Source organism: the organism of the source record quoted next, unplaced genomic scaffold (assembly GCF_019419815.1).
Source record: "Pyrus x bretschneideri cultivar Hongxiangsu unplaced genomic scaffold, Pyrus_bretschneideri_v1 Contig23, whole genome shotgun sequence".
In the NCBI taxonomy this organism is placed as follows: Eukaryota; Viridiplantae; Streptophyta; class Magnoliopsida; order Rosales; family Rosaceae; genus Pyrus; species Pyrus x bretschneideri.
The window spans coordinates 5,486,616-5,598,263 of record NW_025999535.1 but is presented as its reverse complement, the minus strand read 5'-3'; the positions used below and the strand labels follow the sequence as shown (position 1 = coordinate 5,598,263).

The following is a 111,648-nucleotide window of genomic DNA, read 5'->3' as shown; positions in this document are numbered from 1 at the left end:
TTCAATTTCGACGAAATCCGAATGAGTTGATATACCCACCCTATTGCAAATTTTCATAGTTTATGTTGAAGGTAACCGATATCAATATACTCATTGATATTTTCATAAATTTACATATAAATAATTCCTCTTATATTGATATTTTAAACACTGATCAATACATCCCTCTTTGTAGTTGGTAATTATCAACAAATTTTTCCCAAGTTCCCGGAACTCTAGCCAGAATTGACAGTTGGTGTTCCTCACCAATAATAATAAGACACGTGGTTTTCTCCTCTAAATTCAAAATAAAAATAAAATCTAGCCAAACTAGAAATACTCATCTTAATAAACCAAGGTAGGGCTACGCATGGGATGATGGAGAATTGGCTGAATGATTTCCAGATATTCACAAACATAAATAGGGCAAAATATATAATACAACACTGGATCAAGCTTATCTCTAAGGCTTAGAAGTCGTGATCCCCTTTTGGTGGGATTTGATCACAGTCACTTAGTACTACGATCTAGTGGTATTTCTCTTCACTTGTAAGTGAGAGGTCTTAGGTTCGACTCTTGCTAAAGGCGAATTTGACCACATTATTGCTAGCACATTGTGAGACTAAAGGAGAGAGAGAGGGTAAAACTTAAAAAATGTTTTATGAGCCACTTAATACTACAGTCTAGTGGTATTCCTCTTCACTTGTAAGTGAGAGGTCTTAGGTTCGATCCTCGCCAAATGCGAATTTGACCACTTTATTCGTAGCCTATTATGAGGCTAAGCCCAACCCTTCTTCCTCAGTGTAGATCATATTGGTTGTTCAAAAAAAAAAAAAAACCTCTCACCCAAGCTGGAGAGTGAGTAGCATGAAGTCCTAACTTGTCGCGCAGTGCCACAAATTGATCTTTTCCAAAAGCCGTTGTAAATACATTTGCTAATTGTAAGCGTGTAGGTATATTTGAAGGACTAACCATTCCGGCTTGTTGTTTTTCTCAAACTATGTGGCAATCTATTTTAATGTGCTTCGTCGCTCAAGAAAAATAAGATTTGCTATAATGTATAAAGCCACATGATTATCACAATACAATAGCGCATGACCTATCTGTGGAGCTTTTAAATCTTGTAATATATAGTGCAGCCGAGTCAGCTCCAAACATGTGTTAGCCATAGATCGATATTCGAATTTAGCCTATGATCTAGAAACATAACCAATGTTTCCTTGAATTTTAATGAGATGTGAGAATTTCCTAGGAAAAAAAAAACAATATCATGTAACTGACATCCTTGTAGCACGATAGCTTCCTCAATCTGAACCACAACACGTTTCCAAGGTAAGATTGTTGGAGGCAGCAAATAGCAAACCTTGACTAGGAGTACCTTTGATGTTGGAGAAATAAAAGACACCAGAGACATTCCACATTTGAGATTGTTATGGGGTGCACAATTGGGAATTTATGTTTTAATGAATCATTGAGGTGCTTTTTCGGAAAAAGTCCTTTACTCGTAGATAGGGGAGAAAACAAAAACTTCTTGAAAAAAACTGACGTGAAGTACTGATGCAGATTAGTTGGCAGTGCATTTATGGAGCGTGAGGATAAATTGAACACTTAACATCAATCGGTAGCACTCAATAAATTTAATAACAGCTAGAGGGAATTTTTTGGCTAATCATAACAGCCAGGGTTTTTTTTGGCTTCCCATAATCCTTCTTTATGTGATTTTCAGTTTTCTGTATTTTTAAATTTTGTTGTTTTTTTAATTTCTGAATGTATGTGATTTAAACCCCACTTCTTGTTGGAAGGTGAGCAGATTGGACGTTTTTTGAATGAAAGAAATATGCAGAGTGTTTTCTCTATGTTTTTGTGCCTTTCACTTGTGAGATTGTTCAACTTTTGTTTCTAGGTCTCTATAATTGCAGGATGGTACAAGAACAGGCTCTTCGGAATTTTCAAATCTCTTCTTGCACTAGGACATAACGAACCCAAAATTTCAGTTCTCATTTCATTTTATTCCATTTCTTTTCGCTAGCCCTGCATCAATTGGTAATCAGAGCTTCGGACGATTTTTGGGTTACCATGTAACTGCTGTCAATTTTTTATGAAATCAATAATTTAGTCGATTGGAATTCTCTGTCAATTTATGATGAGTATGCTGAAGATTACATTGATGGGAGAGAATATAAACTTCATAATGGACTTTTCCCAAGTATACATTGCTGTCAATTTTTGTGTTGTCATGTCATTGCTGTCAGTTTTTGACAAAATTGATAATGTAGTCGATTGGAATGCTCTGTCAATTTATGATGAGTATGATGAAGATTACATTGATAAAGGAGAAAAAAGAAACGTCATAAAGGACTTTTCCCGAGTATGATGAATATACATCAATTCTCAATTGTTGTATGATGAAGTTACAACAATTGGGATTGATCTTTTAATGAATCATTTAGGTGCTTTTTCGAAAGAAGAAAAAGCCCTCTAATCCGTTGATGGGGGAGAAAACAGAAACTTCTTGAAAAGAAACTGACGTCAAGTACCAAGTTTCATGGCGCTAAAGAAACACATGCCAAACTTCCGGGAAAAGCTCGAGCGGCCTTCAACTAAAGCATACTTGTACATGAAACCAATACAGTGGGTGGCGACATTCTAGAGAATTCCCTTGTGGTTAGTCCTCTTGCTTGTAAGGCTTAAGGTAAAGCCTTGGAGCTAAAGGACTTCCAACGAACATGTCAACACCTTAAAGGCCAGTGGTTGGATTCGGAGTAGAGCGACCAAAGATTTATATGGAAGACACCAACAATTCCAAGTTTGAAGATCAATGTCCTTGTATCGAAAATCTAAGGTAGCACTGGCTTCACGGGATATGAATTTTCCAGGATACCCATTCCATTTCAAGGATTACTCCATTCCATGGAATATTGTAGCATTCCTGTTCAACTGTTTTGAACCTTTTTGGGAATGAGGATGGTGTTATCAGGACACCAATAGGCTAGGATACTATTTCAGGTGCAAAATTGGCTGATATAAACTACTTCTACTTGCTCAATATTCCATGCATGAACCTCAAATGTAATCCTTGGTTTTGTTCAAGCCAACAGTTCTTGCATAAAGAAATAAAACATTTTCTTCAAATAATTTCATATATACCTAACCAAATGAAAGGCTAAAGACAGATTAGAAATGACCATATTGTGCCCCAATAAGTCTCAAATTTTTTGTTTATTAAAAGTGATATTCCTTATATCTCTAAGCTACACTAAGAGCAGGTGAGGAATTTTAATTCAGAGCTCAATGGGTTAAAGAGGAAACGCCTTCCACCATGAGGATCCACCACTTGCATCAAGCCACACTAAGAGCATGCATCAAGCCTCAGCTTAAAAATCTTAGGTGATTACGCTAGCTGTTTTTATGTCAATCCATTAGACTAAATAATCCAAAATTATCACAAAAAGACCAACAATTTTTCTCCAAATTAAGAGTAAACAACATCATGACAATCATCAACCCAACATAGCATCAAATCATGTTCAACCTGGAGACCACGTATATCACGCTATCAAAAAACACAGATCCAAAACTTTCAACCCATCCTCCCCTAATTTAACGAAACAGAACAAAAAAATAAGAAGAAAGAAAGCCTTTAGACAAATAGAAATGTAAAAGGAAGAATGGCCTCACCCGCATCTGATGCACAGAGCGGCGGTTGACCCGTTTCTCAGCCGCCATCCCCTCATGAAATCCTCCGTCCTGCCCATGCAGAAAAAGCACCGACCAGATAACGATGATGTTGCCATTTGAGAGAGAGAGAGAGAGAGAGAGAGAGAGAGAGAGGTAAAGATGTAGAGAGAGCGAGAGTGACAGAAAGAGTGATGAAAGATAAGGACAGTGAGTATATATGAGTGAGCCATTTTAATGACAACGAGGACGACAGAAGGGTAGGGTGTGGTCGCCCGGACAAGAGACGAAATTAAAGGGGCTTTGGTGTTTCGGGAGCCGTTGATATTCTGATGGGTTGAACGTGGCAGCGTTTGGGGTGCGGTGTTGGTGGGGGCGTCCGCAGGGGATAGAAGTTCTGAGTTTTGAGTCAGCCATGCATGGCAAAACAAACCTTCCGTTTATTGCCGTTACTGTATTAATGCGGTCAGATACGCAGAACTTTCCCGCCCTTATCTTTTCTTCCTTCCTTTTGAAGGGACACGAGTTTTTTTTTTAACTCTTAAGGTGGGGCCCTACCAACTAAGATAAAATTTGCTTCAATTGATTATTTTCTTTTGAACTTTTTGTTACTTGGATTCTTTTTATCTGAGAAAATCTCAACATGGTTAATAAATAGATTTGCATGACTTCCATTTCAATTTCATGGAATGATTTCCAGATGTTGCCATTGTCAATTTATAATTGTGTTTTTCCAAAGAAGGAAGAAAGAAAGAAAAATGAAACATTTTTAGGAGCGGTGAGTATCATTATCGCCTTAATTGTCGTTCGATGAATTAAAGTTTTAAGCTTTATGTAGGTGATATTCTTTCTTTTTTTTAATGATGTAGTAGTTTTATTAAAATACACTCAAAAGCGATGATGATGTTTTACCAACCTTAGAGCATCTCTTTTGCTATTATAAAAATTACATTTATATCTCATTTACATTTTTATGATATGTAAATGTGAGTTTTACTTTAAAGGGTGATATGTAAATTACATATTACATCTATTTTAACCTATAGAATCACCTCCTAAAGATGTAAATATGAGTTCTTTAGTACAACCGATATTAGGAATGGGGAAATCGAAGACAAGTTCTCAACTATATATAGATATTGTTCTTAACTATTTGAGGATAAGTGTCTCACTAGTCGTGTCAATATCTCAGTTAACTAATACCAATGTTTAACCATGTGGGTCTCTTTGGAATTTGCTTCTAGAATGGTTAGAAGCATTTTCTTTTTACAACCAAGAAGGCTACTAACCATGACAGAAAAGTGCTTCCTAAAAACCTAAACTTAAATTTATAAATATATACGTACTTATAACATAATCGTTTAGCTTTCTTTAAAAAACAATTTCAAACAAGTTCATGGTCTATGTTTAAACCTCATGCCTCAATAATAGCATCTCAAAACTATTATTGGGCATCAAGTGTATCATCCGTGTTTAAATCCCACGCGCATGTGGGTGGTGATTTCTTCCACAGTTTGTGGTGGTGATATTTCCTCCATCGCTTGATAGCTTGCTTTGACTGTTGCTGTGTGAACCAAATACGAAAAAGTTGAGGTAAAAGCAAAAAGTTTGAGACTTTGCTAAACTCCTCTAATGATTGAAAATATAGCCGAACAATTTTCTGAGTGCCCGCTGATATCTTTCAGTGTTTCATTTTAGCGTTCTATCTTTTGTTTACTAATTATTGTTTGTGCAGATGAATTTGGCTATCAATCATTGCGGCAGTCATGGCAATATTTCTTTCACTGTTTCAATCTGCAAGCATGGCCAGAAAACTAGCCACAGTGAGTGAAGTGTACTTATAATTATGCATGTATTGTTGGGATATTAATATCATCAAGTTCAAGTATTGAATTTTTTGTACATATTTGTATGGATTTTGATGAGTCTATATTTTATTATATATTTTACCCTAATTTTAGTATTAATTTATTGGTTATTTTGTGTGAATTTTGATACTTTGAATTATATTTCCAATATAGGACATTCGATTTCCTCTTGAGCATAAAGTATTCAAACATATGAATTTTGGAGTAATTCCAATTGGAGGATGTTCATTAGTCTTTCAACGTATTTGTGTCAAATGTTCATTAGTCTTTCAATGTATTCGTGTCAAAGTTTCAGACTTTTATATCAAGCGGTTTAATTATGGCGACGAAATAAATGACCAGCGTGCAATGCTGTCAAAGTGACGTTTTGGGCTTATTTGAGCTTTTTGACGTCCAAGATGATGTCTTTTGTGTTCGAGGCCTTCTGCAATTATGTGCGGGACATCTCAAGCTTTAATTTTAGCCATTTTGGGCCTGTTTTGGAGCCCTGAAGATTCAGAAATGTGGGATTCTTTATGGCTGGCCGGATTTCCCAAAGTTAGAATAGAAATTTATAAATAAAGATATTTAGCCATTAGGGTATTAGAGGGAAGGAAAGGAGGAGAACACGTGCACTACTTTAGAGAGCTTTTGAAGTTTATTTTCAAGATGTTTTCTTTCCATGTTCTTAATAATATTTTGTTTTATGATTGTTCGTGGCTAGTTTTTTTGCTAGGGCGAAGTCTTGACTCTTAGCAAGAATATGTAGTTTCTTTTCAATTTACTTATAATATTATGCATGCATGTTTTGAATTATTACTCACTGTTATAAACTATCTAAGTGTCTTAGTATTCGCGACCAATATGATATTTAGAAAAGTAATTTGATGCAATTTTGGTCGGAAGGTTCCCTGAAATTGACGATGTCTTCTTGTGGTTAATAATTGTAATTTCACTTAGGATGAACACCACGCCTTAAGGGTTGCATGGTTTTTCAAAGGGTTTTCATAAAACTTAATGAGTTTTTCATGTTCATATTTAATCTGAATGTTCGGACGGTTACATGTTAGATATATGTTCTATGTTGGAGGTTCCAAGTAGGATATATATTAGGAAAACCTAACCTTCGAAATATGCATGGGTAATTCATAAGTAATTGGAAAAACTACGTAGGATTGTTAAGGAGGCGAAACCCTAGTGTTTCTTTAAATTGATTTCTTAATTTGTTTTTTTATTTATTAAATTCGTTTTTATTATTTTAAATTTTAAAATCAACATTTTCTAAACATGGTTTTAAATAATTAATTAAGAGTTGGTTTTAAACACAAATTATTCCTTCAATCTCTGTGGAAAATGACCTTACTTTTGTACCCTTACAAGTATGTTTGAGTGTTTTTATCTCTACTTTTACATGTGCTAAAAATCCTATCAGATTTCATATGGGTTTTACTACTAATGCAGTATTGTAACATAATTGTTTCTCAAATTTGTGTTTTGAAGGTAAAAAATATATAGTACCCATCAAAATGCTGAAGGAACCTAATTCTAGTTGTACACCTTAGAATGCTTGCCAAGATCTGGCATCATTGGCAAAGACTGATAGAAGTAGCAGTTTCCCAACTATGACTTTCGTAAATTCCATGGCAGGTAACAAGCCTTTCTCTTTCACAGTTCCGCTTAACATTGATTAACTTATCTTTCTATTGCATCTGTTTTTTTTTTTACTTCCAAAGAAGTGAACTTTCTTATCTATAATGAAAAGGTCTAACTTCAAAGGTAGCTAGAGACATATAATTGGGAGCTTTTTTAATTCCCTTGTCTTCTGGATACCGTATAGAATTTGTGAACATTTATACTCTTCAAACTGTGTGAAATTAGCTGTTATTTAGCACACCGTGTTACTGCTGATATTTAGTTTGTTCATTGCGATTGCATGAACTCAATGAACTTGCTTGTAACTGTGATATTTGTTTCAGCAGCGAATTTGATCTTCACAGACATGGCAAAGGCTAGCACGGAGAAAATAACGGTGAGAATGTGCTTAAGTGCAGAATCCTTATAATTTTTTTAGTTCTGCTGTTTTATGATAATTGTTTAGATTTAACGGTCAAAAAATTAACATTTATCTGTGTATTGGTCAAGCTATTATTAAAATCTGTATAAAAAATTCCCAATTTTACCTATCATATATATTCTCTGGAATTAGAATCTTTTCCGAAGGTGCTGTTTCAATGTATACGTTAGCGAATGGAGACCCTGGAGAATGGTTTGGAGGATTTCCATTTTCTTCGGGACAGGACGCTAATGAAGCTGTTCAAGACCAGCCATCATCCCTCAGTTTCTCTAGGTTCAGTCCCACATTCACGTCTTCATTCACATTTGTATTTTTGATGATTCAGTGTCTTGGAATATGCACTGTTTCTCGTTGCTTGTTCGTCTTTACAGTTTGGCAGTTATTTTTGGGGCTGGGCTTGTGACCAGCCTTTCTCCTTGTACTCTAAGTGTTCTACCGCTGACCCTAGGTTACATAGGTAAGCGTATATTTTATCTCATGGATATGGAGACAAATGAGGGGAAAGGGGTTGTCTTTGCGTGGAGATGGACAGTTACTCTTTTGCATGTATCATGTGTAATGCTGATATGAATTTATTGGAATCATGCAGGAGCATTTGGTTCAGGGAAAATCAAGGCAGAGGTGATAACTTGCTACTTTTGATTTCCTTTGTTACTCTCTCTCTCTCTCTCTCTCTCTCTCCATCTGACAGATTGACACACACACGAACACATTTCTAACAATAGCCTGATGTTAATGTTCCTTTTTGGTCAGGTTCTTGGGAATTCAATTGCGTTCTCATTAGGATTGGCAACTACACTTGCACTCTTAGGCATAGGAGCGAGCGTCATTCGCTGGAAAGGCATATGGACAAACAGGGCGGGGGTTACCTTTGACCGCTTCAGGTTTAGCTAGTATTATTGGCTTGAATCTGCTTGAGGTATTCATTCATGTGCCAACGTTGTTCTATTTCGCCTAGAATGTGTATTGGATATTATCTATCACTTTGATTGACCAGGTCTTTCTGATTTTCTGCTAACCCTTATTCTATGCCATCATCTTATGGGTTGACGTTACAGTGACGTTACAGGTAATTGAACTACAGCTCCCCTCATTTTTTAGCAATTTTGATCCCCGGGCTGCTGCTGCTGCTAATTTCCCTTCAAGTAATTACCCACCATAAACTTTTAGAATTTTGTGGTTTAGATAAAGCTGGTTGTCCAAATGATCTTACAAGTTTCAACTTAGACGTATTAGGCGTGCAAGCATATCTAGCTGGGCTTACATTTGCTTTAGCTGCCTCACCGTGCAGTACGCCAGTGCTGGCCACTCTACTTGGATATGTTGCTACATCTAAGGTAAACTCAAATGTTTGACATTTCCTTTGAGCTCTCAGTTTTCTTCAGATTACTGATATCAAAAGCAGTATTTTTACCTTTGTGAACTCTCTAATAGCCTGGCATGGTTGGAATCTTTTACTCTTGATAGGAGATGGATAGATGCAGAGCAATCCTTAGATATTTAGTACAAGTTCTCCGCTAATGCTTGAGAGACACGACTGATGCTCTTGGACCAGTTGTTAAACTCCCTTGAGAACCCTTTGCTAACCGGAGGTTAGGGATGACCACATTTTTGGAGCAAAAACCAGTATTTTATTTTAGTGCAGATCAGTTGCAGTTAGGCAGATGATGTAGGAGGTCATTCTACATTCCTTCAGTGTTGCTTATTGGTCTCAATCAATCATCTCCAATATTTCATATATATATATGTATGTATATGTATATGTATATTTATAGTTCTTATTCATCCTGATATCATCTTACAGCATGCAAATTCAAAACAGTTGGCAAAAAAAATAATAATAACAGAGAGCATATCGGAGCGTTGGGAGTCATTTATCAAAAGTTGATGCTTTCAGTACTTTTTTGTTTTGTTAACTTGCTCTCAGTACTCTTTGCCAGCTCAAGTTTTCCCTTTCTGTAGTTTGTTTACATTGTAAATGTTATTAATTGAAGTTGGCAAACTTTATTGCAGAACCCCGTTATAGGAGGCAGCTTACTTTTGACGTACACAAGTGGTTATGTTGCTCCTCTACTTCTTGCTGCTTCTTTTGCTGGAGCACTGCAGGTCGTGTGGCCTGCCAATTTTTGGATTAGTTGTAAGTTCTGCAGAAAAGAACCGGGACTGAAAGCTTCCACCGTATTTCTTTGTTGTTCTGTTCATCTGCCCTCTGGTGACTGGCCTCATATTAAATATTTCATGACTTGTTGAAAATCTGCCTAGCAATGCTGGCAACTTTATATCGTAGTTGTTTCTGTGCGAACCAGTGCATTCAATATTTTGTTTCAAATTCTTGATTACTTAGAGTGAATGACTATCACATTCCGCTTCAAAGTTTTGTTTTCTTTTTCCTGAGCAAAACCCTTGTATATGCAGAGCCTGCTTTCATTTCGCAAATTTTCAGCATGGATCAATCCAATCAGGTAAGTTCTCAATACCTTAGTTTCCGCTTTTTAATTCTTCGAAACTTGTTAGTACATTTCAGTTCCCCGTGTAATAGAAAAGCATTCACCCCCATCATCGGTTATTGACTATTCTGGTGATAGACAATTAGACATACATATTTTACAACTTTGTCTATCATCAATGCCCTTCCTAATGAGCACTTGGTGATTCTCTGGCCATCGCAAGGCAACTAGGACATCGTATGAGCTATTTTCTCATTTCTCAACTACCTGAGAGGTCGCTGCACGGCTTTCACTAACATGTTTGAATTTTGTTGTCTTAACAGCGGTGCACTTTTGTTAGGAGGGGGTGTATATACTTTCTTGGATAGGCTTTTCCCAGTTACAATGGCAATGTAGAGATTTTCTTAATGAAATAAACGTCGAAACACTTCCAGAATGGCAGCATTACGTTCTTCTTTGAATTCTGTCTGCTCGCAGTTTCACTTGTACAGGATTTAATAGATCTAGGTATGTGTAAATGTAAACTACTCAATTGCATAAGATGGCAAGAGTGAAAAGAATCAGCATGTAACATCATATTTGACCAAACCAGGTTTTTGTGTTTTGGTCACAATCGACCGAACCAAAGTCTCATTGGTTTAACTAACTTTTTGTTGTTATCTTCAGTGGCATTACGGTTAGGTTCTGGATGTTGGCCATTAGGTAGAGATTCTTAGCAATTGCTAAGAGCTCGTGGGTGGAACTTACCCTAAAACCTGTCGTGCAAGGGAAAGGGTTGCCCGGGAACTCCGAAAGTCGTATGAATTTTTGTTTTCCTTCTAAAAATGGATAATGGTTCCGTACGCTGCAAGCTTGTCGACTCATTCTATTGCAATGGCCGATGGTAGCCATTTTCTTTTACCATTGACACAAAGGAGAGTAAAAACGATACCGAAATTGTTCAGGTACGAGATAAACATATTTTCTCCGATAACCTTCATATTAGGGATCGGGAAAATGACTTCATTAATCAGAAACAACGTGGTCCAAGAGGATGGCAACTGATCTCTTGCAGTCTGAAATGGAAGATTTTGTAGGCAGCCTAAACAAAATTTCAACCTTTTAAATGGTTATAAAAAGCACTCTACAGATTAGCCACCACAAGTACTCGGAGGTGTACTTTTTTCTCAAGTGCTTATCCAGAAGCAGATACATTTGCCAAGCTTTTTGGTCACGCCTCACCCACCGGCTTTGCAGTTATGATATTAACATGATCTCATCATCTCTTTTGCCTGGGATTGTGGAGTCGAACTTGCATTTGAAATGCCTCGGCTAATAAATGAAAAACTCAAAAGTATTTTGGTTAATAAATAATCTAAAAAGTAAGATTGAATTAGCTTCAGAAACTAAGATAGATTGGCTTGGCACATACAAAATGGTGTAGTGCCAGATAAGTGATCTTGTTTCACGCTTAGTGTTTGTTTGGACTGGACTATAAGGGTGTGTTTGTTTGCCCTCACTAAGTTTCATTGGACTGGACTAGACTAAGAGTTAGTGTAGTCCAGTGTTTGTTAACAGAAGGGACTAACTTTAATGAGATTAGGTGGGACTCGCATGGACTAAAGAGCTCACTAGGGGGTCTTAGCGAGAGACCACAAAAAGCGTCGGACTACTAAGACCGTTTCTGGGTTTTGCAGCGTCTCGAGAAAACCAAGCGTTCCAACCCCAAGTCACCTTCGTCTCTCACTCCATTGACTCCACAATCCCCCACTCGCCTCCGATTAGCTCGTCGGGCCTTGCTGCAGGGCGATTTCACTGCTCCCCAAAAGCTATTTGAAGATTAGACGACGAACAACGCGATGTCTTAACACATGATTTAGCCAAAACATGAAGAAGGGGGGAGTTTGGGAATTGCAAAAACCCCAAATCTGTTGAGAAGGCAAGAAGTGGAAGGGTAAAAAGGAGGGAGATTTGACTAATTGGGAGAAAAGAGAGTAGCAGAGAGATAGGGGTTAGATGCAGAGTTTGATAGAAACAATGAAGATAAGGGAAAGGAAAGTAAATTAAAAAAAATATTTTATAGTATAATATTTGACTGTCTTTGGTTTTTTAAAGTAAAAGTAAATTAAAGATGATAAAAAAAATATTTTGGGCTCTAAAATAATTTTAGTCCATGAATTAGTCCAGCACTATACAAAACACTTTACTATTATTATCCTGCTTAGTCCAAGTCAAGCCAGTCCAACTTAGTCTCTGAAACTAGTATAGTCCGAAATAGTTCGATACAACAAACGCACCTTAAATTTTTTAAATTATGAAAAACTAGAGATCTCGTAACTACCATGGGATAGAAAACAACTTGGTAGAACAATAATCAACATTTCATCAACCATCAAATCAATTTCATCCAATAAATCAAAATCATATTTTTAATATTTTTCTTTCTGAACAGATTCATGTCCAAGCATCCTTCTCTACCTCTTATTGCATGTCTGAGTTCCCATGCACCGGCCACAGTTTTCGGACATCATTAAAACGAACGAGGATTCTCTCCGGATCATCTTTGTGAGGATTATGGAATTCCCAAATCATACGGTCTAAAAATTATTTTAAATTAAATATAAATAGTACCTAATGAAAACTGACCGCACGATATACAATGACATTAAAACCACAATTTGAGGATCCGGAGAGAATCCTTCTGACATTAAAACTAGCCGTTGGAGTTGATTGCAATTTTCAAAACCCAACTGTAATTATAAAAGTACCCTAAACGCAATTTTTACCCAACAAATTAACTCTGTATTTTCATCAGCACCTATCACTTTACCCAAACAAAAAATGGATAAATATATAAACAAAAAATAAAAAATAAAAAAATAAACTAGTGAGACAATGGGGGCTGGGCCCCACGGCTTACCATCTCCTGGTACTGATTCAACGACTCCTGCCTCTGCAGCCTCATTTCCTCGTTAAACTTTTTTATGAACGCCTCCACTCGACGGTTCAACTCGTCCTGACTCAACGACGGCTCCTTCCTCAGCCGCCCTGACCCCGACGAACGAGCCAGCGACGGCGAGTTCCCGCTGCTCCGCTCCTGGAACGTCTCCGACTTGTTCACCTTCGACTTCGGAGGCGGCGTGTTCTCGTCATTCCTCCTCACGTGCGTCTCCCACGTGTCCGACTTCTTCAGGTGTCTCGTCAACGGCATCGACCGCCCGTCCGTTATCGTCCTCCACGTGCTCTCCAACGTGTCGTGCCGTTTCGGCTTCGACACTCCCAGCGACTTCCCCCCTGCCAAAACAAACCCATTAATTTGCCATTTTGAACTCGTGTGAAATTATACTTATGCCCTCACGAGACAGAAAAATTTTTTTGACTGAGATGATACATTACGTGTGATATATAAATGCTGAAAATTTTTATTTTTAAATTATTAACTTTTTTAACAAACATATCTTATGATTTATATAATGATACGAGATGTATCATCTGTATATCGGTGATACTGAAAAACCTTTTCACGAGTAGTCGAGTAGTCGAGGGCAATTTCGACCTTTCCAACTCCGAAATAAATTTGAAATTTACCCGATAATAAAAAAAGAAAAATCGGGCGGCGCTTTGACCGCCGAAAGGTTAGGTGGTCCGGTCCGGCCAGTCCAGTTCTTTCTTCCTATCCGAATATTCAAAAACGTGTACGACAAGTAGTACATAGGGGGAGAAGGGGGGGAGAGGGGGAGAGAGAGAGAGAGAGAGTGGTACCTTCAGGGCTAGATTTAACTGATTTTCTGTGACCGATACGAGCGGAAACCGGCGGTTTCTGATTCTCGTTCAACCAGAACTCCATAGAGCCCTTCCTCTGCAAACTCGTCTTTACAGGCGTCGATACCAAGGCGTTCTCATCGCCGCAGTCAATCCCCGCCCTATCTTCTCTCTTCTCCTTCTTCTTCACTGCCTCCGGGACCCAAACCTTCTCTTCCAGCACTACTCCTCCAGTCCCTCCTCCATACGAATCCGAAATCTTTGGCAGCACATTCGCATCGTAACCGTACTCGCTTAGAATCACGCCGTCGTACGCCGCGTAGTCGGATTGTATTTGTGTGGAGATCTTCTCCGTCGTCAGAGGAGGGACCATCACCAGCTCCGGCTCCGTTTCCGGATGAGAATCTTCGGGTTTGGGGTGGAGCTTGGAGGAGGCGACGATGCTGATGATGATGCAGTTAATGAGTATGTAGAGATACGGTGGTCTGAGCCAGGAGATGGCGGAGCTCCAGAGAGAAGGGACTTGGGAGATGACGGCGTCGGCGACCAATGGAGATGAGAGTTTCAGCCCCACGGCCATGGAGACCACGCCAGTGGAGATCAGCGCAACCTTAAGAGTGAGTAACCAGGTGTTGCTCGAGCTCGTCGACATTTTTTTCCGGCGATTAAAGTCGCGAATTGATCAGAATCTTTACCTTTTCCGGCTAGAGTTTTATTTAGGAAGTTTAAAGAATGAGTGAATGGGGGAGGAGGTGAGTTATATATAGAGGCGGAGGGGGGTGTGGGTTTTGCGATAAAACATGAGCCGTTGGATCAAGAGGTAGCGTTACCGTTTTGAAGAAGTGGAAATGATGGTATAAGACGGTGACACGTGAATGATAATTATTTCTGGATCTTCTGTGAGGATATATAGTATTCTTTAATTGTATTTGTTCATTGTAAATCGTACAATTAGTTTTTGTCAAGTATTATTGTTTTCAATTTAAAAAAATAAAATAAAATAATTTCTGATTGCACGATATACGATAAATGAACACAATTAAAGGATCCTTGAAATCCTCACAAAGAGAATCCAAAGAGGATCCTTATTCGTAACACATAGGCATATTACATGGCGTGTCTTAATTTAATAATATATAACATTAAATGTTGATAATAAAATAAAAAAACCTAGTTGGACTTTGGAACAATGTAAACTATTAAGGTTGTAACATTCGCAAGGTTGCTTCAGTTACCTAGTGAGTGTAGTATGTGAAGAAATAGAGATAGGAAGCGAAAATAAGATGTAAGTGGTTCATCCTAAGTTGGGCTACGTCCACCAAGGTAGATGAGTTCTCATTACTAGTGAAGAGTTTACATAGTATAAAGCTTCAAGCATAATCATCATTACAGTCTAGTGATATTCCTTTGTAAGTTAGAAGTCTTTGGTTCGATTCTCGTCAAAGGCGAATTTGAAACCTGTTATTACTAGCTCATTGTGCAATTAAACCCAACTCATTCCCCTTCCCCTCAGAGTAGATAATATCCTTTTTTTTCATTAAAAAAAAAAGAAGGGGGGTGTGGGTGAGTTAAGGTTGATAATGTCATTAGATATAGGAGAATGGTCTTCTTTTATAGGTGAGGTGAGTCGCACACTTTCATCTTTGGTCGATATGAGGTTCTAGGAGCTTTTATTCAAATATTGACACGTGTCACTATCACATTGTGATTGGTCTCTTGGTTGGAGAAAAACTCTTATGTTTCGATAGGTATGCCTTCACAAATCCCTCAGCGGGTCTGTGAAGGTATGACCTTCCTCTCTGCTATCCCACTCTCCTCTCTCTCTAATATTATTTACAACATAAATAAAATTCACCATGGCTTCTTAGGACTATGGTTTAATTGTATTCCTCTATAGTCCAATTGTATTCCTCTTCACTTGTAAGTGAAATGTTTTAGGTTCGATTCTTACCAAAGGCGAATTTGAACCAATTATTATGGTTAAGCCCAGTGTGAGCCTACTCCCCCACTCTTTTAATGTAAATAATATTGTTTGTTAAAAAAAAAAAGGGTAAATTACAAAAAACTACCTCAACTATTAGGTCGTTAACAGTTTCATACATCATCTTTAAAAAGTTTCAATGTCATACCTTTGCTTACGAATTTGTTTCAATGTGCTACCTCCGTTACATTGGCTGTCAATTGGTCCGTCATATAATGACGTGGCGTATGCCACGTCCCACCATCTCCACATATGAACTTCCATATGTCTGCCACGTAGATTTCCCGCCAAATTAATTTCCACGTCATTTAAAAAAAACTAGAATTTTTTTTTCAACATAATTATTTCCCACCAAAAAGCATCCACGTCAGCAAAAAAATTTTTTTTTTTTTTATTTTTTTTTAAAGGGGGTCCAATTTTGGAAGATAATACAACCTAAAAAAACCAAACCAAGTGGAAATTGTACATAAACATATGATCCCACATCAACACAAATCCTACATAAACATATGATATAACAAAAAATGAACACAAAGTCCACTTGAAACAAAACATTTGCAAAGACCAAAAGATGAACTGTAATTCATATAGCATCATTGATCCATCTAACATTTACAAAGATATGCATTAGACATCCTTAAATATCCCAAAATGCACAGTGCACTGATCCAAAAAACATATTGAAATCCATCTATCAAAATAGTGCAAAACAATGCATTTTCAGGGATACAAATCAGTTCAAAAAACCAAAAGAAATTCAATGTTTGTGATGTCTAATTCCATAACCCATGTACCATAATTTTAGTTCCTACTGCACATAAAACATGAAGTGAAAACAGTAATTTGTTATAATTTCTGGCATCTTTAGGTCTTGGTTTGCCTTGTTTTTCTTTGCTTGGTGGCTCTCGGTGAATGAGTTTCAGGATTTGCAGATGAACCATCCCTTGATTGTGATGCCTAATTTCAACGTTCATTACAAAAAGGTCAGATGCAAAGCAAGGTTCTAAACTAAACTTGCTGTTGTAAACTACAAAGGAGAGGATTAGGTTTTGTACCTTAGATTTCCTTGTTCTCCTTTTAGCTCCAGCTTCGGCTGATGATGATGCTCTCCCTTAGGCTAATGTGGATGCCTATAACAAAGTATAAAATCATTCATTAAAGGATTAAAGGATTAAGGATTAAAGAAAGTACAAAATGTTACCTATTTGTCCCTTGGAGGAAGATGTCGATGATGGGTTTGTGAATTATGTCCTTCTTGCTTGCATATAGTACACTTCAAAGCACCTTGCCATTTCCTTCCTAACTTGAGTGGCTTAGGAGGACCTTCAGGATTATTTGGTGGGTTGGTGGGAGTTTGTTCACCATCTTTGTCCAAATCAGCAGCTTCTTTGTTTCTTTTGTTCCTTGGTCTTCCAAGTTGCCTTGTATATAATGGAGGGAAGATTGGAGGGTTTTCAATATCCTCCCACAATGACATACCATTCATTGGCATTATTAAGTGAGAATAAACTTCCAAGTACCATGCCTTTGAATAGTACGCATCCACATAATCCTCAGGTTTTTCTCTCTTGAAATGGATGGCAGATATTGCATGGTTGCAAGGTATTCTTGTCAAGTCATATTTCCTACAAGAGCATATAGGAGGATACTGAAAATTGTTCCCCACCTCCAGCATCCACTTGAAATTTGGTCCCTCCTGACCATTGTGCAATGCACCTGCCACTTAAGAGTTTGGCTTCCTCCAACTTCTTCCTAATCTTAGGGTAGAGATCTCCTACTTGCTTCATCATTATACCTCACCTCATTTGAATTCTCTTCATCAACATAGTTTGAATCATTTGCAGCATAGTTATAATAGGTTTTTGCCTTGGCACTAGTATGACTGCATTGAATGATTCACACAAATTATTGAGCAACATGTCACACTTTGGATAGGTTTCAAAGTGGGACTTGCTCTATTGAGTCACATGCTTCTTCACTAGCCAATTGTAAGTCTTCTCATCTAGCTTTTTAACCTCTTCCATTGCCTTTTTGAAGTGTGGAACCGTTGTTTTTTTTTTTTTTTTGGCAACTGCTCATAAAGCATATTTCAAACTTTTCCCCTTGAACAAATTCCTATAGTTTGTGTACAAATGCCTCACACAGAATCTGTGTGGCATATGGGGATGACTTTTTTAAATGCTGGAATTAGCCCCTTTTGCTTATCACTTATAAATGTCCATCCATTTTGGTTTTCTATACCCACATCATCAGCTAACAGTTGTAAGAACCAAACCCAAGCTGCCTTATTTTCCATTTCCACCACTGCATAAGCAATAAGCCATGTCTCATCATTTGGATTAATGCCAACAACACATAGCAACTGCCCTCCATGTAAAACCTTTAAGTGGCACCCATTTAAACCTATCAAAGGTCTATATCCTACCTTAAAGCCTTCTTTACATGCCCCCAATCAAACATATATCCTTTGAAAACCTTTCCCCATCTAAATTCAACTTCACAGTGCTTGCAGGGTTAGTCTTTCTTACTTTCTCAGCAAAATCCCACAGTTTTTTATATTGCTCTACAGGTTTCCCTTCAATAATCTTGAAAGCTTTATTCAATGCCCTATAAGCCTTCATCTTTGTACACCCATGATTCCACTCGGATTCCACAGTGGATAAAAAAGATTCGACATGCGATGTGGGATTGAGCTTTATCCGATCCAAGTACAAATCTGTGAGTAAAGAAGCAGTCATGTTTTTATTTGCCCAAGTCATCCCACAGGTGTGGTGATCAAGGACTGTCTTGATTTAGATGCTGCTTGATCCATGCATCTTACCAGTAGCACACATCCAATGACAGTCCTTTGCACACTTGGCAGTAATCTTCAACTTCTTTTTCTTGTGGAAATGAATTTTCCCATGTCCATTCACTAAGGAATACATCATGACGACTCTCTTGAATTGCATACTGTCTCTGAAAATAAGCCTTAGAGTAAGCTGTGGATTTTTCATATCCGTTTTCTTATTAAACTCTGGATAATACTCTTTTTTTTTTTTTTTTTTTTTTGCCTCCTTCCTCATCTTCAAAGTGTACACTTTACAGATCATCAGAATTATAATATGGTTCCTGAATCACATCATACTTAGCAAAATTTGGGTTATCTTCATCACTCTCATAGTCACTCTCTACAAAGTCACTGTCTTCGTCAGGATCTTCTTCTTCACTTTCTTCTTGGTCTCCTTCAAAATTGACTGGTACATCAAAGAAGGTATCACCGTGTTCCTCTTCACCTTCTTCAGCAACTTGTACACCTTGTTCATCAACTTGTACATCTTGTAAACCTCCTTCTCGAGCAACTTGTACATCTTCTTCCTCAACCACACTTGTACCAGCCACCTCTTCTTGGTGAAAACCTTCATCCAAGCACATTATAGTCACCTCTTCTTCAATAGACATTCCCTTATTATTTGAAGGTCCTTCAATAGCTAGCAACCCTTTTTTTTTTTTCTTAGTTTACAAGTTATTGCCATAACATCCCCTTCATCCTCACTTAATTCCTCAATAATCACTGTGCTTGGACTGGTGCACTTCATAGACTCCATAAATTATTGTTCCTTGGTAAGGGCTTCTTCTGTAGACAATTCTTCAATGTACATGTCTAACACTCGAGCCTTTGGAACAAAGTTGCACATCTTTTGTACATTAGCATCACTCTGAATAGGCTTCAAACCATTACTAATGTCCATGTTGGGAATCTTGTAGTAATAGTTCATAAACATCTCACTATATCATATAGCTTCCACCATATCATCTATCACAAGGAGTGATATTAAGTCATTGTTGCAATAATCTATATATGCAACTTCCCCTCCCCCTCAATAGTAGTATTCATGACCGAGCTCACCACCATGATGTAAACGAATGGAAAATAGTTTTGGATAACCTGAAATTCACAAAAAAAATAAAAAATAAAAAACAATTAAAACCTTAAAACCACATCCCACCACAAATGTAGACAAAGCAAAGCACAATGCACATCATAGTGAAATGCCCTAACCCCTAACCCCCAAGCCCTAAGGCCTAACCTGTAACCCCTAAGCCTTAAGGCCCAACCTGTAACCCTTAAGGCCTAAACCCTAAACCTTAATCCCCTAAGGCCTTACCCCTAACCCCTAAGCCTTAAGGCCTACCCCTAAGCCTTAAACCCTAAACCTCTATCCCCTAAGGCCTCAGCCCTAACCCCTAAGGCCTCAGCCCTAACCCCCAAGCCGTAAACCCTAAACACATAAAACACTACATCTTTTTCACCAACAATAATGCACCAAAAGGACCCTAGTTAGTGCAGGCAACAAACCTTAGGACCACACCCACCCCAAATGTAAACAATTGCAATTCAACAGCCAACAACAAAGCAAAGCACAAAGCACATCACAGATAAAAGCACAAGAGGACCCAAAAGGACCCCATTATCCAACAAATCAGTGAGCATTTTGAATAAATTTGAAAACAACCCACCCATCTCCAACAAACAAAACACTTAAAGGACCTTCCATTATCCAACATTTGAATAAAGAAAACAAAAGAAAGCACCCAAATTTCAACTTTTGTTAAACAATTATACAAAGGACCACCAAGACCACCAGCACCCAAACTACCTTTTCCCTGAGGCCCCGATAACAATACACAAAGCACCTACCGGACCCCTGGACCACCAGCACCCAAACAACCTTTTTCTCGACAATAATAAACAAAGGACCCACATGACCCCCATTCTACAACATATATGTAAGTATTTCGATTAAACAATCAATGAAACTCACAAATCGCCAACAAAGATTTTCAAATCAATAAACCCAGAAAAACGAGAATAAAAAAAAGGATGCAACAAAGCACAAAACGAACTGAAATTTGTACTTATAGTAGGTAGGTGTTGTTTGCTCGGGATCCTTGCGCACATTCCACCCCATTTCGAATCCTTCGAAATACTGTCAACTCTTTCGAAAACCAAAGTAACTTAGGGTTTTCAACAAAAAAGAACAAAAGGAAGGTAGGTGACAACAACACGAACTTAGGGTTTTCGCTCAATGAACTATTGATCACGATTTGGACAGCGATTTGGGGTGGGTAATATGAAATTAGGGTTAAGGCTCTTTGACTTATGGAACTGGAACGAAAGAAATGGAAGGGAATTGCACGGGTTAGGGCTTTACGCTTCAATTCGAATTGCACGATTCACGAGGGAAGTTTTTTTTTTAAATATTTTTTTTAATTTTTTATTTTTATTTTTTGTGATATGCACGTGTCATCCTTTTAGATGATCCACGTGTATCAGATGCCAACATGGAAGTTCATATGTGGAGATGGTGGGACGTGGCATATGCCATGTCATCATATAACGGACCAATTGACAGCCAATGTAACGGAGGTAGCACATTTCAACAAATTCGTAAGTAAAAGTATGATATTGAAATTTTTTAAAATGAGGTATGAAACTATTTACCACCCAATAGTTGAGGTAGTTTTTTATAATTTACCTAAAAAATATATATATACTTCTGACGACGTTTGGTAGAAAAAGTTTGAAGTGTTCTTGGGTTTCTACTAAAAGCACTTATAACTAAAGCACTCATCAGCATAATATTTCTCAAATAATTAGTTAAGCAAATTAAACTATTGATCTTGGAAATTTAAAAGAGATTTTAGCTGCCATTTCTTGAATTAGGAACCTTCTCTCTCTCTCTTTCTGAAAAGACTGTCATTTCTTGGATGAGAAGTTCAGAAGTCACATATCTATAAATAACCAGTTTCTAAATCTCCAGATCATTTTGGTGTTGGGAGGTCGGACACTGTTCTTTCTTTTTATTTATTTATTAATTAATTAATCTATTTACTTAATTATCATTTAATCATAAAAAGTAGCTCACAAAGGTGATTAATTTTTTAATCTTTGTACAACATTAGAGAACTTTACATGTTGTCAGGAACAGGAAGAATTGAATATTTACAAGGTACGCACTACCCCATCCCAACGGCTATATTTATATAAAAGTGACCGTTAACTCCGGCGGTGCGTTGAACATGCAGGATCCCAAATGTCCGGGCCATGGGTATCGAATTGGAGTACTCAGTCACCCATTGGGCACCGGGTAATGCCTTTACCCTTTTTTAATTAATCTTGAGCTTCCCGACGTGTTTATCGTCCTACTTAATTAACCGACCATGATTAGGAGCTAATTAAGAAAGATTCCTCACTTGCTCAATGACAGTAGATAAATCGTGAGTTGTAATACAAGGGAAAGGTCAAATGTGGTACCATAACCAAATTTAGCATGCAACGAAAGCCATTAGCCATCCAAGATGCATTACGAAAAATTTGGACATATCATCATGCGATGTTATCAATACTTGTGTTGTAAAATAAGTGAATAGATATTTAGAAGCTTCTCGTATAACATAATTCATGTGTTATTAGAGGCAAATCCAGGACTCGAACCTCGTAGGGTCCCAATGCAAAAGATTCATGTGCGCACAATACAAAATTTTATCGTTCAGTTTTTTTATTGAGACATTTGGTTGAACATTGGTGAGATGTGTTATGCCTATATTTGTCGACGACTTCCAAGGCCTGATCACAAGGCTTGTCGAGCATCACTTGCCGAAGAGACAGATCATCGAACAGAGCATTTTCAAGACCCATACCAAATGGTTGTTACAGGGCCTCCAGCAAATGTGTTCCCCTATATTTTATGACATCGATAAGGTCCGGGACCTAGGGGACCCCATCTTGGATCGGCCTCTGCGCACTGTAATATGTGCTAGTACTTGGTAACATTATATAACAATGTAAAGATTAAGATAAGAAAATTTCTTACGCACGCAGTTTTTCACTTCTAGTTCTCACTTATGAAACGATCACTTATCAACATTGTGAGTCACTCACAAGTTCTTTCCTACTAAATAAGACAGGACAACAAACACGAGTTCTCTTCTCAAAAGAGGGTCTGTTGCCTAGCTGTAAATTTAGCAATGATGCCCAAATATACGGAGTAGAATTCGCTCTCATCTATTCTCATTTCCTTCCGTCCCTCCTCTCTCATTTTCCTTTTTATCTTTATCTTGCAATAAAAAATTAATGTAAAATGCTAACATAACTTAATCGTAACCATTTAAATAGAAAGAAAGAATGAGAGAAAAATTAAGAAGGAAGAGAATCCTCTTCTATGTACAGCCCGGGATTAGAATATATGCATAGTCAACGACCGAGTAAAAACAATGAACATGTGATTTGGGTTACCAAAGCCAAAAAATGAAATGAAATACTAATAAATTAAACGTGGGTTTGCCATGCCACGTTCTTGCACTAACCCAGATTAATTAACAATTAATCAAACTAACCATTTTCTTCAAACCTACACTACCAGTAAGCAACCACATTCACTTTAAGGATAACGTCAGAGAAATCACATTGTACTATAGCAAGTTAATCATCGGTGGATTTAATTAGCTTATTATAAAATATTAATTCATGTGCTAAGATGGCCGACCAACCAATAAGCACCAAGCTAGCTTAATCATAACACACCTGTTTGTCCGAATCTTCTTAGTCTTAATGTTCTTGTTCAATTTTGTTTTTGCATTTGGATGAAAAGTCCAAATAACGTATATAATCAGATGCATGTTTTATTAATTAGATAGGCAATGTGTGTACGTAAAGAGTCTTAATTTGTCTGTGGTCAATATAGGCATGCAATGCAATAGTACGACGCAGAACATTTAGCCCTAGCTAGCCAGAGATTTTTTAGTGTGTCGAGAATACAATCTTATACATTAAGTGTCATGTTACAAATGGTTAGATACTTAAAAAAAAAATCAAACTTACTTGTATTATGACACTTAATATACCAGATTGTGTTCTGGTATTTTAAAATTTTTCTCCTAGCTAGCTAGCTATCTATTGCTAGTGCAACTATACGCAAGTGAGAGACAAAAATCAAGTTGCGCCCTACATATTAAGGCTGCATCCATTTACATCCAAGAAAAATGGTCATAAAAGTCAATTGGATGGTAAGATCCAAGAAATTATCGAGCATGCAAAAGTCGATGTGATTTATTTCAGCAAACTTCATTGAATGTGATGGAGGAGGACTTTACAAGATGTAGGACGGAGTAGACTAATAAGACAAGAGCAAATCCCATTGCAAAATGATTTTGAATATCGCGTAAATGTTCTCACGTCAAAATTGTTTGACAAGTTACGCTAATCGAATCAATACGTTAAATTATTTAGTAAGAAAATATTAGTACTTCACAATATCAATACGTTAAATTATTTGGCAAGAAAACATTATTAATTCGCATACATGCCATGATATGATTTCCTCTCAAACTACAAGTCTCCAAATGAACTTCAAATTAGCTAGAGTGAGAAGATATATAAGCGTATAAAGTTTGTTTATGCCAAACCTTTGTAGACCATCACCATGTTTGTGGCTAGATGACGCATTGAAACATGAACAAAGATTAGAAGGGAAGAATGTGAGAGTTTGTGGCCCTTATTGGGTGGTTGTGCCCACCTAATAGGCCGAAACAACTGCAGGGATTATATAAACACTATCAACTACATGGTAGGAGAATTTGAATTTCAATTCTGCATGCATAGCGACATTTCAACAATTTTGTCTGACTATAATTTAGTCTAGTGATTTTTTATTTTATTAGTAGAATCTTAAGTTTGAATCTCATCAACTATTGTATCAAACTGTTTATACTTTTGCAAGTATAATTTGGACGTGGTTCATGCATAAGTTAGGATATGTTTACAATTTGCTTTTGGAAAGGACACAAGACTAAAATCACCTTTCATTGTGTTTGCCGAAAAAAAAAATGCTTAGATACGCATAATTACGCTTGCTTAAGAAAACTAGATGCTAATTCACTGAAGCACCTCAGTTTTTACTAAAAAAAATCAATATTCTTTCAATGAAAATACTTTTAACATAAATACTTACAGAGAAGAAATGATTTTTACACAAACAATCCCAACCAGTCCTTAAACTTGTCAAATTAAAATCATATAAACTAAACTTCCCGTCGATGCCATCAGTGGTCCTACACTGGGAGGGTGCTTTTCATGATTTGCCCCATTCCTCAGCCCCACACCAGGCTCTCCAGGCTTATATAAAGAGAAATGCTAAGGAAGTAAGGAGTCTCTCTTTCTCTCAAAAGCAAAGTTATATGAATTTTTTGCTACCTACATATCTTTAGTACAATTAAGTCATCTTAGCGTTCTCCCTAAACAGAAAGCAAAGTATACTGGAGCGCATTTGCATGTCACTTGGCTCATCACCGAAAGTGGGCACCTCAAAACCCATGCTTGCAGTCGACACGTGATGGTTTTGTATTGGTCGATTGTGACCTAATAAAATTGGACTCCTGGGTGAGTCAAAGATGAAGAATATTCGGGAGCGTTTGGAGCTGTAGCTGATGGCCTTGTACTATTACCGTCTCAATCGATCTATATGTGTTCTCGTGCCACCGTCCACTTGTTGGGTAATTTAAACGTGTTCGTCATCTACTGGTACTGTATTTCTGGTTGGTTATCCAGTTAGAACAACTACGACTACCTAGTCGGAAAAGGATCCTTGCCGAATTTTTTTACAGGATTGGGAAGATTCCGTAATCATAATCATTCATCATACATCATGCAATCAGTTTTCATTAGGTATTATTTATATTTAATTTAAAATTTAAAATTTAAAATGATTTCTGACTGCACGATCATGATCACGGAATCTATCAGATCTTCAAAAAAAGGATCGAGCGAGGATCCTTTTCCTACAAAGTCAACAACCATTGCAGGGTACTTCGATTTGGGGTTTTTTATAAGTCCAAAGTTTTGTACCTAATTTTGGTAAGGAAATTTCAAGAAGGTACCCAAAGGAGTAAAGCTGTTGGCTCACTTGGCTAAGTACACCAAAGCTCATTTGATTGACAGGGAACAACACATGTTGTCATGTGAATTCTGAGTTTTCTGCTCATTTTTTATCACAAATTTTATTGTCGTCTTGTAATGTGTCATGTGATGAAAGAGACAATATACGGGATAGTCTTGGTGGCATACAAGAATTTCTCTCTAAAAAGCCCATCAAAGTATCTTGAAAAATGAGTTGCGTTATGATCAGTTGTCTGGATTTCACTTCATCAATTTTTGTCCTGCACATCTTGGAACATCTTTGTAAGAATAAAACAAGAATTGAGAATGTTGAGTTTGTGAAAACTTCTGAGACCAAATAGTATGGTCGTTAGAAAATTTTCAAAGTAGCTGAATTTCATCGACATGGTGAGGTGGTTCTCAATTACTAGATACAAAACCACAAGAGAAAGAATTATGCGAAAGAATGAAAAGGCATTTATGATTACAAATTGTCCATGAATTATTGTTTTTCATGACTTTATAGTACTAAGCAATGCTTGAAATTGGCCTTTCCTTTTTCTCTCTTTTTTTCTATACAAATGTAAAATTATCTTTACATTTGGAGTTTGTTAGATGAATTTGAGGTTTCTCCTCAAGTCTAAACATTCTTGTGGTTCTTATTGATGAGAAATTTTTTAGTAGGATAACCTAATCACGTGACTGGCAAGACCACTCTCACAAAAGAATTGGTTCTCCTATAATTTGATTTCATTCAACCCGACTCTAGTTTGACCCATTATGAAAGATGCCCTAATTAGGCAATTCTATTACCATCCTCTAATAGAGGACCTCTATCATGATTCTCTCAGAAAAGCGCTGGATCCTAATCAGGCTGCCTATTGAAGTTTCTCTTTAGGGTAGGTGAGGGTTCAAACCACAATCTTATCCTGATTGCAGCAACCTGAAATGATCAGCATCATTTCATTGCTTGTAGCAAAACCAAGAGGATTTGGAATACAACATTTTCCTAGTGTGCTTATCCGAAATTTGTATGGTCGTGTAATTGAGCGTAAAATAGTGGACTTTAAAAGGAACTTGCTGAGAGTTTGGTTAGAACTTGCTGGTGTTGGGGCAGTTACCCATCCTTGTTACCCAGAAAATAAACAAAACTTGCTGGTGGTGGTGCTAATCCATACCCCATTTTATTTCTTACTCCCTCAATTTTCCGTCAGATCGAATGAATTAAATAATATCTGAATCGAATGAATTAAAGAATATCAATGAACAAAAATTAACAAGAATAGTGGAAGATCAAAACTGGTAACGAAAAACGGTAGGATTTCCGAGAGTTCTGGGATTCCAAACATCAAGTGTAGATAGGCATTGTTCTTTAGGTCCCTTTAGTTAAAAAAAAATATTCAATCTAAACATCAAGTGTAGATATCCAAAGAACACAATAAAACTCGAAAGGAAATAGTTTTGATCAATCTAAACCCATCTTATTGCTCAAATAGCCCCTAATCATACAAATGATCACCCATAGAAAAGCAAAAAAGTGGTACTGCCTCTACAAACAGTTTACAACCCCAGTACAGGTGGAACGACGGGGAAAAAAAGTATTATCTTTCTGTAATTCGACTGTTTTTGTATGGTATAACAAGGCCAGGATCACCAACCCTAAACACTCTTCACGGTTTTGCGAACATCAATTGTGTTAAAGATGAGAAATCATAATCTTTTCCTGACTGCGCTGAAGTTGAAGATGATACGGGAGATGGTGATTGAGTCTTGTTCGCCCCATCGTTTGTCACGCCATTAACTGGGCTAACTTGAGCCATACCGTAAAAGCTGCAAAAGAGAAGCAATAGTATGGTGATTTAAGTACATATAAAGACCTGCTAAAAGGTGTATTATTATGCTAATGAAGCAAAACTATAAGTAGCATTGGCATGAAATGATGGATATTTGATGCTTTACATTCCACTTTCTCCAGTGTAAGCTCGTTCATTTGGTAAATAATCTAAGCCAATATGTTTTAAGGATAGTGTTTGCAGACACATACATCCGGTGTATTCCCCACAAAAAATGTATGGTCCTGCATTCATAACGGAAATTGGGAAAAACAATTCATGGTAAATCTTAAAGTTTTGAGCTCAATGTTCACATCGTGCTCGTATCTCTTCCTATATCTGTAGGTGTTGGGTTTTGGAGGGTGGGGTATGACATGGCAGTTAACGATTCACCACCAATTCAGTTGGACAGGAGCCTATTGCATAACAGCAGCAATCAAGGTTGTGAAATATGAACCACAAGGACCAAGATGTATACTAATATGTCCAAGAGCTCAATTTGCTTAAAATCCTTTTCCATTTGATTAACCATTTCAAGGTATAAGAAAACACGGCTCAATAACAGCTTAGAAAATCCCATCACATTTGTGCCAACTCAAAATAGACGCTAAATATGGAACAGAGATTTATGACATACCTAGATGCTGAATACGGAACAGAGGTCCCCAGTGGATGTGCTTGTCCCATGGTCTTTGTCTGACTCTGATTCAAAAGGAAATATACAAAATGAATATTTCACTCGATGTTGATAAATGAAATAACATTCATAATGAACCCTTACTATGGACTCTACCTGTGAAACATTCTGTAGATCAGCCTGCCCATCTACAGGCATCACCAATCCAGGAAACTGGTAGCCAACGTTTGGCCAACTTTGGGAGGGTAAATTGCTTCCACTGGACACGGGTTGTTGAATAATACCAGGAAACTTTTGATCCGCGCCAGATTTAGCTGCTGCAGCCATGAGAAGAGACTGTTGCTGAGCCAGCATTGCTAGTTGCTGCTGATGCATAGAGAAGGGTGACACCATGTTCGACTGCAGATATTCAAATTGTTAAATAATATAATGTGCATTAACAAACCATGTTATGCAATGGAACAAGAAAACGATAATTCAATTCAGTCAAAAACAAAGTAATATTTTAAAAGACTATTTTACTAATACTTACGGCTTATTTTCCTATTTTAAATTAAATAAATCAAACTTGTATAATGGATTATAGAGAAAAAGCCAGAACGTTTTTTTCCAAATAAGAAAAACAATCCATTTATCAAACTAATGATATATTTTCCAAACAAAAATTCTGATTTGCATGATAATCCAGCACATACCTTCTCAAAAAGACTCATAATATCATTTTTTAAGTCTTTCTGAGGTTTCTCTGAAACAGGTGTTAACAAAGGTGCATCTTTAAATAGATCCTCAATTCCTGACGAAGATTTAACATTGTTCTCTGCTGCCTTTGATGGACCAGTTTTCTCAGCTGTCGATGCCTTTTCAGCAGCTGCAGATTAAAGGCAACCATATCTCTTAACCCCAACACATTGGAAAAAGGCCAGAACCAAACTTATATAGGATGATTCCAGTACAGGAAAACGTATTAGAATGATGGGAGGGGAGTAGAGACATACACTGAAAACCAGCCCAATCATTATCCTCAGCTGATGCTGCAGCCGACCCATTCTCACTTGGACCATCCACTGAAAGCATGTTGAAAAGGTCAGTAGCATAATCAACTTTTGGAGGGGCAGGTGGAGCAGTATCAACGGCTTGTTTTGTTGCTTCAGCAGGCGGAACTGCTGGTTCTATTTCCTGAACATCTTGTGGTCTTGAGACATGTACAACCTGTTAAAATTTGGATACAACATGAATCAAAGCTTTTAGGTCTACGATTCTTTCCAAAATAAACGAGGTAACAAATACTAAGGAAACAACTGTAAAAAATAGGAAATGAGCCAATAAAAGTAAACTAAAGTATGCAAATTTTTTACAGGAAACATATTGAGAGAGAAGAGGATTAATAGAGACAAAGAGAATCAATTGATACACTTAAATAGAAACGGTGAAAGCAACAAGGAACCACACAAGAAGCAAATTAAAAATGACCATGTAAAACATTTCACCCAAAGAGATAGCAGCTTCAGAATCCAAGTTTAGAATGAAGAGAATGACATTTTCTTAATTCAGATGACACCAACGCTCAAACCGAGGGAAAAACATCTCAAAAAATAAAGAATCACCAGAAGGAAAGCAACACCCAACTCATGTAGCCATCTGAAAAAGTTTATACTACATTCTCAACACAGCACAATGAAGGAAAAGGTGGTTGATACTGTCAAGTGCTCTTTTGCACATAGTACACCATTGAAGGGAAAACAACCATAAGGCCTTTTTCTCTGGAGGTACTTTAGCCTTCCATGGTAATGGGATCAAAAGCGAGGACAGTGTGATAAGAAACTCTTGAGGAATAAATAAATAAATAAATCTACAACAAAAGGTGCCTGACAACTCCAGGAGCCAAGCCAGCCTGGCTATTCTCGAAGGGGAAAGGAAAATGATGCCAATCGAAAAGAAGAGTAGAAATCTTGACAATTTCCTGATCTCTCATATCCCCAAAGAAATTGAAGTTCCACCACAAAAGATGAAACAGAGGAAACATCCAAACTAGCTATGAATGTATTATGAGACACGGGAAGCCAGCATGGTCAGGGAAAAGTGACGCAGAAAGAGGAATCCTCATAGCAGAAATACTCCCAGAAATCAATCTTCTCCCTACTACCAATATGAAACACAGGTTAGAAAATAACTCAATATGTCTCTCTGTGACACCTACTTGAACCTCTAACTACCACTTGAGTGCCCCGCCAAAATCAACACTCTTGATTACCAAATGCCAAAGACAGTTCTATATTTATATGACACCATTGATACTTGATTTTACGGTATGACGAATTGCCGATCCGTTATCTCCACATATCCAATGTTTTTGTCCATTCTTGCTACCAATTATCAAACATAAGTTAGTTCAACAATGCTTTTTCTTTTTAAGAAAGATGATTCCATGAAAAGCAGGGTAACATAGTAGCACACCCTCTTAAATGAAACTTTTCATTTTAGTTTAACTATTTCTCTTTTATTTATTGCCATGTTTGTTGCTCTAACTTGTTATTAACTCTCTTATTGAGAATATTTTCTGCCAATCATATCTTTTCTTGTTTCTTAGAAAATATAGTTCATACAAAACAATTGGTAGATCCGAAATAAGTATCATTAACACAGAGTTTGCCAACCCGAACCACAAGTAATCTATGATAAGAAATCAATAAGGCATAACGACATGAAAACAAACACAAAAAAACATAAGCTATCAGGGAAACACCATATTAATTAAATACCTGTTCAGGACCTTTCGGAGGAACAGGAAGACTAATTCTTGCAGCAGGAACACTTTCTTTTGTATGAGTTGTTTGAATTTTCTTCCTTTCCTCAGCCTTCTTTTCAGAATTTCCAACATAACCATGCCCACTTTTCTCTCCAGGTTGAGGCCAATGTAAGTTAGTCCTTTCTTCCCATATTTTAGGAGGTGGCTTTGTTTGTCCATCCCTAGGAATCCATCTCTTATCTTCATACCTGAAGAGAATTCCAGAAGCAATTTTAAAGAGTTTACCTAAATCAATATAATAAAAACTGACAATAGACAGTAACTGTATCTCGACAAATAGATGCTAGTTCTAAGGGATACCGTTAGACACGCACTTTGCACGAATAAAATTTTCAATTCCAACTCTGTCATAGTTTGGAGGTAGTTCTGCTTCCCAGTAACTATTTGACTTCTCATTTCCCATTGCTGTATAAAATAAAACAAAATTTAAGAAAATCAACATCAATCAACAGAGAAACAAGCTAGAGGCCCAGGTCCCAAGACCAGCTTACATTGAATAAAAGCAACCTGCTCTGGAAGCCATGTGTCCAAAGTAGCAGACCGTACCTGCAGCAAAAGTAAATAACACTCAGATGAGCCCATTGCAACTGCAGTACATGGGTTGTTCTTGGATTTTATATCAAATCCTGTTAATTTAAAAGATTAGTTGTTTACTGTTCTACCCTCATGCTATTAAATTATTGTTTATTAGAAATCTTGTTAACCAAGGGGATTTTATGCGTTTTTAAAGGTTTTTTGGAGCCTCTCCATGTAAATATATAGATAAGAATGCAAGGCATGAAAATACATGACAGTGCTGTTTGCCACCAACAGGGGGCAGTTTATGAAATAGAATTTCAGGATATTTTTCAATAAACCAAGAGCTAATTATGTGGATCCACCCGTTATTGTAATTTGCTGGACCCTAATGTTACTGTCAAAAATTTTAAAGAGACACATCAAGAGAAATTTTAAACAGCCCTAACATTTAGTTCACCAAATTCTTGTATATGAGCCACACATAAGATGAAAATCACCTTGGATATGTGTACCCCGAGACTTCTGTGGATCCCGGAACACTGCATGCATACAAAAATACCTAAATTCACGCTAGCCCATCTTGGACCCCTGTAAAGAAATCAATTCATCATTCAAAACTCATAATGTGATTCAAAGGCATAGCTGTTAAGAGCTAAATCATTTTTCATTCCTTATGATTGGTTATTCACCATCATGATATGAAAATCATCTCTTTCGGATGCTTACGTACTTGGCTTTGCAGTCAGCGCATTCTCTATTCTCTGGCAATTTAAGAAGTCCTTCCAGTATCTGCATATGTTTTTTTTTTTTTTTTTTTTTTTTTTAAAAGCAAAAATTATAAATAAATGAAACCACTGAATATAATAAAAAAAGGGGCAAAGGCAAAACAAGATACTGATTCAGGAACTTTGAAATTGAACGCTACTTAAAGTGTGCAAAATCACATAAAGAAAGTGTAAATATTTAAAGAGATATCAACGAATAGTAGCACAAATACAGCATCGGGTGAGTTAACACTCAGTAGGATCATAATCATAATGTTCCAAACAATCTGCAACGGCTTACATGGAATCTCAACACAGCCATTGGGTTTTCATTTTTGACAAACTCAAAGCAGAAAATGATTTTGAAATCACACATAAACAGAAATCACATAGATGCTTCGAAAGGATCTTCTTCGAGACTAATTTCTCCAAGCTTCGAAATTTACATATTAACTAATAACCGCATACACGGATAATTATAGATAACTGTCGAGGAAGATTTAGACTAAACACCGTTCGATCATCATATTACCGCCCATTTCGATAGTTCATCACTAAAACCAACTTTCATACACATTGGAAGAAGAAAAAGTACAGCTATTGGCGAATCGAAACAAATTCAGATAAATCGAATCATGACCCGCGAATAATGACCCAGAACCATAGATCAAATCCCATCAAAGCCAATCAAATCCAACATATCAAGAATTGCATTTCATATCCACAAATCCAAATTTAAATGTACAAAACTAATTAAATCCAATCAAAGTCCAGCCATGCACAAATTCCCAAACATTTTCCTGTCAATTACTCGGCAACCAAACACCAAAACAAAAATCCAATCCCACAATCGACAGCCAAGAATCCGAAAGAATATGCACGGAAATGAACAAGATGGGGGACAAATTTCGAATTCAGAAAAATTCAAGGTAGATAAATTGTAAATCTCCAAAATTGGAAAAGGGGAAAAAGATGAGACCTTTCTGTGCTTGGCGTTGAGCTCCTTGGTGACATTAGCCTTTTCGTTCATGGTGACGCGACCGTACAACAGCAAAACCAGCAGAATCGAGGAAAGACGAAGAGAAAAAGCAGCAGCGGCTCCGCGGGCGGACGAAGGTCAAATTGGTCTTTTTGCGCTCTTTCTCCCTCCCCTTTCTGCGACCACCAAAGAGAAACGAAAGAAAGAGAAGAGAGAGAGATCCAAGCACAGTCGCTATTGACTTTATTTTTAAGCTTTTGCTATTATCTCCTGTTTTCTTACCCTTTTCAGATTTCTTTTTCTTTTTTTTTTTCTTTTCTTTTAATACCCAAAATTACATTGTGAGTAGGGATGGAGGAGACATCAAGTTGGACTAAATCGATCGAAATTGATTTTACACTACTGTAAATCGAATTGACAATGAAAAATGTGTGACAAGTCAAGTAATGCTTTTAGAAATTAACTTGGCTTCTCAACAATGTCACGTTTCTGCACAGTCATCGTCCAATCAAGCGCCACCATCACACTTTAACGAAGCCCTAACGCTTAGGTTACGGAAGAATGAATTTGAGAGCATAACGTAACTTTAGATATGAAAGTGAGACGAAAATAACTAAGGGTAGCAAAAATACGAATTTCACGATATTTGAGAGTAGTAAGATAAGAATTAGTGGACCAACATCTTGCCACAGTCATCAGTTAACAGAAAATTTAACAGCTACACCAACTGAAGTATTAAAATGGCAGAAAAATCAGACTTTAAGTATAAAAGTAAGATAAAGAAAAGTAAGCGTAGTAAACTACGATTGTCATGAAACTTGATAATAATAAAGTGAAAAAATATCCTCAAACTCTTAAATGATGAAATTAAAAGAAACAAAGAAAGACGCGTAAAAGAAGAATAGCCAAACCTATAGAATGAGAATGAGGAAGTGAAATTGTTGACGGAAAGGAATCCTCTCCGGATCCCTCCCTTCTAATTCACCAAATCAAGAGGATTGATGCGTTGAAATTTGATCTAATGGTTGAAGTTATTATAACTTTAAAGTGAGCTCTTGTTTATAACCGTTTGATCAAATTTCAACAGTACGAATTCTCTGATTTGGTGGATTAGGAGGAAGAGATCCGAAAATGATCAATTTCCATTGTTGGCAGACAAAAGAATTCGCAAATATCAATTGTTATTTGGAAGTGGGGTTAGGGGGAGCTGGTTTTGAGTGTTGAAGGTCATGAGTTGTAATGGGTAGTCACAAAAAGTGGAAGAATTATTTGGTGGGAATCAATCCATCCATCCCACTAATAAAATCAACCTGACCATGTGACTGGATTCCTTACTGTGTACAACAATTAAAATATCCAATTCTATCTTTATTGACATGTCTTCATCATTGATTTATTTTTATTTCATTAGTGGCTACTCAAATTTGTATGATTGGCTAGTTTGATATTTCAAGCTAATGACCTTTTAACTCTGATATCGAGCCCAAAAGGTTTTTTAAACGAAATTTAGGACTCATTTGGTATCCTACTGAACAATTTTCGTCATCTTTACAATATATTTTTTTTTAAGATCAATTGTTAAGAATGATTTTTATTAATACTTGAAAACTTGTTTGGTATCAAATTTAAAATTATTTTTAAGTAAAATTATAAAGAAAAAAGAACACAACTAAGGAGCTGACGAAGGTAAGAGAGAGAAAGAGAAAAGAGTTGATCGAAAGAGAGAGAATTTGGCATGAGAGTAAAGAGAGGAGGCAGAGGAGATGGGAAGAGATCGAGACAGAAGACGAAGAGAAGAGAGAATTGAGATTAGAGAGGAGAGAGAGAAAGAGATACGATAGAGAAGAAAGATAGGATGGAGAGAAAGAAAGAAAAAGAGATAAGATAGAGTGAAGTGATATTTCTCTTCACTTGTAAGTAGGTCTTAGGTTCGAAGAATTTCTTCTCTCCCTTATTACTATAAAAAAAAAAAGGCACTATGTAGGAGAGATAACATACATTCCTCTACATAACCCTACAAATATCTCTCTCTTCTCTCCTAGTGCCGCCGGCCTCCTTCCCCTGTCAGTTAAATATAGGGCACAACACGTTATCAGCACGCTCATACCACTGTGCTTAGGAGTCTGACGAGGAAGTTTTCTGCATCAAATTAGTTCACCAATATCATCATGCAGTCAGGTTCTTCCAAAACAATGGTTTTTATCTTGATATTTTTGTAGCCCTGATGGCATGAACATTCACCATAATGCATGACCCAACTTTACGTTTTTCGAATTTTAGATTTTACATAAATTGTGTATGCATTATATCCATAATTATTAAATTATGTGAATTTGATGTTGCCATGAATTGCATCAAATATATGTCCATGCATTGAATTATACATTGAATACACATACAATTGAATTGAATAAAAAAATAAAAAAAAGATTCGTTGAACCCAAACCTGCAAGCCAGCTGCGACCATGGAGCCATCACCAACGTCACCACTGATTTTCTGACAAAAGCATGGCTTGTAGCCATGCACAGCCACCACGACTGCTTTTCCTAACGACATGAAGTCGTCCCCATAGAAATCGTGGCCGAGATTTTTCGTAATCTCATCGGAGTTCGAAAACCCTAACTTGAACCCAATGGTTTCTTGGTTCGTCGACGTCGAGTTTTCACTCCCCATCACCTAGGAAGTGGTTCTACAATGAACCATAACCCCATATCGCCTCCATAAGCGACAAGTCCGACGTTCTTCTCCGGCGAAGCACACCCAGAACACGACTGTGTTGTTCTTCTGGTCCAGAGACATAGCCCTTTGGGCTTTGGTTCTTCTCGGCCCAATCTAAAACCTAGATTTGGGTTTTGGGTTTTCATGCCGCAAGCCCACTGCAAATCTTATCTCTCGACCCACTCGCGACACCAGCCTAAATAGGCCTCGGTGTCTTCGTGTCCTCGCTGCAGTAAAACCCAACCCACGTGAGTGTTGGGATTTTTCTACGCTGTATCACACCAGATATGTGCCTTCGCCTAGGCCTATGTTAGGCCTGATTTTCCTTGGTAGCCTGTTTACTGCCTTGGGCCTTAAAACCCATTGGCCTAATCAGCTATTCCAACCCTTTTTTTTGGGCCTAGGTCGCATAAATTTAAAATTGCTCAGCCTACCCATGGGCTTTGGCTCATGTATTTTGGCCACGAGCTTAATTGTTAATTTTTTTAGAGAATTTGGGTTTTATATTTTTTCACCCACATTTTAAATTTGGCCCGAAGTCCAAATAATTAAATTCAATTATAATTATAGACCTGAAGTTCTATTTGCATATTTTTACATTTGTTTGCAAGAACATATGAACCTAAAGTTCATAATTATTTCGAAACCTGAAGTTTCTAAAAACATGCATTGTTTGAAAACCTGAAGTTTTCCTTAAAAATATCACCCATGAAAACCTGAAGTTTTTTCATGCAAATTTAAACCAATACATGTCTATTAGAATCTGAATGTTCTACTCTTATGTGAATTGATTGATTTTTTCTCCATTACACTAACCACATCTTGTCCATCTATTTTTGAAAGGAACATGTCGAATTTGAACAAACTCGACTTTACCGCTTTGTAGGTATATGGAAAGAACTACCTCAAGTGGATCCAAGATGTGAAGCTCCACCTCATTGCAAAGAACATGTCCCACCATTGAAGATGAGACGAACAACCCGGTTGGTGAAGCTGAGAAAGCCACTGCCATGATCTTCATCCGAAGACATATTCATGAGGCCTTGCAAACCGAGTATCTTGCTAAGGAAGATCCACGAGCACTCTAGGTCGCATTGACTGATTGTTTTGATCACCAAAATGACATCTTCTTGCCTGAAGCAAGACTTAACTGGCAACATCTGTGTTTCCCGTCATTAAGGGGAAACAAGAATGTCAACATTCCTGATGAACGACGTGAATTATTGTGAACGACTTCCACTTTGTCACATTTAGATCACCACACCACTCCATCTGGAACTGAAGTGCATGATACTAAACTGACATACCCCAACCCAAATATCCAAATGACACCTGGATGGCACGTGTGGGCCGACGCTCAAGGTTGACAAAAGCCCTAAGTGTATAAATAAACATGAATGATACAGAACAATAAATGCTAAGTGACAATAATAATGATGCAAAATCCACATGAACGAAATAGAAAGATCAACGATTACAAATTCAGAATAAAAGATGTAATATGTCCAGAGCATACCAATAAACAGAGTGCTAAAGAAAGGTGAGCATTAAATTACAAAAGTCAAGAAGGGCCATACCATACGTAAATAGAAGAAGCAGGATCATTGGTAGGGAAAAGCCAAGAAGCACGGGTCGTACTCTTCGTCGCTATGTCCTGAGGAGGTGCAAAAACAAAAAAGGTGAATGGACCAAAGTTTATAATAATACTAATAATATGAAAACATTTTATTTATGAACATAATAACACCCAGTTTTGAAAACATATATAATACTACATATAGGTTTTATAAAAACCCTAACATGCCAAGTAAAAACATTCGTAAAACATCTGTAAATCGTATTTATGATGTACTTAACTAGGGGCATCATAGTTACACGAAGGCAGTACATGTCCACCACCCAAAGGTGAAGCTGTATAACTTGTCCATCACCCGAAGGTGAAGCTGAGCAACCTATCTATCACCCGGAGGTGAAATTGTATAAAATTGCATAACATCCACACCAACACTAGTTGTGGCTAGTGAAGCTATCTGACACTGCTTTCAACAATGAAGCTAGGGCTATATCATATATCATATATCACTCATCCTCATTATCCGTGTCCTATGGCTATAGATAGCTATACCCATGGTGTGCCGATGTGTCGTATGATAACACACTAGATAAGTACCAAAAACATATCTCAAAACTTGTATCAAGCATATGAGTTCAAAAGCTCAAACCTCGTCTCATAAATCCATTGCAAATCATATTCATAAACCCATAATAAACTTATATGTTAATCCATAGAATTTCATAAACGAAAATCCAATGATTCATAGCCTTTAGTAATATATAAATCCGATAAATCATAATTATTCCATAAAAGCAATTTAAATAAATCATAAGTTTGAAAATCTGTAACATATATTATAAATCATGCTTCATTCATAAAATATACAATGCATGCTAGACTAATATTTTATAAAAACATATAAGTTTAGAAGGGGTCCACTCACAAGTATTCTACTACTGGAGAGCCGTTCGAACTAGGATGGACTGGATCACTTCCCTCTGTTGCACCTAAACACAAAGAGAGTACATGTAATAAAACTCTACTAAAACGATGGAATTTTGGAAAACGGACAGCGGATTCGGACTCGGCATGTCAAAAAAACCTCAGGAAAGACCTCGGGTTCCCCCACGCCGAAATGAGTCATCGGAAAATTGCCCGGAAAAGTCGCCGACAGCGTAGCATAATATCTTCGATGGATACACGTGTGCTCCATGTACCGGCTCAGACGATCCTTCACGCGGGCCAACATACAGACCCACACGCTGACTAGGGGTCTGGGTATCAAACCTGGGTCGGATCGGACTTGGATCAGATCTGGGCCTGGGTCTGGTGGTTTGGGCCGAGTTAGGGTTATTGGGTTTGGATTTTGGCTTGGATTGGATTGGGCTAGGCTAGGGTTTGAGTTTAGGCTTAGGTTATTGGGCTATCTGGCCCAAAGGTTTAAGCCGAATATTGGGCTGGGTTTTCTGGGTTACGGGTCAGGTCAACCCGATTAGTTTGACGGGTCATCGGACTCAACGAAGGGGAACACCAGACTTTTGGCCGGGAAAATTTCCCAGCTCTATTTTGGGGTCAAAACTCCATTGTTTACAATGATTTTTAAACCAAAAAGAAGCTAAGGGGGAATAGAACAAGTATTTACCAATCCAAGGGTTGACTGTCGTTGGAGTTGGCCGAAAATCGCCAACAACTGTCGTGAACCTTGCCGGAAAACTGAAAAATGTTTTTCCCGAGTTATTTCAGCGTTCAAACCCTACCATAACACCTCAAACACTATCTAAACACAATATTAAGCATGATCTAAGAAGATTTAGGGGGTGCTTTGAACTTACCTCGTCGGAGATCACATGCACAGTGCCGATAAGGAGATTGAAGGTGAAGGAGAGAGAAAAGGAAGCCCAGATGATAATGATAATGGTGAGGTCCTCATGATGCCTGTGTGTACGTAAACATATGTGTGTGTGTGTGTGTGTGTGTGTGTGTGTGTATGGGGCCTCGTTGCAGAGGATGAAGCCAAGAGAGAAAAAATAGAGAGTTCCAGAGATTAGGGGAGAGGAAAGGAAAAGAAGCACCAAACAGTGGGTGCCACGTATCACCGATGTAAAGGTCCAAAAGTGGTGAAATATCTCTACTTGTAAACTTACCAAAATGCCATTGCGTTCAAAAATTCGTAAAAGCTTTGTTTTAACTTTGAATTCGTTTTCGATCATGCCTATATGTTTATATCGACGAGTACTACTATAATAAAATATAAGAAAAATTCCAGCATGTCGTCGAACGAAGGTCAATGAAAGTTAACCTTCATATAGTTAGGGGTATTTTAGTAATTTTAATTAATTAAAACGTAATTGTCTAAACAGGTCGTTACACATCGCATATTAGATCTCTAGAGTATAGCTCAGAGCATGCTAGATGCTTTCACCGATCTAGCGCGAGTGACAAGATCACGTATTCCAGCTGTGAATGTGCTTGAAAAGATAAATGTACCAAATGTATGACGCCACTTTGGCTGATCCACGTACATTAACGGTTAGGCAATCCTTTGTCCCTACACACAAGCGTGGCAGACCTTTTGATTCAAAGGATTCACACCCTCGGAAGAGGAAACCCACGATACAGGCACCTAAAGAGCCTACTGTGAATCCGATTGTCACTTACTCATTTATCCAACTCATGAGGAAATTTTTTATTATGGAAGCGTCATTGAAGAGTCAAATCCACCTCCTGAGAGATTTTGGTCTATTATGCTAGCTTAGATGATGTTTGGTGTAGAAATGAGATGATCGTTGACGATGCATTAACATATGCAATAGCTACTAACATTATGTTGAGCAATGACACTGAACCCCGCTCCGTTGATGAATGTTGATGTAGAACTAATTGGTCAAGCTAGAAATAAGCAATCCAAGTTGAACTTGATTCGCTTGCAGAACGTAAGGTGTTTTAACATGTAGCTCCTACTCCTCCACATGTGAAGCCCATTGGCTACAAGTGAATTTTCTCTTGGAAGCATAATGAGAATATCAAAATTGTGCATTACAAAGCTCATCCTGTTACATAAGGCTTTTCACAACGCCCCGGGATTGACTGTGACAAAACTTATTCAAATATTTCCAAATCTCGGAATAAGCTCTCAATTCGGCTGAGACGTTCACTCTACAATTTGAAGCAATCTGGAAGAATGTGGTATAACCGTCTGAGCAAGTATTTGACTAGTTAGGGATGTGAACAACGAACTATGCCTTTGTGTGTTCATCAAGAAGTCACATTCTCACTTTGCGATTGTTGCAGTATATGTCGATGACATGAATCTCATCGGAACTCCTGAAGAGCTCGCGAGAACTGTCGCGCACCTAAAGTCAGAATTTGAGATGCAAGATCTAAGAAGGACTCGATATTGTCTCGGCCTCAAGATAAAGCACCGCTCAGATGAAATCTTAGTACATCAATCGAACTACACCCAAAAAATGTTGCATCACTTTAATAAGGATAAAGCAAAGCCTTTGAGTACTCCTATGGTCGTTTGATCGTTAGATGCAAAACGAGATCCCTTATGTCCGAATGAAGATGATTAAGAGATTTTGGAGCCTAAAATTCCTTATCTAAGTGCGATAGACGCTTTATTATACTTAGCTCAATGCACTAAGCCTGACATTTCCTTCGCTATTAATCTTTTGGCAAAATACAGTAATGCATCAACACGCAGACACTAGACTGGTGTTAAAGGCATATTCTGTTACCTTAAGGGTACTTCAGATTTTGGCTTCTTTTATCCCTATAGGATCCTTGAGCAATACCGCACCCCCTTATCTTGAGTCCATTCTTGCTTTGTTGGTTATGTCGACACATGATACTTATCTGATCCGCACAAGGCGCGTTCTTAAGTAGGTTATGTCTTTACTATTAGAGGCATCACAATCTCTTAGAGGTCAACTAAATAGACCTTAGTTGCCATTTTGTCTAACCATGCTGAAATTCTCACCTTACATTAAGCAACTCGAGAATGCTTTTGGTTGAGAGCAGTTGTAGGCCATATTTGAAGCTCATGCGATCTTTACCTCGTCATTAATGTCACGATGTCGATTTATGAAGACAAAGTAGCATGCATTGAAATAGCTCAAGAAGGATTATATCAAAGGAGACAACATGTCATGCCTCGGACCTGGGGTCAATAGGAAAAAAAAATCTCGAACCCAAATTCGGCGTGCGAGCTGAAAATAAAATTAAATAAAAGGAAAGTGAAACTGGGTGAGAAAATATGAAATTCCTTTTATAAAAATAATTCATGATTCCTTACAAGACTAAAATAAATAAATACAAATTATATCCTTACACTTAATCCGATCTCATCCCGTCTACCCTTTTTGACCGTTTAATTCATAAACCTGCATAACAATAGAGGGGTAAGCTTTTCCAAAGCTCAATAGGGACATAACCTTATTAAAGTAAATTGACAATATTAAATTACGCGTCACAAAATCACGTAATGAAGTATCAAATCATTATTGATAATAATGCATGAGTGCAATGCAATACTCTTCATCTTTACCCGTTAATTCATATAATAAAACACGCGGACCTGCACGTCCCATACCGTGCATTTTACCTCTACAGTGGTGGTTCGAATGTTTTAATATACAAATTAACCCCTTGTAACTCAATCATCCCAATTTCCCTTTTGGTAATCATCTTGCCTAAACTCTTCGTCGTCAGTCCCGAATTACCCTTAAAGAATCTATGCACTATGGGCTTACCTGAGATCTGGTACCTGCTAAGAGTTTGGCTCAAGTACACAAAAGATCATTTCCAACTACCCCCATTTTCAGAATTCCTTCCTTAACACCGAAATTCCAACCACTTCTCACACATCATGAATGATGCATAAATAATGTCATTTCATCTTTCACATGTCTAACAGTATATTCTCAACGAACAACATTTCAACAACAATTCAATAATCAATAACAAGTAAACACCCAAAAGCAATATTTATATCCAATTAGCAAACCATATCACATTAATCAACCAACAAGATCAATAATAATACTATAACGCTTCACCAAATTTAATAAAGTCAATATCCGTAAAGGTCTGTCATATTTCCCCTACCTGGATTTCAAAGCATTGAGATAATAACACAAGAAACCACAACTGTGATAAGCTCCTATTCACAAGTATAAGAAAATTACCAAATGCCTTATATGAAATTTAATACTAATTAACACACTTAAAACTCATCAGTTCCATGTTACTCAATTCAAAAGTCATTTGGTTGACTATAATACTGTACAAAATAGTTTCGTATATAGCAAACATGTATAGTGTGCTTATTCAAAAGTCTTTTGCCTTCAAAACCATTCAAGTAATATGTATAAATTAAACTATACATAAAACCATTTACCAACATGCTTATTCATTTAAGAATAGACATACATCCATACATATACATACATATATATATATATATGCAATACATGCTTCGACTATTCTCTTTGCAATACAGCAACATCCAAGTCTCCTAAAGTTCAATGCCTTTCCAAGAATAGGAATCAACATGGTATTGTTATGTAACATGCGAAATACAGAACATAAGAGGCTATCACTAAAGAACAACATGAATAGAAAGACTTTTCTATAAAACTAAATCAGCAGTATGAACGAATTCAAATATATATGCATAACGATGCCCATCAGCCCCTTTTTAGTTTAGGTACAAACATTTATAATTTATTAATAACATACAGAGATACGAGGCAAATAACTAAGACGAAAACCTAGAAAAGGAAAACTCTTTAAACCTGAAAGAGAGTAAACCCCAATAGAAAACATTTCATCTAGCCAGCGAAGAAAACCAAAGCAATAACATTCTATTTATAGGAGAGGGAAGTCAGCACAGAGAAGGTGAGATCAGACCAAGCAAACTTACACCGCCTAAAAGCTATCGGTAGGAATGATGTAAAAGCCCTTTAATTGGCTATGGTTTTGGCCCAATTAGAATAGAACAAACAACTTAATAAAATAATGTAAAAGGAAAGAAAATGAATAATATGAATCTATAGTTCAAATACTACCGTAATGGTGTACTGAACTTATTTGGTTCAAATTAATAGTAAATTAGAGTATAGAAAAATGAAATAAAGGAATTAACGATTAAATAAGAAGTAATACAAAACTTTTTGAAATAATAAGTATATACAACACATAATTATATATAATTATTTTTGAAAATACAGGTCCTCACACAACACCAAACACATTGCGCCTGAAGTTCTTCTTCTCACATCAACAACAAGAGCATTAAAAGATTGAAGTAACGCAATTCCATTCACAAGACAATTTGGCTAACCTCTTCACCAAATCACTACCGAAGATGATGTTTCAAAAGCTTGTTCAAGGAATTGGTATGAGTAAACTTTCTAAGTTGTAACATTGCTAGCTCTCTTTGAAGTTGTATCAAGCTCAGGGGGAGTATCCTGAAGTATACTTGCTTGATCTTAATGTACTCTTTTTCCCTACAATTAGGAGCATTTTTTCCACTAGGTTTTTGCTACCTTACTAGGTTTTAACGCAGGCACCCACCTTGGGTTGATCATATCCCTGATGACATCCAATAAACATTTCATTTGACTTTGCATTACTCACGCATTTTTCCCTTAGACTATGGATATTGTCCCTACTCGGGGTTTTTACTATAGCCATAGGGTTATTTGTGAGACTTACTTCATTATGCAAGTTTCTACCTTATTTGAGAATTGTGTGTTCCCAGATCAATATCAACGAGTCGACTTCCACAACTTCTACATGATGCCGAATCTACTTGAGTAACACACTCAAGGGGGAGTGTTGTAAACTTCTAGTTTAAGTGTGGTTGTGTAAATCTTAGATTAGATTGTATTCTAGTTATTCTTTCCTATATAGACTTGTATTATTTGGGGATGAAGGATTTTTTCTCTCCCTTATTACTATAAATAAAGGCATTGCGTAGGGAGAATAATAGACATTCCTCTACACAATCCTACAAACACATCTCTCTCTTTTCTCTCTCATTGTCGCTAACCCCTTCCCCTGTCAATTAAATATAGGTCACAACACAAACAAAATTATTGAATTATAAATTTGGCCGAGACATCCCAAATCGATCTTCACAAACTAAGTTAACAACGTAAATTACTAAAATAAAAATTGCCTAAATCCAAATCATAACTATTAACTTTCAAACCGTTAGGCCATCTCCAACTGATCCGGCCAAAAAGTCATAGGGCTAAAAGTAGCTCGAAATAACACGAAAACGTCTCTAACTAAGAGCTAAACCAAAAGACTTGTGGGCCCCACTGGGCCAAAACCACCAAGTTAGGCCAGTGGGCTGACCATCTCCAACTAGCCCAATGTGCCCAGCCCACTTTTTTTTGGTTTTTTGGACGAATTTTTTTTAGCCCAGGCCATTTTTTTTTGGTGGATGAATTTTTTCCTACACTATTTCTCACATACTTTTTACAATTCCATACTATTTTACCTCATTTTATTTCAATTCTTCACATTGTATTCTCTTCCAATAATCTTTCCTTTAATTTTTTCAATAATTTTCAAATGGCCACCTCTTTCAATAATCTTCCAATATGTTAAAAAATTGTATTTTAATATGTTAGTTTAATTTAATTAACTATATTAATTCAATTAAAATAATAAATTATATTTGACCTATGACCTTTTTGCCTATTCGGTTAAAGATGGTTTTTTGTCATAGAGCTATATTTGGTCTATGATCCTTTAGCCAATTCAATTAGAGATAGTATGAAATATGACTTGACATTGTTTCTTAAAATATAATTTTTTGAACAGCTATAAGGCTAAAAAGAATTCTTTGACTCTCCTTCGATGATGTTAAATGAAGGAAGAGGATCCTCTCCTGAGCATAGGATGGGGATCCTCTTGATCATAAAATCCAGACCGTTCAGTTTTAATCTAACGATTGCAATTATTATAACTTTTAACGATCCAAATTTCGTGATCAAGAATCCTCTTCCTAAACTCAAGAGAGGATCCTCTTCCTTAAATGAAAACAAAATGAGTACAGAACAAGAAAACGGTAAAGCGAAAAACATCGTCCAAAGCGAAATTTGCTAAAGCATTCGACGTTTTGCTGATACTAACAAACGACAACGCGTTTTGGTCAATGAATAAAATCAAATCCCTTGTCTTCCCCAATGCGAAAAAGTCTGTTATTGCGTTTTTGTTTTAGGGTTTTGCGTTTTCATCTCGTTGTCCTACATCTTTTCCGAATCGCGATCTTGTTTGGTTCCCGAGAAAATCAGTGAAGTACGTTTCTAATCTACAGGGTAAACAGTGAGAAATTGCGGGTTTTGAATTGAAATTTCAATTTTGTGTCCGCCCAATACCCTAGATTTGCTTTCCAAAGAATATCAATTTCGAGGGTTTTCTTGAAAATTGATCCATCAAAGGGCATGAGTACGCTTGATGTGACCATGGAAGATGGCGGCGGTGCCCAACCGAAATCTCGATGGAAGCAAATGGGGCATGGGGAGAAGGAGGCGTCCGTGCACGAAGAAATGAAGAGAATGCAGAAGTTGCCTGCAAACAGCACTTACGTCACTCACCGCTTGCGGGTTCTCAACAAAATTCTCCAGCTTTTGTCCATTCAGGTGCACAAACATTGAATTTCCAGCACTGTATATAGCATAATTTAGCTGTTAACTTTAGCCTGCTATCCAATGGGTTTATTGTTTAGGCCAATGAGAATCAACTAAACCCAACACCCACACGAAAAATTCATTTAGGGTCCGTTTGATAACCATTTCATTTGGAGTTTTAGGTTTTCATTTTTTGTATTAGAGATGGAGGGAAAAGTATGTGGGAGAAATGAGGAATGCAGAAGGACGAAGGAGATTATATGAAAACAAAACTCGAACGTCGTTTTGGCTTTTAGTTTTGATTTTGTGGGTCAAAAGATGAAATCTAAAAACGATATGGTTATCAAATGCGCCCTTGCTTGACTAATTTTTTGGTTAATTACTAGTTTGCTTTGCTATGCAATATGGAATCTTGTGTTTTCTATATGATTCTGGTTAGAGTTAGAAGACAAATGAATTTGATTTCAGTATTTGATATCTTCTGTCTTCATTGTATGCCAGAGAACCGCATCACAAGAACAGGAGTTGGAGTTGCTTTTCGCCGGGCTGTCTATGTGAACTCAATCTTTCATGGTAGTGGTCAGGTCCAGTTAATGTTATATCTTGTGGAGTTAGATATTGTAATTACTTTTGCTGTGGAGTATATGTAATGACTAGGGTTACCTTATTTGCAGTGTTCTGTTCGAAGCTGGTTGACAAATAGTTTAACTGTTTGTTGTGTTTGATGTGTATAGAATGATGTATACACTGTTAAATCGTGACTTTTACTAGCTCCTTATGTATTAAAAGGTCCTTTTGTTTTAAACCATTCACTTGGATCTCATACGTTTCATAGATTTTTTCAGGGAGCCTCACGTTCTTCCCAATGAGGGATAGGGGTAAACTCTGCATGAAATTAGAAATGTAATCGCGGTTTGATGTAAAGACTGCTTTAAAAAAATGTTTAGGTTGTTCCGGCAAATATATGCATGACTTTACTGTTCGTTCTAGGCAGAAAACCCTTATTCAAACTACCAACTTTGGGTAGGAGCACACCCAGTTCTGCCATTGTGCTTTGTCTGGGCACCTTCTTATGTTAGTTAGAAGACATCCTCGTATTAGGACTTTCCTTGCCTTTTTGGATCGCTTAATAGTGTGTCCGTATATGCTATACCAATTGTATTTTATATTTGTTCTCAACCTCATGCAGTATTTGTAAAGCAGTTTCTGTTGATCTTCTGATTTTGTTAATCAACTGCACTGCAGAATCTCAAATCATGAATATATTATATCTGTGTTTATAAGAAGACATGAGTTCAGGTCCTTTCCGTCACACACTGAAGATTGTACGTTTTTGGCACGCTAATACTCTTGACATGGTGGCAGTGTATGATAGTGATACTGGAGATTATATCATCAGGTTGGCATTTCCATTTCCCATTCTTTTGGAGTTAATTACTTGGAGAAATCTTTGGTTTCATGTGGATGCAATTCTCGGAGAGCAGAATCGGCGCGATGAACTTTGGACATCGTTTCTTGACGTCCCCGATTTTTGTAACATCATCGTCATTTTTTCTGTGATTCTCGTAATATTCATCTTGTTACTTTATCCATTGAGACTATTCATCAAGGAGGTGATGAGAAAGAATTTAAATTCTTTTTTGTTTTGTTTTGTTTTGTGATTCTAAAGAATTGTACTTTCGAATCTCTTCACATCTTAAACCATGCTTTATTTTTGTTTGTTCGGTACATCAAAGTAGAAGTGCCTCCCTACTTTGAATAAAGCAAGTGGCCAAAAAGTGCTTTTTGTAAAAGCAGCTTAAACTCGAAGCTCTTTACATGGACGAATATACTGTAACCATAGCGTTTCATAATTTTATATTATTCGTATGAAACGTCACAGATCTCAAAGTATACTTAGGGGTGAGCACAAATATACTTAGGGGTGAGCACAGTGCGATTCCACTCCTAAATTGGAATCGAAACCGAAATATATTAACGGTTTGATTCGGTGCGGTTCCACTTAAATTTATTACTAGAACTTTACGGTTCGGTCTACATCGGTTTCGATTCGGTTCTTGCCGGTTTACAGTTCCTAATAATAAATTATTTGAACACCAAATCATTATGCATTCAAATACATCTTCTAAAACTGATTACTTAAAGTTGCATACAACACATTTTTTTTAATGCAAATGTCTTTGGTAGTGGCACCAAGTCAACAAAAAGAGACAACTAAAATACATATGCACTGGTCAATCAGTCAACAAACAAAAAAATGATGAAGCAAATTGCAGGTTTTCAGACTTCAGAGAGCAAGCAAGAAGCAGCAGCTCCTGTACACAATTTTTCAACCTATTATACCATGACATGTGTGTGTATATATAATTTATTTATTTATTATTAATAAAACGGTTCGGTTCGGTTCGGCTTGTTCTTGGTCATTCGAAACCGGAATCGGAACCGGTTTGAACGGTTCGGTTCGGTTTTTCACTCAAAGTTGACTTTTCCGAACAACACGGTTTTTTTTCTTACGGTTCGATGCGGTTTTGCGGTTATTATGCCCACCCTAAGTATACTAATGGCTTTAAAACCAAGTCCCAAACTTCCTTCCCCAAAAGTAAGAATTCTTAAAGCGACCAAGACGAAAAGGAAAGCCTGAAGCTTTGAGCTACAGAGAAAAATGGGGATTTCCGATTACATCTCCGGGACAACCGATTCGCTGAAACGGAACGCTCCGGGTCTAACTGCCGTCAAAAACGTGTGCTCCACAGCTTACGGTTACGGGTCGGGTGCCGTTACCCAAATCGACAACGCCGTCAGGGGTAGCTTGAACCATTATTTGGGGGACGCGGAAGGCCGGGCCAAGATCGTCCGGTTCAGCTCCAGCATCGCTAAACACACAGCGTTGGAGAGCCTCAAAACCGTCCCAGGTTTTGTTTCCTCGACCTTTTCAAATTTTATAGTTTTTTGGAAAATTGATTATCTCGATTTAGCCTTAGGTAAGTATCTGAACAGTTACTCTACACTGTCGATTTCGTGCCCTAGTTACTGTACATTGTTGATTTTTGAACACACTCAATGTTTATGTCGTCTTAAACACGTTGGATGTGCCACTACAGTCATGTAACATTCATCCACACTTGTAAGTGGGGAGGTTTTAGGTTTGCTCACTTGGATACGCCGCTAAACTGCAGTCATGTAGCATTCCTCCCCACCCACTTGGTCATTAGCCATAATTCATTATTTTGGATAATTTTTCATGCGCGAGTTGGTGCGAGTAACGGTTCACAAATCCATTTTGTTTGTCTTACTTTATAGAGTTGTGCCCAGATAAGTAGATAACTTTTGTTCAAACTTTCGGAAGTTTGGGTTTCATGAAGCTTCGGAACTCTGGTGTAACATGTTGATTCGGGTTTCTTGACTAGTCTACCTGCAGTTGTTATCGACTAATTTGCAGTTGGATGTGTAGGTTACAAAATTGTTAAGAGATCAATCAGTGACTTAAATGAGTCCGATAAACAAGAAGAGAATGTGAAGGCAACGCAGGCTGATCTACACAGATTGAAGAAAGAGTTAAGTGAATACAAGAAAGTACATGAGCTAGCAGTGGTTATGAAGGCATTGCAGGCCGATGTACTCAGATTGGAGAAAGAACTCAGCGAATACAGGAAATCACACGAGCAAGTTCAGCTAGATAAGCCAAGTGCGGATTTGAAGTCACCAAACACAGCCAACATTCATTCAGTTGCCAATCAGAAAGCAGAAGACGTGATCAGAGTCTTTATGATGAAGGAGTTACTGGGCAGGCAATTTTTGGATGATCTAATTGCTTTTCGCGGGTCACCTACAAAGAAGTAGAAAAGTGTCAGGTACTAAGTGGATAATATAAGTGGAGCGATGATCGTTATCTGTCATGAATATTTGCCTTGTTTGAAGCTTTGTGAATAGGTTTGCTTGCTCTGTGTGATGATTCCCTCTGTGTGCTTCGGCATCCGTTTTGTAACTTTTGTTTGGGGTCTCGCCCTAGACTTGAGATGTGGTCCATTGGATGTGGCGCATTCGAGATGATATGTGCTGCTAATGTACTAGTAAGAAAGCAGCCTTTTGCATTGTCAAATCCAGTGGCCCTGTTTGTAAATTGAGGGCAGTGTCAAGTTCGGACAAGGATTGTCTACCCTTTCACTTTCGGTGTCCTTCCGTGCCCTCTTATTTATGTGGTCACGATTAAGCCACGTTAACATTTTATATTACTATTCATTTTTGTTTTATTATCTCTATAAAAAAAATATAAAATGTTGACGTGATTTAACCGTGACCACACAAAACAGGAGGGCATTAGAAGTGAGAGGGCAGACAATCCTTGTCCGTCAAGTACGTTCATAAATTGAAGCTAATTGGTTCTATATCATTGATTAACGGTTCTCGTAAACTCCTAACCCCAATAGACGGTTAAAAACTCTACTTAACCCGAGCCTTGGGGCTAGCCAAGTGATGAGGGGGGAGAGATTTTTCAGTGTGCTGACAACTTGGCTCGATACATCAAGTTTCATTATACAATTGGTCAGAAATTTCATTTTCAAGTTTTCAACCAATTGTGTTATTACACTTGGTATACCAGAGCGTGCTTGAAGCACATTGAAAAATTTCTCGTGAGAGAGAAGCGCAAACTCTTTTTTTCATCGTACGCCTACTTTTTTTGAAACATTGCCGTTCCATTTGACAATATTTTTGATAATGAAAATAAACTTATGTTAATGCTTCAATAGGTCTTTCTCCTCACGTCCGAATGAAAAAGCTTTCCCCTCGTCTCAATTTTGCTTTCATAATTTATTTTCAAACTTGTTAGATATTTTTTTATGTATCTTGGAGACTCGGACTGATAACATAAAGTCATGTGTTTGAAATTTTTCATTCACATGTGGTCAGTTCGGGACAGTCACCTTGACGTCCTCCTTTCATACAAGTTATTCTCGTGATTTTAAGCTAACATTTGTGGGACATTCTATTTTGAGTTGGATTGAAGGCGGGACTGTTTTGACTCATAACTGTGGCAAATAGCTTATATAAACACCAAAATACACGTCAAGAGTCCAACTTTTTATCTACATAATAGCTCCTCATTTACGATACAAGGGTTTGATTGAAATTACTTTTGGAGGGTTCAAATACATTTCTTTCGACATTCACCTTCATAAACATTTCTCACTATATTTTTTTGAAGAAAAAGTTGTAAGTGTTTTTGGGTTATAAAAATGCAATATATGGCAGATGCTTTTCCATTAAAAAAAAAAAAAAAACTTGTAATTTTATGAAAAAGTGATAACAATCTATACGTATGCGTTCATCCGAAACAAAACTTATGTAACTTATGTGGGGATGTTCACGTCATATTGCAGTGTCGAAAGGCTCTACTGTCCAGTAAAAAAAATTCATCTTGTAATACAAGGTTCAATTTTTATAACCATATTTGTTCTTGCCCTTGTTTCAAGAAAAGGCTTAGTATCAGAAAGTAATTTTATAAAAGCACTTTAACCTCAGAAAGTGCTTGTCCAAGATTATAACACTGCATTTCATCCGGTGCTTTGCTTCCCTACGCACCAAAGCCAGCAGATACCTTGCTTCAGTAACTCACTGCGTTTAAGTTTTCAGTTCTCTTATAAAGGGCTTAGCCTTTCAAGGCAATCCTTTGCACACATAAGGTACTTTTAATTGTCACTGGTTTTCGGTTTCCTTTCACAGAGGACGCGGCATTTAGCGGAAGAAAGATTTGGTGTTTTAGCAGTCAGTGAAGCCAGGTACACTATCTTGTTCTGAAAATTATCTACTGCTAGTTTCTTTTATGTTACAAATTTCAGATTACCGTTTTACATTAATTTACGTCGAAGCCAAACAACTAAGAGCTAGCCAGAGTAAACAGATACACTACTGCTAGTTCCTCCCTCTTTTCTAGCATACTTGGGAGGAAGAGGCTAATTTCGACAAAAATCTCGTTAAATGTCCGGAAAAAAATCATGTGAAAATAAGAAAATATAAAGGCTGATGCCGGTGAAGTTAACAGTAGTTTCACTAAAAGATATTAAAATTTGATATATAAATAGACGAAGATGTTACCAACTGTATATGATATGGTAGGAAATATTTAACCACAGTAGTTTCATCGAATTGCTTGTTGGAAAATATATGGATCGAGATACTGTATATTCAGATTAAAAGTATCTTGCATTGTTCTGGTGATGTGTAGGAAGTAAAAATTCAGCTATGGGATTTCTGACGCGGATTTGTGAACGAATAATGTTCATATGGTATCTGATTAGGCGATGGATTAAGTATCAACAAAACTTTCAAGTTGTTAATATGAACACTCTCAGAAGAATGTTGGAAGAGCTAATTAGCCAAATTGAATGTATAGTCGAAAAGTTAGATGCCGAGCCTCTTGTTCCAGTTATACAACAAAGAGATGAAGTCTATGAGTGGTTAGAGAACGCGGAAAGGATCAAAACTCAAATACTAACTATTGAAAAGCTCGGTGAAAGGAAATTTATCTCGCGTGTACATCTTGCAAAACTTGTTGATGAAAAAATTGGAGAAGTTGAGGAGTTGCTGAAAAAGGGTTGTCTCTATAATGAGATTTGCACTAAGAAATCGTTTAAGTACGTGATTATTGGTGGTGGAGTTGCAGCTGGATACGCAGCAAGGGAGTTTGTCAAGCAAGGGCTCAAACCTGGTGAGTTAGCGATCATATCCAAAGAAGCCGTGGCACCTTATGAACGTCCGGCACTTAGTAAGGCCTATCTGCTTCCTGAGGGAGCTGCAAGGCTTCCGGGGTTCCATGTCTGCGTCGGAAGTGGAGGTGAGAAGCTGCTTCCAGAATGGTATGCGGAGAAAGGTATTGAGTTACTTCTCAGCACAGAAATAGTCAAAGCGGATCTTCATTCAAAGATCCTCACTAGTGAAACTGGGGGAATGTTTGAATTCGAAACTTTGATCATTGCAACTGGTTCCAGAGTTCTAAGGCTGACAGAATTCGGCGTGCAAGGAGCTGATGCGAAGAACATTTTCTACTTGAGGGAAATTAGTGACGCCGATAAACTTGTAGAGACAATTAGAGCCAAGAAAAAAGGAAAGGTAGTGATTGTTGGAGGAGGATACATTGGTCTTGAAGTCGGAGCAGCTATGAGAATCAACAAATTTGATGTCACCATGGTGTCTCGGGATCCATGGTGCATGCCTCAGCTTTTCACTAAAGAGATAGCTGCTTTCTACGAGGGTTACTACGCCAATAAAGGAGTTAAAATTATCAAGGGTACCCCTGCAGTAGGGTTCGATGCTGACACAAACGGAGAGGTAAAGGCAGTGAAACTCAAAGATGGCAGGGTGCTGCAAGCTGAAATTGTTGTTGTTGGTGTCGGTGCAAAGCCTCTCACTGATTTGTTCAAAGGCCAAGTTGATGAAGAGAAACATGGGATCCGAACTGATGGAATGTTTGAAACAGATGTCCCTGATGTGTACGCCGTGGGGGACGTTGCTACTTTCCCAATGAAATTGTACAACGACATGAGAAGAGTCGAGCATGTCGACCACGCCAGAAAATCAGCTGAGCATGCTGTGAGAGCTATCAGGGCAAGTGAGGAAGGGAAGTGCATTGATGAGTACGACTATGTTCCGTACTTCTACTCGCGTGCCTTCAATCTTTCTTGGACATTTTACGGAGACAATGTGGGTGATCCGTTGCTGTTTGGAGACCGCGATCCGACGTCAAGAAAACCGAAGTTTGGAGCAGCATGGATCAAGGATGGGAGGATTGTGGGAACGTTTTTGGAGGGAGGGACAGATGAAGAAAACAAGGCTATTGCCAGAGTTGCAAGGGCACAACCTTCAGCTGAGCATTTGGATACACTGAAAAGGGAGGGCTCTACCCTTGATATTTCCATGTTAACAAATTCCCACCTATAATTTGGGAAGTGAGTTTAATTGGTTACTGGAACTCTATATATTTATGTAATACCCTGTATAAAATTAAAAAGATCGGTAATGTGCGTCCTGGATTTGATTTTTTTTTATTTTTTTTTCAATTTCTTCACATTTCATTCTCTGTACATATTCCTTGGATTGAAAAAAAAAAAGAAAGTGATTTCATAATTTCATTGCTCTTTTTGTTGCTATTTACTAAAGTACGTGGCTTAAACCTAATATTTTTGTTATTGATAATGCGCGTGACCTAATAGATTGACGGAAAATGTTTTATCCACACTTAGTACGCATTTTGCCACATCTCAACTAATAACACATTATCAGGTGTGTTATACTAAAGGTTAACAATCTACGTAGTGTGCAAAAGCTGTTAATTTGGGTCCTAACTATGTTCTTTTGAACTCCGATGTGCGAGTGTCAACATGCGACCAAAAGGCCAATTGTATATTTTGATTTGTAGAGTATGGCGTGAACTTTGGTTGGAACAACATTAATAACTTAAAATAATAAGAATAATTTTTTCTTTTAAACAAACGATATTATCTACACTAAAGAGAGAGATAAGCTTAGCCTTATAATGGACTAGAAATAATATTATATAGGATAAAGTACAAAAAACTATCTCCATTATTGGTGTCACGACACTTTCATATCTCATCTTTTAAAATTGACAATGTCATACCTCATCTTTAGCATTTGTGTCAATGTTATACCTTCCGTTTGCTAAGCGTGAATTTCTCAGTTAAATGTTGATGTGTCTTGATCCGGGACCCATTTTTTATTAATAAATTATTAAAAACTAAAAAAAATCATTTAATATTTTTTAAATATTAAAATAATAAAGAAAAGTTAAAAAAAAAAAAAAAAAAAAAAACCAACATCAGTTCGTCCCCCCCTCCTCTCTTCTCCCCATCTTCATCTTCTTCCCCTTCCTGCTGCAACCCTGAAAAAAGAAGAGAAAAAAAAAAACCAATTTGTCTTCCCCACTCCCCACCCCCTCTTCTCCCCGCACCCAACCTCGCACCCACTACCTGCAAATCAAAAAAAAAAAAAAAAAACCCAGATCCCGTTGAGGTGGAATCGGGAAACCTGGCGGACTGGGTTTTATTTTATTTTATTTTTTTTTCCCTTCTTTCTCTTCTTCTGCAGGTGGGGGAGGACGAACTGGGTTTCCCTTTTTCTTTTTTTTTTTCCCTTCTTCTTCTTCTTCTTCCTCCTTCGGGTTGGTTTGGGTTTTTTTTTCTTCCTCCTTCTCCTCCTGCTTTTTGGGTTGCAGGGGGTTGGGTTTGTGGTGGGGGGAGGGGGGACGAATTGGGTTTGGTTTGGGTTTTTTTTTTTTTTTTTTTTCTTCTTTCTCTCTTCTTCTTCTTCTTCTTCCCCATTCTTCTTTCTGGGTTGCAGGAAGATGGGGAAGAGAGAGAGGGGGGAGGGACAAACGGACCTGAGGTTTTTTTTTAATTTTTAATTTTATTTACTTTTCTTTATTATTTTAATATTTAAAAAATATTAAATGATTTTTTTTAGTTTTTAATAATATTTTATTAATTTCTTAATAAAAAATGGGTCCCGGATCAAGCCACATCAGAATTTAACTGAGAAATAAACGGCCAAGCTAACGGAAGGTATAAAATTGACACAAATTCTAAAGATGAGGTATGACATTATCAATTTTAAAAGATAAGGTATGAAAGTGTCGTGACACCAATAGTTGAGGTAGTTTTTTGTACTTTACTCTATTATATACATCAAATTTGTGCACCAGATGATGTGACATCAATCAAATTTGTGCTTTAATTCAAGTTGAGATTTGATTAATAATTGTAGTAAAAAATATTTGATGTCCATATCTTTTTTTTTTTTCAATGGGACAACTGGTGGTAAGTCACGGTTATCCACCCCTTCCTGAGGTCGAAAAATCTTAGAGAGGCATTTAAGCCTCTTCTGGCCACAAGTCTGGACTCAGAGAGGCATTGAAGCCTCTCCTGACCACAAGTCTGGCTTCCACACCAGCAGCGAGTTTCGAACCCGAGACCTCTAGTTTTTAGTTTTAAGAAAGCCTCGTAATCCTCCCTTTATCATTGGGCCACCAGCTCGTGGTTATCTCGTGTTCATATCATTTAGGCTTAGTTTGGTATTGAGGTGATTCTAAAAAAAAACTGGTATAAAAAAAAAGCTGGGAGCTATTTTTGTGTTTGGTAAACATTTAGCTTCAGCTTTTTTTCACAGCGGGTGAAAAAAAAAGCCAAAAACAAGAAGTTGCAAAACCCAGCTTTTTTTCACATCTGTTTTACATAAAAGTTTTTTTTTTCAAAAGCACTTTTACAAAAAAGTTTACCAAACACTCTGCTGCTTTATTTCACAGCTGCTTATTCTCACAGTACAGCAGAATCACTTTTTTTTTAAAGCACAACAATACCAAACCAACCCTTACTGTACAAATTTAATGTAGGTAGCACCAAATCCAATAATAAATATCAAATAACATTAAAGGACCGGGTATATATTATTTTGGATTAAAAAATGGTTGAATTCTTGGAACTTGAGGGTAGGGGTGAATTTTCAATTTTAATAGTTCGAGGGAACTTGGCTAAAATAATAATTTAGGGGATACTTTGCAATGGGTAGAAAGTTAAAGGTCTAATCAGAAGAATACTAAAAGTAAAATAATAAAAATGAAAAGATAAAATGTCCCTCTTCTTCCTACGGCATTATTTTCAGCTGACAATACTGAAACATAGGTTTTCCGAGGGCTCCATCAATCCGAAACGCATCCGATATATCGTCCATCACAGAAGCGTATCGGGTACCATACGACACGTCGCTCGCTGCCGAAATGGCCGCCATAAGAACTGAGAGACCCTCCTCTAAGCTGGAAGCGCACAAATCCAACGCCAACCGCCGAGAAAAGATTGGCGGCGGGCTTCTGAGCAACATCGCCAAATTCGCCATTGACTCCACCATCAACTACTCTTTCAAAGCCTTCCCTGGTTAGCTTTTCATTTGTCTCATAAATTTTGGATTTTTATTGCTTTAATGTAATCTGCAATCCGGTTTAATTAACTTTGTTAATTATTTCAAAAGTACTGAGATTTTACAAGAACAGATGGTTCTTGTTAAACCCTAAAATCGGTCCTTTCAGTTTCTTGTTTGAAATGAATGATGCCCATGTAATTAAATTATAACTGCAGTTGCGGAAATGCATAAATTTTGAATTTTATCGATTTTAATTTGTGGGTTCTTTGAAAAATTCAATGAAAAGTTTGGAAAATTCAGAGAGGTTTGGATTGTTGTTTGGGTGTTGAATGTTGTGTGCAGTAATTTGACATATGGAAACAGCAGTCTAATAACTGAACATGAGTTCCTGTGGATGTAAAATTGGGGAAGCTTTGGATGACAAAAACCACAAACGAAATGGTTATCAAACGGGCTGAAATGTAAATACTGTGTACTTTGGACTTGATGTGCGAAACAATGTGAACTATCGAAAATTGAGGGATATCAAAATGCAGACTTGATAGCGATTTTAGGGAGCTAGGGAGGCTTATAATTTTGTATAACGGTTGGTATCGGAGATTTTATTTGGAATAGGATGTAAGGGCAATGATGAATTCGGTTTACAGGCTCAGCCTGTACTGCATTGCATCCCATTCCTTGCCTGCAAGGATGCACTGATGCTTTCTGTTAACTGCTGTATCTGTTTTCCGTTCAAATTAGTTCGGAGCTATTGTACTTAACTACTATATCTGATGTGAGATAATATATACAACAACAACAACAACAACAACAAAGCCTTTTCCCACTAAATGGGTGGGATAATATATGTTGATGAAAAAATATTTATATCTTTTGGACGGCTACTAGAATTGGTTCTTTGTGTTTATACTTCCATGTTTTCAGCTTGGCTAACGTTGTGGACGCATTCACCATTGTTTCTCTTTCTCCATCTTTTCATTTCATTTTCCGCCATTTTTGCTGCAGGTAGGAAGCAAGCGCATCAGATTGTGCGGGAAGGATTAAAGGACCATCCACCCCTTTCAGCATCTCTTGACGACAAGAAGAAACCGGAAGATCTTAAGTTAGTGATGGAGGAAATGCACGCAAAAATGGAGCAGATGCAGGAAGAAACGAATATTGTAAAGCAGCAACATAAGACATCAGCAGAGCATGTTGAAGGATTAGGGCATCCAAAGAAGATGCCGGATGAAGGCGTTCAGGGTTCGGATCTTCTGCAGAACAAGAAGAAAAAGATCTTCATTCGTTCGCGTCTTTAGAACGAGGTTTGGTGTTAATGATCATAACAGAAAGTAAACAATGTAAGAACTATAAAGTAAAACTAATTGTAATAAAATAATGTGGATGTATTGCAAATAAATGAGGTTCAGAGTGAGCATAGCATTACTCAAATTATGGTGCAGAATTTTCGCCCAAAAAAGGGGGAGTTTTAGCAAGTTCCCATAAATCATAGGTATTGGGACGCTAGAGTGACGTTGTATTGGAGCCCCTCTATTTCAATTTGGTACGTTACAGTGACTGTGTATAGGAGATATGGGGAAGCCCTCGTAGGAAAGAGGAAATATAAAACAAGAAGGGCATTCCTGGCAGTGCAAAAACAATTTTTCCTGCCACATTGTTCCTTCACTCACTCTCGTGTACCTTCTCTGGACTTGCACATAGTCTCTCTCTCTCTCTCTCCAAGCTAAGTGAGAAGTGACAACCTTGCACCGTTGCACTCATAGAGAGATCACAGCACCGAACAATGGCGGCATGGACAGTAGCGTCTCGCAGTGCAGCGAATATGGCGCGGGTTTCCCCTCCCAAGTCGGCTTCCACCGCTCAAACCAATTCCCTCGTCCATCGGCGCGGTTTTGCCACAGGCGGCGGTAATTCATTCACCTTTGATTGACCTCTATTCGTTTCATCAATAGCTTCCCATTTAATCTTTTTCCGTCACTTGATTTGCGTTCGGTTGCTCAGAAGGCGTGATTTACGTATGAATTTCTCTGTTTTTATAGAATTTTGTGTTGTTTTGACTGTTGCGCAGATCGTCATGGACCTGGGAAGGTGAGCTTTTGGGAGGACCCAATGCACCCGTCTAAATGGAAGGAAGAACAAGTGAGTTTTATATAAAGGTTTTGCTTGTTCGCTGTTGAGACTATCGATTACTTGTTTACTTGAGAAGTGTCGTGTTTTCGCACCAACATTCTTGCGGTGTCATGCTACGCGCATTCTCTAGCCTCGTGATTTTGTTTATTATGTTCCGCGGAACATCCATACAAAGTCGAAATTTCCATGTTTTGTCAATAAAAAAAGTTGCACCTCCGGAGTGAAATAGAAATCTCTAAACACCTCTCGGTCACGTTGTGATATTGAGGAACAAATTACTGGTGCTATGCACTATGCAGCGGTCTCAGATTCCACTCTAGGTGGATATGTTGGGGGATGTCGTTAAGTTGTCCGTTGAACTACCCGGTAAAAGGACACAAAATGGTCTGGTTAAGTTCTCATACAAAACTAAGTTTGGATTGCTCACAATAGCGTTGCACGCGAGCACAAACATATTGTTCATGATAGTCAAGACTCTAACATCTTACGGCTGTTGCTTCACTCGGCTTTTTTTTTCCCTTACAGTTTCTGCTTGTCTCTTTAGCTGGATTGGGGACAGTTATATATGGGGGTTACAAGTTCTTCACGAAAGGCAAAGAGGACATAAAGGAAGAGGTACTATGTCTATTTCACTTTCATCTCATGATCCCACGAAACTAAATAATCAATGTCTTAAGTGCTTTCTCATACTCTACTACATGGCTGTATCTTCTATTTAGTGTCTTGGGGCCGCATCTGAACTGTCAATTCTTAACTCCTATTCGGTGTTGAGAACTTGGCCGCGTAAAATGATTCGCGTTGTATGAGTTGGGCGGATTGTTTATGTATGCTTTCTATGCAGTGTCTTGATGTACTTTTCATCCGCTAGCGGTGTTTTCATTTGTTCATCTTCTGGGACAAAGCATTTGATTAGTTGTAGCTCTTGTTGGATGACTTGCATGTTTCTCAAACTTTGAAATAAGTTTGCAAAGAGTTGGAACTACGAAACGGAAGTTTTTCCATATCTGCTTCCTTTGCTTGCAGAGAGTTGAAGAACGGCCACGCTAGCTTTTGGGGGACCTGAATACAATGTGCAATTAAACAAACCGTGTCTTGGCTTCAGAACAGTTTACAATGAGGATGCACTTTTTGATGTTACAAGACATCGTTGTTTTTAGGCAGTTTCTGTTGTACATGCAACTTTGTAAGTACATGGAGCCCCTTCTCTTTATCAAATGTTGGTTATAGCGGACATGTTCCTTCCCGCGCACCCAGGTATGAATGCTCCTCTACATTTTAGCATTAGTTTAAAGTAGAATATCGCTTGTACCAAAAAATAAAATGTTGGTTTATGGCTCATGCGTTATCAATGCCACGACACAAAAATGTTCCATCGGATCTTTCTAAAAACGAACTATTTTGTTGTCTATTCTACATCCCTTATATTCAATTATCTAAGAGTAGTACCAAATCATATTCGAAGAATAATTAGCAACCTCAGTCTGCATCTTTTACATCCGCTTCAATATCAACGACTGCCGTAGAAGAATCCTTCCCTGTAACCAGTGTCAATGTTCAGAAAGCATATCGATTTGATGCATACACTACTATAGAAAATGCCCTACGATTTATGGATTCATCGACGATTAGGAGTCTATTACACCCTTGGCCCTTAATGCAAGATAAAAATGCAAGGCAACGGTGACAAGAAAAATGCAGACGTTTAACAATCATCAAATGCAGGCTCGCAAAATATGATCACGAAGAGAAAATGGCAACAGGGTTTTCAGGGATAACCTCTTGTGGAACGGGTGAAGTCGTTGAATGCCTGCCCAAATGTTGTAGATTGTTTGGAGAATTTTATAGGGTCCATCACGAACTTGTCATCCACCACTGAAATTAAACCACATCTTACAACATGAGGCAACATCCACACTACTTTTCCATCGATACAAAAACAAAATAAGGAGTTTTACAAAGATTTAGTATGAAAGCGCACAAAAAGGGGCCTGTATATTCTATAACCACCAAGTTACTCAGATTTTAGGTATAAAAATTGGCAACACGATGTAAACGGGGCTGCCAACGTAAAGAGACTTGTTAAATGTAGCTACTAGTGGCGCCGTAGTGAAATGGCATTGGTCTACTGACAGGATAAAGCAGTATAAGGAATTTTTGGAACTAAAACAAACATAAACCCGTAAGTTTTGACAACTACACAGAAAACAGGAGTTCATCAACACGAAAAAACACATAATATTAGTCAGTAATGGTAACGTAAGTACACGGTCCGCAGAGTGCAGACAGCTACAAGGAAAAATGCCGCAAGTGTAATTTGGAATTCAGAGAAGCAAGAAACCAAAATATGAGCGTATACCGGAAAAAGGTTGACTACAGTAGGGGCAGAGCTGCAAATCATCATTTAAAGTCGACCTGCAAAAGGTCGCATCATTGCCCAAGTTAGGTTATAACAATCCTTAGAAACTATATAAGTTAGCTGGTCTTACTTGAAAATCTGGAAATCGTTTCCACAGTTTGGGCACTGCAAGTACATAAAGAAAAACAATCATTCGAGGCAGAAGACTGCAGAGTAAGAATCTAAACGTCACATTCGAAAAACAAAAATACCCAGGATGTTACTCAAAAAGTACTGATTAAGAGTCGATAACATTTTGAGTGGTTTTTATATGAACAAGTATCATTCAAGTACTCAAAATTTTTCAATTATTATACATGTAACATGCATTTCTCTGATACATTCCCCCACGGGGAAGAATGAACTGATTACGATGCTGTATTTTGCATTCGAATCCTTCGAAATCATGTATCCATATCTACTTATACAGCGCCCGCGATACAGTTATTTGAAATCAAGACATCCAATTACTGCAAATATTACTCAACTCCTAACGAACTAAATCGTAAAGCCTTTCGGGTAAACCATCCATTCTTCATATATCACTCAAATTAAAAGATCTGCAGATTGATAAATGAACTCCAAACACAATCCAAAGCATTATGTAAGAGTAAGACCTACATATCTATTGATAAAAAATAATAGAAGCAGACAAATTAGCTCCTATCCTCAATTACTAGTCACTGTTTGCAAATGCATAGAGGGAAATGATCAAATTGAGAACAGGGAAATTAAACCAACAACTTTTGAGTTGCGATTTCACGGCGAAACCCAGCAACAGAAATTCGATACGCAGTCGAAGAAAACTAAAAATTTGAAGTAGCTTACACTGTCTTGAACCATATCCCGCCCTGCCCACCACAGAAAAGCACCCACACCAACAATTGGTACAAGCACTGCAATCAGCTGCATATCAAAACCCATCAATTTCATTAGACATACACAAAACAGTAGTAGCATACCCAGAAATCTTCAGAAATGTTAGAGACACAGAGAGAGAGAGAGAGAGAGAGAGAGTACCCAAATGGAAACAATAGCATCCAAAAGCCAGCCAAGCTGCCCAGTAAACGAAAGATAAGTCAATCCAATAGCTACAGCCAAATTGCCCAGAAGTCTAGCAATGGCTCCGTCATCTTTCCCACCACCACCGCCACCGCCTACCGCCGCCATTAAACCCACCAAACCCCTGATTCAACCTCACCACGACCTCCCTTTTCTTCTTCTTCTTTCTCTTCCACCCCTCATCTGTCACCAAAGTCCCATCCCTGTCCCAATAAGCCTGCAACCTGAACTTGCTCTGCTTCAAAAACCCAATCTTTGCCCTCGACAGAGGAAAATATTTGATAGGTTTCTTGCATGTCCTATTGTGCAGACTGCTCAGCCTGAAAGATAGGGAATTTATGGAGATTTGAACGACGGTTGCCATAGAAATGATTGGAAGCTTTTAAGAACAAAGGACCCAATATCTCAAAACTCTGGTTTTGTACTTCTCATGGAGGATTTTATGGTGGTATTTGGACTTAGTAAATGGGGAAAGACAATTTCTCTTTGGATTTGGCTTCTCTACTTTCTCGTGTGTCGATTTGATATTTCTACTTTCAGCACTGCACTGACTTATTCGAACAATCATCCTGTTTCTTGCTGGATGTGACTTATGTGGCAAACAGCAGTAGTCTGTATTAATTTCCACAATCTTTTTTAATATTTATTTTTAATTGTGCGGAAATTGACTTTCTGGTAATTATAATTTTGGGTAATGATGGATGCATGTCTTCATAATCTAGCGTGCAAATATAGCACATCACAGTACAATCAAGAATCTTGTACGAGGGAATGGCTTCTTAAGATTGAGAAGGTTCTCTTTAAGATACTTCGTTACTAATTCAAAAAATTCGTATTCATGGTTAGAATCGTTTATTTTATAAAATTATTCTGTAAAGATTATTTTTTAAAAAATTAATTTAAAATAAGATCGTTTAGTCAATCGAAATATCGTATGCCCACATCTTGACTAATTTTAACTATGGCTCGAGCTTAGCATAGTTTACTGTCAGGTAGCATCAGTTTCCAATGTCAGATGACAAACATGGTTGTTGTCGTTCATTGTAAAATAGCATATGATCTTTACCGCTCCCTCTCTCAAATTGTGCTTGACAGAGAGAGCGGCAAGGTTCGGTGCTAGAACTCGTCAAAGACTATTTTGAAATAATTTTTTTTTTAAAACAAGGAGTGTAAGTGAAATGTTTAAGAAAGTTTTTGGGTCATCTATAGTAGTACAAACTCTTTAGATCAACCACTTAGTACTACGGTTAAGTGATATTCTTTTTCACTTGTAAATGAGATCTTAGGTTCGATTCTCGTCAAAGGCGAATTTGAACCATATTATTGCTAGCCCATTGTGAGGCTAAGCCGATCCCCTCCCTCCCTTTAGTACAGATAATATCGTTTGTTCTAAAAAAAAAAAAGCGGAAAACTCTCTGGATCAACGTCACATAGAATAAGGTAGATATGTTTGCCGTCGTTCCTTGTAAAATAACTACTGCAGTGCAGAATTGAAGAAATATCAGTACATACGATTCTAAACCACACTCACGCTCATGATCTCCGAGATCAGTCTTTCTTCCTATCATATGCCTTAGTCGATATTTCAGCATCTCTGTATGGCTCGGCACTGTATGCATGCTTCTGAACAACTGAAAAGAAAACCATCTCCACGCACACTAGTATGTTTTGAAGAGCTTCCTCAATATGCTCCACGTCTAGCCAGATATGATGAGATCGGATTATTTTCAGCGCTGCGAGAATATCAAGGACAATCCCCTGCAAAATCAGGTGAACTGCTTTGTCAAATCATACAAGAACTTTCTTTCTAAAAGAACTCGTATATTTAACTAAGAAATAGCCCTTCTCCCAATTGAATCGATTACACATTAACGAAATTGAATGTTCTTGAAAATACACGTTATGGATGATTTTTAAAAGCAACCAATCACGGGAATATCAGTTTCGGTAATTGAGCAAAAAAACTTAGTTATGTGCATGTTATAGTGAGGCTAGCAGAGAAAACGAATCGATGTATGTCTCAAGATTCAATGCAGATACAAAGGTATAGAATATGGTGTTGGACATCTCACGAAACAAAGATGAAACAGAGCCTTAGACATGGATAACCGTGTTAAAATCGGTGCAAGAATCCCAACAATCAGCATGGAAAAGAAAGTATTTATTCTCCTTAAACCATAACAAACTATATCTGGATAAATTAAAGACGATTTTGCTTGGCAACTGAATGATTTTATGATCTGCTATATCTTTCTGCTAGATAATCTAGAAGGAAGAATGCATATGCATACTGCAAGAATATTTCTTTAGGAGATTCTACGCAAGAAGCTTATCTGCTCATGATTCATGAGTCATGAACATTAAGACCAATCCAGTGGTAACTTTCATGCCTAACGGCTTCAGGAGTTTAAATTCCTAGTCAGAGTTCACAACATATACAAAACACTATATCCACAATGGCATTCTCTAAGTTAACAACCCCCATTTGACATGAAAGGGCAGGCAAAATGATAATTACCTGCCAAAAGCAGAAGAAGACAATCCCTTTGATGCACAAGAACTTAGTGAGCGGTTTGTGTGGTGCCAGCTCTTTAGCAAACACATGGTAGAAGGCGACAAGAGAATACAAAGCCAGTGACACTGAAATGTTCAGAATTATAGTGAATGTCCAGCTAACCCAGCTGGGATATACACCAAGAAGTTGAAGAGTTATCATCAAGATGGAGCACACAGGGCGAATCACAACAAATTGCCATGTCCAGTACTTGAGAAGCTTCAAAGTATGATGGTTCAGACGAACAGTGCGAGGCTGCATTGTTTGATAGATACAAGTCAACATATTACCTCAGTTAGTGAAGGTTAACAAAACTAAGCTAGGTACAAATAAATCCAAGGAACATTAGCTATGCACGTGCCTTTGCACACACTACAACTGGAAGATGGTGGAAAGACTAAGAATTTGGATATACGGCTAAAGATCTTTCTATTGTTCCCATCCCAAAGAGAATATGAGTTCATTAAGCATAAAATTGAAGTCGTTGTATCAGAAAACATTCTCATTTATCATTAGTTAAATTAACTAAAACAACGAGAATCCGAGAAGAAAATTCATTTACCATAAAAAGAGTCATTGGAAACGAATGGTGAATCTCCCGTCCTTTGATTTCATCTGGCACGATGTTTTTACTTATGGATATGTTCAAGTAGCTGTACAGCAAAGCCAAAAACTTGGCTATTACCTGCACATGTATAATGAACCCAATGAAACTCAGAACTAACAATATGCTAACACAACCTCAAATCTTACTTTTTTTCTTCGTTATACAAGATGAACAACTACATCTCCCAACGTCGAAATCTTACCAAAGCCTCGTAGCATTCCTTGATCGAATCCAAGACCGTGAACGAAACTTTGCTTCCCTGGTAATCCAACAAGCCCACAAAGGAATCAATGGCATATAAGGGGGCCATAAGTATGATGATTATGATGGCCTTTTGCTCCTTTGGTTTATTCCAGCAGAAAAAATGCTCTGAGAGAAGCTGTAGTGAGAAATGCGTTGTGACCATCATACAGAAAGTGGAACCCAGAAGAACAAGTTGTGCAGGATTTGCCATTTTTCTCTGGTTTTTTGGGTCTTTAACCACAAAAGTGCTGATTCAAGAAGCACCTGCAAAAGGATTCGGATTCAAGTAAAGCACAAAATCCATTTCACAAATCACAAAACCCAATTAGAAAATCATAAACTTGTGACGACCCAAGTGAGAAAATTTTCAAAATTTTCAGAATCCCAAATTTAATCAGGCCACAACGAGACAGTCCAACACATAGCACAAAACATATAAAAAAAAACAAAAAGTAAGCTAAGTCAACTGTGAAGTAATGCTAAAGGTAGAAGAATGAATGGCACTGACTGGCTGTTTGGTTGCAGAGAAAAACGCTTGCTTCTTCCGCTGCGAAATTTTCTAGCGTTTCTGGAGAGCTATGAGAAAATACGCGACCGGTTTGTTGGTCGGTCGGATTGAGATTATTGGGCGCTGAGAGATGGAAGCGATTGGAGCTCTTTGAACAACGATTGCAGAAATTTAGCTGAAGAATCGAGATGGCACATTTAACTTGCAGTTATAAGTAAATAATAGACGATTAGACATTAATCAGCGGGGATAGCTCAGTTGGGAGAGCGTCAGACTGAAGATCTGAAGGTCAGGTGTTCGATCCACCTTCACCGCATTTTAGTCATCTTTTTAAGTCCATTTCTGCCTTTTATTTTTCCCACTACCATTTTTATGTATTCATTTTAAGTTTTTTAATATTAGAGATAAATTAAAATCTATTAATGTCATGCATCTTTTGTTTGTATTTTCGAATTCATTTTAATTTTTTTAATATTAGAGATAAATGAAAATCTGTCAATGTCATTCATATTTTGTATGTATTTTTTAATTTTGAATATTTAAAACTTAGTTGATTTTCGATATGATATCTTTCAACAAAAAACTAATATGGTAATATAACGATGTAAGTAGTGTGTAAAGCGCATTAAATCTTCATAAATGATGTAGAAGCAGTTGATGAAGTCGTCTTGTTTAGCCGGCAAAAATATATAGCTCCTTTGAAATTCAATGTTGTCTTCATCATGGTCTCCAAAATCAACTGTATCTCATAATCAAGTCCGTAACTAAACAGAAAATACTACCATAATCAACCTAGTTATCAAATCCTTCCGCTTGCGAACACTGTGTCACAGCAAGGCTCGTAAGACCATCTCCAAATGTAAAATTTTCACTTATCGCTCGGGCATTGTCAATTGATATAACGAGAGACAAAAATCAATGCACAATATAAAGGCCAAAATTGTTACATTTAACTAATTTCCAAGGTATGCCAAGGTATATTACGGTCATTAGATGCAAGAAACTCCCGCGAATAACATGAAAACAAGGTCTGGCATACCTTATGTAAAAAATTGAAGTGAGATTGATGCCGCTCCTTCTATGTGTTTTTGAACAACTGCGGTGAGGATATTTCTTGAGACTGCCATAACTGTACAGTTTAAATGTAATTTCTTGTATGGCAAACAGAAATTCTTGGTGTTCCCGGAAACGTTCAACCTTACAACTCTGCTACCGTCATTGCAACGTTTGGTTCTACATTATATGGCTTTTAAAACCTCTCCAAGAACTAGTCCCCACTGAGTCCAATGTGAGCCACCCTGCATTAAAGATCCAACAAAACGAATATTTACGAAGCAATAACTGTCTTGATTACATACACCAGAGTCTGCACTTCTAACGCTTCAAACTTACCCTTCAAATTGCAGAATAGGAGGTCAAGTCTCAACAAGGAAAAGAGACGATATAAAACAAGCACTTACCTGGCAAAACACAGCAAATGGCTCTCTTAATGGTCCATCGCATGAAAGCTCACTTGTACTCCCATCAATGAAGGTTCCATCAGCAAAGATCACCTGGTACATGACAACTAAAGGCGATTGAAAACGAAAGCCTAACTGCAAATTTTCAAGTAACCTTTCAAATTCAAGTTAAATTGAACAGTTGAACTTGTTAATGCAAGATCTGAAACCACTCTTGACATAAGAGCACAGAATGAGACAATGTCACAGTTGATAAAGATTTCAATAATGCTCTTACGCATGCTTAGCGTTCTAGATACAACGAAACTAGAAAGAAGTAGCATTGCCTTCTCAACTTTTCACATAGGAAAATTGTCAACTGGTAACTAACATTTCATGAAAATCAGACTCATAGGTTTGGTTTAGGATTAGGAGCAGTGCATATTAATAGTACTTGCTTCTGCTGCCTGCTTCCAGGGTTGTAATGTAAGAGATGCAAAACAAATTCTGAGAAGTTATGTAAATGAAATGTAGGAGTAAATGCGGCCAGACCTCTGATGCATATCCAGGAGTTGCACCAGCCACTGGTTTGGTAAATGAACCTACTGGGGAGTTTCTCTGTACAGCCTCGCAGAAAGCAAGAAGGCGCTCACGGCTTCCAAGCTGTACAGCCTGAAAAGAATTACATGAGTATCTGAGATGCTCTTGCTTGTAGTAGGGCATATTTCTCAACTAACATTGTCAATCCACTAATCAAAGCTATACAACCAGAATAACATTATCATCCTACATGTACAAATAACATTCTAGAAATTAGAATAAAAGAAATAAACAGCAGCTTGCTGATACACAATTTGTTGACCCTAGACGATGTGACTCTTCAGGCAGACCTAAATTTCTTAACCACCAATATAATGTTTTGAAGGTTCGCTTGGCATTTATAAAGAGGGCAAAATAAGCTCTAAATACCTGGACTGTGTCATGACGAGGAATACGAGGAAGTGGCTGCACCTTATACCCTCTGGCTGCCATAACTTCAGCTACCAGTAAAGTGCCCTAAGGTATAGAAAATCAGGGAAAAGAATTTCAGTTCAAAGTTGAAGTAATGACAAATAAAACGTAAACTAGGAAATGCAGATTCCAATACCTTGATAGCCTCGCCTACCATTTGAGGTGAAAGGAACAAACCCTGGAAAAATGCTCGCATAATGTCACCAGGAGTTGCGCCACAATCAACTCCAAGGCCAGGTGCAGACAGACGAGCTGATGCTGCTTTTACCCATTTTTCTCTCCCAGCAACATATCCACCACATGGTGCTATAGTCCCACCAGGATTTTTTATCAAACTGCCCGCAATCAAATCTGCACCCTGAACACCAATAATGACATTTTATTGCCTTTCATCATAAGGAATAGAAAAGGATATATAAAATCTGCACATACCACCAATGGAGGTTCAATGCTTTCCACAAATTCACCATAACAGTTATCCACCATGACCAAGCAGTTAGAATTCTGCGTCTGGAATGGATAAATACAAATGGAACAACAGTAAACTTTCCAATACAAAGGGGAAAATGATTGACAAGAGTTAACAATAATATGTTTGATATATATCACTTTCAGGCTACTCCAGAATAATAAATTGAACTCATATATATTAACAACAGTGGAAGTGTAGAAAATCTTTATACACCCCAGTATTCTCGGCTACTCAAGGTGAAAACAACACCATTTTGTTAAAATGTCATGCTATCTAATATAGAATGACACCACTTTTAATCTGATCACGATACCTATTGTCACTCAGACCGTGATTAATGCAGATATTCACTTCCATGGCACACTCTGGTTACAAAGCCAGTTCCATGAAATTCATAATGGGATAGTCAAGAAACTTACCTTAATTATCTTAATTGCTTGCCCTATCTCATCTACACTTAAACTCCGACGCCATGAATAACCACATGACCTCTGTATGAGCGCACATTTTGTTTCAGGTCTCAAAGCATGGATAAGTGCATCCCAGTTAAGGCCGCCATCTTCAGCAAGCTAAAATGACATCAGATATGAGATAGTTCAAAAAACACACCAACAAATCTAAACAAAAATCTTTCAATGTAACTAGTTACATACTGGAACTTCTCGGTATTTCACTCCAAAATCTGTCAAGGACCCCATGCCATGAGAGTCTCTCTTTCCAATAACTTCCTCCAAGGTGTCATAGGGAGGACCAGCAACTGCCAAAAGCTGACATGTAGATTAGTTGAAAGTCTAAACATATTCCAAGGAAATAGGTGGACAAAGAACAATTATGTAGCTGCAGATAATTTTTCAACATGGAGTGCATCTGCATCAAATTAACAGCTCACCTCATCCCCTGGCCTTAGAAAAGCAAATAAAGCACATGTTATAGCATGAGTTCCTGAAAAAAACTGAATGTATTGGAGAAGAGGATTAAAAAAGCATTGCATAAAACCCCATAAAGCAAACACACCACACTATATATGGCAAACCTGTGAGCGAACTATAGCAGATTCAGCCCCAACAATTTCAGCAAAAGCTTGGTCCAGTGCTTCACGTCCCCCAGCTTCATCATGACCATAACCAGTGCATCCGGCAAAGTGCTGATTATAGACAAATGACAGTGGCCATGATACCATAAACAAGAAAGTTAATCATCTTATAATTATCAGTGAAGGGTAAGAATTTGATGAAGTCAAAAGACCCAAATAGAGAATTTTTCGACTTTTTTTACAGAATTAGCGCATTGGTTACGTATGGAAAGAAAACAGTAAGGCACTATTGTTTCAATTCATGTATTATAACAACTACTATAACAAAAAAAGTCCTTTGAACAAAGAACAAATCTAGACACGCTTCTACTTACAAACATAGGCAGAAAAAAATATGTACACAAACAAACAATGGAATGAGATGTATAGATAGCTGCTGCTAATAACATGTTGATCCACTCTATGCATTCTTCCTTCTAAAGGATTACATGAACCATCTTCAACATTATATCCGAATTAAACAAAAAACTACTTACATGTGATCCAACTCGAGCATTCTGGAAAGCTTTAAGAACACGGGTGGTATTGCGTGCAACCAAATTATCCACGGCTCTGAACTCTGAATACAACGAGTCCACTGCGTCCGAAACCTGCATTGCACAGAAATGAAAGCACTTGGGCTCTTATCACAATGAAGCTTTTAGTGCTTAAACCAAACATCCAGCCTTCCAAGCTCCACATAATTCCGAGCATGGTAATTGAATCATACACAAGTTAAGAAAGCAATTAAGGTTGCCACAGAAATTAAGGAAATATTAATGAATGGAAGATGGGTTAGTTTAGTTGCTCTGAAATTCATGGAAACATAAATAACAGCAAAAATTTTAAAAGGGTTAATCTTTCTCGACCATTACCAAATTTTCTAAGCAACCAAACAGAAAACTGACCGGCAAAGTAACTGAACTTTGAGAGAACACGAGCAGCAATAAAAGCTAAATACTTAGAATTTTGATTTCTAATAAATTCCTGCAATGCAGAAAACTACCTATCAAACATGAACTTGAAGCAATATATATACCTCTGGAACAAAAGGAGAGTCTTTCGCATGAAAATGGTGATTGGTAGGGACTGAGAGTGGAGAGCTTGAGCGATTAGTAGCCCTGGGTACGGAAGCTCTGGGAGAGAGCGTAGGATAAGCAGACGTGGCGCAGGATAAGGCCCACATCGTCAAGTCCTTCGAAGGGGACGCCTGCCGTGCGACTACGAGTACACAGTTTCTTTGCGGTCGTTCGGACTTTTGAGCGCTTGTGGATTAATCATCAAATGAAAGGATTTTGTATCTCACCTATTCCTTCATTGTATATGTTTAAATTTTTTTTATTTTTTTATTTAAAATTAAATATAAACAATATCTAATAATTTATGGTTGCACAATGTGTAAATTATGAATCCTCATAAAAAGTATCTAGAGGGGAGCCTCATCCCAAATGAAACATTTTCTATTTGATCAAAAAAATAGTAAGTGATTTAAAACAAATTATTTAAAGTTTAATAGTTGTTTTTTATACAATAATTGATGATAAATTATCTGCGAACTCGTCGTTTTTGAGATTCAAAATTCAACACCCATGTTCCAAAAATGGGACGAGAAAACTGGTATGTCCCTTACCATCTCAAAGCAGCCGGACAAGGAGAGGTTTCAATTTTCTTCAATTTGTGTGTTATTTTCTTTAGTGGTTCAGTATTTTCTTAAATTACTTGTGTTTTCTTTACAATCATTTAACTAAATCAATCAAAATATTGTGCTTTTTTTTTTGTTTGAAATGGATTCAAGCTAATTAGGTTTTGAAGGTTTTTATTGAAAAATCAACACAATTTAAGTTTCTTTTTGTGCTAATTAATCAAGTTTATTTGTGCCTCTGCTCCTGACATTGTAGCAAATCTTTGATGCAACAAGGATGAGATTAAATAAAAGATGTTGGCACTTGGCAGTGCTGAATGTGAAGGTGCTATTGTTACTATTTTATTTTGATATCTACCAATATTTGATTATTTTTCGTTTATTCAGAATGATGAATTGGCACATCTTGTACATTTTTTGTTTGATCTTCAGGTTATATGAAGAAGAAAACATCCTAAGATTTAGGAGAACATTTGGTGTGTAAGGCTGTAGTTCATAGTTGTATGTCGCAGGAGAAGGACAGTGAGAGGGAGGGCTGAAGAAACATATAAAGATGCTCAATGCCCATAAGCATTTTAGTGCAGTCTGCCAACCAAAATTGTTGCCACTAATATTTTTTTGGATGGAGAAATTGTTGCCACTTTTTTAGTTTATTTTTTTCTTCATGCAAAATTGTTACTTTTTTTTTTTTTGGAAAATTATTGCTACTTTTAAATCTGAGCTTAGGATTCATGTTATATTGGCGTGATTTATATGTGTAGGTTTGTTGTTGCTTAAATTAACTACGCTCACTTCAATTTTATTTTGCGTTTGAAAGTAAATTCAAACTGAGGCAACAACTACAACAACTATAAAAGATAAAAAATAAAACCTAAGAAAACCCACACTAAGAGTACTCAACACTAAATAACGTTTTGAAGTACTTAAAAATATTTTCAGGAATATGTAGTGTCCGTGATAAAAGAAATGTCTCTTATTTTAACGGTAATTTGGTGTGAGTTGATAAAAAATAACTTTGGGTACCCTAGTCACGATAATAATGTGAACTCCACATAAATAATTCCCCATGATGATTTGATGTAAAAATGCAACACAAGGATTAGGTTGTTAAGGGTAAAACAATAGCTTAGGTGGTAATCGCACAAAAATGAAAAACTCCATGCATTTTTGTTCAATTTAATAACGAGTGCCAAAAGGCTAGTTATGAAAATAAGTCTCATCAACCTTAATTTTATGTTGACAAAGTCTATGAGCGCATTTTTTTTCCTTGTAGTCAATTTGTGTAACTAGCAATATTACTCAGTAACAAAATTGTTATTGATGAGTAATAAGACAATCTTAAATCTAAGTTCTTGTAATTAGTTTCTATCTTCGACTTGCATGTATAAATTTACCACATGCAAACTCAACAATTTTTTGAAAGTTACTAAATATAAATTGTAATACTTGTTAGTAAATAATAGTTATAACTACGTCTAGTATCATGGGTTTATAATTAAACAAAGTATTAAAGTAATAATTGTACAAGAAAGTTGAGCTTGACCCTAAATCTAAAAGACGCTCCCTACTCACAGTGAGTAGGTAGGAAGAAAAAGCTATAGTACTTGTTACTAAGTAATAGTAACAATAATAGTTACTGGGTGACATCAACTAAATGGAATTATGAAACACATATATGGTAAACAATTGTTTTATGTATACATAATAGTGTATCCCTATCCATACCAACAATTAGCGCTTATGCTAAAATCAAATCAGGTAACGTTTCTTTATCTCATTTTAGACGGCCAACTTAGTATACTAGGTAATAGCATATTTTTTTGCATTTTCTTAGTTGGTCATTGACAATTTTTTTTTTCTTTGAAATTCTTCGTCTGCATTGATTACTGTGTTATTTTTTACCTTCTATTCTTTGTTTGCAATTAAATTTGAATTTTAATCAGAAGTACTCAATCACATAGTACTACTAAGTAAAAGTCACACGTGATGAGGAATGATTGGGAGGTTTTCAATCTTTATTTCCTTATCACATTTTTCACTTTCTTTAGATGTATTCAATATGTATAACTTAGCCACGTAGCTGGTGTATCAGTCTGTGAGAAGTAGACGAGTGAATCCTCTTTTCATTTGTCCATTAATGCACACGTTGGAAAGTGTGTAAATTTGTTGTATTATTCTGGCTGTGAGAGCAAATATTGGCCAGTCTTGCATGTTACGGTTTATTCTTAGATTTGAATTTAATTATAATTCTTAATATGTGAAAGGGGGCTTTAGTTCTTCTCTCCATTCATGTATTTAGGCTCTTTTTGAGAATCAACAATAAGTGAGATTTAGAGTGAGAAAGACAAATATTTTATGATAGATTTTTACATCCAAACAACCTTGAAGAGAAGCTTAGACATCAGATATATATGCTCAAAATGGCCCGAGGTAACTCTAATCTATTCAAGAGATCTTCTTTTATATATTGTTTAGAATCATTCATGAAGATCAAATGTCATGCATGTTTAATGATATATGTAATCTGCTATGATATGTTAAGGGAAATGATTTTCATACCTCATTTTCTTCTTTTGAACACTCTTGTTTATGTATATCCATTAATTTTTTTTTTTTTTTATTCATTCAATCCAATAGTAAAACTAAACTGAGGTGTGTAAGTAAAGCAAAGGGGTGTGAAAAATCGCATCTTTGTTGATCTATGGTCGTCTTTTGATGCACATGCTTTGAACTAGACCAATTTCTTTTTTTTTTTCCAATTTTTTACTATTTTATTGATAAGATCCGGATTAGATCTAAGAGCTTTATATGAGGTTTATGAATTTAAATAACTTTTGTTAAGAAACAGACTTTAATTGATCGATTTTCCTAACAACTATTGTATTTCGTTTAGTTGTGTTTTTTGTCTATATTTTAGTGTTAACTTTCCAAAACCTTACCCAAATAATTCAAACTTAGTGCATTTTAATTGAATAATTATTTGAATTTTTTTTAATAATTATCGTATATGAGATTAGAACTTATGATAAATCTAATGGGTTTTACCAATAAAATTTACAACGCAACTTACTACAAAAGCACTTTAATTTTTGATCTGTTTGGATGGGATAATTAAAAGTGTGTGCTTGTCCTGTTAGATTTTTTCCCTATAAGTACTTTTGCATAGCTTCGCAGGAATACTTGAGTTTTATGTGCACTTCAAAACATGTTCATGTACATACCTCATCTATTGGTAGAAAAGAAAAGACATGTCTATAGTATAATGCCACATTTTTGCTCACCACTCTTAAGTGGTGGTAATGCTAATCATCCTATTTAGCATAATTGGATGAGTTTAAATTTTAAAATTTGTGTTTATTCACTACGCATATCTCCATACGATAATAAATATGGTGGTAAGAATCACCATTGCTTGAGTGTGATGAGCAAAAATACTTCCATATTATAATTTGAAGTATATACATAAAATTGTCCTAATCCTAATCGATGGTCCTAATCCTAATCGATGGTCCTTAATTATTTGCTCTTATTCCTTATTTATTAGTAATTAACTCAAATTGCTTTTGTTTAGACTTCACAGTTCATGATTAGGATAGGCACAATCATTCATAAAAAATTATATAAGTGACATTGAAGAAATATGCATATTGTTTAGACCTTTAAAATGGAACTTAAAATACATTGAACCTCATATATTTTGGTTATCTTGAGTAGAAAAATATGTGCATATCAACAAAAGGTGTATGTGTATATATATACCAGAAAGTTTCATAATAAATTTTGAAAAGTGTTATTCACACACTTCAATTTTTACTTCTCACATTCTTGAAATTTTTGCCATTGATATTTGTTAATTTATTCGATCCGACGGCCGAAAATTGAGAGAGGTGTGTGAGAAGTAAAAATGAGTGTATGGATAGCATTGCCCTAAATTATATTCAGGTAATTAGTGGTACCAATCAAGTACTATCAAAGGCTAGTTGATGAATCACCACAAGGTGGCCTAATGGTTGGGAATGAATTCCAGACCCGTATTCCACAAGTTATGTTCTGAGTTCGATTCCTAACGCTCGTGAATAGCGTGATGATGGCTAGGGATGGCTGAATGTCTTTGTGAGTCTTTTTGGTCCCTAAAACAGTGGACTGCAATGGTGAAGCCACAACTAGTCCTTTTTAAGAAGAAAAAAGGCTAGCTGATGAAGAAAGCAAACTGCATGTCTAAACAAAAGCGTTCCATTTTTAGAAAAACCTCGCACTTCTAACGTGGAAACCGATTTTTATACACTCAATTCTACGGTCAAGAAATATAGAGAATGCGTAGGGATAGAAAATAGTGTGAATAATTTTTTTGATCAATTGTCAACCATGTATCCACCATAGCTACCCCACCTTCTCTCTCTCTCTCTCTCATCATTTCCACGTTTTTCTACCTCTGCATGGTTGTTTAGGTGTCATTGATGAGTGCATTTCGGCTTCATTACAACATAAGAAGGTTTCAAACACATCAAACCCTGCGATAAAAATTCTCACTTCATGTCTTTGTGCTATTTCTAATGAGTTTCATTGATTAAGTTGATTAATTTCGATACGTATTGATCCAGATCATCTGTTCTAATTATTTTCATCGGACTGGTGCTTTTATTTTTTTGAGTCACAGGTGCAACGAGAACCAGAAATTCATCTGCAGCTGCAAGAAGAGGTATCGAGATCAGACATGAAAATACAGAAATTATGTTCACGGATGAAGATATTAAACCAGTCGAGAACTTATATGGACTTGAGCGAGGTCCAAATTATATTGAAGTCGTTTGTGGCTGTACAAGCAAGAAGTACGGCGATTCTGTTGGAAAGCTGAGAATTTCCTCCACAGGACAGTTTTCGATTACTTGCCAATGTCTGTCACCATCTTGCAACGAAGGTACTCACTCTAATCTATCGAATTCCCTGATATGGTATCGGTCCATCGGAGAGGTGCTTGTTTTAAACCTCAAATCTGCATTTCCCACTTCATTTTTAATTTGTAAGTTGCACACACACACACACACACACAGCCCTACATTATTTTTCGATCAGTTTGCACTTCTCTATCTCTGGACGGGAACGATGAAGCTGCATGTCATGAAGCTAACTTTAATACACAGTACATTGTTGGCTTATTTCTTGAGAACTAAGTAAGCTTTATTTGCAATTAACGCAGTCGGGGTCTTACAAGAGAGGGGGAAGTTGACACCGGAGGAATTCGAGAAGCATTCTAAAGAAGGGGGACCCAGAAAATGGAAGAGCAACATCTGGGTTACAATGGACGAAGATGGTCAGAAAGTACCACTGTGGAAAACTGGGCTGATGAAATTCTACAGACATGCCTCAAACGAAGGCCAGTTAGGTTCTACCATTCGGCGACGATGGAACATTCACAGGGATGAACTGCTGCGCTGCTTCAAGTGCAAGAAAGAACGCAGGTTTCGCCTGCGGACTAAAGAAGAGTGCAGAGCCTTCCATAACGCCTCAAGGAATAGGAGGTGGAAATGTGCTGATCATCCCTATGACAAGTGAGTCCCTCTCCTCATTTTCCATTTTAATTTTTTATGCACTTCTTTTTTATTATTTTCATGTTTACTATCTAGAAAAACTTGGTGACTCACTATACTAGTAAATGTTAGCTTTTGTGAGCCTGAACCATTGATCATGTGTCCGGAGAGATTATATTTTCACATGCACTCGGAGGATTATGAATTCGTTAACGACTTCAAAAGTGTTTTGAAATGCTTAAGGTCCCTTTGTTAACAAATCCTTGGTTCGCCCCTTCTATTGAATAAGTGAATTTTGAATCAAATGTATTGTGGACGGTATTGCATTCATACTCTTACAGCGTAACATGCTTAATTGATTGTCGTTAAACCATTAATGATCGTTATGTTTCTAGAAACTAGCTTGAATGATCGAAGTTGCTTTTTGAACAGTTCCATGGTTCACCTCTTGGTTTGCCTGTCGTTGATGAAGTGAACATTCAGTTTAATGTATTGTGTCTTTTGCAGATTAAAAATCTAACATCATAACATGTTTGATTTTCGGAAACTCTAATCGTACTGCTAATTAAATTAGGGTTTGCAATATCACTTAATAAACCTTATTTATTTATTTATTGTGCATGATAAAGAATAAAGTGTGGTGATGAGGAAGAGCGTGAAACTCGGAAGAGCTGCAGGAGTTGCCCTCGAGCTTCGGCATGCCAGGGCTGCACTTCGTGCGTGTGTTTAGGGTGTCTCAATTGCCGCTACTCGGACTGCAACTGCCGCACCTGTGTTGATTTCATGCACAACGCCAAACCCTAATTAAACTCATCCCTCCTTGCATTAGCTTTAATTACCTCCTTTTGCTTCGATTTCAGAACAAGGTTATGGCTTATTTCTTCCTCCTCCTACTATCCATGTTCATTTGATGCGTTTATGTTACATATTGTTTTTGGTACTTTTATTGCATGTTTACTTGGAATCGGAAAAAGTCGTGAATCATAGAATGCAATGAATGAATAGATTTTGAGATCAACCAGCCCCCCTAATTGATATGAATTCGTGTATTAGATTAGAGATTTAATGAAGTGATATAAATGTCTGCTTAAACACATGAAAGTCAAGAATCAGAATAACGTCGATACTTAACTTATGCAAGTTAAATTGTGGATGAAGAGAACCCAATACTTTAAGTTGGGAGAGTACCACAAGGCAGGTTTGTACTAGCGCCCATGTTTAGAATTAGAAAATAGACAAGGATTCGTTGTCTATTTCCAGATTCAGCTTTGGAAACTAAACTAGGAGTTTTAGTTTAGTTGCTCACAGGCTCAAAAATCATTTCATGAAATTACACGAAAACTTCATAAACTACAAATTCCTCTAAAATTTGCCACCAATAACAAGTTTGTGCCATCGAACTTTTGAGTAGAACGCACAACGGTTTTGTAACCTCTCAAACAACCGATGAAATAAGAACAAGCTCATCAATGCATCAATACACATGCTATATAGAAAAGAGGAAGCTAAATAGAGAGAGTTTGCATATTCAGGATGAAATATGAACATAGACAAAGAACTTGACATTCAAAAATATTCGATTAACTTTCAATGTCTATCGATATTCTGTTCCCTATTAATATGGGAAGGTGTACAAGATCTTCAACCTAATCAAAATTTCATACCCGCATGAATGGTTGATGACTCTTCAGTCAACCCGCTACCTGAATCAAGGTCAGACTAAAACATGTTCTACAGAAATGCATAAAATGAGTTTTCACAGTTTGACTCCAAGAGATCACTTTCTCTTAAACCTAATGAATTGCCTAAATGGCTCAATGATATACAGAAGTGTGCACCTGAACATGAAACTCCAAACGATGCACAAAAGTCTTTGAAACTGCAAGCAACCTACTGTCGTCCAGCAGACATGCGATTCCTTCCCCTTCCTCTTCGAGCATTACTAATGCTAACTGCCAAGGAGTTACCTAAAGTTCCTATGGCACTAGGTCCCATCAGCTTCAAGCCGAAAACTTTCACCAAGTATGATAGCCTACTTTCATCTCCTCCTGTCACCAGTTCTAACCCACATGCTTGTTCACGAGATATAAATGTGTACAGCTGCAATGGTATGGTTAAGGCATGTTGGGAGCTGCTTGTTAGCTCTTGTTTATAACTGTCTTCCCTACTCCCAACACCAACTCTCATAAGCCCTATTGATTTTGGGTCATCTGTTGAAGGATCAAATACACATGAAAAGTTCCCAAATTCCAAATCGGGCTTCTCAAATAGATCTTCCAGCATATCATTGCTTGGTCCAACATTCTTTTGTATGACTTTCCTCAAATAGTTTTGACTACGCCTTGTGGCACGATATATGCACGAAGCCTCTCTTAGGCCACTCAGAAAGGCCCCATGCATGGTAGCTGGATGTTGCCTAGTTGTGGCCTCGCCTGCAAAGAACAGCCGGTTTCCCACAGTTTCTGCGAGCAAATCATAGTCACTGCCAGATGACTGTACTCTAACATGAGAATATGAACCATAGGAAAGGGGATCACCACCCCACCTTGTACAAATGGTTTGAATTGGATTAGGTACATCAATGCCCTTAGGAGTATATATACCTGAAGTAGGAATGAAAATTGAAAACTAAAATCTATAAGACACAAAGGAAGATCTAGATGGAAGCCTTGCAAACTTACCCAAAAAATGACGACACAGAAAAATGAAAAGAAGGGAACTACAAATCAATCATTTACATAAAAACATACCTCTGAGGACGCTTAAAACTCGATGGAGCAATATTGATGGCTCTGTGCACTCAAATGTCTCTGCAGCTTCTCCCGCCACCAGTGCAATGAGAACTGGACCTCCAGATACAGTATGGTATCCGTAGAACAAAAAGAACTCTCCACGTTGATGGCTATGTTCATTGAGACATCCAAAAGTATCTAGTTCTTCACCCCAGAAAACATGAGGAAAAACCATAGCTACTTTGTTCAGCAGACCAAATCCCAACCTTTCAATTGCTGCGAGCTTTCTTTGGGGCAACTCGGGTTCAAATCTGATAGAACCCTTTTTCAGAACTCCAAGAGGAACAGTGCATAGGACCATGTCCCCTCGAAACACTTGGTCCCCTGCAATAACTTCAACCCCTTCATCTCCATACCTAATAGTATTGACAGTCTTTCCATAGAATATGGGAACTCTTTCACACAGTGCTCTGATCAATCTCCCATTACCTCCAGCAAGAAAACAGTGGTCCCCACCCATTTCATAAGGATCGTCCTGATCCCAGTAGGCGGCTGAGAGATTTGATAGACATCCAGCATTTGCATATTCCAAATTTGCAAGATGCCAATCAAGAAGTTGCTTCTCCTCAGTGCTTCTAGCAACAGAATACAACTGCCTCAGTTTCTCCAAAACTGAACCCAGAGATATATCATTTCCAAACCCACCCATTGTCTGTCGGAGTTCCATGACTTTGTCAAGCAACTTATTAAAGATGACTTCAATGTTAGAGTCAATGTCCTTATGAACAGGTGTTCCATCAGGTTTGTACAAAGGACACTTATCTCTGACCTTATGAAGCGGAATAGAAAGTTGCCTCGCCAGAACTCCAAGTGGGTTAGCATGGATGCCAGTAATGACACTGCCGCCAAGATCCACAGCAGAAAACTTTCCATCCTTCCCCATCTTTTGGGTGTAGACTCTTCCACCTGGTCGATTCCTACCTTCTAAAACAGCCACCTTGAAACCCAATTGCATAAGCTGCCTTGCAGCCGCTAGTCCAGCAAGTCCGGCACCAACAATGATGACAGACCCTTCAGTTACCTCCTCTGGCATATTAGCCATAAATGCTGGTGCAACCCCAAAATTGATGTATCCATTATACAAAAGAAAATCATAAGCTGAAGATATCAAATGTTCATAGTCACCACTCACAGTTTCTTTAATCTGCCCTTTTGAGAGCCACACTCGCACATTACTCCGCCATCGTACTAAAATATGATTTCTCACAACAATGTAATCATTCTGCTGCTTCCCACCCAACTCAGTGACCACCCCAGCTTGTTTTTCCTCCTCAAGCAGCTCATCAATGGGGAACCCGAGGGACAGTGCTATCATGGCCTCTGTTTCAGTCTCTTTCTCCAAATCCACCTTTGTTCCCTTCCTTTTCTTAAAAGTACCACCTAAATGCTTCTCTATTATATCATCCATCAAATTCTCATCATAATTGCGCAAACTTGCTTTCTTCCTCAGAGACCGCTTAGAAACAGAACCATCTGAACCCGGTGTCTCCATTACCCTAGACCGTGCCCTCTCCACAACAACTTCTTAACCCAAATCAAGTAATCAGCTCAAAAACAAATAAAAAACACAACACCCCATACTGGCATTTCATTTCAAGCAATTCCCTCACGACCCATTAACAGGATGTTTTCGGATTCTCGAACTGAGACATTGATCATCTTTACACACAAATTGAACAGAAAATTCACATATATCAATCCATATCCTCAAATCCCATGTTGTTTCTAACCCCAACTACGGTATTCAACCAAGAAAGTCACTGTTAATATCACTCAGACTGACAGTACGAGCTACCATTAATTTAAATTCGAGTCCTAATTTCCCCAATTTTGTACCCAATATTCAATTCAGCAGTAGGTGTAAAATACAGTAGAAGTTTGTTACATGTTTAGGGAAATTGAAAGTGAAGGGCGACTCACCTGGTTGGACCGAGTTGAATCGGAAACGGGACGATTTGGAAGGGTTTGTCCAGTAGGAGTTAGGGTTTTTCTGGTGCGAGCATACGAAACGAGTTAACCGAATTGGGCGATTGGAGGGAAATAAAGGGACGGTGGGCTTAGAGAATGATGATCAACGCTGGACTTGCAAAAGAGGAGATCCACTCACGAATCGTTTGGGCCTGAACTTGTAGACAAGTTAATAGTTTTAATTAACTTTGTTCAAAAAAACCAAAAAAAAAATTAAAAAACAAAGAAAAAGAAAAAACATAGTTTTAACCAACTGAAATCCAAGTCACTTTTTATGCGCATTTATTTTCTTTGCTGTTGTAGGGTAAAATCCACCATATCGGTGTTACAAGCACACCAAAATTTGATTTCCTATAAGTACCTATAAACAAAATTTATTTCTTAAAATAAATCGTTAATTAGTACTAAACATATGATTAACCCCTTATAATACTATTCTTATAGTTGTTTCGTTAATGTTAGTGAACCTAACAGATATTTAAGGTTGAAAACGTTAAGTAGTTATTTGTAATGTTTTAAAAGGTTTAGATCAATTTAAAATCACCCTAGTGGTTGGGTAGTTATACGAACTTAATCCTTAAATTTAAAACCTTCTTAGGCCATTCTTTGAGGGAGGACTTACATGAAACAAGTTTATTATGTCACATATCTAATAATACATTGCCAAGTGCAAGTTTTTCTCCATATGGCAATGTATTATTGTAAGTTGCTCTTTACTTGAGGAATGTCTATCCAGAGATATTAAAAGATGGACTCAATTAGGAAGATCCCTAAATAAACAAATGCTTATGTTGTGATCCTAAATCCATGAGGTTATTATTGTCAGAATATGTAGCATAGATTCATTGCCAGGTTGCTAACAAAGAACATTACTCTTAACAAAGGGAAATTTGATTTGAACTCATATAACCCTCTTTCTACACCCAACTTACTCTCTACACCCATATCATTTTTAATTAAAGAATTAATATTTCTTCAAACCCAAATTTACTACCAAAATTACCCTCACAAACCCAATTCAAAATGTCAATTTATTTTTGCACCCATTTAAAAAATAAAATCTCAAATTACTAATTTGGTGAAATTTCTACTTGTTTACGAGAATGAAAGCTTTCGAGTTTCTACTAAATACCTTTACTCATTCTCTCTCTAAAAGAGTGAGGATCCTCTTTGTGAGGATCTCGGGGATCCTCAAATCATTGTTCATCGTACATCGTGCGGTCAGTTTTCATTAAGAACTGTTTATATTCAATTTTAAATAAAAAAAATTACAATAATTTCTAACCGCATGATGTACAGTGACCTAATGTGATTTGAGAATCCTTGAATCCTCCTTCTCAGGCTCTTGTCACGTCAGAGCTCCCTACTGCAATTCACATAACTGCTCATAATGAAATCAATTATTAGGGCAATTTTATAGTGTGTTAGTTTAAGTTTCCGAATCTCTCTCTGTATCCAACCTCCAATATTCCTCATGTAATTCTCACCACTACTAGTTGAGTGGCTTCGTCCACATCAGTTGGTTGGTTGTGTAATGGACAAGAGTCTACAAATTTTTTTGCTCACTTTGTAAAACCCCACCGAGACTTGCTGAGAATCATCTATATCTTCTTCGTCGAAATGTTACTTAGAATCTCTTCATAATGAAGTATTAAAGTCTTACACTGGAAATACATCTCAGGTGGGGCATAATCATAACTGACGGTTATCTTTTGAAGGTGTTATTGGAAAGGGTATATATGGTGTGACGAAAATGGATGCGTTCTCTGTACCATCTTCTGCCCTTTCTGCAATAGCCATAATAATGTGTGTGCCGCCTCGGGAACACTCACCTCGTTCTCAAGTTGGGGAAACACTTCTTCTCCGTTGAGATATTCAACCAAGAACACAGTCCATGTCCAAGGGGAGACTTTGCCACCATCTATAGTGAAACCCAAAAAATTCATCTTCTCAGCTTCATGTGTTGAAGGTGTGAATTGAAAAAACCTATCTTTCCAACTCTAAAAAAATTTGAAATCAAACGAAAAAAAAAAAATGAATAAATCGATTCATGCCTTAGTTGAAGGATTCAAAACCACCATACCTGGATACAAAAAACTTGTTTTCTCTACAAGCGCACTTAGGATTTTAGCGGAATGAACATAGATAAACATTGCTTGATGTTAGGGTTTAGTTTGGCTGTGAGTTTATTGATAAATTTTAGTTTATTTGTTAATTTCATCTTGTACTTGATAGTAATTATACAATATGATAAAAATGATGATTCACATTTAAAATTTAAGTTGGGTGTAGAAAAATGTTGTATGGGTTCAAATAAAATTTCCCCTTAACAAATAACATGAACAAGGTGTTGGTTTTAGGGTGTTAGGATTTTACCCATGCATCTAGGATTCAAAAGTTCTTCCTTTCTAAATTATTGTAATAATTTCAAAACCTCCTCCCTTCCTTTATTATTAAACAAATACAAACAAGGTAAAATATTGTTTAAGTTCACAGGATTTTTTTTTTTTTTTTTAAGAAAGTACGATATTCATTGAAAAAGAGAAAAACATACAAAGCATGAAGGATAGAATGCATAATGGGTCTTGATAAAAATATTGCCGGAAATTTCAACCTAAAAAGTTCACAAGATTACAATTAATTAAATATTCTCTCACTGTGAGGAATTAATATTTAGATATCTCTCATGGCCAACCTTTAATGAAACTACAAAAGCTAACATTTCTTAAATAAATTTCCATTGATGTGAAATTTACGACCCCCTACATGAAGAGATCCATTAATATGGCACTTAAAAACGTCAATGAGGGAAAATCAACTTGGCAAATCTAAGAATTTTGTGCTATTTGATGAATTTATTTTGTTTTGCCTAAATCTTGTTATTTTCGGTTGACCCCTCTTAATAGATTTTCTGGTTCTGCTATTATGTATACCGTATTTGTACTACTTTTCTAATAAAAATGAGATTTCACGTAATTGTATTGGTGAATGTTACATCTATTAAAAGATAAGATTTTTAAGCCAAAATAATTCTTAAGATTGACACGATTTCTCACTCCGATCACTGAAATATAAATCGATAATCGATAGGTTTGATTCCTGATTTTGTCCCATTTCTCTACCCTTTTCCACCTCATCTTCCTCCTCCCCCAAGACCCATATACCTTCACCGCCTCCGACCGTCGTGTGCACAGATCGAAGCTCCAGTGACTGCGGATTTGGAAAATCGTCAGCTAGCGCTCGATAAAGGCACCACCTGCTCTTCTTGGAATTACTCCGGCCAGAGATTAGCCACTGGCTCCGTCGAAGGAACCCCCGCCATTTTTAACTTGCGCGACCCTTGCTTGTTGTCCCCCTCTTCCTGCACCTCAAAATCCAAGGTCCCTCACTCCATTCTGCTTGAATTGATGATTTTCCTCCTTTACATATCAACAACAGCAACTGCTCCCCTTCTTCATCGCACATCAGCTGCTCCCCTTATCTAGTCACCAAATTACTCAATTTCCTCATTGAGTTTTTAATTCAGACTAAAATCTCAACTGTGTTAGTCAATTTCTTCGTCGCTGCCTCCCAGCATGGAAGAAATCGTGCAAATTTACGAGTTGGTCAATTTCCTGGTCTTTGAGCAAAATTTGTATTTGGGATTTTGACTTTCAGTTTCTCTGCAATCCATGTATGATTTGCTCTAGAAAGCCATGAAATTTTCAATTATTTTCATACCGCTAAAAGTGATCGTGGTGGCTCTGATTTGTGTGAGAGAAAAGATCATGGTGGCTGGCAGGTTTGAGATTATTTTTTTTTAAGTAAATTAAAAAAGGCAAAATAAATAGTAGTTTGTGACTTAATCCGAAACTACACCAAATGTTCCACTGTTTTTGTACTGCTTAGTCCAAGGCAAGTCAATTAACCTAGCTTCTAAAGTTAGTTCAGTTCAAAATAATTCGGTACAACAAACACTCTTTAATAGGTTATGTAAGTAACAGATAAAGAAAGGTTGAATAGGCATTTGATTCCTGGTCAGTTTGATTTTTTTTTTTTTTTTTTTTTTTGGGGATACTATGTCAGTTTGAAATTTGTATGCATGCATTTGAGTATCTTTTGTGGCAAATTTTTGAGTAGAAATATCTTCTACATTGTCCCATATTGATCATCACTAAAAGATTTTCTCACTTTATAATACTTTGTCTTTATTAAAAAATGATTGGACTAATAGACTTTGGAGAGTAAAATTAGGCTCAACCTTAAGTTTTGGGCTTTAGGGTATATTAATTAATTGAGCTCAAGCTCTGATAATTAAATTCCTTAATTAATTATTTTAAGTAATTTCAAATTTAATTAATTAATTAATTTTAAATCAACAGACTCATCTTTTCAGATGAAGTCTGAAGCGATGAAAGAACGCCAAAGAGCAAAACATCCCTTTGAGAAGATGTCTCCCAAAAGACGTATCCCATACTCATACATGTTGCGAACAGACATAAAGCAATTATATATACATCCATCTGCATGACATTTAGAATACAAAAAAATCAAATTCTTCTTCTACAATCCTAAACCTTCTTACTGAGAGAACCACAAAGAAATTCGCCAGAAGTCTAGTCTTTTGGTGCCGGAATCTCGATTTAGATCATTGAATCCTGGTGAAGCAGACGTCCATAGAACTACAAGCACAAAGTAGGGACGAAATTATGTTTTAAGGACATTACGGTACGCAAGCCTCGATATTCAGTTTGTCTGTTTAATATTATTTTGTTTTGTTCATACTCTATTAAATTATTTATTCACATTTATCATTTATTACCATATATAAATTTATCATTTATTGTTGATATTTATCCAACATCTTTGCAGTAAAAGAGAGATATAATTTCATACATTTGACGAGCATTCAAAGTATTGTCAAAGTTTTCAACAAAAGAAAGAATTTCTTTTTTCTTCTCAAAGTTACAAGATGTTGGTTTACATGTAACAGCATTGGCAGGAGCGAATGTGCTCCTCACTATTCGTTCAGTGGTGGAGGCAGCATGGAGTACACTGTCCACAACTCTAACAACTTTAAAACTCCTATATATATTTGTACCTGTATTGCATTTGACTCTATAAATATCTAGGGTAAAATAAATTACAATTTCTTTCTACTTTTTTTGTCATCCATGCCTTCCTTTTCTCTTTTCTTATGTGCAACTCTATTGTGCGCACCAAATGCTCAATGAAATGCCTCAGTTGACAAGCATTTACATATCACAGTAGTTGTTGACATATGTTTCCATGTTGGCCGAAATAGTCTAGTGATGTCTTTTTGATCGAAATCATAACCCCATTATTCGAAAATCCTATCTCTGCCACTATATGCGTCTGAATTTAAATATATATTCTCGTAATTTAAATTAGCTTAAAACTTTACAGCATCACAAGTAAATAAAAAATAAAAAATAAATCTTTTCTCAGTGTTCATTCATCGTACATCGTGTGGCTAGAAATTATTTTAAATATTTTTATTTATAAATAAACATAAAAAAATACTTGACAAAAACTGACCGCACGATGTACGATGAATAGACACGATTCACAGATCCCCAGGATCCTTATCAAAAGGATCCGGATAGGATCCTGTTGGGTCCTAACCTACTACATTTCTCTAACACTCTGCAATCATCCCTGATAATTTTCTTTGCGGTTAAGTTGTAGCTGTTAGCTCAGCTAAGTTGTAGTATTGATTTAAGGGATGCTGGCACCATAAACCAGTCACTACTAGGAATTTGAATATAGGACACGGTTTAATCCGTGCCTAATATCCATCAAAGGATCGGTAAATTAAAATGCAATGAAAAGAAATTATTATATAAACAGAAGCAGTGAGGTTGCCCAACACAATAATTCAAGAAGCTGCCACCGTCTACAACTTTGCATCGTCCAAAACTTAAACCTTATTGATAGCACAGTTTTTTTATTTTAAAGAAAAGAAGGGATGCAACATGAGAACTTCCCAGGTCACCACTAGCACAATTAATTGGTATTAATTGTCAAAACACAATAAAAATAACACATTCTAATTAAGATTCTAGCAAATATTTCTCCAGAAGTTGAACGTAAGAAGTTACAGGCTGCATTGCAATCTCGCTGCTATTAACTTCTTCTTTCTCAGTCTCGTATACCACTTTCATGTCAACCAATGTCTCCTGCTCTCTGATTCTCTTCAGTTGGAAAAATGTGGTCAATGCCGAAAAATTGCGCAGTGTTAGCGCCGGGCCTTTTATGACTTGTAAAGCATATCGATAATGAGACTCATCAAGTTCCACAATCTTTTCTGTCTGTGCTCCATTGGACTCTACACGATCTGACATTTTTTTTTTTAATTAACATCAGGGCGTCAATTTGAAAACCTTCGCCAACTTTTCCTTAGCCACAAGGCCAAAAAGAGTTGGAAAACTTATATACGATTGTTCAATTTAATTAGGGTACTCATGGACAGAGTGTTAAATGACAAACTGAGTGTGCGAATGACAATTTCAAACTAAGCGTGCGAGTGACTTTCCGGTTATTAACGAATAAAAGGAATTAATAGATGCATCAATAAGCAATTCTATAGGATCATGTATTTGTGGTTTTGCACTTAATTATATATAAAAGTGAAAGTGATTAAGCTGGAGTACTCACAAGTGGCAAGGTTGAAGCGCAGAACGGAACCAAGGCCACCATCTCCTTCAATCACATCGATACTGCGGACACTAGACATTATCTTTGGTATGACAGTAACTGCATCCAAAGCCATAGCTTTCCACAGGGCTTCAACTGCAACGCCAACTGTCATCTGATCTTGTTTCGTTTTGACAGCCATGGCTAAGCTCTCCGATCGAACCCGGAAATTTTCAGATATGGAGCAATTTGAAATATAATGTGATCGTGGTACATGGTAAGATTAATTATTTATAAAAGTTGAAAGGCATCTTTTATTCAACAAGTCCAAACAATTCCCCCTTGTTTTGCCAAAAAAAACAGAAAAAAAAGGTCCAAACAATTCAAGAGCTGAGGAGCAACTTTCATTCATTTTTTTTTATATACAATAATGTATTACAATAAAGAGCAGAGGTTTTTGGCTGAGTGATACAATATCAACTTGTCGTCTATGAGAGTTTAAATTAATAAGATATTGTAAAAAAATTATAATTGGAAAGAAATATGCTAAATGACATTTGGTTCAAGCTAAACTACAGATATTGAACGAAAATGGTCCCAACTGCTTAGTGAATCCTATTGGTTGGACTAATATAAAACATAAACATTAGGAGGGTTAGATTATGATATTGCAATTATTGTACCATGCTGATGTTATGATATTGTAATGATTGTACCATTCAAATGTTATGATAGAGTAATGATTGTACCACAACTGTTATGATATTGTAATTATTGTACCAAGTCGGGATTTACATCATTTTTATCTTTTTGTCTTTCTGTTGGCATGATGTCTATAATAATATATTCATAAAAAGGTAAAGGTAAAACCAATTGGTAATACAGAAAACAGTTCAACATCTTATAAGTCATTGCAATATTTCTCTTTTTACCAATGTATGACTCTTTTACCTTCATATCCTCATACGCCCCCTCACGTATGACTAATTTTTAAGCCAAACACATAGACAACATGAATTGGATGATGTGGAGCCAGTGGGGTAGTCAGAATTTTCAAATAATTGGGTCATAATATCAACCAAAAAAGCTTTATTGGGCCATTTTGTCGAGCACCTAGTAGGCACCTGTCTGTCTACATATGCCAAAAGTTTATGCCAACATATGTCGACTACTGTTATTTGTAGAGGCTTGTCGAGGATGGATGCATGATACTGTGGAGAATCTTGAAGACTGCCAAGGTTTTCAACTAAGGTATGTCACCAAGCATATGATGTGCACAATAGAGTTGCACACAAGAAGAGAGAAAACGAAGACAAATATGATAGAAGAAATTAGAAGAAGTAGGAGGAAATTGTAATTTAGTTTGTCTTAGTTGTTTATAGGGGTCAAATACAATATACAACCAATGACCCCATGCTAGCTCACCACTGTGTGAAGTATATGTGATCGCTGGGCTACACACGTGGATCAACCTGCTTTGATATCCAATAGCCAAGGTCGCTCACTCCCTCATGCTTGAATTGATGGTTTTTCTCCTTTACATATCTGCAACAACAACTCTTCCCTTCTCCATCGCACATCAGCTGCTCCCTTATCCTGTCACTGAATTAGTCAATTTCCTTGTTGGATTTTTAATTCAGACTAAAATCTCAATCGGATTAGTCAATTTCCTCGTCGCCACAGCCCAGTATGGAGGAAATATTGCAAATTTACGAGCTGGTAAATTTCCTGGTCTTGGAGCAAAATTTGCATTTGGGATATTGATTTTTAGTTTCTCTACAACCTAGGTATGACTTGCCCGAAAGCCATGAATTTTTCAATCATCTTCATACTGCTAAAAGTGATCGCGGTGGATGGTAGATTTCAGTTTTTTTTTTTTTTTTTTATTTTTAAGTAAAAGACAAAATAAATTATAGTATGTGACTTAGTCCAACACTGCATCATACGTTTCACTATTTTTATATTACTTAATTCAAGCCAAATTAGTCTAACTTAGTTCCTAAAGCTAGTCCAGTCCAAAATAGTCCGTTGAATAAACACACTCTTATGGGTTATGTAAGTAACAAATAAAGAAAGGTTGAATAGGCATTTGATTCCTGGTGTTTTCAGTTTGAAATTTGTATGCATGCTTTTGTGTATCTTTGAAGTAAAAGAGATGAAATTTCCTCCATTTCTCGAGCATTCAAAGTTTGCTCAAAGATTCCAACAAAAGGGAAAAAAAAAAAATGTTTTCTCAAAGTTACAAGATGTTGGTGTACATGTAACAACATTGGCGAGATGGAATGCGTTTCTCAAAGTTTCCAACAAAAGGTAAAAAATAAAAAATAAAAAATGTTTTCTCAAAGTTACAAGATGTAGGTGTACATGTAACAACATTGGCGAGATGGAATGCACTCCTCATTAGGCATTCAGTGGCAGACGCAGTATGAGGTCTATTGTCCATGACCCAACAACTTCAAGCATTCTTATATTTGTATTGTATTTGACTTGATAAATATCTAGGACAAACTAAATTATAACTTCCTCTTACTTCTTCTATTTTTATTTTTTTGGTCCATCCCTCCTTTTCTCTCTTATTACATGCGACTCTATTATGTGTACCAAATGCTCGATGAAATGCCTCAGGTGACAAGCCTTAGCAATCTTCAACATTACTCTACAGTTTCTTGCAGCCACCCTTGACAAGCCCTTACATGTTATAGTAGTTGTTGACATATGTTGGCATAAGCATTTAGTAGATGTCGACAAGAGTTAACATATTTCTACTAGGTGCTTAACGAAATGGTCCAATAAAAATCTTTTTAGTCGAAATTATGACTATATTATTTGAAAATCCTGGCTCCACCATTATATATATGCGCCTAAGTTCAAATATCTATTATCGTAATTTAAATTACCTTAAAATTTTACAATATCAGTGGTATAAAAAATTAAATGAAAAACTTTTCTCGAAGTCTTACAGCTCTGGTTCCTAGCCTCCTACATTTCTTTGATACTCTGTAATCATCCTTGACAAATTTTTAGGGGCGTTTTGATAGAGGCGTCTCATTTTTCAATTTTGTTGATTAACATATGTTCCTTTTAAGAATTTGATTAAACATTTATGTACATTTTTGTTAGAGGTACGTTTGATTACCTATAATATTGGTACATTTGATTTTATGGTACATTTAGATTTTTGGTACATTTTATTTTTTGGTATATTTAGAATCTAAACGTACCAAAAGTTGGTACGTTTATTTTCAAATTTACCATAATTTTTTTTTGACGATATTATTTACACTGGGAGGGTGGTGGACTTAGCCTCACAATAGACTAGCAATAATGTGGTTCAAATTTGCCTTTGGTGAGCATCGAACCTAAGAGCACTTCCACCGGAAGCAAAAGAGGTCGACACCAGTGGAAAAAACAAGCTGAGACTCAGCCAATCCACTCCAGCCCGTGGAATAGACTGGTACCCAGCCCAAGCCAGTCCACAGGCCGGCCTAAAATCGATAGAGGAAGGAGACGGCTCATCTGACGCCTTGCTAACGTCATGGCTGCAATCTCTCTCATCTGGAACCTCATCCGACTCCTGGAATCCCATCCCGATCCTTGGAACCCATCCCGATCCCTGGAACCCCATCAACCCACTTCCCCTGATAAATCCATATATTCAACACCATGTCCCCCTTCCAAATTGTGATTTTCTTGCAACTCGGATCGTCGTCAATTGGTTGATTAACTCGGATCTTCCTGCAACTGGAATTTTTTTTCCGTTTTGTATATTTTCGATGAATTTTTGAATATGTAGGTGTTGATTTTTGGGGGTTTATGGTGTGCGCAGGCCCAGGATGGTGGGTGTCCATGTTCATAATAGGGTAGATTCGATGGCGTGGTGTACAGAGAGAAGAAAAAAAGGAAGAAGAAGAAGAAGAAGAAGATGGTGTACAGAGAGAAGAAAAAAGTGGAAAAAGTGGGAAGAAGAATAAGACGGGAGTAAGGGAGTCAGAGAAAAGAAGTCAAAAATGAAAAAACCAAATTATTATTTTATAATAAAAATTAATAATATTTTAATAAAATTGACTAGGCTATTTTTTGTTAGGGGTGGAGATACTTTGGCCTATTACTGTTCATTAGGGTCTATTATTGTTTACTTGAGTGGATAAATGAGCTGGGTGCTGATGCAAAGTCTTTAAGGGTGGAATTGCTCTAAGATCTCTCATTTACAAGTGAAAAAGAATACCAATGGCAAATTTACCATAAGTTTTAAATATTTTTTTTTAATAACTATATGTAAAATTTTAACAAATTCATGAAAGTTTCTTATGAAAGTATTAATGACTTTTCTTAATGAAGGAAAAGACGAATTAAATTTAATAACAAAAATAAAAAGTTAGATAATGAGGAATTAGTTAAATTAATATTTTTAATAAAGCCACAAATTACAACTCGTAGGTTGTGGGAAATTAGTTGTTAGCTAGTTTAAATGGATTAATGTTAAATAAATAGAAAATGCTGAGTTAGCAACTTAGCAAAGCATTTTAATCAAATTTTTTAAAGAAACAAATATTTAGTCTAAACAAGTTGAAAAAATATAGAAGATTCTAATTACTCTTTTTCTTTACGATTAAGTTGTAGCTGTTAGCTCGGCCAAGTTGTACTATTGATTTAAGGGATGCTGGCACCATAAACCAGTCACAACTAGGAATCTGAATACGGGACACGGTTTAATCCGTGCCTAATATCCATCAAAGGATTAAATTTAAATTCCGTGAAAAGAAGTTATTATATAAACAGAAGCAGTGAGGTTGCACAACACAATAATTCAAGAAACTTCCACTGTCCAAAGTTAAAACCTTATTGCTAGCACAATTTTTTTTAAAGAAAAGGAGAGGATGTAACATGAGGACTTCTCAGGAGATCACCACTAGCACAATTAATTGGGATTAATTGGCAAAACACAATAATGATAACATTCTAATTAAGGTTCTAACAAATATTTCTCCAGAAGTTGAATGTAAGAAGTTACAGGCTGCATTGCAATCTCGCCGGTATTAGCTTCTTCTTTGTCAGTCTCGTATTCCACTTTCATATCGACCAATGTCTCCTGCTCTCCGATTTTCCTCAGTTGGAAAAATGATGTCAATGCCGAAAAATTGCGCAGTGTTAGCGCCGGGCCTTTCACGACTTGTAAAGCATATCGATACTGAGACTCATCAAGTTCCACAATCTTTTCCGTCTGTACTCGATTGGACTCTACACTATCTGACATTTTGTTTCCAATTAATAACATCAGGGTGTCAATTTAAAAACATACGCCAACTTTTCCTTAGCCACAAGGCCAAAAAGAGTTGAAAATCAATATGCGACTGTTCAATTTCATTGGGCACTCATGGACGGAGCGTCAAACAACAAATTGAGCGTGTGAATAACATTTTTTGTTTATTAACGAATAAAAGGAATGAATAGATGCATCAATAAGAAATTCTGTAGGATCATGTATTTGTGGTTTTGCACTCAATTATATATAAAAGTGAAGTGATTAAACTGGAGTACTCACAAGTGGTAAGGTTGAAGAGCAGAACGGAACCAAGGCCACCATCTCCTTCAATCACATCAATACTGCGGACTATACTAGACATTATCTTTGGTATGACATTAACTGCATCCAAAGCCATAGCTTTCCACAGGGCTTCAACTGCAACACCAACTGTTATCTGATCTTGTTTCGTTTTGACAACCATGGCTAAGCTGTCCGATGGAACCCGGAATTTTTCAGATATGGAGCGATTTGAAATATAATGCGATCGAGGTAAATGAGTGAGATTACTCATTTATAGGAGTTGAGAGGCATATTTGATTCAATAAGTCCAAACAATTCAGGAGCTGAGGAGCAATTTTATTCATTTTTAATACAATAATGTATTTACACGAAAGAGCAGAGAATTTTAGCTAAGTGATACAATATCAACTCATTGTCCAAGAGAACTGAATATAATATTATATTGTAATGAAAATTATAAGTGGAGAGAAATAGCACTACATTGTATACTGAGTGGCATTCTTTTTTTTTTTTTTTTTTTGGTAACAAAAAGTTTAGGAGGAGGGAAGCCTGCCCCATCTCAGTGCAAGAGCATTAACACAAGCAAGACTTACAAAGAGGTTCTTAGCACTTGTAGTTTTTACAGATCGCCCATCAAAAGGAATTGCTGGTAGCAGGACTCAAACTTAGACTTGATTTAGCAAAAAGAATGATCATTACCAATTCAACCGTTGACATTCAGTTCAAGCTAAATTACATATATTATATGAAAACGGTCCAACTTCTCAGTGAATACTATTGATTTCACTAATATCAAGCATAAACATTCGGGGGGTTAGATTAGATACTGCAATTATTGTACCATGTAAATGTTATGATATTGTAATGATTGTACCACAAATGTTATAATATTGCCAAGTTTATATATACACTCATATTCGACTTATTTGACTTCTGTGATGTCCTTAATTATGGTCGTTGGCATTTGGCAGCATATGGGTGCAGGTTAGGATTTACACCTTGTTTATCTTTTTTTTTTTTTTTTTTCGTTTTTTTTTTTTTTTTTTTGTTTCTTGTATGTTCGTGCTTCGTTAATTGAAGAGAATGGAAAAATTGGAAAAGAAAAAAACAGTTAACATAAACAGTAATGGGTGAGAAAAAAATATATTGTTAGATTCACAAGAAAATATGTATTATGGGACGAAATTTTTTCTTGTCTAAAATTGATTGTATTAATTTTCTTGATCTTATCGTTCGCAAAGTTTCAAATTTGTTATAAATATTGTGAAAAATTCATTTCATATATATATAGAACAATACTTGGCTACTCAAAGATAAGTATGAGCTCTTACTCAAAACTCTTAGTGTTTTAATCACAGAGCTTTGTGCTTATAATCAAAGTCATTCATACTATGAATCAAACTGTAAAGATCATCTCTGCAAAAAATAAATTAAAACTAAGATCGTTTAGTCAATCTATTGTAGCAAATACATAGACGGTCCATAATGCTTTTACTAATACTGTTCATTTGTTTTTAAACAGTTTGATAACTAAACGACCTTAGTTTTAATTGATTTTTTGCGGATGCCGATCTTTATAGGGTAATTTATAATATCAACGGTTCTGATTATAAACACGAAGTTTTATAAATTAACAATGAACAATTTTGAGAAATTTTAAGTAGGAGTTCCTACTCATCTTTGAGTATTCTTCATACATATATATTAGTGGTTATGGCATCATTGAATACATTTCCTTTTAATGTTATATATTCCTTGCATGGTGAATACAAATGCTAATTGATATGTGATCAATATTTTAGCAATAATGCCGTCAATTTTTTTATTTAATTAACTAAAAACAAAGAAATACTACAGAATTATTAATAATGCTACGTAACTTGAGAAAATTACATCTTGTCAGACTTATTACTATAATTAAATTACAACTATCATATTAATACCGAACTAACCCTAATCTAATAGGCAAGGAATCCAAAACCTTAACTTACAAGAAAAAACTAAATACAAATATCCTTAAATTATTAAACCAACAGGCTAAGTAATTAAAATTTCCAACATCTTCTCGTCAAACTCATGGTGATCATGAGTTTGCCAACGATAAAATCAACCGGCAAATACGTGCGGATTCCGTTAGGCGGAAAGAGAACACGAACAACAACCAATCAAGCAATTCTAGCGAGCAAACAAGTAATTAATCTACAGCAACCAGGAAGTGTGCAAGATGATTACATACGGCGGACAAATGGACAACAATCAATGGCAAACAACAATGTCAGATAACAAACAAGCAGCAGATTCAGTAGACAAATCTTGGGAGTATGGAAAGAAAGCATATGAATGTTCTTCATCACTAAACAAACGAGATTCAAATATACCAACTGCAATAACAAACATACAGACGATCCAATTATAGCTGCATAAACATTGTCAGGAATACTAGCAACTTCACTCGAGCTGTCACTAGTCCAAGCGTGAGCGAGCACTGTAGTGATGAGCAGCAGACTTCATCCTGAATTCACCTATGTGGGCCTAAAACTAACCATGGGCTTAACAAAAAAGGTTGCCCCAACACCTTGTAAATCTTTTTTTTTTTCCTTTCACAACACTGTTGACAAAGCTTTATGAGAACCTCGTCCATAACATGGATGAACCGATACTTAATCACTTTAATAATGATAGACTTATAGTCAGTGCTAACAGCAAAGCACCTAAAATAGCTCCCCTCCTTGTGACTGTGTACTACGCGTACGACACACAAATCATCACATAACCCTTCTTTCATTTGGTTGCCATAGCATTTATTTAACAATGAGCTTTCAAATCCTTGCGTCTAGGCTGGATGAAAGTCGCTGTCCTTTATTTCCAGCTACTAGCAACGGCAGCATCATCACTATCATGTAGCATTGCAAGAACTTCAACAATATAATGATTAAGAAACGGTCTTCACCGCATCATCGTCTATCACAAAAGTCGAATAAATTTGTTTCAGTTGAATACATTTGCATAACTTGCTCTTACAAAAATGGTTTTCAATGTGTGACATTGGAATTGTAACATTCCACCACGCTTGCATATCCAATCCCATTGTAGCACACACACTATTGACACTGGCTCGATCGATAGCCCGAGGGAAGGTTTCCTTCATTTGACTTTGGGTATTCTTGACCCAAGTTTAATGCTAACACTTTTTTTTCACACACCGTTATTCTTGGACTAACCTAAAGGCGATAAATTTTTCAGTGTACCCGAAACATGAAATAGTGTACAACACCGGTCATTATATAAGTGAAGGGAAGTTTTATTTTTAAAGTGTCCCTCCACTTATATAATGACATGTGATGTACCACTCCGTGTTCCAGACACACTGAAAAATCTCTCCCCAAAGGCTAAAGCTCCCTTGACCTAATATGTTCAAATTTTCCGTTTTTCTAGACACGCTTCTTGGAATTTTATCAACATTCTATAATCTGTCACGACTTGTTCCCCATGTACTCTCAATAGATTAGCAACTACCAGGAGACATCACAATATTCTCCTATTAAGTACACAAAAGTTTGTTAATTTTGATGCATGAACTGTTTACCAGGTTCAGCATATGCCTAATTGTCCCTTGATTTAATTTTAAACCCATATAAAGTAGTATTCAGTTGAATGCATGTCGTGTGCTTGACTTCGCGAACAAATCATATTCTAGTGTGAAATTGGCCAATCGGGCAAGTTGCAAGAATATATATATAACTCCATTGATGGTTGTACACCGAAAGTACTAGCAATTAACAAATAAACAAATAAGCTAGAGGCAGACAATGCAGTATTCACGGCCATTTTATCGGGTGCAAAAATATGTACATTGTGAACCAAACCGTGTCATTATCATGAGAGACCTTTTCCAGTTGACATTGATTCACTAAAAAAAACTTCTTGTGTGACGGGTTGTCAAGAGTCCACTACTACATTATTTAAATCAAGATTGATATTGTACCAATTTAGGTCCCATACCTTGATGAATTATTAACTTTTTAATTGTAATTAAGTTATTATTGTACTCTTTCGACATGAGATTCTTTGCACCGTTCTTTTGACTTGCATTGAAGCAAACTTCACCAAAAATTCATATATAACCAGATCCGAAAATAAAAGGGAAAAGAACAAAAAAAACTAGTAATCTCAATAGCTATTTCTCTAATTCACAATCACCAACCCCAAAGCATTGACCAAGATTAACACTCCGCAAAGCATTGAAGGGAACCGCGTTCATATCACTAAACTTTGGAATTTTGTACTACTAAAAGATAATAGTAAACTCCCACCTGATACATTCTGTAATTATATAACAAGATCAACCAGAAAAGGAGAAGTTAAGCTGGCTATATATATCAACATTTCATTGGTGAGTTGAAGGAGAAAGAAAAGAAGCAATGGAGTCCCTAGGCGGCAAAAGTGTTTTGATCGTTTTGGTAATCCTAGCATCCGCTGCTATTCTGGTACAATGTAAGACAGATCTTAAGGTTTGCTACAGCAAGAAAAGCCCGTGCTTTCTCAAGCAGGTATACTGCCCGAAGGAATGTCCATCCTCTTCATCGACAGACAAAACGGCTAAAATATGTCATCTGAACTGTGACTCACCTATATGCAAAGCTGAGTGCAAAGGTAAGCCTACTACTTCAATGTGTTTACATACCTACGTTAAAATTGTTGCTGACAAGGGTTTTTCTTTGTTGTTGCTGGTAACCGTAGGTCGCAAGCCTAATTGTGAAGGCCCCGGATCAGCATGCATGGACCCTCGCTTCATCGGTGGAGATGGCATCGTCTTTTACTTCCACGGCAAGAAAAATGAGTATTTCAGCTTAGTTTCTGACCCCAACCTGCAAGTCAACGCTCGGTTCATTGGTCTTCGCCCTGAAGGCAGAACCAGGGACTACACTTGGATTCAGGCCCTTGGACTCCTCTTTGACTCTAACAGCTTCTCCCTAGAGGCCAGCCAAGCATCGACATGGGATAATCAAATCGACCACTTGAAATTTATTTACAATGGAGAAGAGTTAATCATCCCAGAGTCTCAGCTCTCCATGTAGCAATCTCCGGAAAATGCCGTTAGAGTAGAGAGAACATCGAGTAAGAATAGTGTTCTGGTCACTCTCCCGGAAGTTGCTGAAATTTCAGTAAATGTGGTGCCTGTGACAAAGGAAGATGATAGGATCCACAATTATCAGATACCATCAGACGACTGTTTTGCACATCTGGAAGTACAGTTCAGATTCTATGGCTTATCCTCAAACGTTGAGGGAGTGCTTGGAAGGACTTACCAGCCAGATTTCAAGAACCCGGCAAAGCCAGGAGTAGCTATGCCAGTTGTGGGAGGGGAAAACAAGTACAGAACAACATCACTTGTCTCCGCAGATTGCGCTGCTTGTGTTTTCACTAAATCCGGGAAGATGGATCAAACAAGTTTAAGGGTGATGGATTACGGAAATCTTGACTGCACTGGTAATTCCTTCAGTGGGAATGGAATAGTTTGCAGGAAGTAATTGTTATTATCATAAGCTCATGGAATAAGTGAAGATATTAACTTCTCAGATGATAATTTATACTTGTGTATCAACTCATATGTTATCTGTAATGCCAATCTTCTTGCACTCGTAACATTTGACGATGCGCTTTAAAAACCTTGCGCCCAAGCTGGATGAAAGTGTCTTTTATCCTGCTACTAGCATTAGCATCATCGTAATGTAGCATTACAATAATTTGATCGCAAGGTATTGGAATTGTAACATTCCAGCACGTTTTTATACCCAAAGCCTGATAACACTAGTGCAGTAAGCTAAAGAATTGCAGAAAGATCAAACTCAAAAGAAAGATGAACTCAGATGAAAAGAAAGAAAGAAAATTATGAAAGCTTGTTATATTTCTAACAACTCAATTATACTGTTCTCTTACACAGTTTATATAGCTCAGTGAGCTTTCTTACACTCTAAGAAAGTATTTATAACCACTGTAACAGATTGCCATATCAGCTAATTGATCTTCAGTGGGAATGTAACTGACTTCCAAGTCTCCTTCTTGGACTCTCTCTTTGACAAAGTGATAGCAGCGTCTAGGTGCTTAATTCGAGAATGGAACACAGGATTGGCACTCAAGACAATGGCTGACATGTTATCACAGTGAATGATAGGAGGATTGGGTAAGAACAGCTCCAAATCCTTCAACATATACCTAATCCAAGCAATGTCAGCTGTAGTGTGAGCTAAAGCCTTGTATTTTGCTTCAGTGGAACTTCTACAAATAGAACTTTGTTTCTTTGATTGCCAGGAAATGAGATTATTACCAAGGAATATTACTATAACCAGTCACATACCTCCTTGTATTTCAGTCTGTTTCCCAATCAGATTCTGAAATGCATTAAGACTAAGTTCTGCACTTGCTGAATACGCAACTCCACACCGCATTGTACCTTGAAGGTGCCTAAGCATCCTTTTCACTGCCTCAGATGAATATCAGTTGGTGACAAACAGAGTTTATGCAAAAGCAATATCTAGCTAGCCTAGTGAAGGTCGGGTATTGTAAAGAGCCAACTATGCTTCTGTAAAATGTTGGATCAGTCAACAGAGTCCTCTCTATCACTAGTAATGAATTGCGAGGCTTACAAGGGGTATTGGCAGGTTTACAGGAGTCCATCCTTGCCTTATGAATGAGATCTTTTATGCTTTTTGACTGATTAACAAAAATATCGCCAATTGACTGATACTGTATCTGCAAACCCTAGAGATAGGTAAGCTTTCCAAGGTCCTTTAAGTCAAACACTCCAAACAGCTCTTGAATAACTTATGAACTTTTACAGAATTTGATCCTGTCAATATGGTATGATCATCTAGTAGAAAATTAGAAGAATAATATCTGTCCCATCCTTCTTCATGAACAAACATGTATCAGACGTGGAAGCATGAAACCCCATAGCACACAGATGACTTGTAAACTTGGAGTTCCAATTTGTTGAAATAGAAAATAGCACTCAAACTCACAGAAGAGGTGATGTTGCATACTCAAAAAGAACTTTAAAATTCTCTACAATATTGTTCACTAGTGGAACGGCCGGTGAGCAACATATGCAACGCATTTGTAGTTAGTGGTTAACCGTGCTTACTCTTGCACCTAAGATTTTGTGTTTGAATCATCTTTGGGTAGAATGCCTTCCACTGTGGATTATCAACCTTCATTACTGAAATGGGTACTCTACAAGAATGAATTACTTCTATCAAAGAGGGGTCTATAACTTCTATTCAAACAGTTTATATATGTACCTGCTGACAATTTGACCAATCCTACTCTGGCCACAACATTTTTACAGTTAGATGCTACTACCATACCATCAAGAGGATTAGCTGCCAAAAATATATATCCAACAGTAAATCCTTTAGATTCAACATATATCAAAAAATGGTGAGCACCTTATGAATGTTTAGACATATCGGTTTCTGGTCTAATACCTCAGGCTTTTGACTTTTAAAGTACAAAAAAGTATGCTAGATTCAGTATTTTAAAAGACTGAGGTGCGCCTAGGCGGCCTTGAAGGCGGGCTTCAGCAATTTCGTCTCTGTTTTCTTGGATTGGGCGGAAACTTGCCTAGGCTTCGTCGGGGCGCACCTGAGGAAGACGACCACGCGAGGAAGAAGAAAGGTTTTTTTTTTTTTTATAAAGACTTGGCTCAAAACGACGTCGTTTTGGTCAAGTCTAATTTTTTATTATTTTTTATAATCACTGCAGTCCTTGTTCTCTGCCAATTCTCTGTTACCCAATATCCCATTTTCTTTGTATATTTCACCAACCAACACCCGATTCTCTTTGCTATATTTCACCCCATCCCAATTCCACGATTCCCAATTCCTCAAACCCTAAATTCTCAATCCCAATCCTATATTTCAATTTTACTCCAATCTCATACCTCAATTTGTTTCAAAATTCTCCAAGCCACCATAATTTGTTTCAAAATTCAAGTTTTTTAGTATTCTAATCTTAATATATAATTATATATACAATATATATTAAATTATTTAGGTCCCGTGAGACTTCACCTCACGCCTCATGCCTAGGTGGGGCTATCCATGAAACACCTGGCCTACGCCTCCGCCTTTTAATACATTGGCTAGATTTGAATGCATGTGTTTTGCTTGATTTCGTGAACAAATTATATTCTAGAAAGCAACTGGCCAATGAGGCAAGTTTGAAGAATATACGACTCCATCTCCATTGATGGTTGTACGCAGAGAATGCAGTTTGCACAGCCATTTTATCGGGTGCAAAATAGGTGGATTACTTCACATGAGTGAACCAAACCATGTTATTGTCATAAGAACTTTCTAGTCCTCCACACCACACAACCTATTTATTTCAGGAATTATTCATTAAAAATAGTCTATCTATTTGTTGTAATTAATTGACTAAACAATATTGGTTTTAATTGATGTTTTTGTTGAGATGTCTTTACATAATGATTTATAATATGAACGATTTAGATTATAAACACGAAATTCTATGAATCGGCCACTAAGTGAATTGAAGAGGAACTCCTCATTAATCTTGAGGAGCCAAGCATTGTTCTTTAATTTGTAGCTTAGATCAATCAATCACTAGAAAACTTATTGTGTCATGGATTCAACAAGTATTCAATACTAAGTTTAAACCATGCACCCAAGATCGGTCTTGAAGATATGCAAGTGGTGCTACCATACAGAACCCTGAAAATTCGTTTGGTGCATGTATATATGATATGACTAAGCATATTAGCACAAAACAGCAACTTGATAATTGTTTTTTTTCCTCTCAAAACTTATTTTGTTGTCAGTCGAATATTAGGCACTAATGGAAGATAATTTAGTATAATAAGGTTTGAATGGTTTGGTTGTTTTAATTTGACCAATTTAGGCCCTTATTTTGGAACCACAGCCGTATTATTGTATGCTTTTTTCCTTTCATTATTTACTTTGCAAAGCATCAAAGTTTTTGAATGTTATGTTAAACACCTTTAACATGTAAAGATCATAAACCTCAAATTTGTTAACTGATAAAGTTTGATTTTTACGTTTTCATGTTTATGACCATGTCTTCTAGTGATTGACAAAACTGTCTTGTTTCTTCGTATTTATATGTTGTAAGGTTCACTTTTATATCTTTGCATATGATTTCTTAAAACTCAGGGCCTTATACGCACCGACATTGTTCTCAAATTAACCATAAACCTGATATGTGAGGTTTTATCATAAAACGTCTTAATGAATCATTGAAACTGTGAATTATTGGTGTGCAATTTGAATGTTGGATCATGCGCAATATTCCTTTTGGCTTGCATTGAGCCAAACTTCACCAGCAATGCTTGTATCAGCTTCAAAAAAGTTCGGAAAACAAAAGGAAGAAGAAAAAAGAATCAAAAACTCATATTGTCATTAGCTATGTCTTTAATCACAATCATATAACCGCACTTATCCAAAGCATTTGAAGAGAATCACGTTTAAATCACCAAACTTAGAACGAATTAATGTATACTTGAACAGGATAATATACCAAAACTCCCACTTGATAGCATCTGTACTTATAAACAAAGAAATTCTTGGGCTATATATGCATCAACCTTTCATTGCTGAGGCATTGAAGGGGAAAGAAAAGAAGCCATGGTTTTCTTAGGTAGCAAAGGGGTTTTGATCCTTCTGGTAGTCCTTGTATCTGCTGCTGTTCTGGTGCAGAGTATGCAACCTCCAAACGGTAACCAACCTTTGAAACCGTCAGACGCAAATCAACCTCTGAATCCTCCAAATAGTAAGCAACCTCTGAATCCTCCAAATGGTAAGCAACCTCTGAATCCTTTAGACGGTAATCAACCTCTGAATCCTCCACATGGTAATCAACATTTGAATCCTCCAAACACTAAGCAACATCCAAATCCTCCAAATGCTAAGCAACATCCAAATCCTCCAAACGCTAAGCAACCTCCAAATCCTCCAAACGCTAACCAACCTCCAAATCCTCCAAACGCTAACCAACCTCCAAATCCTCCAAATGCTAAGCAACCTCCAAATCCTCCAAACGCTAAGCAACCTCCAAATCCTCCAAATGCTAACCATCCTCCAGATGTTAAAGTTTGCTCCGGCAAGAAAAGCCCGTGCTTTGGGAAGCAAGTACATTGCCCAAAGGAATGTCCATCCACTTCACCGACAGACAAAATGGCTAAAATGTGCTATCTCAACTGTGACTCTCCTATATGCAAAGCTGAGTGCAAAAGTAAGGCTACTATAGTTATGTGTTTACAATGTTTTCACTTTGTTTTCTTTTATTTCGAACGCACCTAGGTAACTTAAAATCATTGCTGACAATGTTCTTTTATTGTTGATGGTAATCGTAGGTCCCAGGCCCAACTGCAAAGGCCCCGGATCAGCATGCCTGGACCCTCGCTTCATTGGTGGAGACGGCATTGTCTTTTACTTCCATGGCAAGAAAAATGAGTACTTCAACTTAGTTTCTGATCCCAACCTCCAAATCAACTCCCACTTCATTGGTGTGCGACCTGAAGGCCGAACCAGGGACAACACTTGGATTCAGGCCCTTGGACTCCTCTTTGACTCTAACAGCTTCTCCCTAGAGGCCAGCAAAGCATCAGTATGGGATGATGAAATCGACCACTTGAAATTCACTTACAATGGAGAGGAGCTAGTCATCCCAGAATACCATCTCTCCGTGTGGGAGTCTCCGGAATATGACATTATAGTGAAGAGAACATCGAGCAAGAACAGTGTATGGGTCACTCTCCCAGAAGTTGCTGAAATTTCAGTAAATGTGGTTCCTGTGACAAAGGAAGATGATAGGATCCACAATTATCATATACCGCCAGATGACTGTTTTGCTCACCTGGAAGTACAGTTCAGATTCTACGACTTATCCTCAAACGTTGAAGGAGTGCTCGGAAGGACTTACCAGCCAGATTTCAAGAACCCTGCAAAGCCAGGAGTAGCTATGCCAGTGGTGGGAGGTGAAGACAAGTATAGAACAACATCACTCTTCTCTGCAGATTGCGCTGCTTGTGTGTTCACTCAGCCCGGTAAGCTGGATGAGACAAATTCAAGGGTGATGGATTACGGAATGCTTGACTGCACTGGTAATTCCTTCGGTGGCAATGGAATAGTTTGCAGGAAATAATTGATATTATCACAAGCTCATGGAATAAGTGAATGTTTTAAACTTCTCAGATGATAATTTAAGGTTGTGTGGTCAAGAGTTTTGGAACATAATCCACCTCTAAGTGTTAATTTCCTTTTTGGTTAGTGTGAACTGTGAATTTCCAGAATTTCTTTCTTCAAACAATTTGGCTAAATGTAGCCGTTTAATTTAATTTTGTACTCGCGTAATAATGAAAGTGTGCAGTTTGTCGAATAAACTTTAGTTTCATGCTTATCACAACGAACTTCCTTCAAAAAGTGAAACTCACTCACAATCTCATATCATGTATGCTAATTAAGATGCAGCAATGCAGATGAATAGCGTTCATAGTTCCTAAGGAGGTATCACTAACTTGCTACCCAAGGCTGCTCTTGCAGATCTCTAGTTCTCTATTCCAAGAACTCAAATCTTAAAGGAAAATCCGAAAATGTACCTGAACGGTTTAGAAGGTATTCTACTCGTGGACAATTGGTGCACAACTAGCTAGAGGTCTCGAGCAAAGAGACGTTCAAAAATGTCAAGGAATGAACTCAGGCACAACTCAACTATAAGCTGATATAGCCAGTGGCATTTAACATTTGTTTCCAAACATAAAATCTCGTTTTCTATACCACTATATAAACAAAGTCCTGCCTCTCAAGACCTAAAACAAAATTGTTTGAATTGTTTTCCTCCCCATTTTAGATCTGCTCAGCAAACCCGACAAAGAAATTCTTGTCCTTTACATAACTAGAAGAATTCAACCAGATTTCCCTATTTTTTTGTGAGTATTCCATATCGTTTTGTGGCCATTTCATAGATAATCTTTCAGGATGGGTTCAGTGTTTTCTCCAGGAACAAGATTCCGATAACACTGGAAATAAGTAACAGAATATCAGAAAGACTAATCGAAGGAAAGGAAATATTTACGAGGGTTGTAACTTACGAGTGAGAAATAGGCTACAGATGTCACAAACTCTTCTTATTTTCTATTTCTTATGAACAATGAGAATATATGTGAATACAATGACATCAAATATACTTTAGAATGGGAAGCTCTGAAACCCAGATGCATTTATATATCAAGACAACAACAAAATCCTTTGGCACCTCCCCTGTAATTTCTGAGGGATTCTGATTGGCACCCACCATAACTATATTACAAATAAATTGTGATAGAAAAATTGAGGTAGTAAACTAGAATAATGAACTACGAAAGAACTTTTTCCCTCACTGCGGCCAGGATGACCGATATCTTTTAAGGGGACATTAGGGAACAAGATTCAGATAGGCAAAGGTTCTGTCACCTCATCTTCCGCGAGGATTAACAAGCTGAGAAAACACAGCACTTGTAGCAGCATTTTCTGTGTCATCTGCGCCGGAGTGTCCCCCGTCAATCATGCTCACACTGTTATCAAATGGCTCTCCTTGGGTTAATTGGATACCAGGTATGTGGTTTGTGCTGTTATCATCAGGTTCCATGAGTGCAGATGATGTCTCCTCGAGCTGAAGAGCATATTCAAGATTCCACAAGACATCTCCCATTGATGGCCGGTCAACACCATACTCAGCAAGGCACTTCTCAGCTGTCTCCCCGAACTTCTTCAGAGAAGCTGGATTTACCTTCCCCGCCAGATTTGGGTCCATGATTTGGTCTAGCATGCCCTTCTTCTGCCATGTCATCGCCCACTCTGCTATGTTGACCTGCTCCCTTGGAAGAACAGGATTTAAAGCTGGTCTTGTGCACAGAACTTCCATTAGAACTACCCCGAACGAATACACATCAGATTTCTCCGTGAGCTGTTGCCTTCGGAAGTATTCAGGATCAAGGTAACCGAAACTACCCTTAACAGCTGTACTGACATGGGTCTGATCTAGAGCTGGACCTGCTTTTGAGAGGCCAAAATCAGCAACTTTGGCTACAAAGTTCTCATCCAAGAGAATGTTTGTTGTCTTCACATCTCGGTGAATTATGCTTTGAGCTGCACCAGTGTGGAGATAATGGAGCCCTCTTGCAGCCCCAATGCAAATTTCAAGGCGTAGCTTCCATGAGAGCGTTGGCAGGTCTGTTCCGTACAAATGGCTCCTGAGGGGTCCATTGGCCATGTATTCATAGACAAGAATCATTTCTGACCTTTCATCACAGTAGCCAATAAGAGACACAAGGTGGCGGTGGCGGAGCTTGGATAACATTTCAATCTCAGTTCGGAATTCAGCAAGACCTTGTTCAGATCTGGGGTTTCCCCTTTTGACAGCTACTCTAGTCCCATCTTCAAGTGTTCCCTTGTAAACCCTGCCAAAACCACCAACCCCAAGAAGGAGGCTCTCATCGAACTTATTGGTTGCATCCAGGATTTCCTGGAACATGAAGATTTTGCCAAGATTGGAGGAGGCTAATGAAATGCAGCTAGCTGTTCCACTCTTTTGTGAAGTTGTAGACACTTTTGTCATGGTCTGAGAATTTCCATACAAGGGCAAGGGCAGCCATGTCGCTTGGTTAGTTGTCTTCGACTTGCGGGATGCCAAGCAGCAATAAAGGAAACCAATAATTGCCACAACAGCAACACATCCCACAACAGAGCCAACTATGATTCCTATATTATTCTTCTTTGAGGATGGACTAGGAAGAAGATTCCCCACGGATAGAGACCCGTCCAAGCTCCCCAACTCACTGCTGATCTTCATAATCTCCAACCCATTCAGAATTGCATTGGTAATATCAGCTGATGAATCTGGACCAACACTGACAGTCAAAGTACCTGCATCTTCTGTGGAGTTGGAAATGAAGTCTTTGTAATATGGCACACCCAAGTCACCAGTAATCGAAGAGAGGTCAAGACTACCAAGCACATTGTCAGAATTTATGAAAACATTGAAAACGAGATTATTCAGAGCTTTGCTGACAATATCACAAAAGTGTACCCGAACAAGATACATAAAATTTGGATCTACTGTAAAGACCCAAGTTATGTTGAAGTTCACATTGGGCACGTTTGCATTTCCCATGGCTTCAGCTGTGGCATAGACCCAATTTGGGGCAATTTCAGGTGTGACAGTAGGCGGATATTTTATGCTTGCAAGGTTCACCGATACATTCACTGCAGAACTGTCCACATGGAGGTACTTCACGTCATTCTCCCAAGTTCTTCCAAGGGTATCATTTTGAGATGTGAGCAAAGGGCCCCCCATGTTTAACCGGTAAACTGTTTGAAGGGCAAGCTCAGAAAGTCCACTAAAAGGAGCAGATGGATTCACAGCATATGCCTGGTCAGGAAGCAGTGCATCCGGGATAGAAACTACTTCAATTGCATTAACAAAAGCAACTGAATTGTTTGAAGGAATGAAGTTAAGAGTCAAAGTATCCGAAGTTACATTAATTGCATACTCCTTGAACAGATAAGAACCGTTATAGTTCTTGAAAGTGAAGTTGTTCAAGAGTACAAAATTTTCAGTAACTACAGTCATTTGAGCAGAATCCAAGTTTTGGCCAGGGCTTGTAAGAGGGAAAAAGTAAAGGCGGACCCAATGCCGGCCTTCTTGCTGGACTTTAAATTTGTAAGAAGCTGTTGCCTGGAAAACTCGAGCAGATTGGTAAATTGGAGAAGGGGCATTAGCATTGGGGCTGGCAACTAAAGAATTTGCAGTCTTTAGTACAAGGGAAGATTGTTGTGTATCGGGAACAAAGGTTCGACCTTGGAATGTGACATTTTTCGGAGAACCGCAGGCAATTAAGTAGTTATCGACAGGAGTGAATGAAGCGGATGATCTATAACTCATGAACACAACAACAGCAAGAAACAAAGCTACCCAAGTTACAAGTTTCATCTTCACCGTATCTGAAAAACCAGATCTTCAACGGCAAATGAGACCAAATCAATCAACTCAACAAAACCCTGTTCACCAAAAACAAGTACTTACAATCCCAAATGTCAAAACTCAAAACTCAAAACCCCAATTCTCCAATGAATCAAAACCCAAAATCCAAAATTTAAACTACCCCAGATCTATCCAACTCAATACACAAAAACCCAATTGAAAACCAAGTAGTACAATCCCAGCATTATCAAACAAGGCAAAAACATAACATTGCTCGTATGCAGAGGAAAGTACCACTTGCACCACCAACTTCTCCAACACAAAGTATACACAGATTTGAGCTTTTACCTCAATGGAAGTGAAAAATGGGAACAATCCGCAGCAGAGTGAATTGGGTCAGCGCCAAGAGAAAACCCAGTTGACACAGACTACGTGAATCCCACCATGAAAACCCATCAAGCTTCTGCCTTTTAGTGCGGTTGTAACCATTAATCACCCTTTCCAGGCTGTTGATTTAGGCTGTCATATGCGGTGCTCAAACATAAAGAGGACCCCACAAAGAAGAAAAAGAATTGGACTTGGAAAGTTGGAAACTTGAAAAATTCAAAAATTTAGGTCCCTCCCATGAAACCAGTTGATTTAATAAATATTTTGGTTTGATTTGGATGCTCACAATCTTTGGGAAGTTGGAATATAAAATAACAGAAAAAGCCATGAAAGTTCTGTAACTGAGGGTGAGAGGCTTGGTATTGTTACTATTATTCTTTTTTGTTTTTGCTTTTGGATTTTGTAGGGTTCATAAATATGGAAGGGATTAGACACCTATTTTCTTTTTTTGTTTCTGATTAACGTAATGCTCCATAAGATTTGAACAGAATGGTTGATGTGCTGGGACCAACAGGCTCCGGGACCCCCATTTTACGCGGCTTTGAATTCAAGAGGTGGCGCCGGGGTGTGTGGTGTTCATAGAATTTCACTGGACTGTTTGGTGGAGATATTGGTAGTTGTTACTTGTTAGATATGAAATATGAAAGGCGTGTATTATACTACGTCTTCTAAAACTCTATTTTGATTTCATTTTACTTTCTGTAACTCAAAAAATCACTATTCTATTATCTGAAACTTAAAATTCATTTCAATTTAAAATGTAAACTCTTCTTTCTCTCTGAAACTTATATAGATTGTCTCCTAAAACATATGTTGAACCTAACACCTAATAAGACTATACCACATGTACAATAAATTTGGTTATAAATCTCTATTATACGTTCACATTCAACAATTAGAAAATATTAAGTTTAATAAAAATTGAAGAGATAAAAAAAAAAAAAAAAAAAACGTGTATACATAGGAGTCTGCCTGTATAATGCTAGCATCTGCTAGTCATCCATCACACTAGCGTCCAGTGAATCTAGCATCTATTCGAAAACATAACACACGCAATTATCCGACAGCTGCGAATAAACCGTACTCTTTGTATAACAAACCATGTAGTGAAAATAAATCATGATATAAACAAATATCATTTAAATGTCGTCTAATTATTGCAATCCCAAGTTCTCATCTAAGACCAATATCAAGGCATACTCAATTATCAAAACATTAGTAATGGATCCACTCATAAGAGTTCAGGTCGATCCTCCTCAACCGGTGCCCTTCATTTCTTCAGTTTAGGCAAACTTGCACCTGTACCAATAACCTTAGTCACTTTAATACTCAATAGAGTTCCTAAATGTTATGTGTCAAATGCCTCTAAATTAGTGAAAAAGAAGTGCACCATGTGATCCAAGATGTCAATAACCCTTGGACCATCTCCAATCGAAGGGGGACCAGAGGGCTCTCTTTGGTCATGCAGCCTTCTAAGAAATTAATATTTTATTTTATCAAAAAAAAGAAATTAATATTTTAATGAACAGTGTATGGCCATATTTCTTACCATCTCCAACTGAGGGGCCATAGACCTTTAGTGAGAATGGAACCTAAGACCTTTCACTTACAA

At 37.2% G+C, this 111,648-nt stretch overlaps 15 protein-coding genes, 1 non-coding gene and 2 pseudogenes across 21 annotated transcripts; 9 read left to right on the top strand and 9 right to left on the bottom strand.

The window, feature by feature from the left end:
• Positions 1–5,389: 5,389 nt before the first annotated feature.
• Positions 5,390–10,560, top strand: LOC103927395 (annotated as a pseudogene).
• Positions 10,561–12,636: 2,076 nt separating this feature from the next.
• LOC103927396 lies at positions 12,637–14,504 on the bottom strand. The gene is made up of 2 exons (XM_009336314.3): positions 13,764–14,504; positions 12,637–13,295 (listed from the first exon to the last, which is right to left on the bottom strand). Exons 1-2 carry the CDS (start codon positions 14,413–14,415, stop codon positions 12,886–12,888), a joined length of 1,062 nt encoding a protein of 353 aa, XP_009334589.2. The 5' UTR covers positions 14,416–14,504; the 3' UTR covers positions 12,637–12,885.
• A 12,612-nt stretch (positions 14,505–27,116) lies between these two features.
• Positions 27,117–33,447, bottom strand: LOC103927397 (ADP-ribosylation factor GTPase-activating protein AGD5). Its single transcript, XM_009336316.3, has 11 exons — positions 33,198–33,447; positions 32,185–32,243; positions 31,952–32,042; positions 31,427–31,481; positions 31,250–31,340; positions 30,889–31,123; positions 29,125–29,338; positions 28,825–28,997; positions 28,286–28,528; positions 28,130–28,194; positions 27,117–27,490 (listed from the first exon to the last, which is right to left on the bottom strand). The coding sequence occupies exons 1-11, from the start codon at positions 33,246–33,248 to the stop codon at positions 27,331–27,333; spliced, it is 1,437 nt and encodes a 478-aa protein (XP_009334591.2). The 5' UTR covers positions 33,249–33,447; the 3' UTR covers positions 27,117–27,330.
• A 12,171-nt stretch (positions 33,448–45,618) lies between these two features.
• On the top strand, positions 45,619–47,755 carry LOC103927398. Of its 2 annotated transcripts, none has more exons than XM_009336319.3 (3): positions 45,619–46,131; positions 46,621–46,692; positions 47,485–47,755. In XM_009336319.3, the coding sequence occupies exons 1-2, from the start codon at positions 45,934–45,936 to the stop codon at positions 46,675–46,677; spliced, it is 255 nt and encodes an 84-aa protein (XP_009334594.2). In that variant the 5' UTR covers positions 45,619–45,933; the 3' UTR covers positions 46,678–46,692; positions 47,485–47,755. The 2 variants fall into 2 exon arrangements, with proteins under 2 accessions (XP_009334594.2, XP_009334593.2); XM_009336318.3 differs by having other exon boundaries at positions 45,620–46,131; positions 47,365–47,755.
• Positions 47,756–48,675: 920 nt separating this feature from the next.
• On the top strand, positions 48,676–50,239 carry LOC103927399. The gene is made up of 2 exons (XM_009336320.3): positions 48,676–49,031; positions 49,571–50,239. The coding sequence occupies exons 1-2, from the start codon at positions 48,782–48,784 to the stop codon at positions 49,957–49,959; spliced, it is 639 nt and encodes a 212-aa protein (XP_009334595.2). The 5' UTR covers positions 48,676–48,781; the 3' UTR covers positions 49,960–50,239.
• Positions 50,240–51,619: 1,380 nt separating this feature from the next.
• Positions 51,620–54,416, top strand: LOC103927400 (monodehydroascorbate reductase, seedling isozyme-like). Its single transcript, XM_009336321.3, has 2 exons — positions 51,620–51,896; positions 52,343–54,416. The coding sequence occupies exon 2, from the start codon at positions 52,360–52,362 to the stop codon at positions 54,052–54,054; it is 1,695 nt and encodes a 564-aa protein (XP_009334596.2). The 5' UTR covers positions 51,620–51,896; positions 52,343–52,359; the 3' UTR covers positions 54,055–54,416.
• A 2,347-nt stretch (positions 54,417–56,763) lies between these two features.
• On the top strand, positions 56,764–60,588 carry LOC103927401. Of its 4 annotated transcripts, none has more exons than XM_048585619.1 (5): positions 56,764–57,059; positions 58,051–58,952; positions 59,114–59,184; positions 59,701–59,790; positions 60,199–60,588. In XM_048585619.1, the coding sequence occupies exons 2-5, from the start codon at positions 58,829–58,831 to the stop codon at positions 60,220–60,222; spliced, it is 309 nt and encodes a 102-aa protein (XP_048441576.1). In that variant the 5' UTR covers positions 56,764–57,059; positions 58,051–58,828; the 3' UTR covers positions 60,223–60,588. The 4 variants fall into 4 exon arrangements, with proteins under 4 accessions (XP_048441576.1, XP_048441575.1, XP_048441574.1 ...); XM_048585618.1 differs by having other exon boundaries at positions 60,017–60,588; XM_048585617.1 differs by having other exon boundaries at positions 59,701–60,588.
• Positions 60,492–63,225, bottom strand: LOC103927402. Its single transcript, XM_009336323.3, has 6 exons — positions 62,591–63,225; positions 62,399–62,476; positions 61,662–61,696; positions 61,532–61,587; positions 60,952–61,047; positions 60,492–60,710 (listed from the first exon to the last, which is right to left on the bottom strand). Exons 1-6 carry the CDS (start codon positions 62,738–62,740, stop codon positions 60,652–60,654), a joined length of 474 nt encoding a protein of 157 aa, XP_009334598.2. The 5' UTR covers positions 62,741–63,225; the 3' UTR covers positions 60,492–60,651.
• Positions 63,226–64,044: 819 nt separating this feature from the next.
• LOC103927404 (transmembrane protein 184C) lies at positions 64,045–66,706 on the bottom strand. The gene is made up of 5 exons (XM_009336324.3): positions 66,545–66,706; positions 65,996–66,300; positions 65,749–65,871; positions 65,151–65,441; positions 64,045–64,390 (listed from the first exon to the last, which is right to left on the bottom strand). The coding sequence occupies exons 2-5, from the start codon at positions 66,245–66,247 to the stop codon at positions 64,181–64,183; spliced, it is 876 nt and encodes a 291-aa protein (XP_009334599.2). The 5' UTR covers positions 66,248–66,300; positions 66,545–66,706; the 3' UTR covers positions 64,045–64,180.
• Positions 66,707–66,787: 81 nt separating this feature from the next.
• On the top strand, positions 66,788–66,860 carry TRNAF-GAA. Its single transcript has one exon. It is a non-coding gene; the product is annotated as a tRNA-Phe (tRNA).
• A 534-nt stretch (positions 66,861–67,394) lies between these two features.
• Positions 67,395–71,844, bottom strand: LOC103927405 (uncharacterized protein YnbB). Of its 2 annotated transcripts, XM_048585528.1 has the most exons (12): positions 71,578–71,843; positions 71,036–71,149; positions 70,500–70,610; positions 70,356–70,418; positions 70,120–70,233; positions 69,886–70,035; positions 69,427–69,504; positions 69,131–69,352; positions 68,953–69,039; positions 68,536–68,655; positions 68,005–68,097; positions 67,395–67,842 (listed from the first exon to the last, which is right to left on the bottom strand). In XM_048585528.1, exons 1-12 carry the CDS (start codon positions 71,722–71,724, stop codon positions 67,783–67,785), a joined length of 1,359 nt encoding a protein of 452 aa, XP_048441485.1. In that variant the 5' UTR covers positions 71,725–71,843; the 3' UTR covers positions 67,395–67,782. The 2 variants fall into 2 exon arrangements, with proteins under 2 accessions (XP_048441485.1, XP_048441486.1); XM_048585529.1 differs by lacking the exon at positions 67,395–67,842 and having other exon boundaries at positions 68,005–68,111; positions 71,578–71,844.
• Positions 71,845–76,704: 4,860 nt separating this feature from the next.
• LOC103927406 (protein ULTRAPETALA 2-like) lies at positions 76,705–78,615 on the top strand. The gene is made up of 3 exons (XM_048585469.1): positions 76,705–77,098; positions 77,378–77,729; positions 78,338–78,615. Exons 1-3 carry the CDS (start codon positions 76,912–76,914, stop codon positions 78,510–78,512), a joined length of 714 nt encoding a protein of 237 aa, XP_048441426.1. The 5' UTR covers positions 76,705–76,911; the 3' UTR covers positions 78,513–78,615.
• Positions 78,616–79,235: 620 nt separating this feature from the next.
• LOC103939351 (lysine-specific histone demethylase 1 homolog 2) lies at positions 79,236–82,585 on the bottom strand. The gene is made up of 2 exons (XM_009349438.3): positions 80,459–82,585; positions 79,236–80,311 (listed from the first exon to the last, which is right to left on the bottom strand). The coding sequence occupies exons 1-2, from the start codon at positions 81,990–81,992 to the stop codon at positions 79,599–79,601; spliced, it is 2,247 nt and encodes a 748-aa protein (XP_009347713.2). The 5' UTR covers positions 81,993–82,585; the 3' UTR covers positions 79,236–79,598.
• Positions 82,586–88,288: 5,703 nt separating this feature from the next.
• Positions 88,289–89,566, bottom strand: LOC103927408 (phytohormone-binding protein CSBP-like). Its single transcript, XM_009336329.3, has 2 exons — positions 89,126–89,566; positions 88,289–88,805 (listed from the first exon to the last, which is right to left on the bottom strand). Exons 1-2 carry the CDS (start codon positions 89,304–89,306, stop codon positions 88,522–88,524), a joined length of 465 nt encoding a protein of 154 aa, XP_009334604.2. The 5' UTR covers positions 89,307–89,566; the 3' UTR covers positions 88,289–88,521.
• Positions 89,567–92,435: 2,869 nt separating this feature from the next.
• On the bottom strand, positions 92,436–94,830 carry LOC103927409 (phytohormone-binding protein CSBP-like). Its single transcript, XM_048585630.1, has 3 exons — positions 94,647–94,830; positions 94,116–94,351; positions 92,436–92,717 (listed from the first exon to the last, which is right to left on the bottom strand). Exons 1-3 carry the CDS (start codon positions 94,828–94,830, stop codon positions 92,436–92,438), a joined length of 702 nt encoding a protein of 233 aa, XP_048441587.1.
• Positions 94,831–98,966: 4,136 nt separating this feature from the next.
• Positions 98,967–100,290, top strand: LOC103927429 (annotated as a pseudogene).
• Positions 100,291–104,314: 4,024 nt separating this feature from the next.
• On the top strand, positions 104,315–106,034 carry LOC103927430. Its single transcript, XM_009336351.3, has 2 exons — positions 104,315–104,921; positions 105,043–106,034. Exons 1-2 carry the CDS (start codon positions 104,315–104,317, stop codon positions 105,831–105,833), a joined length of 1,398 nt encoding a protein of 465 aa, XP_009334626.2. The 3' UTR covers positions 105,834–106,034.
• An 838-nt stretch (positions 106,035–106,872) lies between these two features.
• On the bottom strand, positions 106,873–110,508 carry LOC103939348 (receptor-like protein kinase THESEUS 1). Its single transcript, XM_009349435.3, has 2 exons — positions 109,998–110,508; positions 106,873–109,726 (listed from the first exon to the last, which is right to left on the bottom strand). Exon 2 carries the CDS (start codon positions 109,656–109,658, stop codon positions 107,142–107,144), a length of 2,517 nt encoding a protein of 838 aa, XP_009347710.2. The 5' UTR covers positions 109,659–109,726; positions 109,998–110,508; the 3' UTR covers positions 106,873–107,141.
• Between the last annotated feature and the right edge of the window lie 1,140 nt (positions 110,509–111,648).

Excerpts from the sequence above, each read along its gene's own strand:
- LOC103927408 (XM_009336329.3), bottom strand. The coding sequence starts at position 89,306 with ATGGCTGTCAAAACGAAACAAGATCAGATGACAGTTGGCGTTGCAGTT. Across the intron at positions 88,806-89,125 it reads GCGCTTCAACCTTGCCACTT|ATCGTGTAGAGTCCAATGGA; the intron begins GTGAGTACTCCA and ends AAAAAATGTCAG.
- LOC103927400 (XM_009336321.3), top strand. The coding sequence starts at position 52,360 with ATGGGATTTCTGACGCGGATTTGTGAACGAATAATGTTCATATGGTAT.
- LOC103939351 (XM_009349438.3), bottom strand. The coding sequence starts at position 81,992 with ATGGAGACACCGGGTTCAGATGGTTCTGTTTCTAAGCGGTCTCTGAGG. Across the intron at positions 80,312-80,458 it reads AGTTTTAAGCGTCCTCAGAG|GTATATATACTCCTAAGGGC; the intron begins GTATGTTTTTAT and ends TTCCTACTTCAG.
- LOC103927398 (XM_009336319.3), top strand. The coding sequence starts at position 45,934 with ATGAGTACGCTTGATGTGACCATGGAAGATGGCGGCGGTGCCCAACCG. Across the intron at positions 46,132-46,620 it reads TCCAGCTTTTGTCCATTCAG|AGAACCGCATCACAAGAACA; the intron begins GTGCACAAACAT and ends ATTGTATGCCAG.
- LOC103927405 (XM_048585528.1), bottom strand. The coding sequence starts at position 71,724 with ATGTGGGCCTTATCCTGCGCCACGTCTGCTTATCCTACGCTCTCTCCC. Across the intron at positions 70,036-70,119 it reads TGAAATACCGAGAAGTTCCA|CTTGCTGAAGATGGCGGCCT; the intron begins GTATGTAACTAG and ends ATGTCATTTTAG. Across the intron at positions 69,040-69,130 it reads TGGTAGGCGAGGCTATCAAG|GGCACTTTACTGGTAGCTGA; the intron begins GTATTGGAATCT and ends TCTATACCTTAG.
- LOC103927406 (XM_048585469.1), top strand. The coding sequence starts at position 76,912 with ATGTTCACGGATGAAGATATTAAACCAGTCGAGAACTTATATGGACTT. Across the intron at positions 77,099-77,377 it reads GTCACCATCTTGCAACGAAG|TCGGGGTCTTACAAGAGAGG; the intron begins GTACTCACTCTA and ends CAATTAACGCAG. Across the intron at positions 77,730-78,337 it reads GCTGATCATCCCTATGACAA|AATAAAGTGTGGTGATGAGG; the intron begins GTGAGTCCCTCT and ends TGCATGATAAAG.
- LOC103927404 (XM_009336324.3), bottom strand. The coding sequence starts at position 66,247 with ATGGCAAATCCTGCACAACTTGTTCTTCTGGGTTCCACTTTCTGTATG. Across the intron at positions 65,872-65,995 it reads AGGAATGCTACGAGGCTTTG|GTAATAGCCAAGTTTTTGGC; the intron begins GTAAGATTTCGA and ends ATACATGTGCAG. Across the intron at positions 64,391-65,150 it reads TCTTCTTCTGCTTTTGGCAG|GGGATTGTCCTTGATATTCT; the intron begins GTAATTATCATT and ends CTGATTTTGCAG.
- LOC103927430 (XM_009336351.3), top strand. The coding sequence starts at position 104,315 with ATGGTTTTCTTAGGTAGCAAAGGGGTTTTGATCCTTCTGGTAGTCCTT. Across the intron at positions 104,922-105,042 it reads ATGCAAAGCTGAGTGCAAAA|GTCCCAGGCCCAACTGCAAA; the intron begins GTAAGGCTACTA and ends TGGTAATCGTAG.
- LOC103939348 (XM_009349435.3), bottom strand. The coding sequence starts at position 109,658 with ATGAAACTTGTAACTTGGGTAGCTTTGTTTCTTGCTGTTGTTGTGTTC.
- LOC103927401 (XM_009336322.2), top strand. The coding sequence starts at position 56,906 with ATGGCCGCCATAAGAACTGAGAGACCCTCCTCTAAGCTGGAAGCGCAC. Across the intron at positions 57,060-58,050 it reads CTCTTTCAAAGCCTTCCCTG|GTAGGAAGCAAGCGCATCAG; the intron begins GTTAGCTTTTCA and ends TTTTTGCTGCAG.
- LOC103927397 (XM_009336316.3), bottom strand. The coding sequence starts at position 33,248 with ATGAACGAAAAGGCTAATGTCACCAAGGAGCTCAACGCCAAGCACAGA. Across the intron at positions 31,482-31,951 it reads TCGGGGTACACATATCCAAG|GTACGGTCTGCTACTTTGGA; the intron begins GTGATTTTCATC and ends CTTTTGCTGCAG. Across the intron at positions 27,491-28,129 it reads GTTCCGTATTCAGCATCTAG|CTTTTACGGTATGGCTCAAG; the intron begins GTATGTCATAAA and ends TCTCTTTTGCAG.
- LOC103927399 (XM_009336320.3), top strand. The coding sequence starts at position 48,782 with ATGGGGATTTCCGATTACATCTCCGGGACAACCGATTCGCTGAAACGG. Across the intron at positions 49,032-49,570 it reads GAGCCTCAAAACCGTCCCAG|GTTACAAAATTGTTAAGAGA; the intron begins GTTTTGTTTCCT and ends TTGGATGTGTAG.
- LOC103927396 (XM_009336314.3), bottom strand. The coding sequence starts at position 14,415 with ATGTCGACGAGCTCGAGCAACACCTGGTTACTCACTCTTAAGGTTGCG. Across the intron at positions 13,296-13,763 it reads AGTTAAATCTAGCCCTGAAG|GGGGGAAGTCGCTGGGAGTG; the intron begins GTACCACTCTCT and ends TTGTTTTGGCAG.
- LOC103927409 (XM_048585630.1), bottom strand. The coding sequence starts at position 94,830 with ATGGTTGTCAAAACGAAACAAGATCAGATAACAGTTGGTGTTGCAGTT. Across the intron at positions 94,352-94,646 it reads GCTCTTCAACCTTACCACTT|ATAGTGTAGAGTCCAATCGA; the intron begins GTGAGTACTCCA and ends ACAAAATGTCAG. Across the intron at positions 92,718-94,115 it reads GCGAGATTGCAATGCAGCCT|GGATCGGGATGGGTTCCAAG; the intron begins GTAACTTCTTAC and ends ATGGGGTTCCAG.
- LOC103927402 (XM_009336323.3), bottom strand. The coding sequence starts at position 62,740 with ATGGCGGCGGTAGGCGGTGGCGGTGGTGGTGGGAAAGATGACGGAGCC. Across the intron at positions 61,697-62,398 it reads GGGATATGGTTCAAGACAGT|TGCCCAAACTGTGGAAACGA; the intron begins GTAAGCTACTTC and ends ATGTACTTGCAG. Across the intron at positions 61,588-61,661 it reads AACGATTTCCAGATTTTCAA|GTCGACTTTAAATGATGATT; the intron begins GTAAGACCAGCT and ends GACCTTTTGCAG.